The sequence below is a fragment of the Topomyia yanbarensis genome, chromosome 1, assembly GCF_030247195.1.
Source record: "Topomyia yanbarensis strain Yona2022 chromosome 1, ASM3024719v1, whole genome shotgun sequence".
Taxonomy (NCBI): Eukaryota; Metazoa; Arthropoda; class Insecta; order Diptera; family Culicidae; genus Topomyia; species Topomyia yanbarensis.
This window is the reverse complement of record NC_080670.1, coordinates 155,599,314-155,727,505: the sequence shown is the minus strand read 5'-3', so window position 1 is coordinate 155,727,505 and position 128,192 is coordinate 155,599,314. Positions and strand designations below refer to the sequence as shown.

Sequence of the window (128,192 nt, the reverse complement as noted above, 5' to 3'; positions counted from 1 at the left end):
CGTTTACGCTCAGATAAAAAAAAGCACGACATAGGCAAATATCTCGCAACCGGAAACCGAGATACCATCTATTTACCAGAAACGTGCCGCCTTTCGATATCTGTCCACGCAGATGTCTCGCTCTGAGACAACACCAACCGATTCGATGCAGATTGTTACCCAAACGGAGCAAAACTTTGTGGCGCAAAAATTAAGAATTAAAATTTTTCATTTTTGGAATGGTGCGTTTTCGACAAATAGAAGGTCTCTGCGCAAATCAGTTTGAGTAATGACCTGCTCCTACTACTACAATAGAGAGAAATGCAAGAATAATACAGCAATCGAGCGGGTATGATGGTGACGCAAATAGCCGGGTGCAAAAAGAGAATAAACGGAAAATCTCAGATCACTTAAGGACGAATAGTCAACACACATAATATTAAATTTAATATTAAATTATATATATAAACATGAAGAAAAAACAAAAGGAAAGTAAGAAAATGCAGAAAATATTTAAGAGTAAATTGTTTAATCTAGTCTTCAAAGGTAATTAAAATTAAAATAAAACATAAAATATGATGAAAAAAACAGAAAAATGAAAACAAAGAGTAAGAAAAAAAAACTATTAAATATGATTAAAATAATTTAAAGAGATAATAATAAAGAAAATGGAAAGAAAGCCTATAAAGTCTTATTTGTTTCGACCGCGGGAACAGATCTGAAATTCTGGCATTTTAAAATGAAAGAACCAACCACACTTGTTAACTGTGGCCGAGAATTGAAAGTGGGATAATTTACTTCATATTTTTTTAAGTTTAAGTTTTTCAACTGATATTTTTGAAATATGAGAATTTGGAAATGCTGATTTATCTTTAATTTTCTTAGCTTTGAAATACATTGTACCACTATTTTCAAGATTTCCCAAAAACTTTTTTTTTCAAATTCGTTACCTTGACGCAGGTTAATTGCGGTAGATAAAGTGAACCATGAGTTTTTTTTATTTATTTACTTTATGATAAAATAAAAATGCTTTAATATTATCGAGAGTCCGTCGGATCTCGTATAGGCAACTTGCTACTACGCGTGAAGACCTTCTTTTGCGACGGGAAAACATTGGTAGCTCATCAACTATATCACGGGGATCATTACCTTCTCTCTTGATATTCACGTTAATGCCACAGAGAACAGACTTTCAACTCCAGTTGTGTAAAACTCGAAGACATTTTTTAATGTAATTTGGACATCATCACCAGGTGCATTACTTTCGTCATTTCTTTTGGTGGGTGAGTTCGACTGAATTGAAAGCGGCTGACATAGACATTTTAAAATGGCCGACATAATCATACCTCTACCCAGTCAAACCATTCCGGAACCGGTGCGAAATTCTGAGTGTATTCAGTACAGATTACAGCTCAAATGCATCAACCGATTGAGTTGCATCCATTCAGAATTCCGACCTAGTTCCGGAATAGGTTTGACTGAGTAGTTGGGATAAGCTGGTGTGGCGGCGCTAGTGATTTAACATATATATTAGTTCAAATGTTTACTCAAGCTTTGTTAATATATTTATTAGTTCATGGATGCCTGTTCTTTGTGTCATGACGTCGTGTATACAACAAACTCGTTCATAGTAGCTTTCTCCGAAGAAGCTTGTCCGCTTCGTACTGTTAAATCGACTATGGGTACCCCCTGGTGGAGGGCTAAGCTTGTAAGAATGATGTCAGCGTGATAACTCCAGTGCATTCAGATCAGCCGGTGGTGCATATAAAAAATATCTTTGATCTGCAGAGCAAAATGGCTTTTTAAAAATATTTAAAGGCGTGGTGGTTTATAACGTTTTTCTCCAATTTTCAACGTAATTGTTTCAACGAGCAAACAAATACCGTGCAGAGCCCATCCACCGCTAGGCCTCCATTTACCGATCAATTTGACGGCGAAATTGTTTTGACTCGAATATTGCACGGAATTTAGAAATTATAAATAAAGTGAAATATGGAAATAGTACGTAGAACATCAATATAACATACACTTTCATTATTCATCTTTTCGTATTTTTCCAGATAATTATATTTGAATGCTGCATTAAATCCGTTGCCATTTTACCGTTTTTTTTCTCTTAACTCAAAGCCAACGGTTAATAAAACTGTGTAAGGACAATATTTCTAAGTGAATTATACACAAACCGAATGAACAAAGTCTGCAACACATGTTTGGAGCTAATTTGTCGGTAATAAAAAATTATAAACCTAGAATTTTCGGTAAATGGATATCTATCACTTGTAGTGGTCGGTGAATGGCACTCTAGAATTGTTGGGCTTTTCGGCTATTTTGCACTGTCTGCCAATTCATTTACAAATTTGTGTATTTTTTCTTGATAGTTGATTAAATATTCTAGTTGAAAACGAAGATCGAATTGAAAAGCCTTTTAGCATTGTTTTTTGAAGAGCGTTGGAAGTAGAAATCGCTATTAATTGATCGGTAGATGGGTCTTGTACGGTATATTTGTGTGATAATGTGGTGAACATATATATATATATATATATATATATATATATATATATATATATATATATATATATATATATATATATATATATATATATATATATATATATATATATATATATATATATATATATATATATATATATATATATATATATATATATATATATATATATATATATATATATATATATATATATATATATATATATATATATATATATATATATATATATATATATATATATATATATATATATATATATATATATATATATATATATATATATATATATATATATATATATATATATGTATATGTATATAAGTAGATTATACCTTGGGGCGGGACTCGCGGATAGTTGTTTTCTTTTCCATTTTTTATTTTTCATTCCCCATACCATTCACATACGCTCTCATTTTGGTTCACATATCGCTCACATGCCATCTCATTCTGGCCCACACTGGCTCAAGAGCTAGATCAATTTGACACTTGTTTTTGCCTTTCTCATATAAAGAAAGGCTATGCAATCACTGTAAAAATCGAATTTTCAACCGAGGCTTGGACGGCCGAGTGTCATATATTATTCGATTCAGTTCGACGAGATCTGAAAATGTCTCTGTGTGTATGTATGTGTGCATGTGTATGTGTGTATATGTGTGTATCATTTAAACTCACACAATTTTCTCAGAGATGGCTAAACCGATTTTCATAAAGTTATCTGATAGGTATAACGCTCCCATAAGCTGCTATTGAATTTTTAGTTGATCCGACTCCCGGTTGCGGAGTCACGGGTTCAAGAGTGCGGGCACACAGCAAATTTCCACATATAAACTGGTACAATCATGATGTCCAAATGATACAATACATATTAAAATGGGTGCAACATTACTTGGATTTGCGGGTACTAGATCACTAATGATCAATCGAAGTAGCTTTGACCACATTATGGCCACCTATGACGGTTCATGATGCCTACAGGGAACTCGCCAAGTTCATAAGCGAATATGATTGATTGATTTTTACAAACTAGATTTCAAATGAAAGATACAGTAATCCTAGTGACTACTATTGAATTTCATTCGGTTCTGACTTTTGGTTCCAAAGTTACAGCACAGAGAACAGACGTCCATCTTCATCATTCAACTTGTGTAAAATCCCTAACGGTTTCGAAGGTAGTTGGGATATCCAAACCAGGTGCGCTACTGTCGTCAAGTTTTTTTTTGTGGCTGAGTTCGACAGAAGTGGCAGCGGTTATTCTCCTACCCAGTCAAACAAGTCCGGAACCGGTTCGGAATTCTAGCATGAATTCCAGCTCAAATGCATCAACCGGTAGAGTCGGAATCGGTTGTTTTCTTTGAGCAAGATTCCATACTGAATCCATTCAGGATTTCGAACCGGTTCCGGAATGGATTTGACGGATAGTTGGGATAGGTTGGTGTGGCGGCGCTAGTGTTTATCGTATATTAATTCAAATGTTTACAGACGTTTTTTAAATATTTTTGTTCGATCATGGATGTCTGTTCTCTGTGGTTACAGCACAGAAGACCAGAAGTTTTAAAACGCCTTTATTGTATAAGAGCATGTTCAGGAGAGTTTCAGTTTTAGATTTATAATTTTGACAGTTCTATAATATAAAACTAGAAATTTTAAAACTGGAACTTTCTGTCCCCAGCAGCAGTTTTAGCGGGTGTTCTATTCAGTTTAAAATCCATGTCTCGCCATGCCTTCAGCGTTACTGCATTCAAATTTATTTTTCCCCAGTCTATCGGTTCTAAGTGTCGCTGCTGAAAACTATGCATGTATTTAAAACACAGTTCTAAACGTGTTTTAAAATCAGCAACAAATAGAACCGCGTCGTATAACAGTTTTAAATTTTGAAACAAAACTGTTTCGAAATAAGAAAAAACAAAACGCTCTGCTGGGGATGTGAATGTTTCAGTTCCAGTTCTAGTTTGAAACTCCTATATAAAATAAAACACTCCTGAACAGGCCCTAACAAGTATGATCCTGAAATGTGTTGTTTTTGAGTATAAAATTTCATACGCTAGGACATAATGGGTTACACCAACCGATGCTGCTCACTTTTATCCAGAATCCAGCCAGAAATGCACGGCCAAGATCTCTGCACGCTTCCTGCAACATCTTTGTCAGATGTTTTGCTTGATTCGTGCTAAATTGTGCTAGGTAGGAATTACCAGGATCTTTGCACCGTTTATGTCCTAGTTATGCCAGGGTTTTGCTCGGTTCCTGTCAAAATTTGCGAGAAAACGCGAGCGAAACCGAGTTCGCCCTAGCTCAACTAACCCGACAGGATACGCGCAAAAATCTGACAGGGCTGCCAAACCAAGACTTAAGAAGAAATCTAGCAGCAATAAGGTTGATACTAAGGTGTGACACGTGGACAGCAGATATATGGAAAATATATGGAGTTGAGCTTTATTACGTAATAAAGTTACAGAAATTGAGCGAGAGAGCAATAGAGCATCCACACCTTAGTATCCTGTACATTGATCTAGCAGAGCGGTCTCTGCCAGAAAATTTGCTCACTGGGCTAGCAAGACAGAGTCGTTTACAATTTTACTGTTTTTCTCTCCGCAAGTCTGCTATATAAAGTGTCTGTAATAATAACCTGCTTAAACCCAGTGAGCAAATTTTCTGGCAGAGACCGCCCTGCTAGATTTCTGTAAGTCTTGGTTTGGTAGGCCTGTCAGATTTCTGCGCGTATCCTGTCGGGTTAGTTGAGCTAGGGCGAACTCGATTTCGCTCGCGTTTTCTGGCAAATTTTGACAGGAACCGAGCTAAACTCTGGCATAACTCGGACATAAGCTGTGCAAAGATCCTGGCAATTCCTACCTGGTACAATTTATCACGAATCGAGAAAAACATCTGACAAAGATGTTGCAGGAAGCGTGCAGAGATCTTGGCCGTACACTTCTGGCTGGATTCTGGATAAAAGTGAGCAGCACTGGTTGGTTTAACCGCTTCCGTCAGAAACGGTTGTTGCATTTGAGCGAATTCGTTGCCAGAATTCTCGCGCAAAATGCTCGCAGAAACTCTACCAGCATCAATTTCGCTTTGCTCCACTTTTGCTAACTTTCTGCTTGTCACGCTGACCGGGAAACCGTGCAAAACAATTTTGGCCATGAATTGTGACTAGTTACACCACTGTGCGTTGCAGCGAAAGGAAAAGCATTTCGACGAATTGCGCGCCGAATTTTTCTGTGACGTAAAATAATCGTCTGCTTCCTTTGGTAAAGCAGAATATAAAATTGTAATGAATAATTTAAATCAAATGATCGCTGTTATATTCGTGAGTTTTGCTAAGCGCACTTGTGTTCCATTTTGGATGGTCAGACGAGTGAAAGTGAAGTAGCAGATATTTCAACAAGGTAATTTAATTTTAACGAAGTTGGATTTAGTCGATAAACAAATATGTGCGGAGAACAATATTTACAATACATAATACGTAAAAACTTCAACCAGTATTGGTGGTCAAATTTGGTATGAAAAAAATTGAGTTTGAAATTATTATAAAACTCAAACTAATTTAAAACTTCTCAAGTTGAAAATTATCGAGAGGGGTCCGGACCCCAACGACCTTCCCCCTGGAAACGCCACTGTCGGCATATTAGGTTTTTTCAAGTACCTGGAGAAACTGGAAGTACTCCGGAGCAAACACAGAAAACCGTTCCTGTATTCTCTTTTTTCTTCTTGAAGCAAACCGGTGTAAAAAGGAGCAAGTATTTTTGCTCCGAAGCAGCTTCCGTGTACTGGAACAAACCTATTGTCATTATCTCATATAAATACTTGGTTCGAAATCAAGAGATGCGAAATAGGGTAACGATAGGCTATATAGCAGCACAATAGGCACATTACCCTGTTTAGTTGCTCGCTTATTCGGGTGAACACGTTGTCTCGACTCAATACTTTTTGTAAATAAAATCTATTTGTCATATTTAACGGTTTTTATTTATTTTTACTTTCTTAAGTTAAGATTGTTTGCTAGATGCGCGTTTCTAATGGTAAAGAAAGATACGAAATTGTTTAAGTTGAGGAATGCTCACTTCCTGATGAAGCCGTCTGGGCTGATTTTGTATGAACAATGCATCAACCGATTCCGATTCAATTAATTTTGCAAACGTATGTTATATTTGGGCCGGTATTGCTTTAGGAACCAACCGACTTTCGGATGGTTTGACCGCTTTGGTGTGTCAATCGCCAGGTTTCGAGGAAAAAATAGCGTGACACTGATGCATGCAAGTAGACTTACCAAATACGAGTATCTGTTCTATGTGCATGTGATAGAGCAATGAAAAAATCCTTATTGGGATTTAATGAACTATATTTCTGCATGAGGGGATTTCTTTCACAATGACAATTTTGTGTTATGTTTGTCAGTTTTAGAGATTATATCTGTACTTGTTTGACCAACTGCATGATGAATTATACATAAAACGGTTTCACATCATATATAAAAAAAGTTAAATAGACCAGACACTCTTCTACATAGATTGTAATAATATGCATAAAACGATGTTTTCATTTTGAGCTTACGCTACTTTGAAAAATTGTCCTAGAAGTCAAAGTTGGCATCATCAAACGGGGCCTGATTAGGGTTCGGGTTGAGATTCGGTCGTTGTCCTCCCATCTGGCCCATAGGATTCGGATTACCCATAGCCATCTGTTGGCGAAACTGCGGATTAGGCTGCTGTTGCAGCAGATGCCTTAGGCCAGGATTGTTGGACAGAACCGGTCGCATCATTCGCTGGTTTTGAAGTCCAACGTTCATCTGTATCAATTGTAAAAAGTTAAAAAAATAAGTCGGAGATTTTTATACTCAACTTACCGCCATATTTCCCATAGGGCCTGCCATATTTCGCTGTTGCTGCTGCTGCTGCTGTTGTTGCTGTTGCAGTAGCATTTTATATTGCTCTTGTTGCGACATTTGCATACCTGGGTCTTGCATCTGCTGTTGACCCATTTGACCGTAATTGTTGAATTGGTCCTGCTGCATCTGATCAACCGGTTTCATTTGCTGCAATCATAGTAGTTACTGAACTCAGCTTATACAGAATCAGAGCGAGAATTACTTACATTGACCATTCCCCCCATGCGAGGGCCCTGTTGCATACCGCCAGGTATCATCTGTCCAGGTCCCGGGACCATTTGACCAGGACCTGGTCCCATAGGCCCACCCATCATTTGCTGATTTGCCTGTTGTTGTTGCTGCTGCTGTTGGACCTGCTGCTGCTGTTGTTGTTGCTGTTGCTGCTGTTGTTGTTGCTGCTGTTGCTGTTGAACATTCATGCCGCCTTGTGGTCCCTGCATACTCATGCCAGAGTTTTGACCAGCTTGCTGTTGGTTGGCTGCTTGCATGGATTTGTTTTGCATGATTACCTTCTTAAGACGATCGACAAATGCCACCTGGTTGTTGGGAATGAAACCCAGATAGGCTTTCTTTTCGGCGGTGTACAGCAAAATTAGAACCTTGATGTCACAGCTTGGTGATGTGGTAAAGTGTACACAACCGGCCTGTAATACAAATGTGATTCAATAGAGGTAATATTGTGAGAGTTTATAGTTTTGTCTTACAAATCCTGAACCCATGACCTTGGCCAGTGCATCCAGGGCTTCACAAGGCGACGGGATGAAGACAACTGTTTTCGATTCCTTGATGTACTGCCCGCCAGCGCTTCCGACCAAAGCCTTTGGCATTAGCTGCATAATCAACCGTGGTGGCCAGTTGTCTGCTTTGCTATTAATAGAAAAGAACATAAATCTAACCCATTCTATCTGCCAATAGAATGTGTCAATACTAACATTTCTGGTTCCCCATCACGAATATTGGCCGTTACTGAACACGGCAGCTGCCGAGTAATCTTGGCCGCGTCATTTTTATTGGGTTTCTCGAGCCACTCCAACGTACCACTCCAGATTCGCTCTCGTGGTGGCTGATTTGGGCCAGGTTGTCCCATTTGTTGCTGACCCTGGCCGAGTTGTTGTTGTTGAGGAACCCCCGGACCTCCTCCCATCTGTTGCTGATTAACCATTCCACCTTGTTGCTGCTGTTGAAGCTGTTGTTGATTAACTCCAACCATTTGACCAACCGGACCGCCCATTTGTCCCCCGGGCACTCCCATAGGATTTTGCATGTTTTGATTTTGCATACTAGCCTGCTGCTGAGCTAGCATTTGCTGCTGTTGTTGCTGTTGCATCATGTTTTGCTGCGGGTTGGTTTGATTTTGTTGTTGCTGCTGAAGGCAATTATTCACAAACTGCATGCGCAGCTGGGGATTATTCATTTGGTTCATTTGTTGCTGTGCAGTCATTGAGTGCGGCGGGGTTGTCAGCTGCGAGATTAGTACGGAGTTGGACTGAGTATTATTACCAACCATCTGATTTGGTGGTTGCTGTTGTTGAGCTGGATTTCCATTCATTCCTCCTTGTTGCATAAAGTTTCGGGTTTGTGCTTGTGGGGGGGCCATCCATCGCATCTGCTGCTGTTGTTGTTGTTGCTGCTGCTGTTGTTGTTGTTGTTGTTGCTGTTGTAATTGTTGTTGGTAGTTCATACTTCCGACGGTTTGCTGATTCGACAATTGGTTGACATACATCTGATTGTTCATATGACCCTGGGGGAAGTTCATGCGGCATTGTTGCTGCTGCTGTTGTTGTTGTTGCTGTTGTTGAAGTTGTTGTTGCATAGCTACTTGCTGATTTGTCATAGCACCTCGCATTGCTGGATTGTTGGCCATGTTGCTCATGTGATTGGCGTTAACGTTATCCATGACATTCTGGACAACCTGCTGCTGCTGTTGCTGTTGATTCGGATTGGGACTTGGCATGTTACCAGCTTGCTGTGGATGATGAATGTTGCTAGCCGGTGGACTAACAGGTCGTTCTTTAAGACTGAAGCCTTTGAGGAGCACTAAATGGCGCGGGTCTTTGCAATAGTTTTTTGTGCTAGACGAGCTTAGGTCGCCTCCAGATTTTTCAAATAACTGGAACAAAATTGGGATCTTTCTAGGCGAAATGATTGAAAGATTGATGTTCTTTTCCTGAAACAAGGATACCAACTGTTCCACGTTTTTATTATCGTAAGCGTAGCATTCTGTTACACACATTAAATACGGGGAACTGGCAGCTATCAAAATACAATACTTGTGCACCTTCATTCCATTCTCCCGCATTTCTTCAAAATCATCGAAGCACACCAGAGCTGTCGCAAGACCTTCTGCAAGGTTTGCATTCGATTCGCTTTTGCCTCCACTTAATTCTAATCTATCGATCGCGTTTAAGACTTTGATTGCACTATTGTAGGGTCCGAATGTAGTACAGCAAATTCCAGGCAAACTCTGGGCAGTTTTGTATACCACAATACCATACTGATTTCCGTTTTTATCTGTCGCGTAACTATCACCCCGTTCGTCGGACACGGGACTCTGGGAAAAGTATTCCAATGTTGGAATTATGTAGTTACTTTTCATGTCATTGAGATACGCTCCGTTAATGGCGGTGCCTTCAATCACGAACAGAATTTCCGATGCCATTTTTGTATCAAAGATGATCTCACTGATGGGACAGAAAAAAACGTACGCATACGCGAAACAAACTTTGGTTCGATACTAAACACTCATATCACGAGTTTATCCTGTACTGGCAGAGTTATTTTCTGCTAAAATGAACAAAATTTAACTTTTTTTTATCCTAATTATCATAAAGAATAACTGACGACAACTTCTTCACTATTGTTTATTCTGACAGACAACTGATAGTGACAACCAGCAACCAAAAAGCTCACCTTCAAATTCGCGATTCTACATTGAAACCGCTCACAGGTAGCGCTGGAAAAAAGAGATTATACACTCAAAAAAAAGTAAACGTTATGCCTATTGATTTTACACATAAATTTTTGCAATTAACGGAAGCATATAGACACTATTTGCTGACACATAAACCTAATGTGTGTATTTACAAGAAATATTAATCTTACATTCACATTTCATAACTATTAGGCACATAAAACCCCATTCTATAACAATATGCACATATAACTTATGTGTGTGCATACATAGTTTATACAGTTGACACATAGAATGTATGTGTGCGCGAGATAACAATAGCATTTCTTCTTCATATGAATTTTAAGCGGTTTGAAGCAAATAGAATTAACGTTTGGATTTTTTTCAGTGTAGCTACTAGAGGTCGCATGTCGCTGCTAACACTGAAAATTTATCATCTCGCTCTCACATATGCTTGGCCCATTAGTTTGACACACAGAAAACTTGCATTACCTAGCAGTAGGTAATTTTAAATCTGTGCATCCCACTTCCTCCAACGAAAAATGAAAGAGAGGGAGTCCAAATTTACCCAAAAATAATGAGATATTCCCCAAAGCCGACTAAACTTCATCCCATTAATTTTGAGTAAAAAAATCATTCCCTCTCCCTCGTTTTCCGGCAGTGAAATAAGGACAGCAAATTAAAATTACCTACTGTAATGGATTTTAACTGTGCACATATTGCCCCGGGTACACACATGTCAAAGTAATGGGATACAACATGCTAGAGCGAGACCCCATGTTTCAGTCCGTGAATACATGGAGACTGAAGTGCTATTATGGCTGTATTCGATGTATTCAATGTGGTACACGGTCCTAAGTCGTTCGCCGCGATTTTGGAAAGCTCCTGAGGATTTTCCTAATATCGCTGGTTATGATTTATTATTGTTTCAAACTCTCATTTTATAAGTTTATTTGAGGAATCCTCATTGTTGTTTTGAATCAAATTGAAATAACAGCGACTTCTCGACAGATTTCCAATGCCGTTTTGGCCTATTATGAATTATATATCGATTGTGATAAATGCGTATTTCGGAAAAAAAAATCAGAAATAGGAACCATATGCGGGAGTAAAAGCATGAAACCTTGCAACAGGAAGGGAGGAGTTATTCGGTTTTTTTCATTAAAGTGCAGTGAACGACGCGCGAAGTTACTATTTTTCATGAGTTGGCAGTGAAGTGCTCAAAAATCACGAAAGGGTTTTGATTCGTGAAATCATTCCAGGATTGCTTTTATGGTAGAGTAATCGTGTGCCAGTCAAGCTCAATAAATAACGAAGCGAAAATATCGTTTCCAATAGAAAGATCTCAGAAATCTGGGAAATAACAGAAAATTAGCACGGTTGCTCTGTTGCCCAGCAACTAGTTCCGTAGTTACGTGTAACAGAGAAGTGTTGCTGACTAACAGGAGACAAATTAAAAAGTAATTGTGCAAATTGAAATAATAGAAACGTTTCAATGCATATGTCCTGACATTAATAACAATATGTTACTGCTTCTTTCATAACTACTGCATTTTAGTTGAATGGTATTAATTCAAAGTAATTCAAAAACTGACTATTGGAATGAATATTCTAATTCTGTTTACACGGCTTTGGCACCAATAAATCTTTTTTCGTTTTCCTTACATTTGAGTTTAAATTTGATATCACGAAACAACGACGTATTTAGTTCCGGGTAAATAACTAAAGCAAACGCGAGTGAAAAACGTAGTAATTATAAAACTAGTGAATTGAGGAAGTGTGAAATGGTAGCGGAAAAATTAATAATCAAGCACGGTTCCAACGGAAAATATTGCCTTACGGTATCGAAAACTCCAGCCGATGGAAACTGTTTGCCTGCATCAATTGTTCGGGCTCTAAAAGGCACTAAACCAAAATCACATAGAATATGCGTTCGTTTTATTTAATTGCGAATTGATCATATAGGAACAGATAGAACAAAGAACGTTTATTGTCGTCGTTTGTGATTGAAAATATTGAATAGATTAAAAATATTAAAAAGTTTAAAATAAGGAAAGAGAAGCTGTACCGCTCGCGTCTGGTGGCTGTACTGGGGGCAGTATTTCTTTGTCATGTTACTGCTTTGCTTACAGACTGCCGTAGAGCTCTGGGCGACCTGCAATAGCGAACGACAGCAGCGTCGAGAGAGAAATGAGAATAAAGGCAGAAAAATTACAGCCGCAGAAAAGGTAGGCATTTTACATCCTCGACCCTGGCTCATTAGCCAGGACAGAGCTAAATACTTCTGTTCCATCCCAGGAGCCTAGGGCCAAAGGAGTGACATTAACCCTCTTAGCAAAGTCACTCCTAACGATTTATCAAACCCCTATCAAATTGAAATGATTGTGTACGGTTGTCTACGTGTCTTCCTTATTCAAGGTTCAAAATAATCCGTTAATTAAATTATGCATTGAATGAATAATTTGATTGCCGAATAATATTGAATCATCTTTATTTAGTAAGCTGCACAGTTGGCCTGGCCGCTTTAATGCTTGTGTCATATTCAATATGTGCCACAAACAATAATGACAAGAAAAATTGTGGACGAACGTCTGCAATTTTCCAGGATCCCTACATGTATTGGCTGTGTATGTGTAGACTAGACTAGACTAGAAAGACATAAAATAACATTCATTTCACATTACAATCTCATATAAAAATATAGGAATCTAGATAGACATCCCATTCTGAAACTATTTAACAAAACAAAACCGCCAACTGGATATATTTTTGATGGCTGGATCTTTTGGCTGCTCAAAAAATGTCGAACTAGCGCATATTTGCAACATCCTCAGTAGTCTAAACAGCCGTTGTTTTCGGAGAATTGCCGAAATGTTCCGTTTCCGTCACGGACTCCGATGCACGCCAATAATTTGCAAGTTCCTCTACGATCCTTAGTTTGCAGGTAAACTCGCTTGAAATAATTCTTAAGGATTTTTCATTCATTATTCAGATCAATATACCCAATGGCATTACCATTACCATTGGTTCATTACCCATTATTTAACCTGACGCTGGTAGGGCAAAGTGCCTATTTTCACCATACAAAGGAGGGCGCCTCATTGATTCATTAATTACTTAGCCTACAAACAATGGAATGCGTACAAATTGGCATCAACAGCTTGCTTCGTTGTTAAATGCTTTCGGTATAATCGAGCAAATCGAGTAACTGCTATCAAATAATCGAGAGCATAATTAATGAAGGGTGAGCGTTGAATATAAAAGTCGAATAAAAAATATGACAAGACTTCTTCAAATTTTTCAAAATGTATCGAAATTTTTCAAAATGTATCCAATGACCTTTTTTTTTGGTTGACAAACTAAGATTTACAAAGTAAGAATATTAATTTTATTCGATTATCTTGGTCGATTAATCGAATGAATTAATCAAGCTCTCAAAAAATATTCGATTAATGGATAATTGATTATTTGCAAAAGTCAGACATCACTAGTGACAACTTCGGTGAACTTACCAACCAAAACATCCAGCAACCAAAAAGCTCACCTTCCAATTCGTGATCTAACGCTGGATGCCGACCGTCAGATGGCATGAGAGTGCAATGATGGTGATTTGATTTTCGTCTGCAAACGCCTCTAAAGGTTAATTTTGAATTTCATAAACTCATTCAATATTCTAATTAAATGTTACTTCTTCCAATTAAAAGTACTTTTGATGAAGAAAATATGTTTTCCCCCTCTGAAAAAAATATATATAGAAGTTAAATTTCCTCTTACATCACTAATAAATTATTCTTCGGTTGCACCGAAACGAAATTCGGAAATTAAAATCTGGATTAAAAATACACGATAGTGTGCAAAAATCACTGGATTAAAGAGCGCAGGTGTTGAAAGTCGAGGTTGTCCATTGATAAATCCAAATTCTAGGTGAGCATTTTTCATATCTAAAACAACTAACCTAACCTCACAAATACGAAAATAATTCCGAGTATCGATACCTAATTCGCCGCAAAATATCGATTTCCACTGAATGTTTTGGCAAATACAAATTAGAAAAACTCTAGAAAGAGAACTGCGGAGACTCCATTTTGGATCGATTGGATTTGCGCTTAACTGTCAAAAAACGAATCCAATTGAACATTGCCTATCCTTACCCAGTCAAAAAGGGCAAGTTGCTGGCTAACGGGGGGCTATTTGCCAACTTGGATGCGCTAATTACCCTACAATTTGCCAGCAAATTGCTGGCAATATGGGGGTTATTTCAAATGCCACATTTGGACGATTTGCCGCCATCATTTTTTTGCCGCTCTACCCACCCTTAAATCGCCACCAAATCGCCCAGGGAACGCGCCATTTAATCGCCCTTAATTGCCTAATATGTAAATTACAAATAATACTTATTTTCGGATTCATTATCTACTCACATAAACTTGTCAGTAGACTAGGTAATCACCACCAAACAATAGGAAGAATCGATGGTTAAATTGGTATTGCACACCAAAACTTACCACAATCTGACTTTCATTAAGACTTTGGGTCTTTAAGTGCACTAGACAAACAAAATACAAGCGAGAATACGCCAATTGTTTAACCCTTTCATGCCCAACTTTTTTCTAGTGCATGCAGGGTTTCAAAACTATTTTTCCTAAAAAACGGTGGGGTCAAGAAACACGAAAAGCCTTTATTCATAAAGATAGGTACTTCCCTCGCAGTGCTAGAAGCTGCTCAATTTTTGTCTTCCAATGCTCAATGGAATTCTCCTAAAATATTTACAATAGTCCAATTGCGTGGAAAATGTAGCCAAAGACAGTCTAACTTGATAAGTTTTATCAATTTTCAATAATATTCCAACATAACGAAGATATATGAAAAATTCATTTTCCGTCGTCAACGTAAACTGTTCCTGGCAGCACTGCTCCATCGGAATCCAATCCAGCAGTGGATTGGTTATGAACATACTTTTATTAAATGATAAACACAATTTCTTTTGAATCAGAATATTATTTAGTCTAGTGATCAAAATTGCTCGCGAAAATTTTAAAAGTTATTTACTAAGATCACAATACTTCGTTCCCGTAGTTCCAAAACAAGAAGCTCTGCTCGCTTAGATACATCAAATTTTTGCTCGTTTGTATACGTCAAATTCGTCTTGTCCACACTCTACCTAGAGAGCTCTAATAAATTGGAGTATTTTTCGTACAGGCTATTAATTAATTAATCAATTGTTGAACAAATAGTTTTTATGGCATTGGATCAAATTATTTAGATTTTCGTTCAGAGCAACCCACAACGGAAAGTAAATGTAGATTATTCATTTCATATTTAAGGATTTGCTTGCTTCTTTATAAAAATGCTGCGCTTCCGCCAGTGGCGCAAATTCAGTTGTCACAGTATTACTAAAACCTTCAAAATAAGTTAATAAACATAACATTCACTAATAATTCAATTGATCATTCTATACTGCGACCAGGAATCGATTTCATTTTTGTTTTCTTTATCATAAAAAGTTGGTCGTCCTGAAAAGGACGTTTTATTTAGTTGTGAATTGGAATAGTTTCAGCTTCTTTTCGGTCTTCTTGGGCAGTAGCACTGCTTGGATGTTTGGCAGAACACCACCCTGAGCAATGGTCACTCCGGAGAGCAGTTTGTTCAACTCCTCATCGTTACGAATGGCCGGCTGCAGATGACGCGGGATGATTCTGGTTTTCTTATTATCACGGGCAGCATTTCCTGCCAATTCAAACACTTCGACAGCGAGGTATTCCATCACAGCCGCCAGATAGACGGGTGCTCCTGCTCCAGGCTCCAACTCGTTCGGCATAGTTTCCTTTCCTCAGCAAACGGTGAATACGGCCCACAAGGAACTGGAGACCGGCACGATTCGAGCGGGACTTTGCTTTTCCCTTAACTTTGCCTCCTTTACCGCGACCAGACATGATGTGTTGTGTTTTCGAATAGAGTAGCGACTTTCAACTGAAGTATACTAATGCCAGGTACTTTTTTTTAACTTAAATTTTATTTATTCATGTGTAGTTTTACATTTTTGTATAATATTACAGTTCAAGTTATTTAGCATGCATAGATTTAACTAACTAACTTAACCTAATTATTGCACAGAGTGTTTATTAATTCGAACTCGGAAGTAGCACATTTTTGTTGAAATCGATTGTTCACAGCATTTATTGTTTCATGTATTGTGGTAATTCCTGCTAACTGATGTACTTCAGATGTTCTAGTGTTCCATGGAAGATTTAGTATAATTTTTAGAAATTTATTTTGCACTATTTGTAATTTGTTTTTGTGGGTATTTGCACATCGTTGCCATATTGGTATAGCATATTTCATCACGGGCAAAACAATTTGGTTGTACACAGCAAGTTTGTTGCGCGGCTGTAACGACGATCTTCGCCTTATCAAGGGATACATTTTTTTCGCGAGAAGATTGCATTTGTTTGTTATTTTTTCGACGTGAGAACGAAACAGCAGCTTTTTTGTCGATGGTGAGCTTTAAGTAAACCACCTCATTGGATCATTCTATGGGGAACCCATTGAGAACAATATTACTTGAGTCTTGGCTGCATTTATACGGATCTTCCATGTTTGCATGTATTCCGAAATTGTCACGAGACAGTTCTGTAGCTTCGTTGTCAGGTGTCTGCCCTTGCATAGGATCAGTTCAGTAAAATTTCATTTCATTCAATCAAAACTGAATGAACGCAGTCAATCAGTCGTCTGCAGTAGCATTCACATTCATTTAACGCATCAGTTGTTGTTAATCTGAAGCTGGGTTCATGGCACTTCACTCACTGCTGCTTTCAAATGAGTCGCAATTCATATTAGGTTTTACACCAACCGACATAACCCCACAAAATGAGACGGATGAACTTTATTTGACAGTTCTCGGTGGTTTGTTTACATGGAAGCTACGTGAGTTCGAATGTAACAGATGAGCACCCGTTGCACTTGCACTCACGCAATTGACAAAGTAAACAAACCACCGAGAATTGTCAAACATGAACTCCATTCATCATGAGGTCATTCGTGTCGTCATCTTGTAGAACTCAATTCAACCTCCTTCGTTTGATCCTCTCAAATGAATAGATCAGCTTTCAATTTCCCGAGTGAGCACCAGTCAAATGAGATCCGGGTAAACCTAAGACAAAAAGAGACAACTGGCTTCGTATTTTTGGTTATCATGCCTTTCTTGTGCCAGATGACAGATGAGTGTATGCAGATAGCGAGGTTGGCAGTGCAGCCAATTTCTTTGTCATATTTAGATATGTTGCTATAATACACATAATAATGACCGTTTTATTGACACACATTTCGCATTTATCTGGTACTAATCAATCCAATATTTTTATCACATACTACATGTTTCTAGCAAATTTGGCCAGCATAACAGCCTATTCATCAGAATCAAATTTGCAACAAAAATATTATAGAGATGAACGTACTACCAAATAACATTTTTCATTGCAACCAGTTTCAATAAGCTGTTATTAGTAGATTCATTATTTTCGTCTGAACTCTGCGAATTTAAGAAAATTTGAAAAAGAAATATGATAGCCGCAGTAGGCTATCATAATTGTACGAAGCTGTCAAATTCATTGCTAAAATCAAATATGTAATTCAGCTATTTATTTGCACCTCTACCAATAGTTCCCTGTGTACAATTCCGATGACATGGTGAAGAGGTAAAACATTTTCACACTGGTTATATAGGAACACATTACGAGCACAGTCTATAGTCTACGAGAATCTTTTCTTTTTCAGAAAGAATTCGAAAAGGTTCTGCTCGATATGAATGCTATAAATAGGTCATATCGAAGGTGGGTTTATTGATTTGAGGTAACCAAAAGGCGCCATATTGGATTGATTGATTGCAAAATGTCCTCAATCATCAGTTTCCGTCATCTAGTGACCATCATTGCAAAAGCGATATAGATATATATTGATCATGGTTTTTACTGTGGTGGTTACCCGAAACCGCCATCTTTGTTTTCAAAATGGCCTAAATTAATAAATTACGGTATTTTATGATTATTTTAAATGATACCCATATTGATAGTTGTTTTCACAGTTTCTTGGTCACTATATCTTGGATTTCAAAATGGCCTAACCTCCTTTCAAATGGTATCCATGTTGCCCTCATCTCTGATTTAAAAATGACTTTAACCATCGAGCTTGAGCTTGACCTTGTACGACCACCCGTAGCTGCTACTCCGTTATCGATCTAGACTAGCTGAAGTTGCACAGGGAATCAGTAGTAGTGCTTGGGATTAGGGAAACATCTTTCAATGTGCAACTCCTGGTAATCCTAAAGTGTTTATTGAACAAAACCGGCGCCGGCCTGGCCCGAACGTAGATCGTAGAAGGAACGTTAGTCCGATACTTGCTTTTGCTAGGCAACGGCTTTACTTCCCTTCCGAAGGAAGATTTTACACCTCAGAAAAATCTCAGCGACCTCGGCTGGGAGTGCACCCAGACTAACTGGGATGGGTGGCTGTCACGCTTACAACTCAACCAACTACGCCTTCATTTAAAATGACTAACCATCGATTTCCGTTATCTATCATCTTGGACCTTTAACGAGTTCGCCCGTTTACACCTAAGACAAGATAAAGCAACTAGTAATACGATTTCTGTATATTTCTGTATTTTGGTAGTACGTCCATCTCTATTTCAAAGTTTGTGGCAAATTTGATTCTGATGAATAGGCTGTTATGCTGCTAGAAACATGTAGTATATGATAAAAATCTTGGATTGATTAGTTCCAGATATATTTTGGCGAAATGTGAGTTAATAAAACAGTCATTATTATGTGTATTATAGCAACATATCTAAATATGACAAAGAAATTGGCTGCACTGCCAACCTCGCTAGTTGCATACAGTCATCTGTCAACAATTATTCACCAGGGCACAAGAAAGGAAAGAAAACTCTCCAAGAAGAAGAGAAAGAAAGGTTCGGAACATTTGTCATTTTTGAGTGCATTTGTTTTATGTTTGTTAAGCAGAAAAGCCCACTACGTCATTTGTTTTATTCTTTTCTTTTTCATATCCTCCTGATTTATCAGCTTCATCGAAAAAAAATACAACCTTACTCATGCAGAGAAAAAATGCTCGTACCTGTATCCGTCTTGAGTTGCCTCGTCTTATCATGGCCTTTACCCTATATTATTTATTATCTTGGTCGAAGTTATTTTTATGTCAGTGAGTGTTCCTTCATATTCATTTGTGAGTGGTTCATTGGAATGGTTCACTTCCATTAGCTGAGACCGTCCTAATGTGAGGTTGGTGTTCAATAGAAACTAAACAGGTAAAAACGTCAAATGACTAGAACCTGTTATTCAATTGACAGTGAACTTTGAGTGACTCAAACGAAGACGGCAGCCGAACTCAACTGATATAGTGGTGGTATGTTTACAGTGAAAGGCTCGAAGTTTCACTCGAAACGGTTATTTTCGTTTGAAATTGATATTTTACCGCACTGCATAGGATAGCAGTATCATCGGCGAAGAAGCAGAGTTGGCTGCCATCAGGTAGACGAGGGAAATCAGAGGTGTACAGGCTATACATCACTGGGCCAAGCAGGCTGCCCTGTGGGACTCCGGCGGGGATATCGAACACAGCTGACTTGGTGTTCAATAGCGAAACGTGGAATTTTCTGCTGTTCAGGTAGTTCTGTACTATTTTGATGATACAGTTGGGGAAGTTATAGCGATACAATTTGTAAATCAGTCCGTCGTGCCACACTTTGTCGAAAGCCTTCTCAACGTCCAATAAGGCCATAGCTGTTGATTTGGAAACCGCTTTGTTCCGCACTATGCTATATTTCACCCTAAGGAGGAAAATTTGGTAAAAACCAAAATTTCTCACTAGGGTGAAAATTTGTTGGTAAAAACCAGTCTTTGTACAGGAGGGCACAAATCCTTATTTTATAGTTAGTTGCGTTTCGTCTTCGCCTCATCAGAGACCGACACTAACTTATTGTCGGGATAGATTAGCGCCGGCTTGACGCAAATCTCTTAAAACTAAAACACACTTTGTGTTTCAATCGAACGACTGATCAAACGTGATGTCTCATTCGAGCAGAAGTTCTGTTCATGCCGATGAGACACAGTGAAGCCGAAACTTGTCTTGGCTTAGCAGGCCTGTGCGAAAGCACTATGCTATGTTGCTTTGTTCCGGTCAATGGTATTCATCACCGTCTTTAGCTGATGCGTTGTCGAGTGACCCTTGCGAAAACCGAACTGTTCTGAAGGAAGAATGTTGTTTCGCTCGAGGACTCGGTCCAGGATTAGTCGCTCGAGTAGTTTGCTGAGTGACGATAGCAAACTGATAGGACGATAACTAGCAGGGCTGGTAGGGTCCTTACCAGGTTTTAGTAAGGGCATCACTTTCGCTATTTTCCATGCTGAAGGAAAGTAGTGTAAATCTAAGCAGCGGTTCATGATTTTCGCTAAGAGGATGTACGCATTATTGCTCAGTTTTTTCAGCACTAGATTAAAGATCGCATCAAATCCCGGGGCTTTCATGTTCCGGCAGTTTCTTAATGCTGTGGCCACTTGTTCAGCAGTAACTTTTTTGTTGTTAGGAACGTAGCACGGTGTGGTTCGTAAGGTTTCTATTGTTTCACGGACAGCTGCTTCCATGGGACTTACAATTGTATTGCCCAGATTACGCGAGCTTAGAATGTGCTCACCAATAGCGTTTGCTTTTTCCATGGGAGTGATCAAAGTGGCATCGTTTGTACGCAGCGGAGGTATTTGCTGTGGTTTTGCTTTCATTATTTTTGCGACCTTCCAAAAAGGTCGCGAAAAGGGATCGAGTTTGCTAATTTCATTCCGGAAATTTTCATTTTTGATTTGATCTACCCTGTCTGCGATTATTTTTGTTAGTCCTGCCACATATTTTTGGAGAGGTCGCCTGTCCGTTGAAACTGCCGTATGCCAGGTACCTGGATGGGCCCTCCTTATATACCCGTTTCAATGTGCATTATTTATCACAAGGGCACAGCTGACGAAGTAATATTTGACAAACATAAAAAATGGGACGAGCATCCGATGCTTTCGATGCGAGTATAAAAGGGCTAGCATACATGGCTTCAACATTAGTTTCTTGCAAGCACCAGATGCATAACACTACTGTCGAAATGCCACCGAAAGCGAGTGGAAAAGCAGTCAAAAAAGCTGGTAAGGTAACGAAGGCCATTGTGAAGGGAGACAAGAAAAAACGTAAGCAACGGCGGTAGGAGAGCTATGCTATCTACATCTACAAGGTGTTGAAGCAAGTTCACCCAGACACCGGAGTTTCCTCAAAGGCCATGAGCATCATGAACAGCTTCGTTAACATTGTAACAGTTGTACAATCGTAGTTGTAAATATAACATTACCAAACTCAAATATTTATAGACAATCAATTCATCCGTAACCCTATGATCGATGTAGACACACGACGGGGTAGTTAGCCATAAACCATATGAATAGAATCCATACCTACAAAATTTCACATATTTCTACCCAATCTAAAAAAAGAATCCGCCAAAATCTAGGCAATGTCGATAAGTCCAACATTCTCTAAAGCCAACGATCAAATCCGTTTCTCTCAAGCCCGAGTGAGATTGCGCGAATACTGATTCTAAGAAGAATCCTTTCAGTTAAGTTAAGGGAAAGGGAAAGCTAGATTACCTACTCGCGGCAGAATGAGCTAGACAGTTGAATACTCCGGGATCCCGAGTAATCCCGAAGAATCCTCGGGAAATGACGTACTTCCGGGTATATTGAGATTCCCTTCCCTAAAACTGAGGATTACAGGGCTTAATCACTTCGTTCCAAACCGTTCAACAGTGTGGAAGTAACGCGAGTTTGTTCCGTGGAAAAAACCTGAAAACCAGGTACTAGTGATGTGGTAGATATTTTAGGGAGCTATTAATGTCTGTTTTTCTAATAGCTAATAGGAGAAGTAGTGCGAGCTAGGAAAGCTAGGTAGTGCGTGACGATTCTGTGTGCGAATCGAAAAGATCAGGTAAAACATGTGCGCTACTAAATGACCCCACTCGCAGCTAACGATCCTTCGAATAGCCACGCTAGGCTATCATTTTTACTCCACTAGGCACAAAAACTGTGGAAAACGTACGATCGCCACACTCTACCACTTTCGCGTTGCTCGCCGCAATAGAAGGAACGAACCATCCCGGCACACGTTATTTCCGCCGGAAGGAAGTGGAGACGCAAGGAAATCGCTTCGTCGGAAGTTTCCAATCTTCCAGTGGCCATCTTGGAACCACGTGCCAACACGGAAAATCGCACTATCGGCAACTCTAATCACCAGGCAACCAGCAACGACGGGTAGCCGTCAAATTTCATTAGCCGTACACATCAGCAGCATCACCATTCATCCGCAGCAGATTCGGTGAGTCCGTACCTTTATACCAGTATTGGTGAAGTGGCGTCCAGAGAAGACGGCCCGTAAATAAATCTAAGACCGCATCCGGTCAGTTTTTCGGATCCCGCTTTTGTCCGGGGCGCGCCCAAAAAGCTATCCATTCGATCCACGTGCACGTGTTACTGCGTTTTCGGAAGCACCATCCAAACGCACATGGTTTGAAGCCACTCGGGAGTACAGGCCTATAGCTATTCATCGCTTGCCGCCCGGTCGAATGTAGCTGCGGGGTAGAGTAGAATAAAAGCACACAGAAGAAAGATAGGGAGAGAAGAAACGCACACAATAGACCAATAGAATACAGAAATGTAAAATTAAAATTAAAGCATGCTTACCGTACAATATAAAATTAGTTATTGAAATGAATTCCGTATGATTAAAAAAACTGATTCAGTCCTAAATAAATGTTTTCTGTTAGTGTAGTGAAATAGTGTTTTTAGCTTGTTGAAATATTGCCACATCACTCCGATTATGTTAGGTCCGCTTTCCCTTGCCGCGTGGCACATTTAAATCTGACGAAATTCTCTTCCACTCGGTTAGCGCAGTCTGGCGACGAACATTAACCCTGCCGATGATGAGAAGCTTTTAGGTATGGGGAGTTTCTACCGTGGTGTTTTGAAGGAGAGCTTTGATTCAGGGAAAATTTAGCTAACTAGGGTATTGTACCTCATTCTGGGGCTAAGTTTGTGTGGCTAGCTGGATCGATCCTATGCATTTGACTCGCATTCAAGCAGTCTCATCCGGGCAACATTAAAAACTTGGCGGTAGTCTCCGAAAGGAGTGGCGCTTAAAACTACGCGCTTCACAGATCGACCAGCGTCGGCTACATATTGGCGCCCAACTAAATGTACGAACCTACAATTTTTGGGAATTTCTTTTGGACGAACTCTTAAGTTATAATTTCTCGTATGCTTCGTGATGGCCAAACCATAGGTATGAGCTCACATTTCTGGAGATTGTGTTATGCAATTATTAAAATATTCTATGTCGGTTCTGTTTATGATTATGGTTCTATATAGGCCAGTAATGTTCGTTATTTTCTTGTAAGACCCAATTCAACAGTCTCGGGTAAAACTCTGCAAACGAACAATTGTAATGTGGATTTTTCTGGTTTAGGGTCTAATTTGGGTGAACGATTATAGTTGTTTTCGGATGTTTTGCAAAGTTTGCAGAAAGTTACAGCGTTTCAACTCGAAACGTTTTCCTATGCTTATTTAGAACAACGGTTTTTCTGGAGAATTTTTGTTTCGGTTTTTGGAGATATTGCGACTATTGATGAGGAAAATACTTCTGTTGATTATTTATTATTCTAATAATTTAGTTATTTATTATTGCCAAATTATTTACATTTATTATTTTTCTATATGTTCATGCTGTTATTATACAATTATTTATTCAGATCTATACAAAATATATGTACAGATTTATTCATATTTTTTTTTTTTATTCATTTCGTTTATTTGATAGGCACAAATGCGTTAGCTTGGCGGTGCCAAATGCTTTTGTTTTTACATTTTGGATATCTTAAAACTAGGAGGTTACAATGTTGAAATATTTTTTTTTTTACAAAGGAAAAGAAAGTTTACAGCTATCTTAAGACTAGAAATAAGATTCAATATACAAAAGAGGGCCAAAAGATTTTTTTATGAAAAAAATTTAAAACAAGGGATTCACTTTGATATACAAGAGGGGGAGTAATAGTATTTTACGAAATATTTTACGGTTATCTTAAAACTAACAATATAGTTTAGTACACAAAAGGGGTGATTTATTCATATATTTGTGGTCGGTTACAAATGTGTTCTGATTTTTGTTTATAAATATCGCTTTGGCTCGAAATCTTTTGAATGAACTGTTTAGTCGGTTGAGACAAAAAAACATAATAATGATGAGCTTCAAATACCCCTACGCTAAATATCTTCTAAATGATGAAGTTGATTTCGAACTTAGAGTAAGAAACTATACAGAAGAGCTGAAATTAGACTTAGAATCTAAACAAAATATTTTACAGCAAATATATCGCGATGACTGTCAGGAGAAACGCGAGTACCAATCAATTTACACTATCGAACAGGACTATGACTTCATACTATCGCGCGTGACTTCGATTGAGGCGACGTTAGAAAATAAGAAGGACCCGCGGTCAATTTCGCGTCTCAAATTTTATTACTTGCGCGCGAGAAATAGTAAAATCTCATCAGAATCGAAGGGACTAAGAGATTCACTGGTGCGAGAGATTTGTGACCTTCTCGCAAACCAAGGTGTTCAAATGCGACCGATGGCAGAGTCGGGGCAGAATAGTGGTGAGGAAGCAACGGCACTGACTCCAATGGAACAAAATACGCAAATGAACTACGAAGGGCAGGGCAAAAGCAATATTACAAACGTAAGCTTTGGAGATTTCGACAACGTGAATATCAGTCCAATTCTAAACAAACCTACGTACGCAGGAGCTATTCCAAAAAACCCAATGAATTCTGAACCGCAACCAAATCCAACTCCTAGTATGCTCGAACCAACATCAGAACAACTAAAAGCAAAAATACGCGAAATGGAGAAGGAAATGAACGGGATGCGGAGGATTGTGAGCAAACTAACAGACCGCTTGGAAACCATTAATTTAAATGCATTACGAAATCAGAGTCCAGTATGGGGAAACCAGCAGAACATCCAAGGTATATCAGCTTCCGGTAGCAATGAGCAGGCGAATCGGTTGGAAACGCCAGCATTCGAGGGAAACACAAGGAACAATGGATTGGGTGTACCAATTCCCAGAAGGATGGCAAGCCAAGAATCGGAAGAAGACAGCGATGCGAGCGCCGAAGTTTCTGAAGCTCCAGCGATAACAGTTCGAGAAAGTAGAAATCACTACGATAGGCGGATTGAGAAATGGAATCTCTTTTTCTCTGGTGATGCACGTTCAATCACGCTCGAAGACTTCATCTACAAGGCAAAAATGCTTGCGAAGATGAACTTCATTTCAAACGTTCGATTACTCAGCCACATACACCTTTTACTGAGAGGAGAGGCAGCTAACTGGTTTTTCACTTACTATGAATCGCATTGGGATTGGGTTACCTTCGAAGCACGAATTCGTTTTCGCTTTGGTAATCCTAACCAAGATCAAGGTAACCGGCAGCGAATCTACGACCGCAAGCAGCAGAAAGGAGAAACGTTCATTGCGTTTGTTTCAGACATCGAACGAATGAACAAACTTCTGACGAAGCCGTTTTCAAAGAGAAGAAAGTTTGAGATAGTGTGGGAGAATATGCAACAGCGCTATCGTTCTAAGCTGGAATGTTTCACGGTGAGCAATCTCGACGAACTAATCGGGCTTAGTCACCGTATCGATGCTAGTGACCCTTCATTACATCCGGTAGGACCAAGACACATGGTAAACAACGTTGAAGCTGAACAGGATCACCAAGAGATCGAGAGCGATGATGAACTGAACGTCATTGATAGACGACACCAGCGACAACACGATAACAGACCATCGAGACCACAGAATGGGCAACTGAGACCCCAAGACCGAGCGAGACAAAGAACAGGAGCTGAAAGTTCACCGGAGACTACCAGGCTTCCATTGTGTTGGAACTGTAGACAACACGGACATTTTTGGAGAGAATGTCGCGAAGTTAAAGTAACGTTCTGCTATGTATGTGGAAACCCAGGGAAGATTTCATCGACCTGCGATGTTCACCCTAGAAGACACGCACCTGCTCAGTCTGCACAGGCAACGCAGGGATCGGGAAACTAAACTTGGAGTGCCATGATGGGGACTCAAGCATTCCTAGCAAAGACAAAGTTCCCAGTTCAGAACCATTTTTCGACCCTTTTCAAAATTTACTAGAAATTAAGATTCAAACCAATTTGTGTCCACACGTGAAAATTCGTGTTTTCGAGACGGAGTTCGAAGCCCTGTTAGATTCAGGAGCCAGCGTAAGCGTGATGAACTCGAAAGATATTGCTGGCCGATACGGATTGAGAATTTTGCCTTCCCCAATTCGAATCTGCACAGCCGATCATACACAGTATTCGTGTGTAGGTTACGTGAATATGCCAATAACTTTTCGAGGCATCACGAAAGTAGTAGCAGTCGTAATCGTTCCAGAGATAACAAGAGAATTTATTCTGGGCATCAACTTTTGGAAAACTTTCGGAATCAAACCAATGATGCAAGGACAATCGGGCTTAGAAGAGATAGCCGAAATCAGCGCTCTAGGACGAAATCTTTCTGAAGAGTTGTTCCATTTTTTTATACATCCGGTTGAGGCACTTCCGGTCATCGAAAGATCACCACCTGACGAGTCTCTGGACATACCTGGCATAGACCTACCAGAACCATCGATAGTCACGCCGGACACAATCAAGACAGAGCACACTTTAACCGAAGTGGATAGGAATCGGTTAGCAGACGTAATCCGGACTTTCCCATGCACGAAAGAAGGTTATCTGGGTAGAACGACACTATTACAACACGAAATCATACTTCGAGAGGACGCTAAACCGCGACGACAGCCGTTGTACCGCTGTTCTCCTTCCATTCAGGTGGAAATGGACAAAGAAATAGAGCGATATAAGTTACTAGATGCAATCGAGGAATGCTCAAGTGAGTGGGCGAACCCTTTAGTTCCGGTCCGTAAAGCAAATGGTAAACTGAGGATTTGTTTAGACTCCAGGAGAATAAATGCCATCACGAAGAAAGATTCTTATCCAATGCGTGATATGAAAGGCATTTTTCACCGATTGGAGAGCGCAAAGTATTTTTCGGTCATAGACCTAAAGGACGCGTATTTTCAAATACCCCTTAAGGAGGAATGCCGCGATTATACCGCGTTTAGAACAGCAAAAGGGTTGTTCAGATTCAAGGTCTGTCCATTTGGTCTCACAAATGCACCTTTCACGATGTGTAGATTAATGGACAAAGTCATCGGGTTTGACCTGGAACCCCAAGTGTTCGTCTACCTGGATGACATTGTGGTAGCGACCAAGGACTTGACCGAACACTATCGTTTATTGGAGATAGTTGCGGATCGTTTAAAGAAAGCAGGACTCACTATTTCGCTTGACAAATCTCAGTTTTGTCGGAAACAGGTAAACTACCTGGGTTACCTGTTGACTGGACAGGGTGTTTCAATCGACAATAAACGAATCGAGCCAATTCTTAATTACTGTAGACCCAAAAGCGTGAAAGACATTCGTCGGCTTCTCGGTCTAGCAGGCTTTTATCAACGGTTTATATCGGACTACAGTAAAATTGTTGCACCGATATCGGACCTGTTACGGAAAGATAAAAACAAATTTCAGTGGACAGAGGCTGCTGAGGCGGGATTTCAGCAATTAAAAGCCGCTTTGGTATCCGCTCCCATCCTTGCTAACCCAGACTTCAGTCAACCGTTTGTGATCGAATCAGACGCGTCTGATAATGCAGTTGGGGCCGCACTGATTCAAAAACTGGACGGAGAACCGAGAATCATTGCATACTTCAGCAAAAAACTAAGCAGCACACAAAAGCGATATGCTAGCGTAGAAAAGGAGTGTTTGGGCGTTCTCCTTGCTATTGAACACTTCCGCCATTTTGTCGAGGGAAGCAGGTTCAAGGTAGTAACGGACGCACGAAGTCTACTTTGGCTTTTTACGATTGGTGTTGAGTCCGGTAATTCCAAGCTCCTCAGGTGGGCACTCAAGATACAATCCCACGATATTGAGCTGGAGTATCGGAAGGGAAAGCAAAACATCACCGCAGATTGTTTGAGCCGTTCATTAAATTCAATCTTAACGACCCCCGTAGATCCGGATTATCAAGATCTGATCAAGCAGATCGCAGTTGACCCTCAAGCCTATTCAGACTTCCGAGTCGTAGACGGCCAAGTTTACAAATTCGTCAGAAACCATGGGAAAGTGGAGGATAACCGTTTCTGTTGGAAAATGTACCCACCGAAGCAAGAAAGAGAGCAAATCTTGCAAAGAATTCACGGAGTAGCTCATTTAGGTTTTGAAAAAACTCTTGCAGCACTGCGGGAAAGATTTTTCTGGCCGATGATGAACTCAGAGACGAAACGTCTCTGCCAAAGCTGCATTATTTGCCAAACTAGCAAAGCAACTAATGTCAACACCACTGCGCCACTCAAAATACAACGGAAAATAGCGGAATACCCTTGGCAATTTGTGACCATGGATTATGTTGGTCCACTTCCAATGTCGGGAAGATCTAGAAGCACTTGCTTGCTAGTACTGACGGATGTATTCAGCAAGTTCATCTTGGTACAACCTTTCAGGCAGGCGACTGCTGAATCTCTCGTTCCGTTTGTGGAAAACATGCTGTTTCAATTGTTTGGGGTCCCCGAAGTAATTCTCACCGATAATGGGACTCAATTCACTTCCAAATTGTTCCAGGACCTGTTGAGTCGAAATCATGTCACACATTGGAAAACACCCAGTTACCATCCACAAATCAATGACTCAGAAAGAGTTAATCGGGTCATTACAACTGCCATTCGGGCCACTATTAAAAAGGACCACAAAGAATGGGCGAATAATATACAGGCTATCGCAAATGCCATTCGAAACTCGGTGCACGAGTCTACAAAATACACTCCATATTTCATCCTATTTGGGAGAAACATAGTTTCGGACGGAAGGGAGTATCGATGTATGCGCGACACGTCAATGGATAGTGGTGATTTGGGTAATGCTGAGAGGGAGAAGTTATACGCAGAGGTAAGGGAAAATCTGAAGAAGGCGTTTGAAAGACATTCAAGATACTACAATCTTAGGTCCAACTCAAAATGTCCCCAGTATTCAATTGGCGAAAAAGTTCTGAAAAAGAACACAGAGCTGTCCAACAAAGATAAGGGTTACTGCGCCAAGTTAGCTCCAAAATATGTCCCGGTTGTAGTCAAGCGAGTTGTGGGGGACCATTGCTACGAACTAGAAGACGAGAAAGGGAAAAGATTAGGGATTTTTAACTGCAAGTACCTTAAGAAATGTCACCAAATTGCGTCAAATTAGAACAACCAACATCGCGGTTAGTTTCGACCAGTTGAAATAGAAGTTGGCCGAATTTTTCTGAGCTATGTACCCTCTAAACGTTAGGGATGACAACACATCAAGAGATGCACAAAAATCAACACTTTGTTGCAATCACACCACTTTTTCTCGTTAATCGAAAAAAAAAAAAAATTCAAGCTATGTAAACTCTTTTAGAGTCAACAAGAACTAAACAAAATATCTATTCATTCAGTCTCCTCGTAAAACGAGTCGAGCGTCCCACAATAACAAATTAACTACTGGTGACAGACTGAATGAAATAGAGCAAGAATTCCACGAAACCTCGGACAAAATCATAACAACCGAGTGTATTACCTACATACCCCTGAAGAGATAATTTAGGATTAGGATAGGATAAAGGAAAGGGACAGGTACCCTACCTACTTGAACAAGTATGTTAAATGTTAGTCGCGACCCTATACTTATGTTTTATGTTAGTACTTATTTTTATGGTTAGATTTCTTTTTTTTGCTCTTTTCTTCGATGGTGTATAGTCCTTCCGCTTGGTAAAATAGTTATCGTAGATCCAATCAGCATCTTCAAATTGGTCGCAATCAGCAACATAGTAGTCATTCACATTTTGTTTTCACCTTCGGCAGTTTTCCGCATCAATTCATTACATTCCATCCATAGCTTTATATTCCATCCATAGTAATTTTGACATCCCATCCATAACAATTAGCTCATATATCAGCACTTTTCGTCCCACGTCGCAGCTCCTGTAGAAAAGACCATAAAGCACATTAACTCTTAATATAATTTTAGGGAAAGTAAATACTCCCCCCGTAAAAGGATCCAGCAGTAAATTTCGGCTCATTCGTGAGCAAATTCCGGCCAAACAATTTAAAATAGTCGCGATACAAAAAAAAATACGGACACATTTACTACCATCTTAACTAAGCTTTCATTTGACGTTTCGTAGCAGAGCTTTTTTGACCAGACCTCGTGACAGTCAAGTATGTATGAAGATTAGTGTGAAGCCTTTTGAATGTTAGAGTTGAAGAACCCATGTGGTGGAGTTCAGTTGTCTTTTTGAATTTCGGGTGACCAGAGTCGATTCTGGAGTTGAAATTCAATTAAGATATTTTAATTAGGTTACGTTTTGCTGGAGAAACGGACAATTTTGCCCGAAGTATAGCTTTGGGGTGGGCCAGACCTCCGCAAAATAGATTGTTGCGGCGAATTCAGAGGAGGTTTCGTTTGTTCAACGGAATGATTGAGGTTGATTCTGAATCTGAATAAGCCAGTTGATTTGAGGAAAATAAGTTTAAAACTTTGTGTTATACTTTCACTGAATATGGAACATTATTCAACTGAAAGTATGTTTTAGTTGGGGTTATTGATTTGAGAATTGAGTGACTGGTTGAATGAATGAGGAACGTCAATTGTGGTCTTGTCAGATTGCTTGTTATGATCTGTTCAGTCATCCTTCGCTAAAATGTCAGAAAACATCCGATTGTTTTTTTTTTATGCAGGACTGTCAGATAATTTAACGGAAGTATTGCAAACATTTGTTGAAGACCCGAGTCTCGCGACGTTGAAGGTCAGTGACAGAGATCATCTGTAATGGAAGATTATCTGGAAATAGAGGTGGAGTTAACTCACTGGGTTAACGATGAACACATATGACTCCAAATAGTTTGATACTCCATTGAATTACATTGAGTGTCCTTAATTTTCTAGAAGTATCTGTAGTATAAGAAATTTTTTTTCCTACGAAAATTTAGTTGAATCAATGCAACTAAATTTTCGTAATTTAAGCATGGAGTGATGTAACAGTTGTACAATCGTAGTTGTAAATATAACATTACCAAACTCAAATATTTATAGACAATCAATTCATCCGTAACCCTATGATCGATGTAGACACACGACGGGGTAGTTAGCCATAAACCATATGAATAGAATCCATACCTACAAAATTTCACATATTTCTACCCAATCTAAAAAAAGAATCCGCCAAAATCTAGGCAATGTCGATAAGTCCAACATTCTCTAAAGCCAACGATCAAATCCGTTTCTCTCAAGCCCGAGTGAGATTGCGCGAATACTGATTCTAAGAAGAATCCTTTCAGTTAAGTTAAGGGAAAGGGAAAGCTAGATTACCTACTCGCGGCAGAATGAGCTAGACAGTTGAATACTCCGGGATCCCGAGTAATCCCGAAGAATCCTCGGGAAATGACGTACTTCCGGGTATATTGAGATTCCCTTCCCTAAAACTGAGGATTACAGGGCTTAATCACTTCGTTCCAAACCGTTCAACAGTGTGGAAGTAACGCGAGTTTGTTCCGTGGAAAAAACCTGAAAACCAGGTACTAGTGATGTGGTAGATATTTTAGGGAGCTATTAATGTCTGTTTTTCTAATAGCTAATAGGAGAAGTAGTGCGAGCTAGGAAAGCTAGGTAGTGCGTGACGATTCTGTGTGCGAATCGAAAAGATCAGGTAAAACATGTGCGCTACTAAATGACCCCACTCGCAGCTAACGATCCTTCGAATAGCCACGCTAGGCTATCATTTTTACTCCACTAGGCACAAAAACTGTGGAAAACGTACGATCGCCACACTCTACCACTTTCGCGTTGCTCGCCGCAATAGAAGGAACGAACCATCCCGGCACACGTTATTTCCGCCGGAAGGAAGTGGAGACGCAAGGAAATCGCTTCGTCGGAAGTTTCCAATCTTCCAGTGGCCATCTTGGAACCACGTGCCAACACGGAAAATCGCACTATCGGCAACTCTAATCACCAGGCAACCAGCAACGACGGGTAGCCGTCAAATTTCATTAGCCGTACACATCAGCAGCATCACCATTCATCCGCAGCAGATTCGGTGAGTCCGTACTTTTATACCAGTATTGGTGAAGTGGCGTCCAGAGAAGACGGCCCGTAAATAAATCTAAGACCGCATCCGGTCAGTTTTTCGGATCCCGCTTTTGTCCGGGGCGCGCCCAAAAAGCTATCCATTCGATCCACGTGCACGTGTTACTGCGTTTTCGGAAGCACCATCCAAACGCACATGGTTTGAAGCCACTCGGGAGTACAGGCCTATAGCTATTCATCGCTTGCCGCCCGGTCGAATGTAGCTGCGGGGTAGAGTAGAATAAAAGCACACAGAAGAAAGATAGGGAGAGAAGAAACGCACACAATAGACCAATAGAATACAGAAATGTAAAATTAAAATTAAAGCATGCTTACCGTACAATATAAAATTAGTTATTGAAATGAATTCCGTATGATTAAAAAAACTGATTCAGTCCTAAATAAATGTTTTCTGTTAGTGTAGTGAAATAGTGTTTTTAGCTTGTTGAAATATTGCCACATCACTCCGATTATGTTAGGTCCGCTTTCCCTTGCCGCGTGGCACATTTAAATCTGACGAAATTCTCTTCCACTCGGTTAGCGCAGTCTGGCGACGAACATTAACCCTGCCGATGATGAGAAGCTTTTAGGTATGGGGAGTTTCTACCGTGGTGTTTTGAAGGAGAGCTTTGATTCAGGGAAAATTTAGCTAACTAGGGTATTGTACCTCATTCTGGGGCTAAGTTTGTGTGGCTAGCTGGATCGATCCTATGCATTTGACTCGCATTCAAGCAGTCTCATCCGGGCAACATTAAAAACTTGGCGGTAGTCTCCGAAAGGAGTGGCGCTTAAAACTACGCACTTCACAGATCGACCAGCGTCGGCTACAACATCTTTGAACGCATTGCATCCGAAGCTTCTCGTCTTGCTCATTACAACAAGCGCTCTACGATCATTTCCCGTGAGATACAGACTGCCGTTCGTCTTCTGCTGCCGGGAGAGTTGGCCAAACACGCTGTCTCGGAAGGCACCAAGGCTGTTACCAAGTATACTAGCTCCAAGTAATTTCGTCTGAGTACTGCACCGAAACCATCGGCCCTTTTCAGGGCCACCACGTTATTATAAAAGAAACTAGTTTTTTTCTCGTCTGAAAAATGATAAAATTTGTAATATTGTATAGAGAAATCAATATTTTTGTGTGCAAAAAATTGATACGCAATTTGTGCTCCTAAATTATTGCTTATTGCTTTGAAAGTTGGATTTTGATGCACTTCGCTATCACACTTTTTTCACGGTTGCCAAATGAAATGATATGAAATCGACAAAAAAATAACTTTTTCCATCAAATTTATTGTAAAAACCGAGATACTGGCAGCCATGCTAACCTTCCAGCTACTAAAAGTAAGAAGAAGTTTGTTTTTGACACTTTTCTATGTCAATAATTTGTCAGGTCGAAGGAGTTGCACTTTTGATCACACTTTTGATTCATCACACTTTTATACTGTGCAGTTCGATTTGGTGGGAACTGTGCAATAGTGTCGGATTCTAATGCGACGAAGTCGAAATGCAAATTCCATAACTAATTTAGTTATAGATTTTGTGCTTTTCAGGCGCTAAGGTGACTAAACAATTTTCTGCTTAGTTGAGACAAAATAGTTTTCACCAAAATTATTCTCCACTAAGGAGAAATATAGCATAGAGTAATATCATAATAATTTATTATAAAGGTTTTATTTCACAAATAGTCTAAAATCTTTCGATACGCTGAACACATGGAGCATCCATTTCTTCAGTAAAGTTGTTCGTAAAAGCACTCTCGAAAACTTTGCTAGACACATTAAGTCTCGAACTAAATTTGAAGAATAAATTCTCTAAAATTACTTCTCGGTGAATTTAACGCCAGAATTATTTGATCAGATGTTGTGTTGTTGGCGGCAAAATTGGGAGTTTCGAAATGATGTATTGACTTAAAATAACTGGTTTTGAACACTCATTTCACCTAATCATATAATTAATAATACAACAAAATCAAATGCTCATAAAAAGCTATCTGAACCTGCTAAAATTAAGTAAAAAACGCCATTTTTCAAAAATTCGGTTCTACTTTCGGAGAGTGTTGCTCTCGTTATTAATCATATTGAATTTATGTGTCATCTCTACGCATTCCCAAAACAAAGACATTTTCAGCAAATGATGAAAAGTTTGAAGTTTTTCGGTCAGCTGCTCTACGTGTTATGTACACTCAACCTATTCCATCGTCGCTTCTCATTCGTGAAATTGACTCTAATCCATATTTCGGTACATCCTTTCGAAGATGAGCTCAACATGATTGAAATTCTGAGGATTATGATTGGTTTCAGAACTCCGGAATGAGTTTCTATTGAAGTGTTTTCATGCAGGTGTTTGATATTGATGTGATTCGACAACTGTGGGATCAGATTGCAGTTTAGGATACCAATCCTACAATTTTCCAAGTTTTCATAATACCTAAAATAATAGATTCTCGATGTACTGATCAGACAATTTTTCGATCAAATTTCTTTTAGTTTGTTTGTTAGTTACTTATTTCGATTCTCATTTACCGTTTAACATATCTCCACATTGATCCGATGTTTATAAGTTAGAAAATTTGCTGTCAGAAGGTTCATGCAAATGCAAATTTTTCACCGATAGGTGATCAAGGTCCATCCAAATAAGTTGGAATTGTTCAGTTGTTATTTGTTTTATTGAAATAAAATTCGGTTTATTTAAACGGATCATTACAATATTGAACTATAAAAAGGCATCATCGCAATACAATCACTTAAAAGAAACACTTTATGAAAATATCTTGATGGTCGGGGGATTAATCAGCAAAACCACAATATTAAATGAAAGAGCATATTTCATCCATTAAGTTTTCCGAAGATGCTATTGGCCTAAAATTAGCCGTTTTTGGCGTTAATTATAATTATATATAGATAGCATGCTTTTGGCCTTATTTGTAGTTATGGGAAATAATAAAAATCTGTGGCCCGAATTCAATGTTAAATATCTCTTTTGATACTAGTACGATTTCAACACCAGCTCGTTGTGAAGGTATTCGTATAACCTTTCTGGTGATGGACAAAACATTTGCCTATAACGTCAATTTTGATAGATAATCTAAAAAACTGCAAAAAGTACCTTTTTCACGCACACAACTATCCATGTCTTGGAAACTAAACATAAGAATCAAAAATAAATTAATAGCGTTCTGGATTTCATTTAAAATTGGTTTGGATAAGATCGGTTCAGTCGTTGAGAAACACGAATGAGAGTCTGTCCGTAACATACACACACAGACATTGTCCCAAACCGTCGAGCTGAGTCGATTGGTGTAAAAGATGCGGCCCTCCGGGACTCGAAATGTCTTAAAAGTTTAAGAAAATTCTATACATTTCTTTAATACGAAAGGTAAAAATAACAAAAGTGTAAAATCATTGATGTGAACGAGACCTTTCTGTTACATTATAATGCTTCATGTATGCAGATGAAAAGAACTATCTAATCACCCAAGAATTACATTCCAATGACTACATATTGACACTAAAGTGTGGGTTATTATATCCGCTGTCTATCTAGCAAAATAACTTATTGTGGATTTGCCATGAACTAGTTTTAAAAACATTTATCTTTAAAATCCTGTGGAGACTCTGATGAAACCTTTGTTCAGAAGCAAGCATTTTGCCAAATAAACAGGTGAGAATTATGAGTGACCAATCTCGGTTTGTTATTCAAAACATATGCACATATTTGGTATCAATTTGAAGAAAAAATATTTGTCTTCTTAATAAATAGAATTCAAATGTTTATTAACTGTTTGAATATGACTATTTGACTATTTTCCGCAAATAAGTTTCATAATGTCGTGAATAGTGAATAATAAATTTTAATTCCTTCCACATCTACTTCGATGTGAATGCTTTTGTGTAATTATATAGATGGCACAAATATTGCATTAAATAGAAATTAGATTCGTAGATAATATGAACTATTATTGAATTATGTAATACTAATTAAAAAGGATAGTCCAGAAAAAATATCAACACCTGCCCACCTGTCATTCTCAACCGCCATGCATAAGCTTTCCCTAACACGGTCGACGAAACCGATCACTAACAAGGCGAAGGCTTCCACTTTATTCGTATATTTTTCGTATACTTTCCAAAAGAAATAAAGTGAGATAAAATGACTGAAACCGCTACCGAAGTTGCTGCTGCGGCTCCTGCTGCTGCTTCACCGGCCAAGGCCCCGAAGAAGGCCAAGGCTGCCAAAGGAGGTACAGCGAAACCGAAAAAGCCATCGACCCATCCACCAGTAAACGATATGGTTTTGGCAGCCATCAAGGCCTTGAAGGAACGCAACGGTTCATCGCTGCAGGCCATCAAGAAATACATCGCCGCCAACTACAAGTGCGATGTCGCCAAACTGGCTCCGTTCATCAAGAAGTCCCTGAAATCGGGTGTCGAGAAGGGAAAGCTTGCCCAGGCCAAGGGAACCGGCGCTTCCGGATCGTTTAAGGTTAAGGTCGACGCTAAGAAACCGGCTGGTGAGAAAAAGCCAAAGAAGGCTGCTGGCGCCAAAAAACCAAAGAAGGCTTCTGGTGAGAAAAAAGTGGCTGCCAAGAAGCCAGCTGGCGAGAAGAAGGCTAAGAAACCGAAAGTTGCTGCCGCTAAGAAGTCTGTAGCGAAGGCAGCCCCTGCAAAGGCCACCAAGAAGGCAGCTGCTCCCAAACAGAAAGCCACCAAACCGTCGAAAGCCGCAGCCAACAAACCGAAGACCCCAAAGCCAAAGGAAGCCGTACCAGCCAAGAAAGCTGCTCCAAAGAAAGCCGCCGCTAAGAAGTAAATTCAGTTGAAATTGGATTTTCTAGCTCAGCATAACAAAAACAGTCCTTTTCAGGACTATCAAGTAATTCTCAAAAGAATTTGATTGATATCTTTCCATTGAATATCGAACCTTTTTCGAAACAGTGCAGTGAACCCACTTTCATAAATGTTTGCAAAAGCGATAACACAAATTAATATTACGCTTCACTGGGTAGCGTTGAGAAGCTGTGAAGCGAAGAATTTTTAATTTTGTGCTGTGCTCGTAAAATATTGTGGTTAAAATGTTTCGATCTGCCCATTTAGCGAAAATGACAATATCTCAATGTCCAACATAACATAACATAATGGTTATGTAAATTTATTGCTCTACAAGTTAAGAAAATGTTTCACATACGTTTCTCATCGTTACATGGTAGTTAATATGTAAATACACAATTCGTCGCCACGACAAACATCTCGGTTAACGTATGTCCTATTGTTGCTTGAGTCAATCATTTGTTAGCATTCCCAAATAAAGCCAACGGTTTAAAATACTTCATTGCTAGTGGATAGGTGATGTTTGTGACGTAAGCCACTCCCATATTCGATTCGTTGGTAAAGGGCGTATGGATTTCGATTATAATACTCAAAACTTTCTCTTTCTAGAGTTTTTGTACTCAAAATCCACTATCATACAACAGTGCCAAAAATAGGGCACAGTTTCCACAATACACGAAATTGTTTTCAGCTTTTCAATAATTTGAAAAGAACAAGTATGCCAAAGAATAACTACAGAAGAATCTTCTTTTGATTTTACGTGTTGACTTCAACCGAGTTACAGAATTAATTCATATGGGGTGGATTGAAAACATACTGTTTCGTGGCTTTCAGCACTCTATTTATAATAGTCTTCCATGTAATTTATGGCACATTGTTATAAAAAGCATAATAAACTGAATAAAGTGTCTTGTTTAATAGATTAAAACAATTTTCAATAGTATTATTTTTCTCCGAAAGAAGAATACTTGTTTACTTTGCACGATAAATAGCCTTCTGACTATTCGATAGGTAGATTTGGCTTCACTCTGGGCGAACCTTTAAACATAAACAACGCCTTTGATTTAATAAGGCTCCCCAGAGGTAAAAGTTCATATTTATGGTGTCTTCAGTCAACGAAAGATTGACTTCTTCCCAGACACTGACAATGAGAGCATCAGCCACTTTCAAAAGCACCATTCCGATCGGCCAATTGTTTTTCCACCAACTATTTGGCGTATTTTAAATCGTGATTATCTAATAAATCGACTGATATTCTTTTAGAGTTTACAAAAGGTTTTATGTGGATAAACCGGTGGCAAAGCTGAACACAGTTTTTTCTACGGATACTACTAAGCGTTCAATTCTTACACATGCTTAAATTTCTTGAACCTCAATAAAATCCCCTCTTACTACGAAATCATTATACATGTGCATTTCCAACTATCTATAAGAATAGTACATACCTGACACAAAAAACCTTTTGTATAAGATTCCGGATTTAATTCAAATGGTCCCGGGTAAATCGTATTAATACGTCTAATGATAAATTCCCCAAACTCTCAGCACCCGGCTGTCCAGACAGTTGTTACATGATAATCCTATTGACATACTTACTAACAAATCTCCCCTTCCCGTGATCCATGTGGACATGCAGAAGATTCCTCGATCTCTTGCAGCGACACGTACCGGACTCACATTCCTTCTTTTCCCAGGAGATCTGCATTCAGGCGTGGCCGGCGTCGGTATTGGTCAGCATGCAGGGATCAATATAGGTTGCATAACGTGGTTCATCATGTTATTCCCAAGCAGGTTGTTTCAATGAACATTTCGCATTCTGAATTGGTTCTGGACAATATTGGAGTAGCCATCACGGGTGATCTCTTATGCTTACGCTATGATTGTCCAAACGTAAATAAGAATTTTATTTATACTTTCTTGTCGTTTCAATATTTCTCTCTGATGAATTCGAGCAGTCACTAAGTCTCCTGGTGACAGGGCGCCCAAAGGCTTCAAACATCTTCAATCGCTACATACTAACAAATATCCCGAGCAAATACGCATGGATTCAAACACTACATAGCCCCTTGAAAAGACCTTGAACATTGAACAAAATTCACAACCATCAAGACACCATAAAATGGTCTCAAAAACCCATAAATACACCAACATATGGTATTTTATATGGGATCTGCCGGACCATGGCGATGGTGTTTTCATGGTTTGAACCCATTTCAAACACCTATATCAAACCCCATGATCATAGGGGTATTATGGGCTTTTCGTTTACTCGAGATCCTTCTCCCGTGACACTTGTGGTGTGCGCAGTATTATAAACGGCCGCTAGCAATAGCAGGTATCGGACTAACATTCCTTCCTTATCGTGGCGCCGTCTACGTTCGGGCCTGGTCGGCAGCAGTATTGATCAATAAACTAGATTACGAGGAGTTGCATTTTGCAAGATGTTTCGCTACTCCCAAGCATAATTATCTACTGATTCGCTGTGCAACTTCAGCTAGTCCCGATCGATAACGGAGTAGCAGCCAGAGGTGGTCGCACAAGCTCAAGTAAGCTCCCTTTCCAGCGCCTTGTTCGTGAAATCGCTCAAGATTTCAAAACTGACCTACCTTTACAGAATTCTGCTGTTAAGGCCTTGCGGGAGGCTAGCGAAGCTGAGTTGGGTTCTTCGAAGACACTAATCTGTTCGCTATCCACGCCAAGCGAGTCACCATTATGTCAAAAGATATTCAGCTGGTTCGTCGTGTCCGTGGCGAACGTGCTTAAGGCTTTCAGCTTTCATGAAATCTCATTATCAACAATACAAAGGCCATTTCCAGGGCCACCAAATTCGTTGTTTGGGTTCAAATTTTTCTGTGATATTTTAGTTTCATTTGGCATTAAAATGCCATTTTATACAATTTGGAAACAGAAACACGTAAGTTCGATATTCGCAGATAGGCTATAGAATTCGAATGGATTGACGGTTGATCCCAGGGATTTCAGAATGGCCGATATAGTTATACTTCTAGTTGGGATGGTATGATGGCGCAAGTGCTGAAACGAGTATTTGTTTAAAGTTTTACACAAGATTTAATACTATTTATTCGAACATGGTGTTACCAATGCTATATTTCTTCTTAGTAGCATCGCATACCATATACGATTGCACACCGTGTCGTAAGTAAAAAAAATTTGGGATTGACGCTTTTTCGTCATAGTGGTACAAGCATCACAATGTACACCTGGTCACGTCCTTACTATCGCCGAGGAAGGGAAGGAATGTTAGTTCAACATCTACTAGTGAAAGTGCAGGGAATCCAAACTACTTTCATAGATGTTTCAGGAAGAGGAGTTTGTGTTAGTAGGGCAGGTTAATTATGGGGAGCTTATTCAACAACATTTCGTAGGAAATACAGTGCAAAATGAATGTAACCAACCTTTTCTTTCTATTAATAATCAATGCTATATTTCTTCTATTACTACATAATTTAGACATTCTAGAAGAATTTTCATTCCCAGAAAATAGCCATTTAAGTTATCTTCATATATATGAACCTCTTTCAGGTACGAGCGGCATAATTCACGAAATCGGTGGATATAGGAGTCTACTATCAGAATGAAAAATAATAATTAACAACCACGAAATTATAACATATACGTAATGCGTTAAACCAACAACTTCTCAGATGAAATAACGAAGCAGAATCACCAACTGACGCTTGAAAGTCAGAGCTCATCGGCATAACCGGTAATTAAAGTAATACCAAATATCGGCGAAGAGATTATCGTACCTTACAGAGAAAGCAGAAAGTGAAATCCAAATACGAAAATCTAAAAACGAAACTGTATGACTACAATAGCAAAATTCATGGAAAACAGTAAAAATAAGAATGATGACTAAAAGATCAAGGCAAAAAGAAATACACAAAAGAATACTGATAAATAGTTGTTAAATACCAGCGTCAAACTAAATTACGGAAACGGAGAGGTAAGAATGCATAAGAGCCACGAATAACAAGGCCTAGTTTACACTTTTGTTAAGGGGAGTCGCATTTTTGGGTACGTTAGAAATGCTAATCAGACCCGCTCTACGCCAAAATTGAACGATAAGAAAATGGGATTGGGTTAAAAACACATTTTCGTTTACGAAGACAATATAACGAAAAAACCTTTTGGCTCAGTGAGTCAATGATCAACCGAAGCCTATAAAATGGAATCATGTACGATATAAAAATATTTTTGGTATACTCTAGTTAAAAGCACTACACAGCATCCAAGTTAGCCAATATATATTTTTCAATCCGTTCATTTCATTATTTCTTCGTATCATTTTAGTATTTCGTTTATCCTTGGAGAAGCAAAAAGATTACGTGAAAGTAGAAAAATAGTAGTAGTTCAGATTATAGAAAATGATCATTTGAACTAAAATGGTACGTTTTATTAATGGTAAGGAAATTTTAAACAACGAACTCTTGGGACTTACGAATGCCTAAAACAAGCAAAATGACGCGCTAGGTAAAGTACAAAGGATGAGAAAAGATAATTCCTGAAATCGGCGGACCTAGAAGGTGCTCCCAACAGATAGAGATAGAATCGAAAAAGAAAATATATCATACGTTGCAACTCTTCAGAAAAAAGGACGCATGATAATCACCAAAGGGCCCATGACAGGAAGAACTCGTCGATAGAATCGGTGATTAAGGTAATATCAAATATCTTAATTACCTCGTATCTTACAGAGAAAGCAAGGAGTGAAATCTACAAAAGAAAGGTGTATGAGAAACAATAGCAGAACTCATGGAAAACAGCGATGAGAAGCTAGATAGCTAAAAGTCCAAGATCAACGAAAAAATAACTACACATATATGCTGAAAGGAATATTGATTAATTGGTGGTAAATACGAGCGACAAGTTAAATTGTGGAAACGGAAAGGTAAAAATTCATAACAATCAATAATAATTATAATGATACTAAATGAATGTATTCACATGCAATGAACGAATAGCGTTTTGCCTTTCTCATATAAAGAAAGGCTATGCAATCACTGTAAAAATCGACTTTTTAACGGAGGCCCGGAGGGCCGAGTGTCATACACCATTCGATTCAGTTCGTCGAGATCGGCAAATGTCTGTGTGTGTATGTATGTGTGTGTGTATGTGTGTGTATGTGTGTGTGTCATTTAAACTCACACAATTTTCTCAGAGATGGCTGAACCGATTTTCGCAAACTTAGTTTCATATGAAAGGTATAACGCTCCCATAAGCTGCTATTGAATTTTTAGTTGATCCGACTTCCGGTTCCGGAGTTACGGGTTGAAGAGTGCGGTCACCCAGCAAATTCCCATAGAAACTGGTACCACCATGATGTTCAAATGATGTAAAACATATTAAAATTGATGTAACATTACTCTAGTTTGCGGGTCTGGATCACTAATGATCAGTCAAAGCAGCTTTGACCACATTGGCCACCTATGACAGTTCATGACGCCCCCGGGGAACCCGCCAAGTTCCTAGGCTAATATCACACCCATTCCCCAACGAATTCTCTACCGATTTTTACAAACTTGATTTCAAATGAAAGTTACAGTAATACCATTGACTGCTGCTGAATTTCATTCTGTTCTGACTCTTGCTTCCGAAGTTACAGGGGTGTTAGTAAGGATACACTGGAATTTCCCATATAAATCGGTACAATCGTAATACCTCAGAGGCTAAAAACTATTGTAATGGTCACCAAATTACTTCTAATCGCAGATCTAGATCACTGATTGCCAATCAAACATTCTTTGAATATATTGTCCACTATCGACGATTCCGGAAGTCCGGAATTCCGGGCATATTCCACAAATAAAGTCACATTGGTTCTTCGGTGATGACTGAACCGATTTTCTCAAACCAAGTCTCAAATGGAAGGCAAAATATGCAGCTGAGTATTGCATCAGAGCCCCTCCGCCCCCCCCCGCCTTGCCTTTACATCTCCCTCCTTCATCACTACCGTCCCCTTGGACCACCCTCACGCCCGCATTTCCTTCATCCACCCGGTATACCAAAATAAGATGAAGGATTTCTGACGCATCCTCCACTCCCACTCTACTAACCCCCCCATTCCCTCCACTTTTAAACCCATTCCACCAAGATTTTAAAATATAATCACATGAAGATAACATTGAACTCATGCTGATAAAGCTAATTAAATATTATTCTTTTGCCTTTCTCATATAGAAAGGTTACGCAATTGCTCCAAAAACCGACTTTCTAACCGAGGCCCGGATGGCCGAGTCTCATATAACATGCGGCTCAGTTCGCCGAGATCGCAAAATATCTGTGTGTATGTATGTGTGTATGTATGTATGTATGTATGTATGTATGTATGTATGTATGTATGTATGTGTGTGTGTGTATGTGTGTGTGTATGTGACCAAAAATGTCACTCATTTTTCTCAGAGATGGATGAACCGATTTTGACAAACTTGGTCTCAAATGAAAGGTGCAACGTTCCCATAGGCTGCTATTGAATTTCTAATGGATCCGACTTCCGGTTCCGGAATTACAGGGTGATGAGTACGATCACGCAGAAAATGTCGATTTTAAGAAATTCTGCAATTAATGTATAATGGTGAAAATTTTTCCAAAATGTGACCACAACTGCTTCGATTTGTAGTACTAGGTCATTAACAGCCATTCAAAGTCTCTTTGGTCACATTGGCCACCATCATCGGTTCCGGAAACCCCGGCGGAAGTATCTAAATTCAGAATAACAGTCACATCGGTTTCTCGGAGATGGCTAGACCGATTCGGCTAAACTTGGTCTCAAATGAAAGGTATTGTGTCCCCGTAAATGGCTATTTAATTTCATCCCGATCCGACTTCCGGTTCCGGAGTTACAGGCCTGGGCGTGCGATCACATAGCAAATTGTGATTCAAACCGATACTCCGATGAAAGCAAAAAAGGTAAAAATTTCGCTAAAATGTCTCTCAAACAACTTAAATTTGCTGTTCTCGGTCACCGACGGCCAACCAAACTTTCGTTGACTACATTGACCACCATAGATGGTTCCGGAAGTGCCCGGGAAAAGCGGCCACCTTTCAAAATTTACGAACTCACATCAGTTTCCCGGAAATGGTTGGGCCGATTTTCATAAACTTAGTCCCAAATGATAGCTATAATATCCCCACAGATGTCTATAAAATTTCGTACGGATCGTTTATATGGGTCCGGAAATATAGACTAAATCGTCCGGTCACATATGAAATTCCCATATAAGCCGGAACTCAATTTTTTTTTCAAAGGGGGACCCCATGAAATTTCAGAAATCGAATTCGTATTTTTGATGCCAAACATCTTAAAAATGCATGAAACGTCGAGATTTTATGTTATCTCGAAAAAAAATTTTTTATAAAGATCGACTTTTTGGGACTTTGCCGATTTCGCACCTTTTTTTCAGTTCAATATTACCATGGCTGTTTTTTCTTTTTCAAAATTTTAGAACTCGAATAATGATTTATTTTCCTGTATATAGTTGTCATGTGATGTATAATAATAAAATGTAATATATGCATTTAAAAGTTTTTAATGAATATAAACAACGCACACATTCTCGTGATTCATGATTGAGAAAGGCACAATTGCACCGCTAGGTGGATTAAAATAGGTTTTTTTAACTATGAAACATTCAATCTTCTGTTTCTCAACCTTGGACAGTTTCACCAAACATAAATTTATGTTTGGTTGCACTATCACCAAACATACATAAACATAAATTTATGTTTGGTTGCACTATCATCAAATATACCATCGGAAATGATTTCAATTTTATCTTTATCATAAATAAGTGGTCGTCCTGAAAAGGACGATTTTTACAATAGCAGGTTCAGCGTACGATTTAGGCCTTCTTCTCGGTCTTCTTGGGCAGAAGCACGGCTTGGATATTTGGCAGAACACCACCCTGAGCAATGGTCACTCCAGAGAGCAGTTTGTTCAACTCCTCATCGTTGCGAATGGCCAGTTGCAGATGACGCGGGATGATTCTGGTTTTCTTGTTGTCACGGGCAGCGTTTCCTGCCAATTCCAACACTTCAGCTGCCAGGTATTCCATCACAGCAGCCAGATAGACGGGTGCTCCGGCTCCAACACGCTCGGCATAGTTTCCTTTCCTTAGCAGCCGGTGAATACGGCCAACAGGGAACTGAAGACCAGCTCGATTTGAGCGGGACTTTGCTTTTCCCTTAACTTTTCCACCTTTGCCGCGTCCAGACATTTTCTTTGTCAGATTTTCGCTTCACGTAACAACTGCGTACTGCAATAGAGTGATACTGATGCCTTTTGCCCGGAAAGACACTCTTTATATACACGTTACAAAGTTCATCAACTACCAAAGGGTGGAGCTACGAAGGAAATGTAACGAGAAAACATAAAAAAGGATGAACTTTCATTCCACTACGAACGAGTATAAAAGAGACACGGCATATCGCTTGTATTTATCATATCGTTTATAGCATCGTAAAGGCATCATACTTCAATTGAAATGGCACCGAAAACTAGTGGAAAAGCCGCTAAAAAATCCGGCAAGGCACAGAAGAACATTGTCAAAGGAGACAAGAAGAAGCGTAAGCAACGCCGGAAGGAAAGCTACGCCATCTACATCTATAAGGTGTTGAAACAAGTCCATCCGGACACCGGAGTCTCGTCAAAAGCCATGAGCATCATGAATAGCTTTGTTAACGACATTTTCGAGCGCATTGCTAACGAGGCTTCTCGTCTGGCACATTACAACAAGCGCTCAACGATCACTTCCCGCGAAGTACAAACCGCCGTGCGTTTGCTGCTGCCGGGAGAGTTGGCCAAACACGCCGTCTCGGAAGGCACGAAAGCAGTCACCAAATATACAAGCTCCAAGTAAATTCTTCTGACCATTGCATAAAAAATCGGCCCTTTTTAGGGCCATCAGAACATTAACGAAGAATCAAATTGAATTTTCTATGTTAAAAATCCAACAGAAAAGCGGAGTTCTTTGTTTAAGATTGTTCGGTATTTTTATTTATTGGAAAGATCCAGTACTATGAATCAATGAAATACGCGACGTGAAAATTGTGAAATAGTTTGTTTACTCGAAACAAAAATGCGAACCTTGAGCCCTTATTTTGGTCAGTACGTGTAGCAAAGATGACAGATGCTGCTAAAACTGATAGCTTCATATCGGTAGGATTTCAATAGGAATGGACTGAAAATGCGATCAATTCCCTACCTGATGTGATGTTTGGTGTGTGAATAGAATAAATAGAATAAGAATAAATTAAATTGAAATGAAATTGCCCTCATATACATTACGCAAGCGAATCTGGCAGTGTGTGGGAATCAATTTGGACAATCAACCTGAACGTCCTTCTGACGCTGCATCGATGTCTTCTTAGGTGGTTGAAGCCGAAATTTCCTGAAGATTGTCGTCCACTATTCGGCTGAACCGGTCCGAATTGACGCGATGACATTTCTTTCACTGGAAGATCGAAGTAGCAGTTGATCTTTCATTAACTTTGTAAACCACTGGAAAGTGGTCGGATGTGAATTCGTTGAGCGAAACCGGCTTGGAGATATCAGCGTTAGTAAGGAATATGTCCAACATCGACCAATTTCATGCTTGCGTTACATACATTGCAGCATCCGGGAACTATCATGTAGTGTCCTAGCTGAGGCGACCACTTTGATTGCGTTGGTAGCAGCCCCATAGTTCGTGCCTGGCGTTGTGACCCTCCCCACAATGGATTTTACGTTGCTTGCTGCGATGATGGTTTTGTATTTCTTGAATTGAGCCGCCTTCCCGTTACTGGCGAGGACAGTAGGTTGCCACCAGTTGGTAAAAATCACTATTCTGAATTGTCTCTTCCCGAAATAGTCAATATACATTGGGTATCGAGGAAAATACACTACATTTTGGATTTCTCGTCGCAAGTTTATTCATTTTATCATTTTTGATTTGAAGGTAGAGGAAAATCTAGTTTGATTCTTTGGCGAAAATTTGTTGGCCCTGAAAAGGGCCGATGGTTTCAATGCAACGATTAGAAGAATTTACTTGGAGCTAGTATACTTAGTGACAGCTTTGGTGCCCTCCGAGACAGCGTGTTTGGCCAACTCTCCCGGCAGCAAAAGACGAACGGCAGTCTGTATCTCGCGGGAAGTGATCGTAGAGCGCTTGTTGTAGTGAGCCAGACGAGAAGCTTCGGATGCAATGCGTTCGAAGATGTCATTAACGAAGCTGTTCATGATGCTCATGGCCTTCGAGGAAACTCCGGTGTCGGGGTGAACTTGCTTCAGCACCTTGTAGATGTAGATAGCATAGCTCTCCTTACGCCGTTGCTTACGTTTTTTCTTGTCTCCCTTTACAATGGCCTTCGTTGCCTTGCCAGCTTTTTTGACTGCTTTTCCACTTGCTTTCGGTGCCATTTCGACAATGGTGTTATGCTTTCCGGTGCTTGAAAGAAACTAATGTTGAAGCCATGTAGGCTAGTTCTTTTATACTCGCATCGGAAGCGTCAGATGCTCGTCCCCTTTTTTATACTTGTCGAATATTATTTCGTCAGCCGTGCCCTTGTGAAAAATAATTCACATTGAAACGGGTATATAAAGAGGGTCCATGCAGGTACCTGGCATCAGTATACCTCTACTTCAGTTAATAGTTGCTACTCTATTCGAAAACTCAAATCATCATGTCTGGACGTGGTAAAGGAGGCAAAGTTAAGGGAAAGGCAAAGTCCCGCTCGAATCGTGCTGGTCTTCAGTTCCCTGTGGGCCGTATTCACCGTCTGTTGAGGAAAGGAAACTATGCCGAACGTGTTGGAGCCGGAGCACCCGTCTATCTGGCGGCTGTGATGGAATACCTCGCTGCCGAAGTGTTGGAATTGGCAGGAAACGCTGCCCGTGATAATAAGAAGACCAGAATCATCCCGCGTCATCTGCAGCTGGCCATTCGTAACGATGAGGAGTTGAACAAACTGCTCTCCGGAGTGACCATTGCTCAGGGTGGTGTTCTACCAAACATCCAAGCCGTGCTACTGCCCAAGAAGACCGAAAAGAAGGCCTAAATCGAACGGCGAACAAACCCTTTTTCAAACCGTCCTTTTCAGGACGACCACATATTTGCGATAAAGATGAAATTGAAATTGTTTCCGATGGGACACATTGTTTCAGAAACAATGCAACTGACTATCATAACTGAGGATCTCATAGATTGGATTACAATGCAGCTCGTTGATATTTATTCATCTCGAAATCAATCAAATGATAAATTTAATTGGAATCAATGCTATTGTATAGTTACACAACCATTTATAAACCAACAGAAGCTCAATGCTGAGGTTTTACTTAAAAATATATATTTTTGTTTTAAATGGAATTATTTTTTTTTCTTTTTTGAGCGCTGTTCAATTGATTAATTTGTTGAGTAGCATAACTATTAAAAAAATTAAAATCATGACACTATTCACAATTTTTATGTTACATTTGAGGTAATTAAAGAGCATCAGAAAACTGCATTTAAATTAGTTATGGAACATGCTTTTCGATTTTGTCGCATCAGAATACGACGCTAGCTTAGTGACGGGATTAAGCTAGAGCCGGATTGATGCTAGCTCCCAAAAACGGAGACACTTATTGTGTTCCTCAGCATACCTCTAGTCAAGTAAATTATCCGATTTTTATCCACTAAAGAGAAATAGCATAGTTCATCTTGGATAGGCTTGCTAAGTCAAACCAAATGTTCCAATTTCACTAGTTCTCATCAGCATAAAAATGAACTTCTTTTTCTTTGCAATTAGTATCTCCGTATTTTGGAGCAAGCGTCAACCTGGCGCTAACTTAGTCCTGTCACTAGTATCACCAGTGTTGGATTCTGATGAGACGAGGTCGAAACCCAAATTCCATAACTAATTTAGTTAATGGCTTTGTGCCCTTGACGCGCAACTGTGGTGTTCTTCTCCTTAGTGGAGAAAAGTTAGTTTTTACCTAATTTTTTCTTCACTAAAAAGCGTGTTCGAATAAATAAGTATTAAATCTTGTGTAAACCTTTGAACGAATACCCGCTTCAACACTAGCGCCGTCATTCCAAAGTATGTCGGCTATTTTGAACTCTGTGTTCAACCGCCAATTCATTCTATAGCGTATCAACTTACCTTAGAAAAGGGCTTAATTTTTACATAACTTAAATGTTCGAAATGGACGTGTTTTATGTTTCCAAATGGTATAGAGCGGCATTCTTAATGCCAAATCAAACTAAAATATCACGGAAAATTCAAGTTTTAACTCTTAACCAATAAATTTGTTGGCCCTGAAAAGGGCCTTTGTATTGTTGATAATGAGATTCAATGTAAGCTGATAGCCTTAAGCACGTTCGCCACGGATACGACGAGCCAGCTGAATATCTTTTGGCATGATGGTGACTCGCTTGGCGTGGATAGCGCATAGATTAGTGTCTTCGAACAGGCCAACCAGATAAGCTTCACTGGCTTCCTGCAAGGCCATAACAGCTGAACTCTGGAAACGCAAGTCAGTCTTGAAATCTTGAGCGATTTCACGAACCAGGCGCTGGAAAGGGAGCTTGCGGATCAACAGCTCAGTCGACTTCTGGTAACGACGGATCTCACGAAGAGCGACTGTTCCCGGACGATAACGATGAGGTTTCTTCACTCCACCAGTAGCCGGGGCACTTTTACGGGCAGCCTTCGTCGCCAGCTGCTTACGAGGAGCCTTTCCTCCAGTTGATTTACGAGCAGTCTGCTTGGTACGAGCCATTATTGTCGGTTGGTTGAGGTCTTCTAGGTAACTGAACACGATGAAAGTAAAACACAGAATGAATCACTCAGGCAGCCATCACCCCTCTTTATACTTGATTGGTCCGCACGGAACAGCCAATCAGCGAAGAGGAATAGGAAGAATATATCCTCTCGTCGACTATATAAAGGACACATGTAACGGCAAAAAGGCATAAGTTTCACTTCAACTGTGCGGACTGAAAGTAGCATCAATAAGCAGAGAAAATGACTGGTCGCGGTAAAGGAGGAAAGGGACTCGGAAAAGGAGGCGCTAAGCGTCATCGCAAAGTTCTTCGTGATAACATCCAGGGAATCACCAAGCCCGCCATTCGCCGTTTGGCTCGTCGAGGTGGTGTAAAACGTATCTCCGGTCTGATCTACGAGGAGACACGAGGAGTGCTGAAGGTGTTCCTGGAAAATGTCATCCGAGATGCCGTGACCTACACTGAACACGCCAAGCGAAAGACCGTCACCGCAATGGATGTCGTCTATGCTCTGAAGCGACAGGGACGCACATTGTACGGATTTGGAGGTTAAATAGCTAGAACTCAATTGGAATTATATAAAAAAGGCCCTTTTCAGGGCCAACAATCGATTCAAAGAATTAGTTCGCATTTTCTATTTCATAAGCTCTTTCCCTAGGTAACCCAAATTAAACCCAAATCTGTGCATTCAACTAGTATTGATGAAGTTTGATTTTTGTGTTTCGAATCCTATATTTGATACATCGGATTCAGTAGAATTTTCTTGGGGTAAGTCGAAAACTAAATTTGGAGAATCACCAGTAAAAGTTTAGCAAGGATTTTTTGACGTTATGCAGAAAATTTGTACACAAAATAATTGTTCTACCTTGAACAGAATATTTTCGTTACAGTTGAAAATCCAACGAGCGACGTAATACGCCCTACTTCTGACGTAATCCCACTGTTTAGACTAGGAGAAAATACGAGTGTCGCTAGTTGGATTTTCCACTTCAACCAGAATATATCTAAATGCACAAAGGGATTTCAAAATGGCAGACATAGACATCTAGTTTGGGATTTCTTAGCGTGACGGCATTAGTATTTAAACGACCATTCGTTTAAAGGTTTATTTACACAAGTATAGAATATTTATTTATTCGAACATGGAGATTGGGGGTTGTGTGTCATTCAGAAGTTTGGAACGATTACATACAACACTCATTTCAATTGGACTGATCGTTTGTTTCATTTTTAATACGAGAAACGCTCAACGAATTGTATTTTTGCCATGAAGCTCCGCTTTCTTGGACAATAGCTCAAACAATATATCCCATAGGAAAAAAATCAATATCATCTCTGAAATTGACGTCTATATACATTATGCAAGGAATCAGGCAGTGTGTGGGAATCTATTTGAACAAGCTTAGCAGCTGTGCTTTGATTGACTTTGCATACCACTAGAAAGTGGTGGGATGTGACTTCGTCAAGCGAAACCGTCTGGACGATTTCGGTGTTAGCGAGGAATATGTCCAACATCGACGGAATTCATGCTTGAGTTTCATACATTGCATCGTCCGGGAACAACAGCGCAGTGTACTAGCTGAGTATATCCAAAGAGAAGGCGACCGGTTTGATTGCGTTGGTAGTTGCCCCATAGTGCGTACCTGGTATTGTGAACCCCTCCCCCATTGATGAATTTTGCGTTGCTTGCAGCAATGATGGTTGCGCCGTACTTAAATTGAGCCGCCTTCCTATTACTGGAGTGGCGTTGGTGAGGACAGTAGGCTGTCCCTTCCCGAAATAGTCAATACATTAGCTATCGAGGAAAATATTTTTCATTTTTTGATTACTCATCGCAAGTTTATTCATTTTATTATTTTTGAGGCGAAGGCAGTGGAAAATCTAGTTTGATTCTTTAGCAAAGAGTTGGTGGCCCTGAAAAGGGCCGATTGTTCCGATGCTGCGATTAGATGAGTTTACTTGGAGCTAGTATACTTAGTGACAGCTTTGGTGCCCTCCGAGACAGCGTGTTTGGCCAACTCTCCCGGCAGCAAAAGACGAACGGCAGTCTGTATCTCGCGGGAAGTGATCGTAGAGCGCTTGTTGTAATGAGCAAGACGAGAAGCTTCTGATGCAATGCGTTCGAAGATGTCGTTAACGAAGCTGTTCATGATGCTCATGGCCTTCGAGGAAACTCCGGTGTCTGGGTGAACTTGCTTCAACACCTTATAGATGTAGATAGCATAGCTCTCCTTACGCCGTTGCTTACGTTTTTTCTTGTCTCCCTTCACAATGGCCTTCGTTGCCTTGCCAGCTTTTTTGACTGCTTTTCCACTTGCTTTCGGTGCCATTTCGACAATGGTGTTATGCTTTCCGGTGCTTGAAAGAAACTAATGTTGAAGCCATGTATGCTAGCCTATTTATACTCGCATCGAGAGCATCGGATGCTCGTCCCCTTTTTTGTGTTTGTCAAATATTACTCCGTCAGCCCTGCCCTTGTGAAAAATAACGCACATTGAAACGGGTATATAATGAGGGTCCATGCAGGTACCTGCCATCAGTATACCTCTACTTCAGTTAAAAGTTGCTACTCTATTTGAAAACTCAATACATCATGTCTGGACGCGGTAAAGGAGGCAAAGTTAAGGGAAAGGCAAAGTCCCGCTCCAATCGTGCCGGTCTTCAGTTCCCTGTTGGCCGAATTCACCGTCTGCTCAGGAAAGGAAACTATGCCGAACGTGTTGGAGCCGGAGCACCCGTCTATCTGGCGGCTGTGATGGAATACCTCGCTGCCGAAGTGTTGGAATTGGCAGGAAACGCTGCCCGTGATAATAAGAAGACCAGAATCATCCCGCGTCATCTGCAGCTGGCCATTCGTAACGATGAGGAGTTGAACAAACTGCTCTCCGGAGTGACCATTGCTCAGGGTGGTGTTCTGCCAAACATCCAAGCCGTGCTGCTGCCCAAGAAGACCGAAAAGAAGGCTTAAATCGAACGCTGAAACAACTCTTGTACAATACCGTCCTTTTCAGGACGACCACATATTTGCGATAAAGAAAAAATTGAAAATGTTTCCAATGGGATATGTTGCTAAAATTTGCTAAATCAATTTATAATTATACAACTATGCGATATGACTGACATGATGCGCAGCAGCAAGATGTTAAAAAATCGATTTTTTTCATGTGCTGTTCAATTCATCATATTGTTGCAAAGCGTAACTATTAAACGACTACAAAAATTTGATGATAATTTTAAGACAGAATTTCGTGTATCAGAGTAGGAGGTCTGCATAATAAAAATTCATATGCAACCAGAAATCTTACATGTAAACGGTTGAAATTATGCCAAACTCACTGACTGGTTTCGAAATTTTAGATTGACTCTCAACCCTAAGTTCGAATGAGTAAGTATTCTATTCTTGTGTAAAAAAATGTCAACGGATGGGTGTTTAAACTATAACGCCATCGCACCAGCAAATCCCAAGCTAGATGTATACTTTTGTCATCCATTTTGAAACCTCTTTGTGCACTATACTATATTTCTATATAAGAAGAAAGATTTGGGTATAACCAATTATTCTCCACTACAGAGTTAATTGATTAAAACCATTTTTGCGCGTGAACAGTACAAAATCTAAAACTAAATTAGTTGTGGAATCTGCATTTCGACTGCGTATTACAAGAATGGGACACTAACTTAGAACGGGACTAAATCAGCGGCTTTGTTCAGAAACAATGTGCCTCCGTTTTTTAAGTCAATCCAATGCTGGCTTAGTTTGGCTTCACGTTCGTGTCGGAATCTGATGAAATAAAGTCGAAATGCAAACTCCATATCTAATCATTTTGTGATCAACTCTCAATCCATTCAAACTCAATAACGCAGCTACCGATATTAAATCTACCTTTAGATGAATTGATAATTTCCACATCATACAAACGTTCGAGACATCTGTTTCCAAATAGTATTAAGCAGAATTTCCCAAGCCAAATCAAACTAAATCATAGAAAGTTCAAATTCTAACTCTTAATCAATCAATTGGGTGGCCCTGAAAAGGGCCTTTGGTATTATTGATAATGAGATTCAATGAAAGCCGATAGCCTTAAGCACGTTCGCCACGGATACGACGAGCCAGTTGAATGTCTTTTGGCATGATGGTTACTCGCTTGGCGTGGATAGCGCATAGATTAGTGTCTTCGAACAGGCCAACCAGATAAGCTTCACTAGCTTCCTGCAAGGCCATAACAGCTGAACTCTGGAAACGCAAGTCGGTCTTGAAATCTTGAGCGATTTCACGAACCAGGCGTTGGAAAGGGAGCTTTCGGATCAAAAGCTCAGTCGACTTCTGGTAACGACGGATCTCACGAAGAGCGACTGTTCCTGGTCGATAACGATGAGGCTTCTTCACTCCACCAGTAGCCGGAGCACTTTTACGAGCAGCCTTCGTCGCTAGCTGCTTACGAGGAGCCTTACCTCCAGTTGATTTACGGGCAGTCTGCTTGGTACGAGCCATTACTTTTTGTTGGTTGAGTTATCTAGAACTGAACGCGATGGAAGTAAAACACAGAATGAATCACTCAGGCAGCCACTACCACTGTTTATACTGGTTTGGTCCGCACAGAACAGCCAATCAGGAAAGAGGAACGGAAAAACGTACCCTCTCGTCGACTATATAAAGCACACACGTAACGGCAAAAGGCATTAGTTTCACTTGAACTGCCTTAACTGAAAGTAGCATAAAAAGCAGAGAAAATGACTGGTCGCGGCAAAGGAGGAAAGGGACTCGGAAAAGGAGGCGCTAAGCGTCATCGCAAGGTTCTTCGTGATAACATCCAGGGAATCACCAAGCCCGCCATTCGTCGTCTGGCTCGTCGTGGTGGTGTAAAACGTATCTCCGGTCTGATCTACGAGGAAACACGAGGAGTGCTGAAGGTGTTTCTGGAAAATGTCATCCGAGATGCCGTGACCTACACTGAACACGCCAAGCGCAAGACCGTCACTGCCATGGATGTCGTCTATGCACTGAAGCGACAGGGACGCACTTTGTACGGTTTTGGAGGTTAAATCATTAAAACACGCTTTGATCAATATAAAAGGCCCTTTTTAGGGCCACCAGAATTATTTCGAAGAATTACTTTGAATTTCTATTTCATAAGCTGTTTCTCTCTAAGAAGCAAGCAAATTGGGTTAAGCCCAAGATTGTGCATTTACCAAGTTTGGCTAAAATTGGATTTTTATGTCTCGAATTCTCTTCATTAGTTCATTAGCCAAACAGATCGACTTACCCATTAGTTAGAACGTACGGAGTGGCTTTTTAAAACGACAAATAATTAACAGAAGGAAAAGTAAACAATGAGAGTCTCTTATTATTGGATGCCTTTCTGAGAAAAGTCTCGAGAATCATTCTGATCTGACAAATCTGTTCTTTTTTGCCTGTCGAAGGCGATGAAAACAACTTCCTATAATGTGGAAACTGTGCCTGTTGCTAACACCTATTGGGTTACGAGTATTGCAATTGAAATTAAGACGCGATTTAGCAACGAATATGGGGGTCGCTTATGTCACACACTACTTCTGTTGAATTGCAAGTGAGCTACTCCCAACCGTTGGTTCTGTTGTGGGAATGCAAAAAATTATCTGTCTAATGAAGATGGGACATATTATCCGCAAACTGGGGTGCTTGTCCCGCTGACGGAAGACTTTCGATTAAAAGTTTGGATTTTTGGTGTTTTGGATTCACCTCATCAGTAACTAACACCAACTTAATGCTAGTTAAAACCAAACCAGCTCCTAATTGGCACCAAAAAGTTACACTCCTGGCGTGAACTCTTAAGCAACTGCCTGGTGCCGAGGGAGATCTATTTAGATTTTGAATATCGTTGAAAATTATGTATTTGCATATTAACTAGAATGTAACGATGAAAATGTAAGTGAAACTTTTTTCCAATTTGTAAAGTAACAAATTTACATACATAATGTAGAGTTTGAAGTGTTAAACATTAAGATATTGTCATATTCGCTAAATTGGTAGACCGAAGCATTTTACCCAATACATTTAACGGACAACGCACGGAAAAGAAAATTTTCGCCTTATAGCTATAAAGTGTAATATTAATTTGCATTATCCGTTTTACAAAGAAATATTTAAAGTGAGGTGTACTGATTGGGAAGGAGCATATTGGTTCAAGCATTCGTTATTCGATGGAAAAATATCAATCAAATTCTTTTGAGAAGTACTTGGTAGTCCTGAAAAGGACTGTTTTGTATTATTATGCTGAGCCAGCAAATGCAATAGTTTGTATCAATTGAATTTACTTCTTGGCGGCGGCTTTCTTTGGTGCAGCTTTCTTGGCTGGTGCGGCCTTTTTTGGCTTCGGGGTCTTCGGTTTGTTGGCTGCGGCCTTCGATGGCTTGGTGGCTTTCTGTTTGGGAGCAGCTGCCTTCTTAGCGGCCTTTACAGGGGCTGCCTTGGCTTTCTTCGCAACAGATTTCTTAGCGGCAGCAGCTTTCGGTTTCTTAGCCTTCTTCTCGCCAGCTGGTTTCTTCGCAGCCGCCTTTTTCTCTCCAGCAGCCTTCTTTGGTTTCTTTGCGGCAGCAGCCTTCTTTGGCTTTTTCTCACCAGCCGGTTTCTTAGCATCGGCCTTAACCTTGAAGGATCCGGAAGCACCAGTACCCTTAGTCTGGGAAAGCTTTCCCTTCTCGACACCCGATTTTAGGGCCTTCTTGATGAACGGAGCCAACTTGGCGACGTCACACTTGTAGTTGGCGGCGATGTATTTCTTGATGGCCTGCAGCGATGAACCGTTGCGTTCCTTCAGGGTCTTGATGGCAGCTAGAACCATATCATTCACTGGTGGATGGGTCGATGGCTTTTTCGGTTTAGCAGGGCCACTTTTGGCAGCCTTCGCCTTCTTCGGAGCCTTGGCCGGAGAGGCAGCAGCAGGAGCCGCAGCAGCAACTTCGGTAGCGGTTTCAGCCATTTTAAATCACTTTATTTCTCTTGGAAACTATACAAACTGTGGGGAATATACGAATACGAATATACGAATGAAGTGGAAACTTTTGGCTTGTTAGCGCTTGGTTTTGTCGACCGTGTTAGGGAATGCTGATACATGCCGGTTGGGAATTGGTGTTCGGCTGGTGGAGATAATTTTTCTGGACTATTCTTTTAAATTAATATTATTCGAATCATTGATAGTTCACATTCTTCAAGAATTTAATTTACATTTGATGTAATATTTGGGCTTTCTAAATAATTACACAAGTGTATTCATATCGAAATGTATGTGAGGGAGATTACAATTTATTATGCACTATTCACAACATTATGAAATTTATTTGCGAAAAACAGTCAAATAGTGCTATTTAAACAATTAATATACATTTGAAATTCTGTTTATCAGCAAGAGAAATGTTTCTTCTTTCAAATAACATCGTGTATGTGCATAAACTTTGATCTACTAAACGTAATTATTCAATTCAAAAACATACCGTTTATGTGTCAAAATATCTGCTTTGGATTGTTAGATATTATTTAAAACTATTTCATGTCAAATTATTTAGTTTGTTAAATGCACAGAGGAAATAATAAATAAAACTGAAGTATCAATGGGGAGTCTTTGTAATGTAATAACTTTGTGTGCGAGGTTCGAAATATTTAGTAGACACGTCTTGGCCAACTTTAAACGGAGGATCAATAAATTTGACACCAAGATGTGGTAAAAGCACTACCCTCACTTTCAAAATATGTTAAAAAGAAACAATACATTTCATACTAAAAAAGTTTAAATTATCCAAGCCCAAGTAAATTGATTTAAAAGCCAGAGGCCCGGTGATCACCCCCTAGAAATTGGAATCTCCGGGTCAAAGGCGGTGGTAACCCTAGATGATACTAAAACAGATTTTTTTGCCATTTTTATTACGAGTTTTTAATTACATTTGGTATTTTCTACCATATCAAATATGTCTCTTCAGTCTTGTACTTTTTATGGAAATTTCAATTTGCCATTTCACACATCTTATTAAAAATTTTAGTGTATAAACACCCCTTTCAACGTTGGGGAACAACGTTTGCACGCCTCATGCAACTTAACAGTTAATAGTTCGACGTTTAAAAAATCCTATGATTAAAAAGCTGAATTGAATGCATTTAAAGCTCTAACACAACGTTAATGTTATGTGTTCGTGTTTTTCCAGGTTGTCGATTCACTCGGAGAAATAAAAGTAGCTAGGGGATAACAGAGCAAAATATTGATTTTCCTACCTACACTTGCATTTATTAAAAAATCCGCTCTATCTTAAGCTTTAGAGCTCTCATTTGTTCTAGGAATTTGTTCATCGATATGTCTAGAACAATTCTGCATGCATAAATTTTCGAAGCATCATGATTTTTTTGAAGATCAGCGGAAATAATATCAAAATAAAGCTTTCAAATGCCAAAAAAGTCGTAGCTTAACGAGGGTATTTTGAACTACTTCCATATTTTGGACCACCTGACGATGATTTGTACACATTTCCATTTAAAGTTCATAAAAATTGAAATTTAACACTGAAATTATCGTGCTAGGAAGCAACTCCCGATTTATTCTAAGTGCTATGGTATGGTGTTTTCACACTTCAGCACATGATGCACATTGAATTGTGACAATTTTGTTGTTGTTAGAGACGCATCACTGCGATAAGTATTTAGATCTATTGTGGTATGCCCCTTTCTTAATCTACGTGTACAGTCTACTATAACATATCACTATTGATGAGAGATTATCTTTATTGAGATACACACTCTTCCCAGTTAGGCGCTCCACTTCGTATGAAGTTTATTACCTGCATGGGAATTGCAGTCCAAATATCAAAAGGCTCCAATGTTCCTTTGCCGAGGACTCTTGGTCTGCGTTGTATCAATGCACTGCATTCGCAGAGCAAAGGCTCTGATATTTCACTTTCAGATCCGCAGACGCGGCATGTATCGCTTGTAAGTTTACCAATCTTCATAAGATGATATTTACTCGGACAGTGCCAGTTTGATCCTGTCAAATGCCTCATTTTAGACCCATCTGTGAAGAAAATTACTGAGTCTGGGCGGAGACTAGGGCCACTTTGTCCCCAGGCTGATATTTTGTGACAATTTAAAATATTAAAAACTGCCTTTTACTTTTAACAATTCAATTAGCTAGAGATTACTAAGTAGGAAAAAGTATGGAAATGTTAAGTCATGTTACTCTAGTGTGAGCAAGGATATGAAATATACAGATCGGAAAACAGTGTCATAAGAAAAAAGCTTAAAATCTTACGGACTAATCTTTTGTCTTTTGCTGTCAGGAGTCCAGCTTAGGTTGTGTTACTACGAATCGTTCAAGTCTACCAACATGTCTCACAGCAGACTTGTCCCCCTCTTGATCATGAGAACCTTCTTGGGCAGTTGGGCGGTGTTAAGTCAGACCGGACTAAGTGACAAAACGAGTTTAAAGTTTGAATCGCAGCATTATGATTGTAAATTAATTCTTGCTATAATTCTTGTTTATTGTTACATATTTCAAATCTGGCAAAAGTCGAATGTAGCTGACGATATTCTTTATCCAGAGCTATCATCTTATTTTTTGATGCTTTGCGTTTTAGTCCGGTTTGACTTAACACCAAGCAGTTATACTATTACTAGAACAATATTGGAAACAATTTCAATTTTTTTCTTTATCACAAATATGTGGTCGTCCTGAAAAGGACGGTTTGTACAAAGGTTGGTTCAGCGTTAAATTTAGGCCTTCTTTTCGGTCTTCTTGGGCAGTAGCACGGCTTGGATGTTTGGCAGAACACCGCCCTGAGCAATGGTCACTCCGGAGAGCAGTTTGTTCAACTCCTCATCGTTGCGAATGGCCAGCTGCAGATGACGCGGGATGATTCTGGTCTTCTTGTTATCACGGGCAGCGTTTCCTGCCAATTCCAACACTTCAGCAGCGAGGTATTCCATCACGGCCGCTAGATAGACGGGTGCTCCGGCTCCAACACGCTCGGCATAGTTTCCTTTCCTCAGCAGACGGTGAATACGACCTACAGGGAACTGAAGACCGGCACGATTGGAGCGGGACTTTGCCTTTCCCTTAACTTTGCCTCCTTTACCGCGTCCAGACATTTTCTTTGTTAGATTTTCGTTTCACGTAGCAACTGCGTACTGCAATAGAGTGATACTGATGCCACTTGCCCGGAAAGACACTCGTTATATACCCGCTGCAATGTTCATCAACTACCGCAGGGTGGAGCTACGAAGGAAATGTAACGAGAAAACATAAACAAGGACGGATTGTCATTCCACTACGAACGAGTATAAAAGAGACACGGCACACTGTGCGTCTACCTCATTTCGTTTGTAGCATCGTAAAAGCATCTTACATCAATTGAAATGGCACCAAAAACCAGTGGAAAGGCCGCAAAAAAATCCGGCAAGGCACAGAAGAGTATTGTCAAGGGAGACAAGAAGAAGCGTAAGCAACGCCGGAAGGAAAGCTACGCCATCTACATCTACAAGGTGTTAAAACAAGTCCACCCGGACACTGGAGTCTCTTCAAAAGCCATGAGTATCATGAATAGCTTTGTTAACGACATTTTCGAACGCATTGCTAACGAGGCTTCTCGTCTGGCACACTACAACAAACGTTCGACGATCACTTCCCGCGAAGTACAAACCGCTGTTCGTTTGCTGCTGCCGGGAGAGTTGGCCAAACACGCCGTCTCGGAAGGCACCAAAGCCGTCACCAAATACACCAGCTCCAAGTAAAGTCTTCTGATCATTGCATTAAAAACCGGCCCTTTTTAGGGCCATCAAAACATTAACGAAGAATCAAATTAAATTTTCTATGTCAAAAGTCCTACAAAAAGTGAAGTCTTTGTTTAAGATATTTTTACGCATTTTTATTTAATAGGAAGAATGGTGCGTCTATTTTCACTCCAAGGGAGGACCATGCATTATCCTTAGTTTTTTGGTCATATTATTTGTGTTAATACGTTGAGCAAAGATGGCACACGCTATTCTGACAATAGCTTTATATCGATGGGATACTACTAGGAATGGGATGATAATGAGCTCAAATTCCTGTGTGTTGTATTACTGGGAGCGTGACATAAAAGAATTAAATTGATCTTTACCGGAGTTCGTTACAAATATTGAAATTTTCTGTGTTTTTCTTTCATTCTGTGCGAGCTTATGCAGGTACTTTTTATCATACAAAGAGTCATGCAATACCAATGCTTGCACGGGTAGGTTAAAGAGAATAAGCAGCATCAACGCGTAGCTTCCCTACCTGAACATATGGAAATATAGAATCCGTTGTGTCAAAGTCGTTCCTTTCATTCCCACATTCGCTGCCATATTTCATATAAAAGAGAAACACGTCGTTGCAAATATCGTCAGTACAGTACCCCTTTTTTATAGCTAGCCAACCAAGCGATTCAACTAGTCAAACATCGAGCCGAAGTGAAAAATCGATTTTTTGAAATAAAAAGATCGATTGTGAAAACATTGCCTTTTTTCAATGGGAATTTTGAACGAATTTCTAGATTCAACAGAAATGACGCTTAGGAGCGCACACTTTCGTAATGCTGAATGCTTTCCAAATTTTAGAATGGCGCCATAGAGAGCAGACTGTATTTTCGAATAAATAAATATTTAATGTCTGTGAAAATATTTGAACGGATACCCCTTACAAGCAGCGAAATACTAGCACTTCCTAAATTATATCTATAACGATGTTAACCAATTTGAAAAAAAATTGTAATCAACCGTGAATCCATTCAAACTCAATAACGCATCCGCCGGTAGCAAACTTACCTTTGGATGGACTGTTTATTTTACATAACCTAAATGTTCGAGATGGGCGCCAGTTTTCTGTTTCAAAATAGTATAGAGCGGTATTTTCTAAGCCCCAAACTGAGGTATGAAAAATTCAAATTCTAACTCTTAAGCAATAACTTTAGTGGCCCTGAAAAGGGCCTTTTGTATTATTGATAATGAGATTCAATGAAAGCCTTAAGCACGTTCGCCACGGATACGACGAGCCAGTTGAATGTCTTTTGGCATGATGGTGACTCGCTTGGCGTGGATAGCGCATAGATTAGTGTCTTCGAACAGGCCAACCAGATAAGCTTCACTAGCTTCCTGCAAGGCCATAACAGCTGAACTCTGGAAACGCAAGTCGGTCTTGAAATCTTGAGCGATTTCACGAACCAGGCGCTGGAAAGGGAGCTTTCGGATCAAAAGCTCAGTCGATTTCTGATAACGACGGATTTCACGAAGAGCGACTGTTCCCGGTCGATAACGATGAGGCTTCTTCACTCCACCGGTAGCCGGAGCACTTTTACGAGCAGCTTTCGTCGCCAGCTGCTTGCGAGGAGCCTTTCCTCCAGTTGATTTACGAGCAGTCTGCTTGGTACGAGCCATTATTGTCGGTTGGTTGAGGTCTTCTAGGTAACTGAACACGATGAAAGTAAAACACAGAATGAATCACTCAGGCAGCCATCACCCCTCTTTATACTTGATTGGTCCACATGGAACAGCCAATCAGCGAAGACGAATAGTAAGAACATACCCTCTCGTCGACTATATAAAGGACACGTGTAACGGGAAAAGGCATAAGTTTCACTTCAACTATTCGGTCTGAAAGTAGCATCAATAAGCAGAGAAAATGACTGGTCGCGGTAAAGGAGGAAAGGGACTCGGAAAAGGAGGCGCTAAGCGTCATCGCAAGGTTCTTCGTGATAACATCCAGGGAATCACCAAGCCCGCCATTCGTCGTCTGGCTCGTCGTGGTGGTGTAAAACGTATCTCCGGTCTGATCTACGAGGAGACACGAGGAGTGCTGAAGGTGTTCCTAGAAAATGTCATCCGAGATGCAGTCACCTACACTGAACACGCCAAGCGGAAGACTGTCACCGCCATGGATGTCGTCTATGCACTGAAGCGACAGGGACGCACTTTGTACGGATTTGGAGGTTAAATAGCTAGAACTCAATTGGAATTATATAAAAAGGCCCTTTTCAGGGCCAACAATCGTTTCAAAGAATTAGTTCGCATTTTCTATTTCATAAGCTCTTTTTCCCTAGCTAACAAATTGGGTTAAACCCAAATCTGTGCATTTAACTAGTTTTGATGAAGTTTGATTTTTGTGTTTCGAATCCTATATTTGATACATCGGATTCAGTAGAATTTTCTTGGGGTAAGTCGAAAACTAAATTTGGAGAATCACCAGTAAAAGTAGTATGTTTTAGCAAGGATTTTTTGACGTTATGCAGAAAATTTGTACACAAAATAATTGTCCTACCTTGAACAGAATATTTTCGTTACAGTTGAAAATCCAACGAGCGACATAATACGCCCTACTTCTGACGTAATCCCACTGTTTAGACTAGGAGAAAATACGATTGTCGCTAGTTGGATTTTCCACTTCAACCAGAATATATCTGAATGCACAAAGGGATTTCAAAATGACAGACATAGACGTCTAGTTTGGGATTTCCTAGTGTGACGGCATTACTATTTAAACGACCATTCGTTTAAAGGTTTATTTTCACAAGTATAGAATATTTATTTATTCGAACATGGAGATTGGGGGTTGTGTGTCATTCAAAAATTTGGAACGATTACATACAACACTCATTTCAATTGAACTGATCGTTTGTTTCATTTTTAATACGAGAAACGCTCAACGAATTGTATTTTTGCCATGAAGCTCCGCTTTCTTGGACAGTAGCTCGAACAATATATCCCATAGGAAAAAAATCAATTTTTCATATCATCTCTGAAATTGACGTCTATATACATTACGCAGGGCATCAGGCACTGTGTGGAAATCCATTTGAACAAGCTTAGCCTGAACCGGAAACCTCCTGACGCAAGTCCTTCTGAAGCTGCATCGATGTCTTTTTTGTGGTTATAGCCGGAATTCCCTGACGGTTGTAGTCCACTATTAGGCTGAACTGGACCATAATTGTCGCAATGATGGTCCTTTCGCTGAAAGATCGTAGAAGCAGCTGTGCTTTGATTGACTTTGCATACAGAAAGTGGTGGGATGTGACTTCGTCAAGCGAAACCATCTGGAAGATTTCGGCGTTAGCGAGGAATATGTCCAACATCGACGGAATTCATGCTTGCGTTTCATACATTGCATCGTCCGGGAACTGTACAGCGCAGTGTACTAGCTGAGTATGTCCAAAGAGAAGGCGACCGGTTTGATTGCGTTGGTAGTTGCCCCATAGTGCGTACCTGGTATTGTGAACCCCTCCCCCATTGATGAATTTTGCGTTGCTTGCAGCAATGATGGTTGCGCCGTACCTAAATTGAGCCGCCTTCCCGTTACTAAAGTGGCGTTGTTGAGGACAGTAGGCTGTCCCTTCCCGAAATAGTCAATACATTAGCTATCGAGGAAAATATTTTACATTTTTTGATTACTCATCGCAAGTTTATTCATTCTATTATTTTTGAGGCGAAAGCAGTGGAAAATCTAGTTTGATTCTTTAGCAAAGAGTTGGTGGCCCTGAAAAGGGCCGATTGTTGCGATGCAGCGATTAGATGAATTTACTTGGAGCTAGTATACTTAGTGACAGCTTTGGTGCCCTCCGAGACAGCGTGTTTGGCCAACTCTCCCGGCAACAGAAGACGAACGGCAGTCTGTATCTCGCGGGAAGTGATCGTAGAGCGCTTGTTGTAGTGAGCCAGACGAGAAGCTTCGGATGCAATGCGTTCGAAGATGTCGTTAACAAAGCTATTCATGATGCTCATGGCCTTCGAGGAAACTCCGGTGTCTGGGTGAACTTGCTTCAGCACCTTGTAGATGTAGATAGCATAGCTCTCCTTACGCCGTTGCTTACGTTTTTTCTTGTCTCCCTTCACAATGGCCTTCGTTGCCTTGCCAGCTTTTTTGACTGCTTTTCCACTTGCTTTCGGTGCCATTTCGACAATGGTGTTATGCTATCCGGTGCTTGAAAGAAACTAATGTTGAAACCATGTAGGCTAGTTCTTTTATACTCGCATCGGAAGCGTCAGATGCTCGTCCCCTTTTTTATACTTGTCGAATATTATTTCGTCAGCCGCGCCCTTTTGAAAAAGAATGCACATTGAAACGGGTATATAAAGAGGGTCCATGCAGGTACCTGGCATCAGTATACCTCTACTTCAGTTAAAAGTTGCTACTCTATTTGAAAACTCAATACATCATGTCTGGACGCGGTAAAGGAGGCAAAGTTAAGGGAAAGGCAAAGTCCCGCTCGAATCGTGCCGGTCTTCAGTTCCCTGTTGGCCGAATTCACCGTCTGCTGAGGAAAGGAAACTATGCCGAACGTGTTGGAGCCGGAGCACCCGTCTATCTGGCGGCTGTGATGGAATACCTCGCTGCCGAAGTTTTGGAATTGGCAGGAAACGCTGCCCGTGACAACAAGAAGACCAGGATCATCCCGCGTCATCTGCAACTGGCCATTCGTAACGATGAGGAGTTGAACAAACTGCTCTCTGGAGTGACCATTGCTCAGGGCGGTGTTCTGCCAAACATCCAAGCCGTGCTTCTGCCCAAGAAGACCGAAAAGAAGGCTTAAATCAAACGCTGAAACAACTCTTGTACAAAACCGTCCTTTTCAGGACGACCACATATTTGCGATAAAGAAAAAATTGAAAATGTTTCCAATGGGATATGTTGCTAAAATTTGCTAAATCAATTCATAATTATACAACTATGCGATATGACTGACATGATGCGCAGCAGCACGATGTTAAAAAATCGATTTTTTCATGTGCTGTTCAATTCATCATATTGTTGCAAAGCGTAACTATTAAACGACTACAAAAATTTGATGATAATTTTAAGACAGAATTTCGTGTATCAGAGTAGGAGGTCTGCATAATAAAAATTCATATGCAACCAGAAATCTTACATGTAAACGGTTGAAATTATGCCAAACTCACTGACTGGTTTCGAAATTTTAGATTGACTCTCAACCCTGTTCGAATGAGTAAGTATTCTATTCTTGTGTAAAAAAATTGTCAACGGATGGGTGTTTAAACTATAACGCCATCGCACCAGCAAATCCCAAGCTAGATGTATACTTTTGTCATCCATTTTGAAACCTCTTTGTGCACTATACTATATTTCTGTCTAAGAAGAAAGATTTGGGTAAAACCAATTATTCTCCACTACAGAGTTAATTGATTAAAACCATTTTTGCGCGTGAACAGTACAAAATCTAAAACTAAATTAGTTGTGGAATTTGCATTTCGACTGCGTATTACAAGAATGCTACACTAACTTAGAACGGGACTAAATCAGCGGCTTTGTTCAGAAACAATGTGCCTTCGTTTTTTATGCTAGCATCAATCCGATACTAGCTTAGTTTGGCTTCAAGTTCGTGTAGAAATCTGATGAAACGAAATCGAAATGCAAATTCCATATCTAATCATTTTGTGATCAACTCTCAATCCATTCAAACTCAATAACGTAGCTACCGATATTAAATCTACCTTTAGATGATTTGATAATTTCCACATCACCCAAACGTTCGAGACATCTGTTTCCAAATAGTATTAAGCAGAATTTCCCAAGCCAAATCAAACTAAATCATAGAAAGTTCAAATTCTAACTCTTAATCAATCAATTGGGTGGCCCTGAAAAGGGCCTTTGGTATTATTGATAATGAGATTCAATGAAAGCCGATAGCCTTAAGCACGTTCGCCACGGATACGACGAGCCAGTTGAATGTCTTTTGGCATGATGGTTACTCGCTTGGCGTGGATAGCGCATAGATTAGTGTCTTCGAACAGGCCAACCAGATAAGCTTCACTAGCTTCCTGCAAGGCCATAACAGCTGAACTCTGGAAACGCAAGTCGGTCTTGAAATCTTGAGCGATTTCACGAACCAGGCGTTGGAAAGGGAGCTTTCGGATCAAAAGCTCAGTCGACTTCTGGTAACGACGGATCTCACGAAGAGCGACTGTTCCTGGTCGATAACGATGAGGCTTCTTCACTCCACCAGTAGCCGGAGCACTTTTACGAGCAGCCTTCGTCGCTAGCTGCTTACGAGGAGCCTTACCTCCAGTTGATTTACGGGCAGTCTGCTTGGTACGAGCCATTACTTTTTGTTGGTTGAGTTATCTAGAACTGAACGCGATGGAAGTAAAACACAGAATGAATCACTCAGGCAGCCACTACCACTGTTTATACTGGTTTGGTCCGCACAGAACAGCCAATCAGGAAAGAGGAACGGAAAAACGTACCCTCTCGTCGACTATATAAAGCACACACGTAACGGCAAAAGGCATTAGTTTCACTTGAACTGCCTTAACTGAAAGTAGCATAAAAAGCAGAGAAAATGACTGGTCGCGGCAAAGGAGGAAAGGGACTCGGAAAAGGAGGCGCTAAGCGTCATCGCAAGGTTCTTCGTGATAACATCCAGGGAATCACCAAGCCCGCCATTCGTCGTCTGGCTCGTCGTGGTGGTGTAAAACGTATCTCCGGTCTGATCTACGAGGAAACACGAGGAGTGCTGAAGGTGTTTCTGGAAAATGTCATCCGAGATGCCGTGACCTACACTGAACACGCCAAGCGCAAGACCGTCACTGCCATGGATGTCGTCTATGCACTGAAGCGACAGGGACGCACTTTGTACGGTTTTGGAGGTTAAATCATTAAAACACGCTTTGATCAATATAAAAGGACCTTTTTAGGGCCACCAGAATTATTTCGAAGAATTACTTTGAATTTCTATTTCATAAGCTGTTTCTCTCTAAGAAGCAAGCAAATTGGGTTAAGCCCAAGATTGTGCATTTACCAAGTTTGGCTAAAATTGGATTTTTATGTCTCGAATTCTCTTCATTAGTTCATTAGCCAAACAGATCGACTTACCCATTAGTTAGAACGTACGGAGTGGCTTTTTAAAACGACAAATAATTAACAGAAGGAAAAGTAAACAATGAGAGTCTCTTATTATTGGATGCCTTTCTGAGAAAAGTCTCGAGAATCATTCTGATCTGACAAATCTGTTCTTTTTTGCCTGTCGAAGGCGATGAAAACAACTTCCTATAATGTGGAAACTGTGCCTGTTGCTAACACCTATTGGGTTACGAGTATTGCAATTGAAATTAAGACGCGATTTAGCAACGAATATGGGGGTCGCTTATGTCACACACTACTTCTGTTGAATTGTAAGTGAGCTACTCCCAACCGTTGGTTCTGTTTTGGGAATGCAAACAATTATCTGACTAATGAACATATTATACGCAAACTGGGGTGCTTGTCCCGCTGACGGAAGACTTTCGATTAAAAGTTTGGATTTTTAGTGTTTTGGATTCACCTCATCAGTAACTAACACCAACTTAATGCTAGTTAAAACCAAACCAGCTCCTAATTGGCACCAAAAAGTTACACTCCTGGCGTGAACTCTTAAGCAACTGCCTGGTGCCGAGTGAAGTCTATTTAGATTTTGAGTATCGTTGGAAATTATGTATTTGCATATTAACTAGAATGTAACGATGAAAATGTAAGTGAAACTTTTTTTCCATCTTGTAAAGCAACAAATTTACATAAATAATGTAGAGTATGAAGTGTTAAACATTAAGATATTGTCATTTTCGCTAAATTGGTGGAACGAAACATTTTACCCAATACATTTAACGGACAAAGCACGGAAAAGAAAATCTTCGCCTTATAGCTATAAAGCGTAATATTAATTTGCATTATCCGTTTTGCAAAGAAATATTTAAAGTGAGGTGTATTGATTGGGAAGGAGTATATTGGTTCAAGCATTCGTTATTCGATGGAAAAATATCAAATTCTTTTGAGAAGTACTTGGTAGTCCTGAAAAGGACTGTTTTGTATTATTATGCTGAGCCAGCAAATGCAATAGTTTGTATCTATTGAATTTACTTCTTGGCGGCGGCTTTCTTTGGTGCAGCTTTCTTGGCTGGTGCGGCCTTCTTTGGCTTCGGGGTCTTCGGCTTGTTGGCTGCGGCCTTCGATGGCTTGGTGGCTTTCTGTTTGGGAGCAGCTGCCTTCTTAGCGGCCTTTACAGGGGCTGCCTTGGCTTTCTTCGCAACAGATTTCTTAGCGGCAGCAGCTTTCGGTTTCTTAGCCTTCTTCTCGCCAGCTGGTTTCTTCGCAGCCGCCTTTTTCTCTCCAGCAGCCTTCTTTGGCTTCTTTGCGGCAGCAGCCTTCTTTGGCTTTTTCTCACCAGCTGGTTTCTTAGCGTCGGCCTTAACCTTGAACGATCCGGAAGCACCAGTACCCTTAGTCTGGGAAAGCTTTCCCTTCTCGACACCCGATTTTAGGGCCTTCTTGATGAACGGAGCCAACTTGGCGACGTCACACTTGTAGTTTGCGGCGATGTATTTCTTGATGGCCTGCAGCGATGAACCGTTGCGTTCCTTCAGGGTCTTGATGGCAGCTAGAACCATATCATTCACTGGTGGATGGGTCGATGGCTTTTTCGGTTTAGCAGGGCCACTTTTGGCAGCCTTCGCCTTCTTCGGAGCCTTGGCCGGAGAGGCAGCAGCAGGAGCCGCAGCAGCAACTTCGGTAGCGGTTTCAGCCATTTTAAATCACTTTATTTCTCTTGGAAACTATACAAACTGTGGGGAATATACGAATACGAATATACGAATGAAGTGGAAACTTTTGGCTTGTTAGCGCTTGATTTCGTCGACCGTGTTAGGGAATGCTGATGCATGGCGGTTGAGAATTCCTGTTCGGCTGGTGATGATAATTTTTCTGGACTATTCTTTTAAATTAATATTATTCGAATCATTGATAGTTCACATTCTTCAAGAATTTAATTTACATTTGATGTAATATTTGGGCTTTCTAAATAATTACACAAATGTATTCATATCGAAATGTATGTGAGGGAGATTACAATTTATTATGCACTATTCACAACATTATGAAATTTATTTGCGAAAAACAGTCAAATAGTGCTATTTAAACAATTAATATTCATTTGAAATTCTGTTTATCAGTAAGAGAAATGTTTCTTCTTTCAAATAACATCGTGTATGTGCATAAACTTTGATCTATTAAACGTAATTATTCATTTCAAAAACGTACCGTTTATGTGGCAAAATATCTGCTTTGGCGTCCAGGTTTCGTATGAGTCCCTGCATGATTAGTTGTTAGATATTATTTAAAACTATTTCATGTCAAATTATTTAGTTTGTTAAATGCACAGAGGAAATAATAAATAAAACTGAAGTATCAATGGGGAGTCTTTGTAATGCAATAACTTTGTGTGCAAAGTTCGAAATATTTAGTAGACGCGTCTTGGCCAACTTTAAACGGAGGATCAATAAATCTGAAATCAAGAGGTTGCAGAAGCACTACTTACACCTTTAAAATATATCAAAAAGGAACCAATACATTTCATTCTAATAAGTTTTAATTATCCAGACCCAAGGAAATTGATGTAAAACCCAACAGCCCGGAAATCGCCCTCAAAAATTGGAGTCTCCGGGTCAAACGTGTAGTGGTAGCAACTCTAGGTGATACTAAAACATATTTTGTGCTATTTTAATTCCGATTTTTAGTGATATTTGAGTTTTTCCACCGCACAGTGGCACCTGTTCATACAAAGTTGTGACAAAATTATAAAAATTGGTCTATGTGGCTAAAACTTGGGGTTTTAACTAATTTTGGGTTTTTTATATATAAACCCATTTGAATGCGTTGGTCGTTAAAGGGTTAATATAATCATTCATCATTGTAGCCAATCTCATCGGATAGCAGAAATGGTTGACAAAACTAGTAAAAATCACTAATTTTTCAGTAATATGATGTTTAGGCAATTAATTTGTAAGGAGATTTATGAGCTACAGGGCGTCTCCATATGGGTATTTTCAAAAACATAGGCGCAAAAATGCGCAAGATGAGCCCTATATATCTTGAAACTACACTAAATTTTGAGTCAGTTTCATGATAAGTGACCCATGGGAGACCATCTCAATATGAAACTTAATTGGATTTTTTGATGCAGAACAAACGTAAATCAGTTTTGCACAAAAATCACATATTCATTCTCCATATTCTGCTAAACAAAAGTTTAGCATATTCATTCTTCTTTTCAATTAACTTAACATTGCTCCAATCGGCTGTGATATATCGCCATTGAAACTGTAAGGTACTAAAAATTATAATGAATTGAATTGAACAGAAATCCTCGACATCACTTGCTTCAACGACATGTTTAAAATTCATTTTTCACCCGATTGCAGTAAAATTTTGGGATGCCTTTATTCAAACTTAGAGAAAAATAAAATAAATACTTTCAAAAGAGTTACAAGACATTGATTTTTGGGGTTTTGTCACTCGTCGTGCCACTGTGCACCGTATCAAATTTGCAGTGGAAGTCAGACAGTCTTGTATTTTTTGTTGAATTTGCCATCAACCGGTTAACACCTCTTATTAAAATTTTAGGGTTTGAAGACATTCCAGCGTTAGGGAACGCTGTTTGCACGCATTATGCAACTATTAACAGCTTGTGGTTTAAAAATTCCATCAAAAAATCAAAAAACTTAATTGAATAGTTCAAAAGTTCTTACACAACGTTAATGTTATGTGTTCGTTTTAATCAGGTTGTCTATTCACTTTGAGGGGTAAAAGTTGGGAGACAATAGAACAATAAACTCGAGTTTTTTCGCGGGGGATGCAGGCCGCGTAAATGAAAGCCGCGTAAATTTCAAAAACCGCGTAAAAAATACAGTGCAAAAAAACCGCGTAAAAAACCTAAGTGTATATTGATTTTCCTGCCTACTCTTGCATTTATCAAAAACCTCGCTCTATCTCAGTCGAAGTTCAAACAAAGCGATAAATATTACTTCTAAACCAATAAATAACTCAAAACCCGTTAAATGTATGTTGTCGTGTGTTTAATATACTTTCATGTTTTTTTCGGTTTTAATGTTGCAAGATGTACTTTTAGTATTAGGATTAGTTGATAAGCCAGTCTGTGCGATTAATAGTCGAAGATTTTATAAATAAATAAATAAAATAGATCTTTCAAATGCCATCCCAAATAGAAATGTACAAAATCATAATTTTTAGTATGACAGTACAGTAATTTTCCAACAATTTACAGTATAGTCTTATGTTATGCTACAATACAGAAACAATAAACTTTAACGTTTCTACAGTAAATTTCAATCTAAAATCGACTTTTTCAGTAAAAAAGGGGATGGTTATGTAGCTTAACACTAAAAAATCGATCTTTTTCCATACATTTTTTTCTCAGAAACAATGAAATTTAATGGGAATTAACTGTATCTTTTATTCGATTGACTGTAAAATATATTGTTATCTAAGGTTTGAGGTTGTAAATCTACTGTGATAACTAACCATAATATCTGTTGTTTGATGATTGTTTGCAGGGTAAATGCTATTGTAAATTTCTATCCTGGCAAACCAAACATATTTCTAGTTTCACCATCATGTGTATTTGACATATGATATTTTCAAATCAACTTTTAATATGAATTGGGAAAGGGACACAATACATACCACAGTGGGTTCGGCATATAAAGAATTGTTGATTAGGGCGGTTCAACAATATTTTTTGAGTCTAATGTTTAAGCATTGAATCGTGATAGTTTGAAATATAAAACTCTATTTCTTACTTTCATTCATTTAGCTGAAGATTACTAAGTAGGAAAAGTTATGAAATTTTAGAGCCATAATACTCTAGTGTGCGCTAGAATGTGAAATATGCTCATCGGAAAATTAGAAGTGGCAGTGTCATTAGAAACAGGCTTAAAATCTTACGGACTAATCTTTTGTCTTCTGCGGTCAGGAGTCGAGCTTAGGCAGTGTTACTACGAATCGTTCAAGTCTATCGACATGTCTCACGCCAAAAACACTTCTATACCGTTTATTCAAAACGTAATATCTAACAAATGTAAACAAGCCGAGTTTATTCTGCCAAATAAAAGCTAAGCATTGACTCCTTATCGTCCACAAATAATAGAGAAAAATGCTAACTCTTTTTATGTTAATTTAATCTTAAGCCAAAATGTCACATATAGTATACCAAAGCTTTGCTAATATTTTGTAGATGTGATGTTTTGCGTTGTGATGTTTCTCCAAGTCGACTGTAGTTAGCATGTTTTTCCAATGCCAAACTTCATATCTACACTCTCGGTTGCAATACAGCACATGAAATATATCACAACTACAAACCCGTCTCTCTAAACGTCACAGTAAAATGTGGCATCTACAAACGGTGTTGCCAAGACCACATATGTAAAAGGGCATAATAGCAAAAGTGATCGACAAAATGTAATAAAAAAATTGTTATCAATTATCTCCCTATTATCTTCGCGAAAAACATGTAATATGCTTATACGATCCTGCAATGTCTAAATGCAGAGGTGATAGTAGAATTAATAGCCTTCTGTGTGCTTTAATTGTTAAATAAATTTAAAAGTTGCAAGGAAATTTTTGCACGCGATTTTCTCCGTTTGACGTTTCTGTTGAAAAAACGCTCTAGACTTGTTCCTCTTGACCATGGGTACCTTCTTGGGCAGTTGCGTTATTACTAGAACAATATAGGAAACGATTTCTATTGTTTTTTTCTTTATCACAAATATGTGGTCGTCCTGAAAAGGACGGTTTTGTACAAGGGTTGGTCCAGCGTTCGATTTAGGCCTTCTTTTCGGTCTTCTTGGGCAGTAGTACGGCTTGGATGTTTGGCAGAACACCACCCTGAGCAATGGTCACTCCGGAGAGCAGTTTGTTCAACTCCTCATCGTTGCGAATGGCCAGCTGCAGATGACGCGGGATGATTCTGGTCTTCTTGTTGTCACGGGCAGCGTTTCCCGCCAATTCCAATACTTCAGCAGCGAGGTATTCCATCACGGCCGCTAGATAGACGGGTGCTCCGGCTCCAACGCGTTCAGCATAGTTTCCTTTTCTCAGCAGACGATGAATACGACCCACGGGGAACTGAAGACCAGCACGATTCGAGCGAGACTTTGCCTTTCCCTTAACTTTGCCTCCTTTACCGCGTCCAGACATTTTCTTTGTTAGATTTTCGCGTAGCAACTGCGTACTGCAATAGAGCGATACTGATGCCACTTGCCCGGAAAGACACTCGTTATATACCCGCTGCAATGTTCATCAACTACGGAAGGGTGGAGCTACGAAGGAAATGTAACGAGAAAACATAAAAAAGAACGGATTTCCATTCCACTACGAACGAGTATAAAAGAGACACGGCACATTGTGCGTCTATCTCATTTCGTTTGTAGCATCGTAAAAGCATCTTACGTCAGTTGAAATGGCACCGAAAACCAGTGGAAAGGCCGCCAAAAAGTCCGGAAAGGCGCAGAAGAGTATCGTCAAGGGAGACAAGAAGAAGCGTAAGCAACGCCGGAAGGAAAGCTACGCCATCTACATCTATAAGGTGTTAAAACAAGTCCACCCGGACACTGGAGTCTCTTCAAAAGCCATGAGCATCATGAACAGCTTTGTTAACGACATTTTCGAACGCATTGCTAACGAGGCTTCTCGTCTGGCACACTACAACAAACGTTCGACGATCACTTCCCGCGAAGTACAAACCGCTGTTCGTTTGCTGCTGCCAGGAGAGTTGGCCAAACACGCCGTCTCGGAAGGCACCAAAGCCGTTACCAAATACACCAGCTCCAAGTAAATTCTTCTGATCATTGCATTAAAAACCCGGCCCTTTTCAGGGCCATCAGAACATTAACGAAGAGTTAAATTGAATTTTCTACGTCATCAGTCCTATACAAAAGAAGAGGTCTTTGTTTAAGATTATTAGGAATTTTTATTTATTAGATAGATTTTAAGTTTATTTTCACTATTATGGGGACGGGATAATTTCTTCATTTCTATGAATCAATATAATATGGGACGTGAAAATTGTAAAATATTGTTTGCAGTTTGCACGAAACAAAAATGGAAACCAGAAGCCAATGTTTTATCCATACCATTTGTTCTAACAATAGCTTCATATCGATGGGATACCTATTGGAATGGAAAGATAGTGAGCTCAACTACCTATCCGTTGCATTGTTGGGAGTATGTTAAAATTTTCTGTGTTCTTTTATTCTGTGTGAGCTTGTGGGTACTTTTTCTTAAGCAAAATATCATACAAATATCAATGCTTCCACGGGTAAGCTAAAGATGATAATCTACGCGTAGCCTCGCTACCTGAACATGGTGGAATATAGAATCCGTTAAGCCATCCCTTTCATTGCAAATGTTTGTATGTATATGATTCATGGACTCCCAAACGGCTTAATCGATTGCCGTAAAAATGTATACGTAGTAGACATTTGTTATGGAGCGTGTTTGTGTGCTATTGGTTGGAGATTATCCGCCCGCCAGATGGCGCTTCGGAACAAATTATGTTTTTCTCCTATTTTGTTGAAAGTCGCAGCAACGCGCGACGGGTATTAGCTAGTTTCTGATAAAACAGGCGTAGTAGAAATACATCCTTACAAATACCGCCAGTACAGTACTGCTGTTTTATAGCTAGCCAAACAAGCGTTGCGACGGACATAACGCTTTGGAGCACATACTTTTGTAATGCTGACTGGTTTCCAAATTTTAGAATGACGTCAAATCATAGAGAACAGACTTTCATTTTCGAATAAATACGTATTTTATGTCTGCAAAAATATTTGAATTAAAACCCTAACGCTGTCATTGACCCCCCCAGCACAAACTTTCATTGATAATAATTCGCAGTGTTGTGCCATAATATAATCCTCACGAACTTCATATGCCAAACACTTGAGATTCAACTTGACAGTCAGTCTCTACGCATCGCTCGATCGAGATAGAAGTGTTTTGTTTTCGGTCTGTTGGAAAAAGAACAGTGCAGTAATCCGCGTTCAAGGTTATTTTGCCATTCTCTGCCTCTTCGGTTTGGACTTGTATTTTCTTTTGTGCGTGTGTTAACTGTTAGGCCACATTCCTCAACCTTTTGTTCGTAAAGCGAGGATTGAACAATAACCAGCTATTTAAGCTGGACTGGTGCGTCGTGGGAAACGAGTATACAGATAAGTGAAATCTACCTTTTTGATACATTTACGGCTTTTTCCCGTCTGCGCGGGTGCTGACCCCGTGCGTCACGGTGTCGATGGCTTCCTCCCCGGATGGCCAAATGGAGATCGAGTCGACTCCTAAGGCTCTCCCCCGACCCAAACAATATCCAGAGCTCTCGACCGGTCCCTTTGTGGTCTTCTTTCGGCCCAAAACAAAATCGCTGAATCTATTACAGATTTCAAAAGACCTAACGGAACGGTTCTCGGCTGTGATCGAAATAAAAAAGGTCCGCTCAGACAGGCTGAGGGTCGTGCTGACTAACTCAAAGCAGGCAAACGATGTTGCTTGCTGCGAGCACTTTACGAAGGACTATCACGTGTATATTCCAGCTGTGAAAGTACAGTCTGAAGGCGTTGTCACCGATGACAGTTTGACATGCGAGGATCTGCTGCAGTACGGGGTTGGCCGTTTCAGAGACCGCTTACTTCAGCCAGTGAAAATACTCGAGTGCAAGCGTTTGCACTCAGTAGTAGTTGCGGGGGATGGTTCAAAAACGTACCCCCAATCAAACTCTTATCGGTTGACCTTCGCTGGTACCGCTTTGCCAAATTACGTCCTCTTGCACAAGGTTCGTCTGCCTGTGCGTCTGTTTGTACCGCGGGTCATGAATTGCACAAAGTGTAAACAATTGGGTCACACAGCCACCCATTGTAGCAATAAGGCCCGCTGTGGAAAATGCGGGGAGAATCATCTAGATGATTCGTGCAGTAAGAATGCTGAGAAGTGTCCTTACTGTGCAGAGAATCTGCATGATATCTCGGCATGTCCCGCGTACAAACTACGCGGGGATAAACTAAAACGTTCCCTTGCTGGACGATCCGAACGTTCTTTTGCAGAAATGCTAAAGAAAGCTACACCACCAACCTCAACAAACATCTATGCTCACTTGCCTCCTAACGAGGGCGAGGCTGATGACCCACAAGAGGGAACATCTACTAGGGCGCCTAGAAGTTATAGGAAGAGGAGGAACATTTCCTCTCCTAAAGTTCGTTGTAAAGGCCAGAAGGTATCCCTTGACGGGACTCAGAAAGTCACATCTATTGGAAGTGTTGCAACCAAACCGAAGCAATTAGCTCCTGGTCTCGGAGGATTAAACTCAGAGAAGGAGTTCCCAGCACTTCCCGGAACATCAAAAATCCCAACTGTTCCTCTGTTTCAGTTCGAGAATAATCGCGGCACTGGAATTATCAAACTCTCGGACATTGTGGACTGGATAATAAAAACTTTCAATATAACTGATCCAATTAAAAGTCTTATGTTAGCTTTTCTCCCTACAGTAAGAACATTTTTGAAGCAGTTGACTGCTAAATGGCCCCTCCTTTCAGCGATTGTATCCTTCGATGGCTAACTCATCGAACGAGGTCACGGATTTGATCACTGTTCTACAGTGGAATTGCAGAAGTATCATCCCGAAAATCGATTCCTTCAAAATTTTAATAAATAATTTGAGTTGCGATGCATTTGCATTATGTGAAACTTGGTTAACTTCCGACATAGATCTCAACTTCCACGACTTTAATATTATTCGCCTGGATCGAGACACCCCCTATGGAGGAGTGCTTTTGGGGATCAAAAAGCGCTATTCCTTCTACAGAATTAACCTTCCCTCGATAACAGGTATTGAAGTTGTCGCTTGTCAAGTAACAACCAAAGGCAAAGATCTTTGCATAGCTTCCATATATATTCCCCCCAACACCGCGATTGGGCATCGCCGGCTACATGACATCATAGAATCCCTGCCTGCACCGCGACTAGTTTTAGGCGACTTTAACTCTCACGGTGCGGAATGGGGTTGCCTTTATGATGATAACCGTTCCTCTTTAATTCACAATATTTGCGACAACTTCAACATGACAATTCTAAACACGGGTGAAATGACACGGATTCCTCCCCCACCAGCGCGCCCAAGCGCATTAGATTTATCCCTTTGCTCGACCTCGCTAAAGTTAGAATGCGCGTGGAAGGTAATCCCTGATCCCCACGGTAGCGACCATCTGCCGATCATAGTCTCAATCAATAACGGCTCAAGGCCATTGGAAACAATCAATATTTCGTATGACCTCACACGAAATATCGATTGGAAGAGCTATGCTGCCGCGATATCCGACAACATCGAATCTACTCAAGAACTTCCTCCGGAGGAAGAGTACAGCTTTTTGGCTGGCTTGATTCTCGACAGCGCGAATCAAGCTCAGACTAAGCCAGTACCCGGCGCGAACATACAAAAACGTTCTCCCAATCCCTGGTGGGATAAAGAGTGCTCAGACGTGTACGCAGAGAAGGCCGCCGCGTTTAAGACCTTCCGGAACGACGGGTTACCCGCTAGTTTTCGACAGTACGCGACGTTAGACAAGCGAATGAAGAGTTTGATGAAAGCCAAAAAACGCGGTTATTGGCGCCGGTTCGTCGACGGATTAACGAGAGAAACATCGATGAGCACTCTTTGGGGAACAGCCCGACGTATGCGAAATCGAAACAGTACTAATGAGAGCGTGGAATATTCAAACCGTTGGATATTCGATTTCGCCAAGAAAGTTTGTCCGGATTCCGCCCCGGCACAGAAGATCTACCGCGCCGCGTCCCGTCACGATAACGCGAACGAAACACCTTTTTCGATGGTGGAGTTCTCACTTGCTCTCTTGTCGTGTAACAATAAAGCTCCAGGGCCAGACAGAATCAAATTCAACTTGTTGAAGAATCTGCCAGACTCTGCCAAGAGACGCTTGTTGAACTTATTTAATAAGTTTCTTGAGGCTAACATTGTCCAACACGATTGGAGGCAAGTGAAGGTCATCGCCATCCAAAAACCAGGAAAACCAGCCTCCGACCACAATTCGTATCGACCGATCGCAATGCTATCTTGTCTCCGGAAGTTGTTCGAGAAAATGATCCTATCCCGCCTCGACAATTGGGTCGAAGCAAATGGCTTACTGTCAGATACACAATTTGGCTTTCGCAAAGGCAAAGGGACGAATGATTGTCTTGCGTTGCTCTCAACCGAAATTCAAATGGCCTATGCTAGTAAAGAGCAGATGGCATCAGTGTTCCTAGATATAAAGGGGGCTTTTGATTCAGTTTCTATCAACATTCTTTCAGAGAAGCTGCACCAGCATGGTCTTTCAGCGACTTTAAACAACTTTTTACTAAACTTGTTGTCGGAAAAGCACATGCATTTTTCGCATGGTGACTTATCGACATCACGATTTAGCTACATGGGCCTTCCCCAGGGCTCATGTCTAAGCCCCCTGTTATACAATTTCTACGTCAACGACATTGATGAATGTCTTGACAATTCCTGCACGTTAAGACAACTTGCAGACGATGGCGTGGTGTCTGTTACGGGACCCAAAGCTGTCGATCTACAAGGACCATTACAGAATACCTTGGACAATTTGTCTGCATGGGCTATTAAGCTGGGTATCGAATTCTCCACGGAGAAAACTGAGCTAGTTGTATTTTCTAGGAAGCGTGAACCAGCACAACTACAGCTTCTATTAATGGGTCAAACTATAGCTCAGGTTTTCACATTTAAATATCTCGGGGTCTGGTTCGACTCGAAAGGTACTTGGGGATGCCATATTCGGTATCTGAAACAGAAATGCCAGCAAAGGATCAACTTTCTTCGTACAATAACCGGAACGTGGTGGGGTGCCCACCCAGGAGACCTAATTAGGTTGTATCAAACAACGATACTGTCGGTACTGGAATACGGATGCTTCTGCTTTCGATCCGCCGCGAACATACATTTCATAAAACTCGAAAGAATTCAGTATCGTTGTTTGCGTATCGCCTTGGGGTGCATGCAGTCGACCCATACGATGAGTCTCGAAGTCCTGTCGGGCGTTCTCCCGCTGAAAATTCGATTTTGGGAACTCTCATATCGATTGCTCATTCGATGCGATATCTTGAACCCGTTGGTGATTGAAAATTTCGAAAGGCTTGTTGAGCTCAATTCTCAGACCCGTTTTATGTCCCTGTACTTTGACTACATGGCGCAAAATATTAATCCTTCTTCTTACAATCCCAACCGTGTGCATTTCATAAATACTTCTGAATCTACTGTTTTCTTCGACACATCCATGAAAGATGAGATTATTGGAATTCCGGACCATATACGCCCACAAGTGGTTCCAAATATTTTTTATAATAAATTCCGAGAAGTCGACTGTTCTAAGATGTTTTATACTGACGGATCAAACCTCGAAGGGTCCACTGGCTTCGGTATTTTCAATCAAAAGTTCACCGCCTCCTACAAACTCAGTGACCCTGCTTCAGTTTACGCCGCAGAACTAGCTGCTATTCAGTATACCCTTGGAGTCATTGACACATTACCCGCAGACCATTACTTCATCGTCTCGGATAGTCTGAGTTCTATTGACGCTATTCGCTCGATGAAACATGGAAAGCATTCCTCGTATTTTTTGGGGAAAATACGGGAGCTACTGAGTGCTTTATCTGACAAATCTTTCCAGATTACCTTGGTGTGGGTCCCTTCTCATTGCTCCATTCCGGGCAATGAGAAGGCGGACTCCTTGGCTAAGGTGGGTGCCATTGAAGGTGACGTTTTTGAAAGACCAATTTGCTTCCACGAATTTTTCAGTATTACTCATCAGAGAACCCTCGAAAGTTGGCAAACCTCGTGGAGCAATGGGGAGCTAGGAAGGTGGCTACATTCGATAGTCCCTAAGGTATCGACGAAACCTTGGTTCAAGGGGATGGATGTGGGTCGTGACTTCATTCGTGTGATGTCCCGACTCATGGCGAACCATTACACGCTGGATGCACATCTCCGACGTATTGGGCTCGTGGAGAGTGGTATCTGCGCTTGTGGCGACGGTTATCACGATATAGAGCACATAGTCTGGGCGTGCACCGAGTACAGTTCCGCCAGGTCTCGGCTTATGGACACCCTCCGGGCCCGAGGAAGACCACCCAACGTCCCGGTTCGAGATGTGTTGGCAAGCCGCGATGTCCTCTATATGTCCCTTATATACACCTTCATAAAAACCATCAATATCCAACTTTAACTGCCCCTTTTTCCTTATCATTCTCAGAAGCGCTCTCTTCCACCTGTACCATACACCCACGATGGTTTGATGCGACTCCAAGGCGACACAAAACATCCCTGTCGAATGAGCCAACAAACACGGGACCTAAAGCACGAACATCACACGCACAACTCGAAATGTAGCCGATCAACATCTGAGCCGCACTACGAAATCGTCTGGAGAAACCCCTGCCATCTCGAGAACGACCACCCGGCGTCCCAGTACATGATTCTTCCTGATGAAGACCACCCTGATTCTGTAATCCATCCGTTGATCTCCCGAAGTCTGAAACTGAAATAATGTTCTCCCCCTGCCATGTTTGTCCACCCTACTTCCCCTGACTCTTATACACAGAAGTAACACCCCTTCCCCCCCCCCCCCAAATATCTTCATGAAGCATTTAGCTCTTCTTGCCTTTTCTAGTTTTAACTATTATATTATATGATCTCGTTGAAAATGCCCAACTCTACTACCACATAAAATAACTCTAATTAATGTCTCCGAATCTTTACAAAATTTAATCACGCCCTCTAATTATTTCTACTTTTAAGATAGTCGTAAAAATTTTCCCCCTTAGTTAAACATTATTTGCTCCAATAATCTCATTGCTAAAAATGTCAAACCGTATTGCCATAAAAACTAAATGACCCCTCTAATCTTACGAAAATTATACTACCCCCTTGTGTATATGTATAGCTATAAATTAGCCTTAGTTTAATTTCAAAAATCAATATGTAAGCCCCTAGTTTTAAGTAATTTAAAATGTAAAACAAAACAAAATTGGCACCTTTAAGCTAACGCAAACCTGCCTTATCAAATAAACGAATTGAAAAAAAAAAAAACTTGACAGTCAATAACATTTCTAAAGTAATTCAATGTTGCGTTATTGCAATTTATAGGCCCCTTCATTAAGTACGAAGTTACAAACATTTAACTGAAAAAATATTTTATCTCAGATGGTATATTTGTCCATATTATTTATTTATTTTTTCCACAGTTGTACCAATTCTTATATGAGCGTTGGAAATGCTGTTGTCGGCATATTTAATTATGGTCCAACAGAATCGTTCATGCCATAAATTATAATAATGCGTTCAAAACAAATGTCTGGACATATTACATATATTTACCCATTTCTAGACTGGTTCGAGCAAGCTCATCGTTGCTCAGTCAGCAATTTGAAAATTCCCGAATTATATTCTGTCTGAAAGAAATGTGCATGAACATTATCAATCAAATTTTGATAAATCAAGAAATGTAGACTTACCAGTAATTACAAAACTGTTCAGAAAGACTATATCGCAGCGTCTTTTCATTCCTTCTATCCGCCATTTTGCCATGCATTTTCACACAAAACGGAAACATGGGCTTGAAGGTAAAATGTAAAGTTTATGAATCCAAAAGAAAAGCACAGTGGCATTTTCAATGCCAAATCAAACTACAAAGTCATAGAATATTCAAAATTCAATTCTTAAGTAATTAATTTGGTGGCCCTGAAAAGGGCCTTTGATTTGTTGTCGATGAGATTTAATGAAAGCTGATAGTCTTAAGCACGTTCTCCACGGATACGACGAGCCAGCTGAATGTCTTTTGGCATGATGGTTACTCGCTTGGCATGGATAGCGCACAGATTAGTGTCTTCGAACAAGCCAACCAGATATGCTTCACTGGCTTCCTGTAAGGCCATAACAGCTGAACTCTGGAAACGCAGGTCGGTCTTGAAATCTTGAGCGATTTCACGAACCAGGCGTTGGAATGGGAGCTTGCGGATCAACAGCTCAGTCGACTTCTGATAACGACGGATCTCACGAAGAGCGACTGTTCCCGGTCGATAACGATGAGGCTTCTTCACTCCACCAGTAGCCGGAGCACTTTTACGAGCAGCCTTCGTCGCCAGCTGCTTGCGAGGAGCCTTTCCTCCGGTTGATTTACGAGCAGTCTGCTTGGTACGAGCCATTGCTTTTTGTTGGTTGAGTTATCTAGAACTGAACGCGATGGAAGTAAAACACATAATGAATCACTCAGGCAGCCATTACCACTCTTTATACTGACTTGGTCCGCACAGAACAGCCAATCAGGGAAGAGGAACGGAAAAACATACCCTCTCGTCGACTATATAAAGGACACACATAACGGCAAAAAGGCATAAGTTTCACTTCAACTGTGCGGACTGAAAGTAGCATCAATAAGCAGAGAAAATGACTGGTCGCGGTAAAGGAGGAAAGGGACTCGGAAAAGGAGGCGCTAAGCGTCATCGCAAGGTTCTTCGTGATAACATCCAGGGAATCACCAAGCCCGCCATTCGCCGTTTGGCTCGTCGTGGTGGTGTAAAACGTATCTCCGGTCTGATCTACGAGGAGACACGAGGAGTGCTGAAGGTGTTCCTGGAAAATGTCATCCGAGATGCCGTGACCTACACTGAACATGCCAAGCGAAAGACCGTCACCGCAATGGATGTCGTCTATGCTCTGAAGAGACAGGGACGCACTTTGTACGGTTTTGGAGGTTAAATAGCTAAAATTCATTTGGATCATTATAAAAAGGCCCTTTTCAGGGCCGCAAAAATCGTTTCAAAGAATTATTTTGCATTTTCTATTCCATAAGTTGTTCAAAATGGCGCCGTTTCCAGCAGAACACATAACATTCATATTTTAACATGTAGAATCTAAAAAATGCCTCAAGAGCTTTTTTTCAATATGTCATCTAACAATGAGAGACTCTTTCTTTACTTTTTGGCATGCATATTAAACAAAGGGTTGAGGAATGAATGTTAAAATGGCCGAGAAATTTACAGAAAAGAACGAAATCGATGGGAGTATCTTTTTAGATTTGCATTTTTATAAAAAAAACCTCCAGAATAATTCTTTGACATATCTATTCTCTTTAGACTTTTCGAAAGCGATGGAAACAGTTTTCTTTAGTTTGGAAACTGTGTCCTATTTTTGGCGCTGTTGTACAATATCAATTGTGTTTCGAGTAATACAATTCAAAATTTAGACGCCCTTTAGCAACGAATCGAATATGAGCGTGACTTACGTAACAAACTACTTCTGTCGTTTGGCAAGTGAGCTACTCTCAACCGTTCACTCTGTTTGGGAGTACTAACATTTCACTGATTCAAATGCAGATGGGACATATAGGAAAACTGAGATTCTTGTGCTAGCAAAACTCTAGTAAGAAAACTGCGGAGAGAAAAACATAACAACATAAAACACACGTCCAATGTTATAAGGATAGGCAATGTTCGATTGGATTCGTTTTTTGACAGCTAAACGCGAATCCAATCGATCCAAAATGGAGTCTCCGTAGTTCTCTTTCTAGAGTTTTTCTAGTTTGTACCGGTGACGGAAGACTATTTAGAATTTGAGTATCGTTGAAAATTGTGTATTTATGTTCATCAACTACCGCAGGGTGGAGCTACGAAGGAAATGTAACGAGAAAACATAAACAAGGACGGATTGTCATTCCACTACGAACGAGTATAAAAGAGACACGGCACACTGTGCGTCTACCTCATTTCGTTTGTAGCATCGTAAAAGCATCTTACATCAATTGAAATGGCACCAAAAACCAGTGGAAAGGCCGCAAAAAAATCCGGCAAGGCACAGAAGAGTATTGTCAAGGGAGACAAGAAGAAGCGTAAGCAACGCCGGAAGGAAAGCTACGCCATCTACATCTACAAGGTGTTAAAACAAGTCCACCCGGACACTGGAGTCTCTTCAAAAGCCATGAGTATCATGAATAGCTTTGTTAACGACATTTTCGAACGCATTGCTAACGAGGCTTCTCGTCTGGCACACTACAACAAACGTTCGACGATCACTTCCCGCGAAGTACAAACCGCTGTTCGTTTGCTGCTGCCGGGAGAGTTGGCCAAACACGCCGTCTCGGAAGGCACCAAAGCCGTCACCAAATACACCAGCTCCAAGTAAAGTCTTCTGATCATTGCATTAAAAACCGGCCCTTTTTAGGGCCATCAAAACATTAACGAAGAATCAAATTAAATTTTCTATGTCAAAAGTCCTACAAAAAGTGAAGTCTTTGTTTAAGATATTTTTACGCATTTTTATTTAATAGGAAGAATGGTGCGTCTATTTTCACTCCAAGGGAGGACCATGCATTATCCTTAGTTTTTTGGTCATATTATTTGTGTTAATACGTTGAGCAAAGATGGCACACGCTATTCTGACAATAGCTTTATATCGATGGGATACTACTAGGAATGGGATGATAATGAGCTCAAATTCCTGTGTGTTGTATTACTGGGAGCGTGACATAAAAGAATTAAATTGATCTTTACCGGAGTTCGTTACAAATATTGAAATTTTCTGTGTTTTTCTTTCATTCTGTGCGAGCTTATGCAGGTACTTTTTATCATACAAAGAGTCATGCAATACCAATGCTTGCACGGGTAGGTTAAAGAGAATAAGCAGCATCAACGCGTAGCTTCCCTACCTGAACATATGGAAATATAGAATCCGTTGTGTCAAAGTCGTTCCTTTCATTCCCACATTCGCTGCCATATTTCATATAAAAGAGAAACACGTCGTTGCAAATATCGTCAGTACAGTACCCCTTTTTTATAGCTAGCCAACCAAGCGATTCAACTAGTCAAACATCGAGCCGAAGTGAAAAATCGATTTTTTGAAATAAAAAGATCGATTGTGAAAACATTGCCTTTTTTCAATGGGAATTTTGAACGAATTTCTAGATTCAACAGAAATGACGCTTAGGAGCGCACACTTTCGTAATGCTGAATGCTTTCCAAATTTTAGAATGGCGCCATAGAGAGCAGACTGTATTTTCGAATAAATAAATATTTAATGTCTGTGAAAATATTTGAACGGATACCCCTTACAAGCAGCGAAATACTAGCACTTCCTAAATTATATCTATAACGATGTTAACCAATTTGAAAAAAATTTGTAATCAACCGTGAATCCATTCAAACTCAATAACGCATCCGCCGGTAGCAAACTTACCTTTGGATGGACTGTTTATTTTACATAACCTAAATGTTCGAGATGGGCGCCAGTTTTCTGTTTCAAAATAGTATAGAGCGGTATTTTCTAAGCCCCAAACTGAGGTATGAAAAATTCAAATCCTAACTCTTAAGCAATAACTTTAGTGGCCCTGAAAAGGGCCTTTTGTATTATTGATAATGAGATTCAATGAAAGCCTTAAGCACGTTCGCCACGGATACGACGAGCCAGTTGAATGTCTTTTGGCATGATGGTGACTCGCTTGGCGTGGATAGCGCATAGATTAGTGTCTTCGAACAGGCCAACCAGATAAGCTTCACTAGCTTCCTGCAAGGCCATAACAGCTGAACTCTGGAAACGCAAGTCGGTCTTGAAATCTTGAGCGATTTCACGAACCAGGCGCTGGAAAGGGAGCTTTCGGATCAAAAGCTCAGTCGATTTCTGATAACGACGGATTTCACGAAGAGCGACTGTTCCCGGTCGATAACGATGAGGCTTCTTCACTCCACCGGTAGCCGGAGCACTTTTACGAGCAGCTTTCGTCGCCAGCTGCTTGCGAGGAGCCTTTCCTCCAGTTGATTTACGGGCAGTCTGCTTGGTACGAGCCATTATTGTCGGTTGGTTGAGGTCTTCTAGGTAACTGAACACGATGAAAGTAAAACACAGAATGAATCACTCAGGCAGCCATCACCCCTCTTTATACTTGATTGGTCCACATGGAACAGCCAATCAGCGAAGACGAATAGTAAGAACATACCCTCTCGTCGACTATATAAAGGACACGTGTAACGGGAAAAGGCATAAGTTTCACTTCAACTATTCGGTCTGAAAGTAGCATCAATAAGCAGAGAAAATGACTGGTCGCGGTAAAGGAGGAAAGGGACTCGGAAAAGGAGGCGCTAAGCGTCATCGCAAGGTTCTTCGTGATAACATCCAGGGAATCACCAAGCCCGCCATTCGTCGTCTGGCTCGTCGTGGTGGTGTAAAACGTATCTCCGGTCTGATCTACGAGGAGACACGAGGAGTGCTGAAGGTGTTCCTAGAAAATGTCATCCGAGATGCAGTCACCTACACTGAACACGCCAAGCGGAAGACTGTCACCGCCATGGATGTCGTCTATGCACTGAAGCGACAGGGACGCACTTTGTACGGATTTGGAGGTTAAATAGCTAGAACTCAATTGGAATTATATAAAAAGGCCCTTTTCAGGGCCAACAATCGTTTCAAAGAATTAGTTCGCATTTTCTATTTCATAAGCTCTTTTTCCCTAGCTAACAAATTGGGTTAAACCCAAATCTGTGCATTTAACTAGTTTTGATGAAGTTTGATTTTTGTGTTTCGAATCCTATATTTGATACATCGGATTCAGTAGAATTTTTTTGGGGTAAGTCGAAAACTAAATTTGGAGAATCACCAGTAAAAGTAGTATGTTTTAGCAAGGATTTTTTGACGTTATGCAGAAAATTTGTACACAAAATAATTGTCCTACCTTGAACAGAATATTTTCGTTACAGTTGAAAATCCAACGAGCGACATAATACGCCCTACTTCTGACGTAATCCCACTGTTTAGACTAGGAGAAAATACGATTGTCGCTAGTTGGATTTTCCACTTCAACCAGAATATATCTGAATGCACAAAGGGATTTCAAAATGACAGACATAGACGTCTAGTTTGGGATTTCCTAGTGTGACGGCATTACTATTTAAACGACCATTCGTTTAAAGGTTTATTTTCACAAGTATAGAATATTTATTTATTCGAACATGGAGATTGGGGGTTGTGTGTCATTCAAAAATTTGGAACGATTACATACAACACTCATTTCAATTGAACTGATCGTTTGTTTCATTTTTAATACGAGAAACGCTCAACGAATTGTATTTTTGCCATGAAGCTCCGCTTTCTTGGACAGTAGCTCGAACAATATATCCCATAGGAAAAAAATCAATTTTTCATATCATCTCTGAAATTGACGTCTATATACATTACGCAGGGCATCAGGCACTGTGTGGAAATCCATTTGAACAAGCTTAGCCTGAACCGGAAACCTCCTGACGCAAGTCCTTCTGAAGCTGCATCGATGTCTTTTTTGTGGTTATAGCCGGAATTCCCTGACGGTTGTAGTCCACTATTAGGCTGAACTGGACCATAATTGTCGCAATGATGGTCCTTTCGCTGAAAGATCGTAGAAGCAGCTGTGCTTTGATTGACTTTGCATACAGAAAGTGGTGGGATGTGACTTCGTCAAGCGAAACCATCTGGAAGATTTCGGCGTTAGCGAGGAATATGTCCAACATCGACGGAATTCATGCTTGCGTTTCATACATTGCATCGTCCGGGAACTGTACAGCGCAGTGTACTAGCTGAGTATGTCCAAAGAGAAGGCGACCGGTTTGATTGCGTTGGTAGTTGCCCCATAGTGCGTACCTGGTATTGTGAACCCCTCCCCCATTGATGAATTTTGCGTTGCTTGCAGCAATGATGGTTGCGCCGTACCTAAATTGAGCCGCCTTCCCGTTACTAAAGTGGCGTTGTTGAGGACAGTAGGCTGTCCCTTCCCGAAATAGTCAATACATTAGCTATCGAGGAAAATATTTTACATTTTTTGATTACTCATCGCAAGTTTATTCATTCTATTATTTTTGAGGCGAAAGCAGTGGAAAATCTAGTTTGATTCTTTAGCAAAGAGTTGGTGGCCCTGAAAAGGGCCGATTGTTGCGATGCAGCGATTAGATGAATTTACTTGGAGCTAGTATACTTAGTGACAGCTTTGGTGCCCTCCGAGACAGCGTGTTTGGCCAACTCTCCCGGCAACAGAAGACGAACGGCAGTCTGTATCTCGCGGGAAGTGATCGTAGAGCGCTTGGTGTAGTGAGCCAGACGAGAAGCTTCGGATGCAATGCGTTCGAAGATGTCGTTAACAAAGCTATTCATGATGCTCATGGCCTTCGAGGAAACTCCGGTGTCTGGGTGAACTTGCTTCAGCACCTTGTAGATGTAGATAGCATAGCTCTCCTTACGCCGTTGCTTACGTTTTTTCTTGTCTCCCTTCACAATGGCCTTCGTTGCCTTGCCAGCTTTTTTGACTGCTTTTCCACTTGCTTTCGGTGCCATTTCGACAATGGTGTTATGCTATCCGGTGCTTGAAAGAAACTAATGTTGAAACCATGTAGGCTAGTTCTTTTATACTCGCATCGGAAGCGTCAGATGCTCGTCCCCTTTTTTATACTTGTCGAATATTATTTCGTCAGCCGCGCCCTTTTGAAAAAGAATGCACATTGAAACGGGTATATAAAGAGGGTCCATGCAGGTACCTGGCATCAGTATACCTCTACTTCAGTTAAAAGTTGCTACTCTATTTGAAAACTCAATACATCATGTCTGGACGCGGTAAAGGAGGCAAAGTTAAGGGAAAGGCAAAGTCCCGCTCGAATCGTGCCGGTCTTCAGTTCCCTGTTGGCCGAATTCACCGTCTGCTGAGGAAAGGAAACTATGCCGAACGTGTTGGAGCCGGAGCACCCGTCTATCTGGCGGCTGTGATGGAATACCTCGCTGCCGAAGTTTTGGAATTGGCAGGAAACGCTGCCCGTGACAACAAGAAGACCAGGATCATCCCGCGTCATCTGCAACTGGCCATTCGTAACGATGAGGAGTTGAACAAACTGCTCTCTGGAGTGACCATTGCTCAGGGCGGTGTTCTGCCAAACATCCAAGCCGTGCTTCTGCCCAAGAAGACCGAAAAGAAGGCTTAAATCAAACGCTGAAACAACTCTTGTACAAAACCGTCCTTTTCAGGACGACCACATATTTGCGATAAAGAAAAAATTGAAAATGTTTCCAATGGGATATGTTGCTAAAATTTGCTAAATCAATTCATAATTATACAACTATGCGATATGACTGACATGATGCGCAGCAGCACGATGTTAAAAAATCGATTTTTTCATGTGCTGTTCAATTCATCATATTGTTGCAAAGCGTAACTATTAAACGACTACAAAAATTTGATGATAATTTTAAGACAGAATTTCGTGTATCAGAGTAGGAGGTCTGCATAATAAAAATTCATATGCAACCAGAAATCTTACATGTAAACGGTTGAAATTATGCCAAACTCACTGACTGGTTTCGAAATTTTAGATTGACTCTCAACCCTAAGTTCGAATGAGTAAGTATTCTATTCTTGTGTAAAAAAATTGTCAACGGATGGGTGTTTAAACTATAACGCCATCGCACCAGCAAATCCCAAGCTAGATGTATACTTTTGTCATCCATTTTGAAACCTCTTTGTGCACTATACTATATTTCTGTCTAAGAAGAAAGATTTGGGTAAAACCAATTATTCTCCACTACAGAGTTAATTGATTAAAACCATTTTTGCGCGTGAACAGTACAAAATCTAAAACTAAATTAGTTGTGGAATTTGCATTTCGACTGCGTATTACAAGAATGCTACACTAACTTAGAACGGGACTAAATCAGCGGCTTTGTTCAGAAACAATGTGCCTTCGTTTTTTATGCTAGCATCAATCCGATACTAGCTTAGTTTGGCTTCAAGTTCGTGTAGAAATCTGATGAAACGAAATCGAAATGCAAATTCCATATCTAATCATTTTGTGATCAACTCTCAATCCATTCAAACTCAATAACGTAGCTACCGATATTAAATCTACCTTTAGATGATTTGATAATTTCCACATCACCCAAACGTTCGAGACATCTGTTTCCAAATAGTATTAAGCAGAATTTCCCAAGCCAAATCAAACTAAATCATAGAAAGTTCAAATTCTAACTCTTAATCAATCAATTGGGTGGCCCTGAAAAGGGCCTTTGGTATTATTGATAATGAGATTCAATGAAAGCCGATAGCCTTAAGCACGTTCGCCACGGATACGACGAGCCAGTTGAATGTCTTTTGGCATGATGGTTACTCGCTTGGCGTGGATAGCGCATAGATTAGTGTCTTCGAACAGGCCAACCAGATAAGCTTCACTAGCTTCCTGCAAGGCCATAACAGCTGAACTCTGGAAACGCAAGTCGGTCTTGAAATCTTGAGCGATTTCACGAACCAGGCGTTGGAAAGGGAGCTTTCGGATCAAAAGCTCAGTCGACTTCTGGTAACGACGGATCTCACGAAGAGCGACTGTTCCTGGTCGATAACGATGAGGCTTCTTCACTCCACCAGTAGCCGGAGCACTTTTACGAGCAGCCTTCGTCGCTAGCTGCTTACGAGGAGCCTTACCTCCAGTTGATTTACGGGCAGTCTGCTTGGTACGAGCCATTACTTTTTGTTGGTTGAGTTATCTAGAACTGAACGCGATGGAAGTAAAACACAGAATGAATCACTCAGGCAGCCACTACCACTGTTTATACTGGTTTGGTCCGCACAGAACAGCCAATCAGGAAAGAGGAACGGAAAAACGTACCCTCTCGTCGACTATATAAAGCACACACGTAACGGCAAAAGGCATTAGTTTCACTTGAACTGCCTTAACTGAAAGTAGCATAAAAAGCAGAGAAAATGACTGGTCGCGGCAAAGGAGGAAAGGGACTCGGAAAAGGAGGCGCTAAGCGTCATCGCAAGGTTCTTCGTGATAACATCCAGGGAATCACCAAGCCCGCCATTCGTCGTCTGGCTCGTCGTGGTGGTGTAAAACGTATCTCCGGTCTGATCTACGAGGAAACACGAGGAGTGCTGAAGGTGTTTCTGGAAAATGTCATCCGAGATGCCGTGACCTACACTGAACACGCCAAGCGCAAGACCGTCACTGCCATGGATGTCGTCTATGCACTGAAGCGACAGGGACGCACTTTGTACGGTTTTGGAGGTTAAATCATTAAAACACGCTTTGATCAATATAAAAGGACCTTTTTAGGGCCACCAGAATTATTTCGAAGAATTACTTTGAATTTCTATTTCATAAGCTGTTTCTCTCTAAGAAGCAAGCAAATTGGGTTAAGCCCAAGATTGTGCATTTACCAAGTTTGGCTAAAATTGGATTTTTATGTCTCGAATTCTCTTCATTAGTTCATTAGCCAAACAGATCGACTTACCCATTAGTTAGAACGTACGGAGTGGCTTTTTAAAACGACAAATAATTAACAGAAGGAAAAGTAAACAATGAGAGTCTCTTATTATTGGATGCCTTTCTGAGAAAAGTCTCGAGAATCATTCTGATCTGACAAATCTGTTCTTTTTTGCCTGTCGAAGGCGATGAAAACAACTTCCTATAATGTGGAAACTGTGCCTGTTGCTAACACCTATTGGGTTACGAGTATTGCAATTGAAATTAAGACGCGATTTAGCAACGAATATGGGGGTCGCTTATGTCACACACTACTTCTGTTGAATTGTAAGTGAGCTACTCCCAACCGTTGGTTCTGTTTTGGGAATGCAAACAATTATCTGACTAATGAACATATTATACGCAAACTGGGGTGCTTGTCCCGCTGACGGAAGACTTTCGATTAAAAGTTTGGATTTTTAGTGTTTTGGATTCACCTCATCAGTAACTAACACCAACTTAATGCTAGTTAAAACCAAACCAGCTCCTAATTGGCACCAAAAAGTTACACTCCTGGCGTGAACTCTTAAGCAACTGCCTGGTGCCGAGTGAAGTCTATTTAGATTTTGAGTATCGTTGGAAATTATGTATTTGCATATTAACTAGAATGTAACGATGAAAATGTAAGTGAAACTTTTTTTCCATCTTGTAAAGCAACAAATTTACATAAATAATGTAGAGTATGAAGTGTTAAACATTAAGATATTGTCATTTTCGCTAAATTGGTGGAACGAAACATTTTACCCAATACATTTAACGGACAAAGCACGGAAAAGAAAATCTTCGCCTTATAGCTATAAAGCGTAATATTAATTTGCATTATCCGTTTTGCAAAGAAATATTTAAAGTGAGGTGTATTGATTGGGAAGGAGTATATTGGTTCAAGCATTCGTTATTCGATGGAAAAATATCAAATTCTTTTGAGAAGTACTTGGTAGTCCTGAAAAGGACTGTTTTGTATTATTATGCTGAGCCAGCAAATGCAATAGTTTGTATCTATTGAATTTACTTCTTGGCGGCGGCTTTCTTTGGTGCAGCTTTCTTGGCTGGTGCGGCCTTCTTTGGCTTCGGGGTCTTCGGCTTGTTGGCTGCGGCCTTCGATGGCTTGGTGGCTTTCTGTTTGGGAGCAGCTGCCTTCTTAGCGGCCTTTACAGGGGCTGCCTTGGCTTTCTTCGCAACAGATTTCTTAGCGGCAGCAGCTTTCGGTTTCTTAGCCTTCTTCTCGCCAGCTGGTTTCTTCGCAGCCGCCTTTTTCTCTCCAGCAGCCTTCTTTGGCTTCTTTGCGGCAGCAGCCTTCTTTGGCTTTTTCTCACCAGCTGGTTTCTTAGCGTCGGCCTTAACCTTGAACGATCCGGAAGCACCAGTACCCTTAGTCTGGGAAAGCTTTCCCTTCTCGACACCCGATTTTAGGGCCTTCTTGATGAACGGAGCCAACTTGGCGACGTCACACTTGTAGTTTGCGGCGATGTATTTCTTGATGGCCTGCAGCGATGAACCGTTGCGTTCCTTCAGGGTCTTGATGGCAGCTAGAACCATATCATTCACTGGTGGATGGGTCGATGGCTTTTTCGGTTTAGCAGGGCCACTTTTGGCAGCCTTCGCCTTCTTCGGAGCCTTGGCCGGAGAGGCAGCAGCAGGAGCCGCAGCAGCAACTTCGGTAGCGGTTTCAGCCATTTTAAATCACTTTATTTCTCTTGGAAACTATACAAACTGTGGGGAATATACGAATACGAATATACGAATGAAGTGGAAACTTTTGGCTTGTTAGCGCTTGATTTCGTCGACCGTGTTAGGGAATGCTGATGCATGGCGGTTGAGAATTCCTGTTCGGCTGGTGATGATAATTTTTCTGGACTATTCTTTTAAATTAATATTATTCGAATCATTGATAGTTCACATTCTTCAAGAATTTAATTTACATTTGATGTAATATTTGGGCTTTCTAAATAATTACACAAATGTATTCATATCGAAATGTATGTGAGGGAGATTACAATTTATTATGCACTATTCACAACATTATGAAATTTATTTGCGAAAAACAGTCAAATAGTGCTATTTAAACAATTAATATTCATTTGAAATTCTGTTTATCAGTAAGAGAAATGTTTCTTCTTTCAAATAACATCGTGTATGTGCATAAACTTTGATCTATTAAACGTAATTATTCATTTCAAAAACGTACCGTTTATGTGGCAAAATATCTGCTTTGGCGTCCAGGTTTCGTATGAGTCCCTGCATGATTAGTTGTTAGATATTATTTAAAACTATTTCATGTCAAATTATTTAGTTTGTTAAATGCACAGAGGAAATAATAAATAAAACTGAAGTATCAATGGGGAGTCTTTGTAATGCAATAACTTTGTGTGCAAAGTTCGAAATATTTAGTAGACGCGTCTTGGCCAACTTTAAACGGAGGATCAATAAATCTGAAATCAAGAGGTTGCAGAAGCACTACTTACACCTTTAAAATATATCAAAAAGGAACCAATACATTTCATTCTAATAAGTTTTAATTATCCAGACCCAAGGAAATTGATGTAAAACCCAACAGCCCGGAAATCGCCCTCAAAAATTGGAGTCTCCGGGTCAAACGTGTAGTGGTAGCAACTCTAGGTGATACTAAAACATATTTTGTGCTATTTTAATTCCGATTTTTAGTGATATTTGAGTTTTTCCACCGCACAGTGGCACCTGTTCATACAAAGTTGTGACAAAATTATAAAAATTGGTCTATGTGGCTAAAACTTGGGGTTTTAACTAATTTTGGGTTTTTTATATATAAACCCATTTGAATGCGTTGGTCGTTAAAGGGTTAATATAATCATTCATCATTGTAGCCAATCTCATCGGATAGCAGAAATGGTTGACAAAACTAGTAAAAATCACTAATTTTTCAGTAATATGATGTTTAGGCAATTAATTTGTAAGGAGATTTATGAGCTACAGGGCGTCTCCATATGGGTATTTTCAAAAACATAGGCGCAAAAATGCGCAAGATGAGCCCTATATATCTTGAAACTACACTAAATTTTGAGTCAGTTTCATGATAAGTGACCCATGGGAGACCATCTCAATATGAAACTTAATTGGATTTTTTGATGCAGAACAAACGTAAATCAGTTTTGCACAAAAATCACATATTCATTCTTCATATTCTGCTAAACAAAAGTTTAGCATATTCATTCTTCTTTTCAATTAACTTAACATTGCTCCAATCGGCTGTGATATATCGCCATTGAAACTGTAAGGTACTAAAAATTATAATGAATTGAATTGAACAGAAATCCTCGACATCACTTGCTTCAACGACATGTTTAAAATTCATTTTTCACCCGATTGCAGTAAAATTTTGGGATGCCTTTATTCAAACTTAGAGAAAAATAAAATAAATACTTTCAAAAGAGTTACAAGACATTGATTTTTGGGGTTTTGTCACTCGTCGTGCCACTGTGCACCGTATCAAATTTGCAGTGGAAGTCAGACAGTCTTGTATTTTTTGTTGAATTTGCCATCAACCGGTTAACACCTCTTATTAAAATTTTAGGGTTTGAAGACATTCCAGCGTTAGGGAACGCTGTTTGCACGCATTATGCAACTATTAACAGCTTGTGGTTTAAAAATTCCATCAAAAAATCAAAAAACTTAATTGAATAGTTCAAAAGTTCTTACACAACGTTAATGTTATGTGTTCGTTTTAATCAGGTTGTCTATTCACTTTGAGGGGTAAAAGTTGGGAGACAATAGAACAATAAACTCGAGTTTTTTCGCGGGGGATGCAGGCCGCGTAAATGAAAGCCGCGTAAATTTCAAAAACCGCGTAAAAAATACAGTGCAAAAAAACCGCGTAAAAAACCTAAGTGTATATTGATTTTCCTGCCTACTCTTGCATTTATCAAAAACCTCGCTCTATCTCAGTCGAAGTTCAAACAAAGCGATAAATATTACTTCTAAACCAATAAATAACTCAAAACCCGTTAAATGTATGTTGTCGTGTGTTTAATATACTTTCATGTTTTTTTCGGTTTTAATGTTGCAAGATGTACTTTTAGTATTAGGATTAGTTGATAAGCCAGTCTGTGCGATTAATAGTCGAAGATTTTATAAATAAATAAATAAAATAGATCTTTCAAATGCCATCCCAAATAGAAATGTACAAAATCATAATTTTTAGTATGACAGTACAGTAATTTTCCAACAATTTACAGTATAGTCTTATGTTATGCTACAATACAGAAACAATAAACTTTAACGTTTCTACAGTAAATTTCAATCTAAAATCGACTTTTTCAGTAAAAAAGGGGATGGTTATGTAGCTTAACACTAAAAAATCGATCTTTTTCCATACATTTTTTTCTCAGAAACAATGAAATTTAATGGGAATTAACTGTATCTTTTATTCGATTGACTGTAAAATATATTGTTATCTAAGGTTTGAGGTTGTAAATCTACTGTGATAACTAACCATAATATCTGTTGTTTGATGATTGTTTGCAGGGTAAATGCTATTGTAAATTTCTATCCTGGCAAACCAAACATATTTCTAGTTTCACCATCATGTGTATTTGACATATGATATTTTCAAATCAACTTTTAATATGAATTGGGAAAGGGACACAATACATACCACAGTGGGTTCGGCATATAAAGAATTGTTGATTAGGGCGGTTCAACAATATTTTTTGAGTCTAATGTTTAAGCATTGAATCGTGATAGTTTGAAATATAAAACTCTATTTCTTACTTTCATTCATTTAGCTGAAGATTACTAAGTAGGAAAAGTTATGAAATTTTAGAGCCATAATACTCTAGTGTGCGCTAGAATGTGAAATATGCTCATCGGAAAATTAGAAGTGGCAGTGTCATTAGAAACAGGCTTAAAATCTTACGGACTAATCTTTTGTCTTCTGCGGTCAGGAGTCGAGCTTAGGCAGTGTTACTACGAATCGTTCAAGTCTATCGACATGTCTCACGCCAAAAACACTTCTATACCGTTTATTCAAAACGTAATATCTAACAAATGTAAACAAGCCGAGTTTATTCTGCCAAATAAAAGCTAAGCATTGACTCCTTATCGTCCACAAATAATAGAGAAAAATGCTAACTCTTTTTATGTTAATTTAATCTTAAGCCAAAATGTCACATATAGTATACCAAAGCTTTGCTAATATTTTGTAGATGTGATGTTTTGCGTTGTGATGTTTCTCCAAGTCGACTGTAGTTAGCATGTTTTTCCAATGCCAAACTTCATATCTACACTCTCGGTTGCAATACAGCACATGAAATATATCACAACTACAAACCCGTCTCTCTAAACGTCACAGTAAAATGTGGCATCTACAAACGGTGTTGCCAAGACCACATATGTAAAAGGGCATAATAGCAAAAGTGATCGACAAAATGTAATAAAAAAATTGTTATCAATTATCTCCCTATTATCTTCGCGAAAAACATGTAATATGCTTATACGATCCTGCAATGTCTAAATGCAGAGGTGATAGTAGAATTAATAGCCTTCTGTGTGCTTTAATTGTTAAATAAATTTAAAAGTTGCAAGGAAATTTTTGCACGCGATTTTCTCCGTTTGACGTTTTTGTTGAAAAAACGCTCTAGACTTGTTCCTCTTGACCATGGGTACCTTCTTGGGCAGTTGCGTTATTACTAGAACAATATAGGAAACGATTTCTATTGTTTTTTTCTTTATCACAAATATGTGGTCGTCCTGAAAAGGACGGTTTTGTACAAGGGTTGGTCCAGCGTTCGATTTAGGCCTTCTTTTCGGTCTTCTTGGGCAGTAGTACGGCTTGGATGTTTGGCAGAACACCACCCTGAGCAATGGTCACTCCGGAGAGCAGTTTGTTCAACTCCTCATCGTTGCGAATGGCCAGCTGCAGATGACGCGGGATGATTCTGGTCTTCTTGTTGTCACGGGCAGCGTTTCCCGCCAATTCCAATACTTCAGCAGCGAGGTATTCCATCACGGCCGCTAGATAGACGGGTGCTCCGGCTCCAACGCGTTCAGCATAGTTTCCTTTTCTCAGCAGACGATGAATACGACCCACGGGGAACTGAAGACCAGCACGATTCGAGCGAGACTTTGCCTTTCCCTTAACTTTGCCTCCTTTACCGCGTCCAGACATTTTCTTTGTTAGATTTTCGCGTAGCAACTGCGTACTGCAATAGAGCGATACTGATGCCACTTGCCCGGAAAGACACTCGTTATATACCCGCTGCAATGTTCATCAACTACGGAAGGGTGGAGCTACGAAGGAAATGTAACGAGAAAACATAAAAAAGAACGGATTTCCATTCCACTACGAACGAGTATAAAAGAGACACGGCACACTGTGCGTCTATCTCATTTCGTTTGTAGCATCGTAAAAGCATCTTACGTCAGTTGAAATGGCACCGAAAACCAGTGGAAAGGCCGCCAAAAAGTCCGGAAAGGCGCAGAAGAGTATCGTCAAGGGAGACAAGAAGAAGCGTAAGCAACGCCGGAAGGAAAGCTACGCCATCTACATCTATAAGGTGTTAAAACAAGTCCACCCGGACACTGGAGTCTCTTCAAAAGCCATGAGCATCATGAACAGCTTTGTTAACGACATTTTCGAACGCATTGCTAACGAGGCTTCTCGTCTGGCACACTACAACAAACGTTCGACGATCACTTCCCGCGAAGTACAAACCGCTGTTCGTTTGCTGCTGCCAGGAGAGTTGGCCAAACACGCCGTCTCGGAAGGCACCAAAGCCGTTACCAAATACACCAGCTCCAAGTAAATTCTTCTGATCATTGCATTAAAAACCCGGCCCTTTTCAGGGCCATCAGAACATTAACGAAGAGTTAAATTGAATTTTCTACGTCATCAGTCCTATACAAAAGAAGAGGTCTTTGTTTAAGATTATTAGGAATTTTTATTTATTAGATAGATTTTAAGTTTATTTTCACTATTATGGGGACGGGATAATTTCTTCATTTCTATGAATCAATATAATATGGGACGTGAAAATTGTAAAATATTGTTTGCAGTTTGCACGAAACAAAAATGGAAACCAGAAGCCAATGTTTTATCCATACCATTTGTTCTAACAATAGCTTCATATCGATGGGATACCTATTGGAATGGAAAGATAGTGAGCTCAACTACCTATCCGTTGCATTGTTGGGAGTATGTTAAAATTTTCTGTGTTCTTTTATTCTGTGTGAGCTTGTGGGTACTTTTTCTTAAGCAAAATATCATACAAATATCAATGCTTCCACGGGTAAGCTAAAGATGATAATCTACGCGTAGCCTCGCTACCTGAACATGGTGGAATATAGAATCCGTTAAGCCATCCCTTTCATTGCAAATGTTTGTATGTATATGATTCATGGACTCCCAAACGGCTTAATCGATTGCCGTAAAAATGTATACGTAGTAGACATTTGTTATGGAGCGTGTTTGTGTGCTATTGGTTGGAGATTATCCGCCCGCCAGATGGCGCTTCGGAACAAATTATGTTTTTCTCCTATTTTGTTGAAAGTCGCAGCAACGCGCGACGGGTATTAGCTAGTTTCTGATAAAACAGGCGTAGTAGAAATACATCCTTACAAATACCGCCAGTACAGTACTGCTGTTTTATAGCTAGCCAAACAAGCGTTGCGACGGACATAACGCTTTGGAGCACATACTTTTGTAATGCTGACTGGTTTCCAAATTTTAGAATGACGTCAAATCATAGAGAACAGACTTTCATTTTCGAATAAATACGTATTTTATGTCTGCAAAAATATTTGAATTAAAACCCTAACGCTGTCATTGACCCCCCCAGCACAAACTTTCATTGATAATAATTCGCAGTGTTGTGCCATAATATAATCCTCACGAACTTCATATGCCAAACACTTGAGATTCAACTTGACAGTCAATAACATTTCTAAAGTAATTCAATGTTGCGTTATTGCAATTTATAGGCCCCTTCATTAAGTACGAAGTTACAAACATTTAACTGAAAAAATATTTTATCTCAGATGGTATATTTGTCCATATTATTTATTTATTTTTTCCACAGTTGTACCAATTCTTATATGAGCGTTGGAAATGCTGTTGTCGGCATATTTAATTATGGTCCAACAGAATCGTTCATGCCATAAATTATAATAATGCGTTCAAAACAAATGTCTGGACATATTACATATATTTACCCATTTCTAGACTGGTTCGAGCAAGCTCATCGTTGCTCAGTCAGCAATTTGAAAATTCCCGAATTATATTCTGTCTGAAAGAAATGTGCATGAACATTATCAATCAAATTTTGATAAATCAAGAAATGTAGACTTACCAGTAATTACAAAACTGTTCAGAAAGACTATATCGCAGCGTCTTTTCATTCCTTCTATCCGCCATTTTGCCATGCATTTTCACACAAAACGGAAACATGGGCTTGAAGGTAAAATGTAAAGTTTATGAATCCAAAAGAAAAGCACAGTGGCATTTTCAATGCCAAATCAAACTACAAAGTCATAGAATATTCAAAATTCAATTCTTAAGTAATTAATTTGGTGGCCCTGAAAAGGGCCTTTGATTTGTTGTCGATGAGATTTAATGAAAGCTGATAGTCTTAAGCACGTTCTCCACGGATACGACGAGCCAGCTGAATGTCTTTTGGCATGATGGTTACTCGCTTGGCATGGATAGCGCACAGATTAGTGTCTTCGAACAAGCCAACCAGATATGCTTCACTGGCTTCCTGTAAGGCCATAACAGCTGAACTCTGGAAACGCAGGTCGGTCTTGAAATCTTGAGCGATTTCACGAACCAGGCGTTGGAATGGGAGCTTGCGGATCAACAGCTCAGTCGACTTCTGATAACGACGGATCTCACGAAGAGCGACTGTTCCCGGTCGATAACGATGAGGCTTCTTCACTCCACCAGTAGCCGGAGCACTTTTACGAGCAGCCTTCGTCGCCAGCTGCTTGCGAGGAGCCTTTCCTCCGGTTGATTTACGAGCAGTCTGCTTGGTACGAGCCATTGCTTTTTGTTGGTTGAGTTATCTAGAACTGAACGCGATGGAAGTAAAACACATAATGAATCACTCAGGCAGCCATTACCACTCTTTATACTGACTTGGTCCGCACAGAACAGCCAATCAGGGAAGAGGAACGGAAAAACATACCCTCTCGTCGACTATATAAAGGACACACATAACGGCAAAAAGGCATAAGTTTCACTTCAACTGTGCGGACTGAAAGTAGCATCAATAAGCAGAGAAAATGACTGGTCGCGGTAAAGGAGGAAAGGGACTCGGAAAAGGAGGCGCTAAGCGTCATCGCAAGGTTCTTCGTGATAACATCCAGGGAATCACCAAGCCCGCCATTCGCCGTTTGGCTCGTCGTGGTGGTGTAAAACGTATCTCCGGTCTGATCTACGAGGAGACACGAGGAGTGCTGAAGGTGTTCCTGGAAAATGTCATCCGAGATGCCGTGACCTACACTGAACATGCCAAGCGAAAGACCGTCACCGCAATGGATGTCGTCTATGCTCTGAAGAGACAGGGACGCACTTTGTACGGTTTTGGAGGTTAAATAGCTAAAATTCATTTGGATCATTATAAAAAGGCCCTTTTCAGGGCCGCAAAAATCGTTTCAAAGAATTATTTTGCATTTTCTATTCCATAAGTTGTTCAAAATGGCGCCGTTTCCAGCAGAACACATAACATTCATATTTTAACATGTAGAATCTAAAAAATGCCTCAAGAGCTTTTTTTCAATATGTCATCTAACAATGAGAGACTCTTTCTTTACTTTTTGGCATGCATATTAAACAAAGGGTTGAGGAATGAATGTTAAAATGGCCGAGAAATTTACAGAAAAGAACGAAATCGATGGGAGTATCTTTTTAGATTTGCATTTTTATAAAAAAAACCTCCAGAATAATTCTTTGACATATCTATTCTCTTTAGACTTTTCGAAAGCGATGGAAACAGTTTTCTTTAGTTTGGAAACTGTGCCCTATTTTTGGCGCTGTTGTACAATATCAATTGTGTTTCGAGTAATACAATTCAAAATTTAGACGCCCTTTAGCAACGAATCGAATATGAGCGTGACTTACGTAACAAACTACTTCTGTCGTTTGGCAAGTGAGCTACTCTCAACCGTTCACTCTGTTTGGGAGTACTAACATTTCACTGATTCAAATGCAGATGGGACATATAGGAAAACTGAGATTCTTGTGCTAGCAAAACTCTAGTAAGAAAACTGCGGAGAGAAAAACATAACAACATAAAACACACGTCCAATGTTATAAGGATAGGCAATGTTCGATTGGATTCGTTTTTTGACAGCTAAACGCGAATCCAATCGATCCAAAATGGAGTCTCCGTAGTTCTCTTTCTAGAGTTTTTCTAGTTTGTACCGGTGACGGAAGACTATTTAGAATTTGAGTATCGTTGAAAATTGTGTATTTACATATTGAATAGAATGTAACGATGAAAATGTAAGTGAAATATTTTTTCTTACCTGTGAAGCAACAAATTTAAATAAACAATGGAAGGTATAAAGTGTCGTTTTCGCTTAATATGTGAAACAAAACATTTCATCCAATATATTTAACGAGCATAGCACGGAAAAGAAGAATCTTCGCCTTATTGCTTTAAAATGTTACATTAATTTGTATTATCCCTTTTGCAAAGGAATATTAAAAATGGGGTTTACTGCGATATTATGAAAATGGATATTAGGAAGAAGAATGTTTGTGTAAGCATTCGTTTTTTGATGGAAAAATATCATTGAAATTCTTTTGAGAATTAATTGATAGTCCTGAAAAGGACTGTTTTGTATTATTATGCTGAGCCAGCAAATGCAATAGTTTGCATCAATTGAATTTACTTCTTGGCAGCTGCTTTCTTTGGAGCATCTTTCTTGGCTGGTGCGGCCTTCTTTGGCTTTGGGGTCTTCGGCTTGTTGGCTGCGGCTTTCGATGGCTTGGTGGCTTTCTGTTTGGGAGCAGCTGCCTTCTTAGCGGTCTTTGCAGGGGCTGCCTTGGCTTTCTTCGCAACAGATTTCTTAGCGACGGCGGCTTTTGGTTTCTTAGCCTTTTTCTCGCCAGCTGGTTTCTTCGCAGCCGCCTTTTTCTCTCCAGCAGCCTTCTTTGGCTTATTGGCGGCAGCAGCCTTCTTCGGCTTTTTCTCACCAGCTGGTTTCTTAGCATCGGTTTTAACCTTGAACGATCCGGCAGCACCAGTACCCTTAGTCTGGGCAAGCTTTCCCTTCTCGACACCCGATTTCAGTGCTTTCTTGATGAACGGTGCCAGCTTGGCGACGTCACACTTATAGTTGGCTGCGATGTATTTCTTGATGGCCTGCAGCGATGAACCGTTGCGTTCCTTCAGGGTTTTGATGGCAGCTAGAACCATATCATTCACTGGTGGATGGGTCGATGGCTTCTTCGGTTTAGCAGGGCCGCTTTTGGCAGCCTTGGCTTTCTTCGGAGCCTTGGCCGGAGAGGCAGCAGCAGGGGCCGCAGCAGCAACTTCGGTAGCGGTTTCAGCCATATTATCTCACTATTTCTCTTGGAAATGTACACGAACTTTGACGGAAAATATACGAATGAAGTGGGAACTTTAGATTTGTTTATACCCGGTTTCATCGACCGTGTTAGGGAATGCTTATGCATGGCGGTTGAGATTGCTGTTCGGGTGGTGGAGATATTTTTTCTGGACTATTTTTTAAATTTAGTATTATTCGAATCATTGATAGTTTACATTTTTCAAGAATTTAATTTATATATGATGCAATATTTGGGCTTTCTAAGTAATTACACAAGTGCATTCAAATCGAAGTATATATGAGGGAAATGACAATTTATTGTTGACTATTCACGACATTTTGAAACTTATTTGCATAAAATACTAAAATAGTTAGATTCAAACAATAAATATACATTTGAAATACTATTTACTAGAAAGACAAATGTTTTCTCTTTAAATTAATACCGAATATGTGCACATGTTTTGAATCACAAACCGAGGTTATTCGATCCAAATTCCTACCTTTTATGTGGCCAAATACTTGCTGCTGAATAAAGCTGCTTGATCTAAATGTTATTTAAAATAATACTTGATGGAAAATCCACAAATTCATTATTTTGCTAAATTAACTGCGAATATACTAAATCAGACTTTTTTATCAATATGGATTATTTGAAATGTAATTACGATTATAGATACGATTCAACCTTATTCTGGAAATGAACAGCATATGCTTGACGGATCGGGTAGGTTCGCCACGGTTCACAAGCAACTTTTATACTGCACGGTAATAGTCTCTAACAGCTTCAGTAGAAGGTTTTGGCGAGGAAGGGCAACTCACTGATATTCGGCCAGCAGACTGGACAGCATAACATATTCTATTCCACGGTAACTCGTACTCCGAATGGAGTACTGCTGTACTCCGAATGGAAGTACAGAAGAGTTCAGACAACAGCCTAAATGGTCTTTGTACCCCTTCTGACACACATGATCATTTCTCAACAGATCCAGATCGAGATATAATCGTTTGGCATATAGAATGGAACCAGGTGCGATGACAGGCAAAGGAACGGTATTCGAGCGCTTTAATGCACATCTGACAATTTTGTGATAACTAAGCATCGACGGATGAGAAACTCCGGTGACTCGGAGAAACGTGAATGCAGGTATACTACTCATTAAAATATGGTCGATCTGTGTAACATTCACTGACTTAGAATGGCTAAGGGTGGTATAGTCTCGCTATTGTACCGAACGTGATAAAAATTCTTTCAAATATACTCGACGTCATCAGCAGACAGATCAGTACCAACCAAATGGGCATTCAAATCTCCAAGGACCATAACGTGACGCTGTAATGTCCGGGGCCAAGAAACTTAATATCGCTAATAAGCGAGCTCCGGAGATGGTCGACCATTAGAACTTCGAATGTAGGTTGACATAACTATCAAAGGAACTCCAAAGAATCCACATAGGTATGAACAAGAGCTGGCACTAACACATCTGAAGAACTATCTAAACACTTTTGTAGAATTATCTAAACACTTTTGCACCATAATAGCGGTACCTCCGCCAAAACGATCTGGTCTGGACTCATGCCAAGAAATATGATTTTCAGCAAATCCTTTCTGTGGCGTATTCTCAGTTACATAGAGATTGTAAAATTAACAAAGAAAAATCGAAATTTCGATCAAAATCGATTTTTTGAAACCATGAGAGTAGACCATGACCCTCTTAAGTCTTTAGAACTAATTAGAGAGACCACAGCAGTATGCTAAACAAATTTATTTTTTATTTGATTGATTTTAGTTTTATGTAGTTTCGAGTCCAATATCAGACAAAAAATAGAGATGAATTTGTACACAAGGCGCATAGACACTAAGCTGATGGCGAGAGGACCGGCTCGAAAAGCAAAAAAAAGGTTGGCAATAACGGTTACAGGAAACGACAACGAACAGCCTCTCGGTACTCCCGCAATTCCAAGTGGGTCTGGAAAACCCTCAAGGAGGTTGGAGTTACTGCAAAGATAAAAGCGATTGGTTACGACACAACTGCAGCAAATTCAGAAGTTCATAATGGAGGTGTTAATCTAGTGGAACAGGAGATCGGAAGAAAATTGCTTCACTTTCCCTGTCGACATCATGTTTTTGAGCTTGTTTTGAAGGCCGTCTTTAGAGAAGCTTTTGATGAAAAACCAAACGGTCCAGAAATTACAATTTTCCGGAGATTTTAAAAGCACTGGCACAACATCATACCCAGCACATTTAGGCCATTAATGAATATCAAGAATGTCGCAAAGTTGAAAGGTGGACTTATTCGGACTGCGGAGCAATATCTCCGAACGTTGGTAGCGCGCGCAGATTATAAAGAACTCCTTGAACTAGCCTTGATGGCCATTAAGCGTTAAGGAATTCGGCGGTCGCGTGTTGAAGATAAAAGCTCCCGGTAAATAGAATTTCAATTTCAATACGCTGAAGTGAAATTAAATACTTTTTGTCTATTTCTAAAGCTCTGCATAGAGCAAGATGGATGGCAAGAGCTATTTATTCTTTGAAAATATTCCTGTTGCGTGTACAATTCGTGGTAACATGAGAAGAGTTAAGTTCATTGCACAGGATCTCGCAAAGATCTTGAGTTACTACAACGGTTAAGTGAGCATAAAAAGGTGATTGTCAACCGTGTTGCCGTAGAGAAATTTCGAAGACATTTGGACTATTTAGGGGAGCAAAATGTAGCTCTTGCCTTTTTCGACGACGAAGTTTCACCTGAAACAAAAGAAGAAATGATTAAAAACTTGAACATTGAAAGAACAAAAATAAGCGAATTCGACAAGCTACATGAACTTGTTTCAGCCAATTCATTGTCATTCTTCGAAACAATGGAAATACCGATGGAACTTTTGTTCAATGTAGACCCGAAACGATGTACATTTGAAGATTTTCGGAATGCACAGATAACCTGCCTTTTAAATTATAATTTTGGTACCCAAAAGGAGCAGCAAAAACAGGAATTGTTATTAAATGTGTTCGATAGTAAGAGAAAATGTAGTAAGCTTACTAAACGTGGTATTCTTGAGCAAATAGTTTATCTTTTTATCTTCGATCATTGTTTCTGTTAGTGTTTTGTTTCTTATTGTTACATTTAATCGTTATAATTAATATTTTTAATAGTATTAATGATCATTATTAAGAAATTTATTTACCCACTGCTCTATGAAACCATGTGACAAATTAAATCGTCTATAAATCTATAATCATCTATAATCTATAATTATAATATGAATATTTAATAGAATATTATTTTACTTTACCGGATTAGAATTTGCTCAAATATTAAATGACACATTAAACGAATGTATGAAAAACATTTCTTTAGTGACAATTTAATTGAAAAGGAAACTTGAAAATAGATTCGAGCTCATGACCTTATGATTGGTAGTTCTGAACGCTACTGGAACCGAATAGTTATTGAGATAATTATGATACAACCACCAATCATAGTGGTCGAGTCCTAATCCATTTGATGTATGTTTAGATGAATAGTGCAAATCGTGGTCGATTTACCCCAACGCGAGATACTGCTACTAAAATGCAAAAAACTATAAAAATCGTTTACAATAAAAACATGATGTATGGAAGAAATGCATATAATACATAAGAATCTTTTCAGTAATTCAGTTTTTTGACATGGAAATTACATGCCTATTAGCCGTATGTTTTCATAGTTTTAGAATTCATTTAGAATTCATAGTTAGAACAAATTTCAATTGCAAAGCTTCTAAATAGTGTTATTGTTGCGAAAACGACTATGTTCATCTGATAAAACCTGTGGAGGAGTGTTCAAGGAAGAATTTCTATTGATTTGTTTTGATATGCGATTTTTATAAAATTTAATTATAAGTAAACTTTCTATGAATACACAGTCAAAAATACGATTTTTGCTTGAAAACACCTCCTAACCATGGCATTTGAGCCATTTTTGGTAGAAACATCTAAATTCAAAACTAGAACAAGATTTTGAGCTGATCAATGCAAATTTTGGAACTTTTTCAAAATGTGGAGAGGTCTAATAACACGTTAAACCTACAACTCCTCTGAAGAATGAACGAAGAAGAATCACAAATTGACCCATGACAGGCAGAGCTCGTCGACATAATCAGTGATTAAAGTAATACCAAACATCTCCTTGTACTTTACAGAGAAACAGAAAGTGAAATCCAAATAAGGAAATCTAAAAAGGAAGCTGTAGGATGTACAGTTTAGGAACTCGTGGAAACAGCGAAGAGAAGAATGATGACTAAAAGCCCAAGATCAAGGAAATAAGTAATTACGGCAGCGGAAAGGTGCATAACAACTACTAATAACAACAATGATACCAAATGAATTTATTCACATGCGCCAATTCATCCTAGTTTAAACTTGGGTTGAGGGGAGGCACGCATTTTTGGAAGGATTAGAAATGCTCATCAGTCCCACTCTACGCCAAAAATGTACTATAAGGAAGAATGTGATGGGATAATAAATTCCATTTTAGTTTCAGATAGCAGAATACTGCAAAATACCGTGCCTTTTGGCTCAATGAGTCAATGATCAACCAAAGACTATGAAATGGAAACATGCACGATATGAAAAAAACATTACTAGTCTACTCGATCACCGTTTGAAGTTATTAAATGTAACATAGTTAAAAACACTACCACAACATCCAATTTAGCCAATATGTATCTTACAATCTATTTATTTCACTCATGTATATTTCTCTATATCATTTTAGTATTTCGTCTATTATTGGAGAAGTAAAAACATTAAGTGGAAGCAGAGAAATAGTAGTGCTTCACATATTGGAAAATAATCATTTGAACTAAAATAGTACAATGTTTTATTAATGGTAAGACGAACTCTAAAAGCACTAAAACAAACAAAAAGAAATACAAGGTAAAGTGCAAAGGGTGAGAAAAAATAATTGATGAAATCGGCGGACCTAGAAAGAGCTTGCTATTAGATACAAATAGAACCAAAAAAGAAAATATAACATATACGTTGCAACTCTTCGGAAGAAAGGCTCATTCGTCTTTTCACCAAATGGCCCATGACAGGCAGAGAGCTTCGATAAAACCGGTTAATTCCCTCGTATCTTACAGAGAAAGCAAGAAGTGAAATCCACAAAGCAGAATTCATGGAAAACAGCGAAAAGAAACTAGATAACTAAAAGTCCAAGATCGAGGAAAAAAGGGAAATACACATTAATATTCTGATATGAATATTGATAAATTGGTGGTAAATACCATCGTCAAGTTAAATAATGGAGACGTAAAGGTAAGAATGCATAACAATAAATAATAATAACAATGATATCAAATGAATTTTGCGTTGCTTGCTGCTATGATGGTTGCGTCATTCTTCAACTGAGCCGCCTTCTCGTTACTCGAGTAGCATTGACAAGAGAAATAGGCTGCCACCAGTTGGTAAAAATCACTATTCTGAATTGTCTCTTCCCGAAATAGTCAATATACATTGGGTATCGAGGGAAATACACTACATTTTGGATTTCTCGTCGCAAGTTTATTCATTTTATCATTTTTGATTTGAAGGTAGAGGAAAATCCAGTTTGATTCTTTGGCGAAAATTTGTTGGCCCTGAAAAGGGCCGATTATTCCGATGCAGCGATAAGATGAATTTACTTGGAGCTAGTATACTTAGTGACAGCTTTGGTGCCCTCCGAGACAGCGTGTTTGGCCAACTCTCCCGGCAGCAAAAGACGAACGGCAGTCTGTATCTCGCGGGAAGTGATCGTAGAGCGCTTGTTGTAATGAGCCAGACGAGAAGCTTCTGATGCAATGCGTTCGAAGATGTCATTAACGAAGCTGTTCATGATGCTCATGGCCTTCGAGGAAACTCCGGTGTCTGGGTGAACTTGCTTCAACACCTTGTAGATGTAGATAGCATAGCTCTCCTTCCGCCGTTGCTTACGTTTTTTCTTGTCTCCCTTCACAATGGCCTTCGTTGCCTTGCCAGCTTTTTTGACTGCTTTTCCACTTGCTTTCGGTGCCATTTCGACAATGGTGTTATGCTTTCCGGTGCTTGAAAGAAACTAATGTTGAAGCCATGTATGCTAGTCCTTTTATACTCACATCGAAAGCATCGGATGCTCGTCCCCTTTTTTATGTTTGTCAAATATAGCTCCGTCAGCCCTACCCTAGTGATATATGATGCACATTGAAACGGGTATATAACGAGGGTCTATCCAGGTACTTGGCATCAGTATACCTCTACTTCAGTTAAAAGTTGCTACTCTATTCGAAAACAACACATCATGTCTGGACGCGGTAAAGGAGGCAAAGTTAAGGGAAAGGCAAAGTCCCGTTCCAATCGTGCCGGTCTTCAGTTCCCTGTGGGTCGAATTCACCGTCTGTTGAGGAAAGGAAACTATGCCGAGCGTGTTGGAGCCGGAGCACCCGTCTATCTGGCAGCTGTGATGGAATACCTCGCTGCCGAAGTATTGGAATTGGCAGGAAACGCTGCCCGTGACAACAAGAAGACAAGAATCATCCCGCGTCATCTGCAGCTGGCCATTCGTAACGATGAGGAGCTGAACAAACTGCTCTCTGGAGTGACCATTGCTCAGGGCGGTGTTTTGCCAAACATCCAGGCTGTGCTACTGCCCAAGAAGACCGAGAAGAAGGCCTAAATCGAACGCTGAACCAACCTATTTACAAACCGTCCTTTTCAGGACGACCACATATTTGCGATAAGGATGAAATTGAAATTGTTTCCGATGGAACAAAAAGACATGCTACACAGGAGCACAATGCTGAGAATTTACTCAAAAATATTTATTGTCGTTTTAAATGAAATAGTTGAATTTTTTCGACCTTTAGCTTCTCTAATGTAAAATTAAATGGAAAACGGTAAGAGTCCGTTATTTCGAGAAACACATTTTGTTAAATTGCGGCATATTACCGATTACTTCATATTATTTTGTTGAGTAAGTGATCGGTTAAAATTGTGCCACACCTTGTCACTGCGTGGTTTCCAAACTTTAGAATAACACCTTGAATCAAATAACTCCATTTAAATTAGTGATGGAATTTGCCTTTCGACTTTGTCTCATCACAAACCGACATTAACTTAATGACAGGATTATGCTAACGCCAGATTGGCGCTAGTTCCCAAAACTGAGACACTAATTGTGTTCATCAGCATACCCCTATTCAAGAAAATTACCGAAGTTTTTATCCACTAAAGAGAAATATACCTAGCATAGTGCATCTTGAAGTGGCTTACTAAGCCAAACTAAATGTTTCGTTTTCTTCACAATTTGGATCTCCGTTTTTGGAGTGTCAAAGGTGATTTCGCAAATGTGGTTTTTAACAATTTCCTCCTTAGTGGAGAAAAATGTATTTTTACCCAAATTTTTGTTCACTGCAAAGAAATATAGCATTGATAACTCCATGTTCAAATAAATAAGTATTAAATCTTGTGTAAACCGGTGAACGAATACCCATTTGAATACTAGCGCAATCATACCAGTATATTCCAAACTAAAAGTATAACCATGTCTGCCATTTTGAATCTGTGATCAACCGTCAATCCATTCAAATTCTATAGCCCATCTGCCGGCGAATATCGATCTTACCTTTGAACAGAGCTTAATTTGTACAGAACGCAAACGTTCGAAATTGTAGTGTTTTCTGTTTCCAAATAGTATAGAGCGGGATTCTTAATGCCAAATGCCAAATCAAACTAAAATATCACGGAAAATTCAAGTTTTAACTCTTAACCATTGAATTTGTTGGCCCTGAAAAGGACCTTTGTATTTTTGATAATGAGATTTAATGAAAGCTGATAGTCTTAAGCACGTTCACCACGGATACGACGAGCCAGCTGAATATCTTTTGGCATGATGGTGACTCGCTTAGCGTGGATAGCGCATAGATTAGTATCTTCGAATAGGCCAACCAGATAAGCTTCACTGGCTTCCTGTAAGGCCATAACAGCTGAACTCTGGAAACGCAAGTCGGTCTTGAAATCTTGAGCGATTTCACGAACTAGGCGTTGGAAAGGTAGCTTGCGGATCAACAGCTCAGTCGACTTCTGGTAACGACGGATCTCACGAAGAGCGACTGTTCCCGGACGATAACGATGAGGTTTCTTCACTCCACCAGTAGCAGGAGCACTTTTGCGAGCAGCCTTCGTCGCCAGCTGCTTGCGAGGAGCCTTTCCTCCAGTTGATTTACGAGCAGTCTGCTTGGTACGAGCCATTGCTTTTTGTTGGTTGATGTCTTCTAGGTAACTGAACACGATGAATATAAAACAAAGAATGAAACACTCAGGCAGCCATCACCCCTCTTTATACTGGCTTGGTCCGCACGGAACAGCCAATCAGCGAAGAGGAACGAAAAAAACATATCCTCTCGTCGACTATATAAAGGACACACGTAACGGCAAAAAGCATCAGTTTCACTTCAACTGTTCGGACTGAAAGTAGCATCAATAAGCAGAGAATATGACTGGTCGCGGTAAAGGAGGAAAGGGACTCGGAAAAGGAGGTGCCAAGCGTCATCGCAAAGTTCTTCGTGATAACATCCAGGGAATCACCAAGCCCGCCATTCGCCGTCTGGCTCGTCGTGGTGGTGTAAAACGCATCTCCGGTCTGATCTACGAGGAGACACGAGGAGTGCTGAAGGTGTTCCTAGAAAATGTCATCCGAGATGCAGTCACCTACACTGAACACGCCAAGCGCAAGACCGTCACCGCAATGGATGTCGTCTACGCTCTGAAGCGACAAGGACGCACTTTGTACGGATTTGGAGGTTAAATAACTAGAACTCACTTGGAACTGCTTAAAAAAGGCCCTTTTCAGGGCCACCGAAATCATTTTGAAGAATTAGTTGGCATTTTCTATTTCACAAACTGTTTCTTCCTAGGAAGAAAGTCAATTGGGTTAAACCCAAGTTTGGGCATTTAACTAGTTTTGATGAGTTGGATTTTTGTGTTTCGAATTATCATCTCAGTTCGACTTACCCGTTAGCTAGAACCTACGGGTGGCTTTTTAAAACTGTAATGAATTAACAGAAGAGAAAGTAAACAATGAGATATGTGTTTCTAAAAAGCCTCGAGAATCATTATGATCTTACATATCTGTTGTTTTTTTAGACTTTTGAGAAGCGATGGTAACAGCTTCCTCTAGTGTGGAAACTGCCCCATTTTTGGCACTGTTGCAAAATATCTATTAGGTTCGAGTATTTCAATTGAAATTTAGACGCGCTTTAGCAGCGAATCGAATATGGGTGTGACGTACGTCACAAACTACTTCTGTCGATTAGCAAGTGACCTATTCCCTACCGTTCACTCTGTTTAGGAATACTAATAAATCACTGACTCAAATGAAAATGGGACATATTACACGCAAACTATTTGTCCCGGTGACAGAATACTTTATTCAGATTCTGAGTATCATTGAAAATTGTGTATTTGCATATTATCTAGGATATAATAATGAAAATGTAAGTGTAACATTTGTTCTAACTTGTAAAGCAACAAATTTACAAAACCATAGAGAGTATAAAGCGTTAAGCATTGAGATATGGTTTTTTCGCTAAATGAGTGGAACGAAATATTTTATCCAACACATTTAACGAACAAAGCACGAAATAGAATTTTTTTGCTTTATAGCTTTAAAGTGTAATATTATTTTCCTTATCTCTTTTGCAAAGAAATATTAAAGATGAGGTGTACTGGTTAATAAGGAGCATATTGATTCAAGAATTCGTTATTCGATGGAAAAAATCAATCCAATTCTTTTGGGAATTATTTGGTAGTCCTGAAAAGGACTGTTTTGTGTTATTATGCTGAGCCAGCAAATGCAATAGTTTGCATCAATTGAATTTACTTCTTGGCGGCGGCTTTCTTTGGAGCAGCTTTCTTGGCTGGTGCGGCCTTCTTTGGCTTCGGGGTCTTCGGCTTGTTGGCTGCGGCTTTCGATGGCTTGGTGGCTTTCTGTTTGGGCGCAGCTGCCTTCTTGGCGGCCTTTGCAGGGACTGCCTTGGCTTTCTTCGCAACAGATTTCTTAGCGGCAGCAGCTTTCGGTTTCTTAGCCTTCTTCTCGCCAGCTGGTTTCTTGGTAGCAGCTTTTTTCTCTCCAGCAGCCTTCTTTGGCTTTTTGGCGACTACAGTCTTCTTTGGCTTTTTCTCACCAGTCGGTTTCTTAGCGTCGGCCTTAACCTTGAACGATCCGGAAGCTCCAGTTCCCTTAGTCTGGGCAAGCTTTCCCTTCTCGACACCCGATTTCAGGGCCTTCTTGATGAACGGAGCCAACTTGGCGACGTCACACTTATAGTTGGCGGCGATGTATTTCTTGATGGCCTGCAGCGATGAACCGTTGCGTTCCTTCAGGGTTTTGATGGCAGCTAGAACCATATCATTCACTGGTGGATGGGTCGATGGCTTTTTCGGTTTAGCAGGGCCGCTTTTGGCAGCCTTGGCCTTCTTCGGAGCCTTGGCCGGAGAGGCAGCAGCAGGAGCCACAGCAGCAACTTCGGTAGCGGTTTCAGCCATTTTATCTCACTTTATTTCTCCTGGAAATGTACACGAACTTTGAGGAAAATATACGAATGAAGTGGGAACTTTTGATTTGTTGGTGCTCGATTTCGTCGACCGTGTTAGGGAATGCTTATGCATAGAAATTAAAAACTACTGCTCGGCAAGTGTAGATAATTTTTATGCACAAATCCTTTAAATTAGTATTTTTCGAATCATTATCAGTTCAAATCCTGCAGTAAATTAATTTCTATTTGATGCAATGTTTGGGCAGTCCTAACATTTACAAAAGTGCGTTCACATCGAAATATATGTGCAGGAAATTACAATTTATTATGCGCTATTCACAGCATTATGAAACTGATTTGCGAAAAATAGGTAAATTTTCACATTTGAACAATAAATATTCATTTGAAATGCTGTTTGTTTAAAAGATAAATGTTTTCTCCTCAAAATAGCATCGTACATGCGTTTGTTTATCAATTCACTAACTGAAATTATTTACTTCTAAATCATACCATTAATGTGCCAAAATATTTGCTTCGGCATCTAGATTTCGTGTGGGTCCCTGCATGATTGAATTGTTAGATATTATTTATTTCTTGCCAAATCTACAAATTAATTAGTTCTAAATACACAGGAGACATTTTAAATCTATCTTTAGTATCAGTACTATGGCTCTAAATTTGGAATTGAAATGTAAATCTAATGCCATTCGCTAGTTGAATTTACTTGCATGTATGATTAGATGTATGATCCATTGTTAATTTACTTTCGAGGTTCTTAAATATAGGATTAATATTCAGAAAATCTTTTTGTTTAGAAGCCCTTTTATTGTATTACCAATGCATTCCCGCGGACACGATGAAAATGCCACAGTTTAATCGAATTCACCAATTGTATTTTTGGAATTAGGCTTAACCACAGTTTATAGACAACAGTTACACAAAGAGTGAAGTCAAAAAAGTCTACCTATAGAGCACAATTGGAATCAATCTCTGACACCTCTGTAGCAAAGCTGGATTCTAGTTTTGCTCGATAGGTAGACATTTTGACTTCAATCTCTAATCACTCTGCGTACCTTTATACTAAAACCTTTGGACTTGTTACATGTTACAAGCTTCCTGAGAAAGGCATACCCACAATGAGGTCAATCGGAATTAAACTTGACCAAATACTCTAATACTTTCGAAACTATATTCCAAAATTTGCTCTCTGATTTCAGCAAAATTTTCATCAGCTGAAAGACGCAGCAATACAAGATACGAAAAGCTCAGTAATTTGAATTTGATGCATTTGACCGATTAACTTTGCTGAAAATTCAGCAATTGTAATTGTAAAACTGCTGAATTGCAGCAAAATGACGCTGTCAAATGAATAAATTCAAACGGCTGCATTTTCGGCATATAGAACTGCTAAATCTTTCAGTTGATGCAAATAGCGAAAAAAATGGTATGTAGGTATCAAAAGATCACATAAACGGCCTTGGGCAAGTGAACAAATCTATTTCCTCAAGCCCTACAAGTCCCGCAGACCTGATAATATTCTTCCAATATTTTTAACGACATTCAATTAGCTAGAGATTATTTAGTGGGGAATGTTATGAAATTTTAGAGCCATAGTACTCCAGTGAGAACAAAGAAGCGTAATTTTGAAAAACTAGAAGTGGAAAGTTCATTAGGAACAGGCTTGAAATCTTACAGACTTCTGTCTTCTGCTGGCAGGAGTCGACCTTAGGTAAAGTTACTACGAATCGCTCAAGACTACCAACTTGTCTCACGGCAAATTCAAACAAACCTGTCACAAATCAGCAGCTTTGGTCACGACAAACGTATGATTAGGGAATATAAGACAACTGTCAAATTACAGTTCGAGGGAAAATTTCGTATACACTGTTATTGACCTAGCATAGTTCACAGCAGCCAACGAAAAGCAAGCTTTTCTCTTCTGTTTAGTATCAACAGCTGAGATTGGCGAGTTATGGTTTGTCCGGATTCTTCCCTCAAAGCTAACTTCAGCAGTTGTCCTATACGCCTTAACCCTTAAATGCGCAATGTTGTTGTAATACAACATTGCGAAAACCATCTTAAAGCTATCGTAGTAACGTATTAAAGCATAAACCGGAAGATGAATTCCAGTTTTCGGTATACTGGCAGAAACATTTGTGTAACGGCTTATGCGATTGAGTCCTGTACCAAAAGTTGTAAACCGAAGCAAGTCTCGACAAACATATGATTAGGGCATATAAGTCAACTGTTAAATTTACTTTGAAGGAAAATTCCGGACAAACCGTTACTCGTCAATCACAGATGTTAGTAGTAAACAAAAGAGAACAGTTTCCTCTTTCATTAGCTGCCCTAAACTGTGTTCGGTCAGTAACGGTTTGTCTGGAATTTCCCTTCAAAGAAAATATTCACAATTGGCTCTTACGTCCTAATCATATGTTTGTCGAGAAGCGTTTCACGTTTTGTGCCTAGACTGAGACACTTGTATCCAGGTTGCGACTGTCAGCATCAAAATAACAGCCCAAATCAGTTTCAGCAAAAACTGTTCACCCAAATATCAACTAGTCGAAATAAAAAAAAATCTACTTTTTTGGTTGAAATTCTAATCAATCGTTATTCTGTGCACATTCCTGCCGAATTCCAATTAAAAAGGGCAAGTTGCCGGCAAACGGAGGGCTTTTTGACATCTCGAATGCGCTAATTGCCCTTCAATTTGCCGACAAATTGGGAGCAACTAGGGAGATATTTCCAATACAATATCTGGGTGATTTGCCACCGTCATTTTCTAATCTCTCTATACAACCTTAAATCGCCTCCCGAATGCGCCATTTAATCGCCCCAAAACGCCTATATCAAAATTGCAAACATTTTCGGATTTGATATGAAATAATAATATTGCCACATGGTTTATATCACATTCCAATGCATTTTATTTTCCAGTTAAACACGAAAGTTTTTCACAATCTTAAAAACTAGATCTTAACAACAAGCTAGAATAAATTACTCGACGTTGTAACTAAAATATTCCCGTCAATCCATTAGATTATAGACCATTTTGTATCGAAATAAACTAAACTTGCTATAGTCTCATGCTCAAATGTCGTATGGATTACCGCTTCGCATAACATTAGTGATTCTAAAAATTAGTTTTTTTCGTGTGATGAGTTTTTATTATAGACCTTTATGATTAAGGAAACTAATCTTTTAGTAATCTGGTGAAACAAAATGTACTGGAAAAAAAGCATCCTAAAAGAATGGATTCTTTGAACGTCCTCAACATGATGCTTCTGAGTATCATGTCAATGGGTTTTTGAATAAGTGTATAACTAAGAATGCGTTGTAAACAGTATTTTTGACAACGTATTTCGATGATTCCAATTGAATTGATTGACTCATTTCAGAATGAGTAAGTATCAACGAGCTGCATTTTAGTGCATATGATCCCTACTCTGAGATTCTATTTCCGTAACAATATGTCCCATCGGAAACAATTTCATTTTCTTCTTTATCGCAAAGATGTGGTCGCCCTGAAAAGGACGGTTTGTACAAAAGTGGGTTCAGCGTTCGATTTAGGCCTTCTTCTCGGTCTTCTTGGGCAGAAGCACTGCTTGGATGTTTGGCAGAACGCCGCCTTGAGCAATAGTCACTCCAGAGAGCAGTTTGTTCAACTCCTCATCGTTGCGAATGGCCAGCTGCAGATGACGCGGGATGATTCTGGTCTTCTTATTGTCACGGGCAGCGTTTCCTGCCAATTCCAACACTTCGGCAGCGAGGTATTCCATCACAGCCGCCAGATAGACGGGTGCTCCGGCTCCAACACGCTCGGCATAGTTTCCTTTCCTCAGCAGCCGGTGAATACGGCCCACAGGGAACTGAAGACCAGCACGATTCGAGCGGGACTTTGCCTTTCCCTTAACTTTGCCTCCTTTACCGCGTCCAGACATTTTCTTTGTTAGAGTTTGGTTTCACGTAGCAACGTACTGCAATAGAGCGATACTGATGCCACTTGCCCGGAAAGACACTCGTTATATACCCGCTGCAATGTTCATCAACTACGGAAGGGTGAAGCTACGAAGGAAATGTAACGGGAAAACATAAAAAAGGACGGGCTTTCTTTTCACTTTGAACGAGTATAAAAGAGACACGGCATACCATGTGTACTTATCAATTCGTTTGCAGCATTGTAAAAACATTATACGTCAGTTGAAATGGCACCGAAAACCAGTGGAAAGGCCGCCAAAAAATCCGGCAAGGCAACGAAAGCCATTGTGAAGGGAGACAAGAAAAAGCGTAAGCAACGCAGGAAGGAAAGCTACGCTATCTACATCTACAAGGTGTTGAAACAAGTCCACCCGGACACTGGAGTCTCGTCCAAGGCCATGAGCATCATGAACAGCTTTGTTAACGACATTTTCGAACGCATTGCTAACGAAGCTTCTCGTCTGGCACATTACAATAAACGCTCGACGATCACTTCCCGCGAAGTACAGACCGCCGTCCGTTTGCTGCTGCCAGGAGAGTTGGCCAAACACGCCGTCTCGGAAGGCACCAAAGCCGTCACCAAATACACCAGCTCCAAGTAAATTCTTCTGACTATTGCACTAAAAACTCGGCCCTTTCACGAAGAATCAAATTAAATTTTCATTTTCAAAAGTTCTACAAAAATGAGATCTTTGTTTAAAATTGGAATGGTGTGTCTATTTTCACTCTAATGGAGGACCATGCATTATTTTTCCATTTCTGTGAAGCAATAAGTGACGTTAAAATTGTGGAATACTTGTGTCTGCACGAAACAAAAATGCAAAGAAGAAACTCCTGTTTTGGACATACCATTTGAGTCAGTGCGTTGAGCTGTTCTGACAATAGCTTCATATCGATGAGATACCAATAGGAATGGGACGACAATGAGCTCAACTTCCTATCCGGTGTATTGTTGGGAATGTGAAAAAAAAAATGATTTAAATTGATCTTCACCGAAGTACGTTACAAATGTTTAAATTTTCCATGTTTTTGTTTCAGTCTGTGCGAACTTGCGCAGGTACTTTTTCTCAAACAAAAGGTAATGTTATATGTACCAAATTTTCCACGGGTAGGTTAAAGAAAATAATCGGCGTCAATGCGTAGCTTTATTACCTGAGCATATGGCACTATAGAACCCGTTGTGTACAAATCGTTCCTTTCATTGCCATATTTCTAATAAATCAGGAGTGGTAGAAGCACGTCGTTGCAAAAACCGTCAGTACAGTACTGCTATTTTATAGCTACCCGAGCATCATCAAAACATCAAAATTACAGCAAGTAGACAACGTACTTTGATATCAGGCATCAAATCGAAATCTTATTTTGATATCGGTTTAAACTTTTTCATATATATGACATCATATTTTGATCTCACTTTGATGTGCTTACATGCTTTGCGTTATTTAGAAAAAAATGTTTGTTTCTATTTTTTTGACAAGCATCAGGGGATAAATGATTTGTTTCGTTCCACGTTTATCCCTTGAAGATGGTGCTAACCCGCATCAAAACCTCGGGCAAAGAATAACGTTTTCGGTTCTGTGGTGACTTGACAATCAATAACACTTCTAAAGCAATTTAATGTTGCGTTATTATAATTTAATGGTCCCTTTATTAAGTCCAAAGTTATAAGCATTTGTTATAAGCATTTGAAATTCAACAGAAAAAAATATTTTATTTCAAATGATATATTTGTTTTTATTATTCATTTATTTTCTACACAGTTGATCAATTCTGATATGAACATTGGAAATGCTGCATAAATATTAATCAAATTTGAGAAACTCAAGAAATGTATGCTTACCCGAAATTATAGATAAGTTCAGAAAAAAAGCGCGGCGTAGCTTTCATTCCTCCCATCCGCCATTTTTGCCATGCCATTTCACACATAGCACAAGCATAGGCAAAACACTTGAAAGTGAAATGTAATGTTTATGAAATCCAAAAGAAAAGCACTATGCTATGAAGCGCAGTGAGTACTTGATTAGAACGTGTGGATTATTTTCAGTGTAGATGTATAGCTGTCGGCTATTCTGAAATCTCTTGATGACCACCCTTGAATTAAGTTCTATTTTTATTTTTTTGTGTTTCGAATTCATCTCGTCAGTAACTAGCACCATCTGGGTGTCTAGTTAGACGATGTATCTAAACTAGTACCCAAAGATCACCCTTGAATCCACTCAAACCCAATAGCACATCTGTCAGTAATAATCAAACGTACTCTTTAATAGACCGTTATTTTTCACAAAATTCAAGCGTTTGAAATGGGCGTCTGTTTTTTGTTTCCAAATAGTATAGAGCGGGAAATACAAAATCAAGCCTAAAAATCAAAAATCAAAGAATATTCAAATTCTAACTCTTTAACAATGAATTTGGTGGCCCTGAAAAGGGCCGTTGGTTTGTGGTCGATGACATTTAATGAAAGCTTTAAGCACGTTCGCCACGGATACGACGAGCCAGTTGAATGTCTTTTGGCATGATGGTGACTCGCTTGGCGTGTATAGCGCATAGATTGGTGTCTTCGAACAGGCCAACCAGATAGGCTTCACTGGCTTCCTGCAAGGCCATAACAGCTGAACTCTGGAAACGCAGGTCAGTCTTGAAATCTTGAGCGATTTCACGAACCAGGCGTTGGAAAGGGAGCTTTCGAATCAAAAGCTCAGTCGACTTCTGGTAACGACGGATCTCACGAAGAGCGACTGTTCCCGGTCGATAACGATGAGGCTTCTTCACTCCACCAGTAGCTGGAGCACTTTTACGAGCAGCCTTTGTCGCCAGCTGCTTACGAGGAGCCTTTCCTCCGGTCGATTTACGAGCAGTCTGCTTGGTACGAGCCATTGCTTTTTGTTGGTTGAGTTATCTAGAACTGAACGCGATGAAGATAAAACAAAGAATGAAACGCTCAGGCAGCTATCACCCCTCTTTATACGGGCTTGGTCCGCAAAGCAAAGCAAAGAGAAACGGAAAAACATACCCTCTCGTCGACTATATAAAGGACATACGTAACGGCAAAAAGGCATAAGTTTCACTTCAACTGTTCGGACTGAAAGTAGCATCAATAAGCAGAGAAAATGACTGGTCGCGGTAAAGGAGGAAAGGGACTCGGAAAAGGAGGTGCCAAGCGTCATCGCAAGGTTCTTCGTGATAACATCCAGGGAATCACCAAACCCGCTATTCGCCGTCTGGCTCGTCGTGGTGGTGTGAAACGCATCTCCGGTCTGATCTACGAGGAAACACGAGGAGTGTTGAAGGTGTTCCTGGAAAATGTCATCCGAGATGCCGTTACATACACTGAACACGCCAAGCGCAAGACAGTCACCGCAATGGATGTCGTCTATGCTCTGAAACGGCAGGGACGCACTTTGTACGGTTTTGGAGGTTAAATAGCTAGAATTCACTTGGATCAATATAAAAAGGCCCTTTTCAGGGCCACCAAAATCATTTAAAAGAATTAGTTTGCATTTTCTATTTCATAAACTGCTTCCTTCTTGGAGCAAATTGGATTGAACCCAAATTTGTGCATAAAGAAGCACATACCTAACTTTGATAATATTGGATATTTATGTTTCGAATTCTCATCAGGATCCGACGGTAGTAACTGATTGCCAAGGCTAAGACTGGTAGAAATATAGCATATTGAATATTGCATTGGCTTGCTAAGCCGAACCAAATTTTAATTTCATTAGCTCTCGTTGGCTTAAATTTTTTCTTTAGGGCAACATGACGCTTGACTAAGGGTTTGCTCAGAAACACAAATTGGATCTCCGTTTTTAGAGCTAACGTCAATCTGGCGCTAATTTAGTTTTGGCACTAAGTTAGTGTCAGATTCTGATGAGACGAATTCGAAACGCAAATCCCATAAATAATTTATTTAAATTTTTAGTCAAATTTAAGCAAATAGTGTTGATAATAAATTGTTATTCGTTGAAACGTTAAATTGGTTATGGAATTTGCGTTTCGACTTCGTCTCGTGTCTTATTCTTCTCATTCTTCACTAATTGCGAAGAAAAATAAATTCATTTTAAAGCTGATGAGAACTAGTGATATCGAAACAAGCCAATGCAAGATGCACTACACACCTAAAAATAAAGAAATTTAAACGACATGTAAATAAATACGAATGTAAACATACAAAGCTTGAATCAAAAATTTAATTGAAAATTATGCTGAATTCGATGCACTCACTGGGAGCATCAAAAAGCATATGATTTTTTTCATTTTCGTTCGTGTAACATTACATGTAATTTATTTTACAGCAATATAGGATTAAAAATACATTTAAGTGCATTGGTATCCCGTTTAATGAAACTGCAATAACAAAATTCGTTGAAGAAAGCACGACAAATTGTGTGTATTTGTTGTGGAACTTAATTTTACATTTATACTCATGCTCCAAATATGTGCATGAAAATAAATTTAAAATCACAAAATATTTTTTTTCTGTATATGCTGTATTTTTTCTTAATGGAGAAAAATTTGGGTAGAAACTATTTTTTCTCCACTGAGAAGAACATTGTTTAAAACCACATTTGTACGTTAAGGGTACAAAACCATTTTTGGAGCTTGCGTTAATCCGACGCTAGCCTAATCCTGTCCCTAAGTAAGTGTTGGATTCTGATGAGACGAAGTCGAAAGACAAATTTCATACCTAATTTAGTTATAGGATAGGCTTTGTGCCCTTAATGCGCAAATGTGATTTGAAATAATTTATCCTTAGTGGAGCAAAATTAGCTTTTAACCAAATTTTTCTCAACTAAGGAGAAATATAGCACAGGTGAAACATTGTCAATTTTACTAGAAGGGGGCGTTATATAACATTTGACATTATAAATTGAATGATGAGAGCAAGAACAGTTTTTCAACTCTTCCCGCTTTGTAACTATAGTATTAATTTGTGTTACCCACTTTGCGAAAAATTATTGTTATTCCATGGAAAATATCAAATTCTTTTGAGAATTACTTGGTAGTCCTGACAAGGACTGTTTTGTATTATACTGAGTCAACAAATGCAATAGTTAGCATCAGCTGAATTTACTTCTTAGCGGCGGCTTTCTTCGGAGCAGCTTTCTTGGCTGGTGCAGTCTTTTTAGGCTTCGGGGTCTTGGGCTTGTTGGTGGTGACTTTCGATGGCTTGGTGGCTTTTTGTTTGGGAGCAGCAGGGGCTGCCTTGGCTTTTTTCGCCACAGATTTCTTAGCGGCAGCTGCTTTCGGTTTCTTAGTCTTCTTCTGACCAGCTGGCTTCTTGGCAGCTGCTTTTTTCTCTCCAGCAGCCTTCTTGGCGGCGGCAGCTTTCTTCGGTTTTTTCTCACCAGCTGGTTTTTAGCGTCGGTCTTAACCTTAAACGATCCGGAAGCGCCAGTTCCCTTAGTCTGGACAAGCTTTCCCTTCTCGACGCCCGATTTCAGGGACTTCTTGATGAACGGAGCCAACTTGGCGACGTCACACTTGTAGTTGGAGGCGATGTATTTACTTGATAGCCTGCAGCGATGATCCGTTGCGTTCCATCAGGGTTTTGATGGCAGCTAGAACCATATCATTCACCGGTGGATGGGTAGATGGCTGTTTCGGTTTCACAGCACCTCCTTTGGCAGCCTTGGCCGGTGAAGCAGCAGCAGGAGCCGCAGCAGCAGGAGCCGCAGCAGCAACTTCGGTAGCGGTTTCAGCCATATTATCTCACTTTGTTTCTCTTTGAAAGTATACAAAGTATCGACAAAAAATATACGAATGAAGTTTCAACTTTTGGCTTGTTGATGCTCGGGTCCGTCGACCGTGTTAGGGAATGCTTATGCATGGCGATTGAAAATTTTTGTTGGGTCGATGTAGATAATTTTTTGGTTATCTTTTAAAATTAGTATAAAATGTATCATTTATTGCTAAAACTGCAAGAAATTAATTCGAATTTGATACAACATTTCTGCTTGCCAAATATTTACGCAAGAGAATTCAGATAGTAATGTATGTGGTGGAAATCACAAATTATTATTCACTATTCACGATATCATGAAACTGATTTGCGAAAAATAGTTGATAATCACATTCAAGCTATTAGTAAGCCGTTGACAGACTATTTGTTAGAAAGACAAATTATTTCTCTTCAATTTAATACCGAATATGTGCACATGTTTAGAATAATAAACCTAGATTATTCACTCAAAATTCCTATAACCTTTTATGTGGCAGGACTTACTTTGGAACAACTTAAAATTATCTGAGGCTCTGCCTGATTTTAATTTTAAATATTTTTTTGGCTCATGGCTACTCAAAAAATTAATTAGTTTGCGAAATGCACAGGGGACATACATAAAAATCGGACGAGGAGTCTCCTTTGTAAGATTCGGATAAAAGACCTTCAGTATAAAAATCGGAAAAAATTATCCGATTCTTACAAAGTAGTTTTTGTTAGCCGACATTTAATCTTGTACATCACGATATACGGATGCTCCTGCGTACGATTTATTTCATTTTAACCGGTTTTTATACAGGAGCTTGCCGAGTTTAATGGGTGTGAACTTTTTAAGCGAATCTTACGCTGAAGTATATTTGTCCGATTTTTACGCCAAAAGTTTATTTCCGATTTTGATATTCTAATCTATTTGAAACGGGTTTTATGAAGCAAGTTCTGTCTTTGCAATTTTTATTTTCGGTTGCTCAATCATTAGATTTTTATATTTCATGGATCACAAACTCTTCTTTAAAGACTTTCATTTTTATTTTATGGAAAATGGGAGATTTCTTTTACATAACTGATTATTTTTGTAGTTTTACCGTTGAAATTTTAAGCCTGCCAAGAAACGGCGATCATTTTGACTGGTTAAATTTATCTTGCTAACAATGTTTCACTTTCGGCAAAATTCCAGTTTTTTCTAAAGTAAACGTTATCATGTCTTGCACACATTCCTTTCGTGTAACCGTGCCCCCCTTTATATCCGTTCATCTCTGCTACACATCGGTCGATATGCATATATATGGTACTGATTTTGTATGCCGTTATCGGGTTCACACACCCAAAATCCGACGGAAAAGTTTCTATTACTTTTGAGTCAGATTCTATTATCATTTTGGTAATAGACCACGTCATTGAGCATTGCAATACTAACCACATATTACCTTAAAGATACTATACGGTGATATGGCGAACTTCAGCAGTTGTCCGTATATGTGTCAACCTCGGCTCTGTTCGTATATGGATTAATTTGGTCGATTCCTGTGATTGTATTAGTACCGAGCTAATCCAGCCGGAATTTTGGTTGGTTTCTGTTGGAATTATGGCTAGCGTCTGCCGAAATACAGGCAGAAACTACCTGGTCTTCCGGATTTTCGTCTGGGGATGTTGCATTGACTCCGTTTTATGTCCAGACCCCAAATCCGGGATGAGTCACGGTTCCGGACCAGTCCATGGATCCGAACTATTTGAGTCTGAATCCGGACTAGTTACTGGACCTAACCCTTATCAGGTCCGAACCTGAGCAAGGCCCAGACCTGGGTTTAGATCCACACAAAAAGCTTAAAAATTAGATTGACGGATTAGTGAAATCAACGTAAGTGATAACATCAACGATCTATGGGAGTCAGTCCATGGAGCGATGAGCACAACAGCACGAGAAGTGACAGGCACTGCGCAACGACGATCGAGGGCTGGTTGATTCGATGTGGAGGGTCAGAGGAGAAGATCGTTGCTAGAAGCAGAATGTTGGTGTCAGCTACCCGATGTAACAGAGAACAGTACAAGAAAGCAAGAGCAGCCGAGAAACGAACTCACCGCAGAAAGAAAAAACAGTACGAAAAACAAGTTATTACTGACGCGCAAGAAAGCATGGAATAGAACGATGTGCGGAGGTTTTACGAAACTGTGAATGGTGTACGGAGAAAAACAGCACCATCACCCGTCATGTGCAACAACCAAGAACGTAATTTGCTCACAGAGAAAACAAAAGTGGCTACTAGGTAGAAAATTAGCTTTGAGAAGCAAAGAAGTATCAAAGAACAGCGCAAACATTAACCATGACGGACAAGCTGTGGAGCCGTCTACACCATATAAGGTCAGAAAAGCTATCAAGGAACTGAAAACAACAAAGCTGCGGGGAACGACCAACTCCCGGTTGAATTTCTTAAACACGTCAGTGAACATCTATATGAAGTCCTACTCCTCATTTGCTCCCTCTTTAAGAAAGGGCATAGACTGAAGTGCTCTAATTACCGAGGAATAACCCTTCTTAATTAGGTATACAAAATCATGTCCCGTATTTTGTTCAACAGATTGAGACCGCTTGAGTCCTTCCTCGATGAATACTAAGCCGGTTTTCGTGTGGATTGATCAATGACAAATGTTTAACCTCAGATAAATTCTCGATGAATTCTGGGGGTAACAACTTGCAGACACATCATCTGTTCATAGATTTCAAGGCGGCGTACGATCCAGTGAAACGAAATGAATTATGGCGAATAATGCTAGAACATGGTAAAACGACTGATTCGTGTAACACTGGATAGATCTAAATCAAGTGTAAGAGTTGCGGATGAAATTTCGACACCCTTCGTAACCTTGGATGGATTGAACCAGGGTGATGCACTGTCGAATCTACTGTTCAACATAGCGCTTCAGGGAGCGATTAGGATAGCTGGTGAGCAAGGAGAGGTACCATCATCACAAGATCACACATGCTCCTGGGCCTTGCGGACGATATCGACACTATCGGGATTGATTGACGTGCCGTGGAGAAGCATTTGCGCTTTTTAGGAGGGAGACAGCTAGAATTGGACTCATGATTAATACTGGCAAAAAAGTACATGGTCGCTGATAAACAACGTTGGTCCAGTAGTGTTTTAACGTTGCAAAAGGCTTAGTGTGGAAGTTTTCTGTGACTTAACTTTTTGTTGGTTCCAACAGCATGAATTACAAAGTTACTTTGCGCTCGTCCGGACATGCCGCAGACTCAGGTGATTCGCATTTCTAATGCCAAAAGATCCTGACTCCTGCGGTAGCAGACAAAGGGTTAAGTCGCTGGGAAACTCTAAGCTTGCTCATATGACCCTATTCCACGCTCTCCTAAACTTCCTTCCTTCAACTTCTTGCTCTCCCTTGAGTACTATGGCTCCTAATATTGAAAAATATACTTCGCCTTCCACTCCCTTGGTAATTAAATGTCGTTACAACAGTAGTGGTAGTGGTAGTATAGTAGTGCTAGGTGTTGAAATATTTGAAATTGTAGATGACTGTGTGTACCTTGGAACTCTAGTGACGTGCGATAACTATGTTACCCGCGAGGTGAAAAGGCGTGTTGCAGTTGCAAATAGCGCTTATTGCGGATTTCGTAACCAGCTTAAGTCCCGCAGTTTGCGAACGAAGATGAAATTCGCTCTATATACGATGCTGATTCTCTCGGTGGTCGACCGTAGAGTTCAGAGTAGAGTAGAGAAGAAGAATGGAATCTGGCAGCGTCGCATGAACCATGAGTTATACCAAGTATATGAAGGGACAGATATTGTGAAGCTGAAACAACACGGCAGACTACGGTGGGCTGGACACGTGGTCCGAATGCCGGATGAGCGTCAAGCGAAAACAATATTCAACAGGGAACCCGGAAGAGGACGTCGGCTTCGTGGCAGGCCGCGTACACGATGGCTTCATGCAGTTGGGGAGGACCTGAGGGCGCTGAACGTTCAGGGCGACTGGAATTGACTGACCCAGGATCGAGTCCAATGGAGGAGGATACTCCATTCGGCGTAGGCGCATCGAGG

At 39.9% G+C, this 128,192-nt stretch overlaps 43 protein-coding genes and 1 pseudogene across 44 annotated transcripts; 17 read left to right on the top strand and 27 right to left on the bottom strand.

The window, feature by feature from the left end:
- Positions 1 to 6,844: 6,844 nt before the first annotated feature.
- On the bottom strand, positions 6,845 to 10,250 carry LOC131678594 (mediator of RNA polymerase II transcription subunit 25-like). 2 transcript variants are annotated; one of them, XM_058958823.1, is made up of 5 exons: positions 8,309 to 10,250; positions 8,081 to 8,243; positions 7,583 to 8,020; positions 7,335 to 7,523; positions 6,845 to 7,277 (listed from the first exon to the last, which is right to left on the bottom strand). In XM_058958823.1, the coding sequence occupies exons 1-5, from the start codon at positions 10,033 to 10,035 to the stop codon at positions 7,062 to 7,064; spliced, it is 2,733 nt and encodes a 910-aa protein (XP_058814806.1). In that variant the 5' UTR covers positions 10,036 to 10,250; the 3' UTR covers positions 6,845 to 7,061. The 2 variants fall into 2 exon arrangements, with proteins under 2 accessions (XP_058814806.1, XP_058814807.1); XM_058958824.1 differs by having other exon boundaries at positions 6,846 to 7,277; positions 7,335 to 7,502.
- A 26,537-nt stretch (positions 10,251 to 36,787) lies between these two features.
- Positions 36,788 to 38,262, top strand: LOC131678482 (histone H1-like). Its single transcript, XM_058958660.1, has one exon. It carries the CDS (start codon positions 36,792 to 36,794, stop codon positions 37,449 to 37,451), a length of 660 nt encoding a protein of 219 aa, XP_058814643.1. The 5' UTR covers positions 36,788 to 36,791; the 3' UTR covers positions 37,452 to 38,262.
- A 6,821-nt stretch (positions 38,263 to 45,083) lies between these two features.
- Positions 45,084 to 45,749, bottom strand: LOC131678557 (histone H2A). The gene has a single exon (XM_058958773.1). The coding sequence runs from the start codon at positions 45,703 to 45,705 to the stop codon at positions 45,331 to 45,333; it is 375 nt and encodes a 124-aa protein (XP_058814756.1). The 5' UTR covers positions 45,706 to 45,749; the 3' UTR covers positions 45,084 to 45,330.
- Positions 45,750 to 45,950: 201 nt separating this feature from the next.
- LOC131678585 (histone H2B) lies at positions 45,951 to 46,349 on the top strand. The gene has a single exon (XM_058958815.1). It carries the CDS (start codon positions 45,973 to 45,975, stop codon positions 46,345 to 46,347), a length of 375 nt encoding a protein of 124 aa, XP_058814798.1. The 5' UTR covers positions 45,951 to 45,972; the 3' UTR covers positions 46,348 to 46,349.
- A 1,155-nt stretch (positions 46,350 to 47,504) lies between these two features.
- On the bottom strand, positions 47,505 to 47,905 carry LOC131678582 (histone H2B-like). The gene has a single exon (XM_058958810.1). The coding sequence runs from the start codon at positions 47,883 to 47,885 to the stop codon at positions 47,511 to 47,513; it is 375 nt and encodes a 124-aa protein (XP_058814793.1). The 5' UTR covers positions 47,886 to 47,905; the 3' UTR covers positions 47,505 to 47,510.
- A 201-nt stretch (positions 47,906 to 48,106) lies between these two features.
- Positions 48,107 to 48,812, top strand: LOC131678538 (histone H2A). The gene has a single exon (XM_058958752.1). It carries the CDS (start codon positions 48,149 to 48,151, stop codon positions 48,521 to 48,523), a length of 375 nt encoding a protein of 124 aa, XP_058814735.1. The 5' UTR covers positions 48,107 to 48,148; the 3' UTR covers positions 48,524 to 48,812.
- A 968-nt stretch (positions 48,813 to 49,780) lies between these two features.
- LOC131678510 (histone H3) lies at positions 49,781 to 50,269 on the bottom strand. The gene has a single exon (XM_058958710.1). It carries the CDS (start codon positions 50,226 to 50,228, stop codon positions 49,818 to 49,820), a length of 411 nt encoding a protein of 136 aa, XP_058814693.1. The 5' UTR covers positions 50,229 to 50,269; the 3' UTR covers positions 49,781 to 49,817.
- A 188-nt stretch (positions 50,270 to 50,457) lies between these two features.
- On the top strand, positions 50,458 to 55,545 carry LOC131676031 (uncharacterized). Its single transcript, XM_058955157.1, has 3 exons — positions 50,458 to 50,780; positions 52,845 to 53,138; positions 54,959 to 55,545. Exons 1-3 carry the CDS (start codon positions 50,474 to 50,476, stop codon positions 55,273 to 55,275), a joined length of 918 nt encoding a protein of 305 aa, XP_058811140.1. The 5' UTR covers positions 50,458 to 50,473; the 3' UTR covers positions 55,276 to 55,545.
- LOC131678574 (histone H2B-like) lies at positions 52,108 to 52,582 on the bottom strand. The gene has a single exon (XM_058958799.1). It carries the CDS (start codon positions 52,560 to 52,562, stop codon positions 52,188 to 52,190), a length of 375 nt encoding a protein of 124 aa, XP_058814782.1. The 5' UTR covers positions 52,563 to 52,582; the 3' UTR covers positions 52,108 to 52,187.
- On the top strand, positions 52,784 to 53,242 carry LOC131678514 (histone H2A). The gene has a single exon (XM_058958724.1). The coding sequence runs from the start codon at positions 52,826 to 52,828 to the stop codon at positions 53,198 to 53,200; it is 375 nt and encodes a 124-aa protein (XP_058814707.1). The 5' UTR covers positions 52,784 to 52,825; the 3' UTR covers positions 53,201 to 53,242.
- Positions 54,276 to 54,762, bottom strand: LOC131678494 (histone H3). Its single transcript, XM_058958687.1, has one exon. The coding sequence runs from the start codon at positions 54,722 to 54,724 to the stop codon at positions 54,314 to 54,316; it is 411 nt and encodes a 136-aa protein (XP_058814670.1). The 5' UTR covers positions 54,725 to 54,762; the 3' UTR covers positions 54,276 to 54,313.
- Positions 55,546 to 56,470: 925 nt separating the features above from the next.
- LOC131678472 (histone H1B-like) lies at positions 56,471 to 57,237 on the bottom strand. Its single transcript, XM_058958650.1, has one exon. It carries the CDS (start codon positions 57,189 to 57,191, stop codon positions 56,523 to 56,525), a length of 669 nt encoding a protein of 222 aa, XP_058814633.1. The 5' UTR covers positions 57,192 to 57,237; the 3' UTR covers positions 56,471 to 56,522.
- A 2,697-nt stretch (positions 57,238 to 59,934) lies between these two features.
- LOC131678546 (histone H2A) lies at positions 59,935 to 60,381 on the bottom strand. Its single transcript, XM_058958763.1, has one exon. The coding sequence runs from the start codon at positions 60,335 to 60,337 to the stop codon at positions 59,963 to 59,965; it is 375 nt and encodes a 124-aa protein (XP_058814746.1). The 5' UTR covers positions 60,338 to 60,381; the 3' UTR covers positions 59,935 to 59,962.
- A 200-nt stretch (positions 60,382 to 60,581) lies between these two features.
- On the top strand, positions 60,582 to 61,018 carry LOC131678579 (histone H2B). The gene has a single exon (XM_058958807.1). The coding sequence runs from the start codon at positions 60,605 to 60,607 to the stop codon at positions 60,977 to 60,979; it is 375 nt and encodes a 124-aa protein (XP_058814790.1). The 5' UTR covers positions 60,582 to 60,604; the 3' UTR covers positions 60,980 to 61,018.
- Positions 61,019 to 62,197: 1,179 nt separating this feature from the next.
- On the bottom strand, positions 62,198 to 62,679 carry LOC131678502 (histone H3). Its single transcript, XM_058958698.1, has one exon. The coding sequence runs from the start codon at positions 62,636 to 62,638 to the stop codon at positions 62,228 to 62,230; it is 411 nt and encodes a 136-aa protein (XP_058814681.1). The 5' UTR covers positions 62,639 to 62,679; the 3' UTR covers positions 62,198 to 62,227.
- A 180-nt stretch (positions 62,680 to 62,859) lies between these two features.
- On the top strand, positions 62,860 to 67,917 carry LOC131676030 (uncharacterized). The gene is made up of 3 exons (XM_058955156.1): positions 62,860 to 63,191; positions 65,380 to 65,778; positions 67,540 to 67,917. Exons 1-3 carry the CDS (start codon positions 62,883 to 62,885, stop codon positions 67,861 to 67,863), a joined length of 1,032 nt encoding a protein of 343 aa, XP_058811139.1. The 5' UTR covers positions 62,860 to 62,882; the 3' UTR covers positions 67,864 to 67,917.
- On the bottom strand, positions 64,640 to 65,164 carry LOC131678569 (histone H2B-like). Its single transcript, XM_058958784.1, has one exon. The coding sequence runs from the start codon at positions 65,144 to 65,146 to the stop codon at positions 64,772 to 64,774; it is 375 nt and encodes a 124-aa protein (XP_058814767.1). The 5' UTR covers positions 65,147 to 65,164; the 3' UTR covers positions 64,640 to 64,771.
- On the top strand, positions 65,368 to 65,829 carry LOC131678518 (histone H2A). Its single transcript, XM_058958729.1, has one exon. It carries the CDS (start codon positions 65,410 to 65,412, stop codon positions 65,782 to 65,784), a length of 375 nt encoding a protein of 124 aa, XP_058814712.1. The 5' UTR covers positions 65,368 to 65,409; the 3' UTR covers positions 65,785 to 65,829.
- Positions 66,864 to 67,350, bottom strand: LOC131678489 (histone H3). The gene has a single exon (XM_058958672.1). It carries the CDS (start codon positions 67,310 to 67,312, stop codon positions 66,902 to 66,904), a length of 411 nt encoding a protein of 136 aa, XP_058814655.1. The 5' UTR covers positions 67,313 to 67,350; the 3' UTR covers positions 66,864 to 66,901.
- A 1,132-nt stretch (positions 67,918 to 69,049) lies between the features above and the next one.
- Positions 69,050 to 69,815, bottom strand: LOC131678462 (histone H1B-like). Its single transcript, XM_058958640.1, has one exon. The coding sequence runs from the start codon at positions 69,767 to 69,769 to the stop codon at positions 69,101 to 69,103; it is 669 nt and encodes a 222-aa protein (XP_058814623.1). The 5' UTR covers positions 69,770 to 69,815; the 3' UTR covers positions 69,050 to 69,100.
- A 4,014-nt stretch (positions 69,816 to 73,829) lies between these two features.
- Positions 73,830 to 74,274, bottom strand: LOC131678528 (histone H2A). The gene has a single exon (XM_058958740.1). The coding sequence runs from the start codon at positions 74,232 to 74,234 to the stop codon at positions 73,860 to 73,862; it is 375 nt and encodes a 124-aa protein (XP_058814723.1). The 5' UTR covers positions 74,235 to 74,274; the 3' UTR covers positions 73,830 to 73,859.
- A 198-nt stretch (positions 74,275 to 74,472) lies between these two features.
- Positions 74,473 to 74,910, top strand: LOC131676387 (histone H2B). The gene has a single exon (XM_058955455.1). The coding sequence runs from the start codon at positions 74,497 to 74,499 to the stop codon at positions 74,869 to 74,871; it is 375 nt and encodes a 124-aa protein (XP_058811438.1). The 5' UTR covers positions 74,473 to 74,496; the 3' UTR covers positions 74,872 to 74,910.
- A 7,936-nt stretch (positions 74,911 to 82,846) lies between these two features.
- Positions 82,847 to 83,325, bottom strand: LOC131678449 (histone H3). The gene has a single exon (XM_058958616.1). The coding sequence runs from the start codon at positions 83,295 to 83,297 to the stop codon at positions 82,887 to 82,889; it is 411 nt and encodes a 136-aa protein (XP_058814599.1). The 5' UTR covers positions 83,298 to 83,325; the 3' UTR covers positions 82,847 to 82,886.
- A 190-nt stretch (positions 83,326 to 83,515) lies between these two features.
- Positions 83,516 to 87,502, top strand: LOC131676029 (uncharacterized). Its single transcript, XM_058955155.1, has 4 exons — positions 83,516 to 83,849; positions 84,915 to 85,268; positions 85,418 to 85,425; positions 87,168 to 87,502. Exons 1-4 carry the CDS (start codon positions 83,539 to 83,541, stop codon positions 87,485 to 87,487), a joined length of 993 nt encoding a protein of 330 aa, XP_058811138.1. The 5' UTR covers positions 83,516 to 83,538; the 3' UTR covers positions 87,488 to 87,502.
- LOC131678455 (histone H2B) lies at positions 84,873 to 85,311 on the top strand. Its single transcript, XM_058958630.1, has one exon. It carries the CDS (start codon positions 84,898 to 84,900, stop codon positions 85,270 to 85,272), a length of 375 nt encoding a protein of 124 aa, XP_058814613.1. The 5' UTR covers positions 84,873 to 84,897; the 3' UTR covers positions 85,273 to 85,311.
- LOC131678441 (histone H3) lies at positions 86,491 to 86,967 on the bottom strand. Its single transcript, XM_058958604.1, has one exon. It carries the CDS (start codon positions 86,929 to 86,931, stop codon positions 86,521 to 86,523), a length of 411 nt encoding a protein of 136 aa, XP_058814587.1. The 5' UTR covers positions 86,932 to 86,967; the 3' UTR covers positions 86,491 to 86,520.
- A 1,430-nt stretch (positions 87,503 to 88,932) lies between the features above and the next one.
- Positions 88,933 to 89,457, bottom strand: LOC131676386 (histone H2B-like). Its single transcript, XM_058955454.1, has one exon. The coding sequence runs from the start codon at positions 89,437 to 89,439 to the stop codon at positions 89,065 to 89,067; it is 375 nt and encodes a 124-aa protein (XP_058811437.1). The 5' UTR covers positions 89,440 to 89,457; the 3' UTR covers positions 88,933 to 89,064.
- A 203-nt stretch (positions 89,458 to 89,660) lies between these two features.
- Positions 89,661 to 90,122, top strand: LOC131678431 (histone H2A). The gene has a single exon (XM_058958589.1). The coding sequence runs from the start codon at positions 89,703 to 89,705 to the stop codon at positions 90,075 to 90,077; it is 375 nt and encodes a 124-aa protein (XP_058814572.1). The 5' UTR covers positions 89,661 to 89,702; the 3' UTR covers positions 90,078 to 90,122.
- Positions 90,123 to 91,158: 1,036 nt separating this feature from the next.
- Positions 91,159 to 91,645, bottom strand: LOC131678405 (histone H3). Its single transcript, XM_058958556.1, has one exon. The coding sequence runs from the start codon at positions 91,605 to 91,607 to the stop codon at positions 91,197 to 91,199; it is 411 nt and encodes a 136-aa protein (XP_058814539.1). The 5' UTR covers positions 91,608 to 91,645; the 3' UTR covers positions 91,159 to 91,196.
- A 165-nt stretch (positions 91,646 to 91,810) lies between these two features.
- LOC131676028 (uncharacterized) lies at positions 91,811 to 102,105 on the top strand (annotated as a pseudogene).
- Positions 93,344 to 94,110, bottom strand: LOC131678396 (histone H1B-like). Its single transcript, XM_058958545.1, has one exon. The coding sequence runs from the start codon at positions 94,062 to 94,064 to the stop codon at positions 93,396 to 93,398; it is 669 nt and encodes a 222-aa protein (XP_058814528.1). The 5' UTR covers positions 94,065 to 94,110; the 3' UTR covers positions 93,344 to 93,395.
- Positions 98,125 to 98,569, bottom strand: LOC131678424 (histone H2A). The gene has a single exon (XM_058958578.1). It carries the CDS (start codon positions 98,527 to 98,529, stop codon positions 98,155 to 98,157), a length of 375 nt encoding a protein of 124 aa, XP_058814561.1. The 5' UTR covers positions 98,530 to 98,569; the 3' UTR covers positions 98,125 to 98,154.
- On the top strand, positions 98,768 to 99,205 carry LOC131678439 (histone H2B). Its single transcript, XM_058958599.1, has one exon. The coding sequence runs from the start codon at positions 98,792 to 98,794 to the stop codon at positions 99,164 to 99,166; it is 375 nt and encodes a 124-aa protein (XP_058814582.1). The 5' UTR covers positions 98,768 to 98,791; the 3' UTR covers positions 99,167 to 99,205.
- LOC131678415 (histone H3) lies at positions 100,948 to 101,426 on the bottom strand. Its single transcript, XM_058958569.1, has one exon. It carries the CDS (start codon positions 101,396 to 101,398, stop codon positions 100,988 to 100,990), a length of 411 nt encoding a protein of 136 aa, XP_058814552.1. The 5' UTR covers positions 101,399 to 101,426; the 3' UTR covers positions 100,948 to 100,987.
- Positions 102,106 to 103,200: 1,095 nt separating the features above from the next.
- On the bottom strand, positions 103,201 to 103,949 carry LOC131676385 (histone H1B-like). The gene has a single exon (XM_058955453.1). The coding sequence runs from the start codon at positions 103,916 to 103,918 to the stop codon at positions 103,250 to 103,252; it is 669 nt and encodes a 222-aa protein (XP_058811436.1). The 5' UTR covers positions 103,919 to 103,949; the 3' UTR covers positions 103,201 to 103,249.
- A 5,593-nt stretch (positions 103,950 to 109,542) lies between these two features.
- On the bottom strand, positions 109,543 to 109,965 carry LOC131676384 (histone H2B-like). Its single transcript, XM_058955452.1, has one exon. The coding sequence runs from the start codon at positions 109,943 to 109,945 to the stop codon at positions 109,571 to 109,573; it is 375 nt and encodes a 124-aa protein (XP_058811435.1). The 5' UTR covers positions 109,946 to 109,965; the 3' UTR covers positions 109,543 to 109,570.
- A 201-nt stretch (positions 109,966 to 110,166) lies between these two features.
- Positions 110,167 to 110,624, top strand: LOC131678391 (histone H2A). Its single transcript, XM_058958531.1, has one exon. It carries the CDS (start codon positions 110,207 to 110,209, stop codon positions 110,579 to 110,581), a length of 375 nt encoding a protein of 124 aa, XP_058814514.1. The 5' UTR covers positions 110,167 to 110,206; the 3' UTR covers positions 110,582 to 110,624.
- A 1,089-nt stretch (positions 110,625 to 111,713) lies between these two features.
- LOC131678381 (histone H3) lies at positions 111,714 to 112,195 on the bottom strand. Its single transcript, XM_058958469.1, has one exon. It carries the CDS (start codon positions 112,153 to 112,155, stop codon positions 111,745 to 111,747), a length of 411 nt encoding a protein of 136 aa, XP_058814452.1. The 5' UTR covers positions 112,156 to 112,195; the 3' UTR covers positions 111,714 to 111,744.
- A 182-nt stretch (positions 112,196 to 112,377) lies between these two features.
- Positions 112,378 to 121,837, top strand: LOC131676027 (uncharacterized). The gene is made up of 4 exons (XM_058955153.1): positions 112,378 to 112,706; positions 118,641 to 119,016; positions 119,457 to 119,475; positions 121,523 to 121,837. Exons 1-4 carry the CDS (start codon positions 112,400 to 112,402, stop codon positions 121,835 to 121,837), a joined length of 1,017 nt encoding a protein of 338 aa, XP_058811136.1. The 5' UTR covers positions 112,378 to 112,399.
- Positions 113,730 to 114,486, bottom strand: LOC131678373 (histone H1-like). Its single transcript, XM_058958457.1, has one exon. The coding sequence runs from the start codon at positions 114,448 to 114,450 to the stop codon at positions 113,782 to 113,784; it is 669 nt and encodes a 222-aa protein (XP_058814440.1). The 5' UTR covers positions 114,451 to 114,486; the 3' UTR covers positions 113,730 to 113,781.
- Positions 117,422 to 118,422, bottom strand: LOC131678385 (histone H2A). Its single transcript, XM_058958486.1, has one exon. It carries the CDS (start codon positions 118,379 to 118,381, stop codon positions 118,007 to 118,009), a length of 375 nt encoding a protein of 124 aa, XP_058814469.1. The 5' UTR covers positions 118,382 to 118,422; the 3' UTR covers positions 117,422 to 118,006.
- On the top strand, positions 118,622 to 119,049 carry LOC131678386 (histone H2B-like). Its single transcript, XM_058958502.1, has one exon. The coding sequence runs from the start codon at positions 118,646 to 118,648 to the stop codon at positions 119,018 to 119,020; it is 375 nt and encodes a 124-aa protein (XP_058814485.1). The 5' UTR covers positions 118,622 to 118,645; the 3' UTR covers positions 119,021 to 119,049.
- On the bottom strand, positions 120,882 to 121,298 carry LOC131678387 (histone H3). Its single transcript, XM_058958518.1, has one exon. It carries the CDS (start codon positions 121,290 to 121,292, stop codon positions 120,882 to 120,884), a length of 411 nt encoding a protein of 136 aa, XP_058814501.1. The 5' UTR covers positions 121,293 to 121,298.
- Positions 121,838 to 123,485: 1,648 nt separating the features above from the next.
- LOC131676026 (histone H1B-like) lies at positions 123,486 to 124,121 on the bottom strand. The gene is made up of 2 exons (XM_058955152.1): positions 123,953 to 124,121; positions 123,486 to 123,766 (listed from the first exon to the last, which is right to left on the bottom strand). Exons 1-2 carry the CDS (start codon positions 124,119 to 124,121, stop codon positions 123,486 to 123,488), a joined length of 450 nt encoding a protein of 149 aa, XP_058811135.1.
- Between the last annotated feature and the right edge of the window lie 4,071 nt (positions 124,122 to 128,192).

Bases quoted from the DNA above. Each gene is read 5' to 3' on its own strand.
- LOC131678510 (XM_058958710.1), bottom strand. From the start codon at position 50,228: ATGGCTCGTACCAAGCAGACTGCTCGTAAATCAACTGGAGGAAAGGCT.
- LOC131678424 (XM_058958578.1), bottom strand. From the start codon at position 98,529: ATGTCTGGACGCGGTAAAGGAGGCAAAGTTAAGGGAAAGGCAAAGTCT.
- LOC131678431 (XM_058958589.1), top strand. From the start codon at position 89,703: ATGTCTGGACGCGGTAAAGGAGGCAAAGTTAAGGGAAAGGCAAAGTCC.
- LOC131678582 (XM_058958810.1), bottom strand. From the start codon at position 47,885: ATGGCACCGAAAGCAAGTGGAAAAGCAGTCAAAAAAGCTGGCAAGGCA.
- LOC131676029 (XM_058955155.1), top strand. From the start codon at position 83,539: ATGACTGGTCGCGGTAAAGGAGGAAAGGGACTCGGAAAAGGAGGCGCT. The intron at 83,850-84,914 runs AATAGCTAAAAT...ACCAAAAACCAG, and splicing joins TTGTACGGTTTTGGAGGTTA to TGGAAAGGCCGCAAAAAAAT.
- LOC131678518 (XM_058958729.1), top strand. From the start codon at position 65,410: ATGTCTGGACGCGGTAAAGGAGGCAAAGTTAAGGGAAAGGCAAAGTCC.
- LOC131678585 (XM_058958815.1), top strand. From the start codon at position 45,973: ATGGCACCGAAAACTAGTGGAAAAGCCGCTAAAAAATCCGGCAAGGCA.
- LOC131678455 (XM_058958630.1), top strand. From the start codon at position 84,898: ATGGCACCAAAAACCAGTGGAAAGGCCGCAAAAAAATCCGGCAAGGCA.
- LOC131678462 (XM_058958640.1), bottom strand. From the start codon at position 69,769: ATGGCTGAAACCGCTACCGAAGTTGCTGCTGCGGCTCCTGCTGCTGCC.
- LOC131678441 (XM_058958604.1), bottom strand. From the start codon at position 86,931: ATGGCTCGTACCAAGCAGACTGCCCGTAAATCAACTGGAGGAAAGGCT.
- LOC131678449 (XM_058958616.1), bottom strand. From the start codon at position 83,297: ATGGCTCGTACCAAGCAGACTGCTCGTAAATCAACCGGAGGAAAGGCT.
- LOC131676031 (XM_058955157.1), top strand. From the start codon at position 50,474: ATGACTGGTCGCGGTAAAGGAGGAAAGGGACTCGGAAAAGGAGGCGCT. The intron at 50,781-52,844 runs GTTAAATAGCTA...GACGCGGTAAAG, and splicing joins CACATTGTACGGATTTGGAG to GAGGCAAAGTTAAGGGAAAG. The intron at 53,139-54,958 runs GTGGTGTTCTGC...CATAAAAAGCAG, and splicing joins CGGAGTGACCATTGCTCAGG to AGAAAATGACTGGTCGCGGC.
- LOC131678373 (XM_058958457.1), bottom strand. From the start codon at position 114,450: ATGGCTGAAACCGCTACCGAAGTTGCTGCTGTGGCTCCTGCTGCTGCC.
- LOC131678381 (XM_058958469.1), bottom strand. From the start codon at position 112,155: ATGGCTCGTACCAAGCAGACTGCTCGTAAATCAACTGGAGGAAAGGCT.
- LOC131678538 (XM_058958752.1), top strand. From the start codon at position 48,149: ATGTCTGGACGTGGTAAAGGAGGCAAAGTTAAGGGAAAGGCAAAGTCC.
- LOC131678439 (XM_058958599.1), top strand. From the start codon at position 98,792: ATGGCACCGAAAACCAGTGGAAAGGCCGCCAAAAAGTCCGGAAAGGCG.
- LOC131678494 (XM_058958687.1), bottom strand. From the start codon at position 54,724: ATGGCTCGTACCAAGCAGACTGCCCGTAAATCAACTGGAGGTAAGGCT.
- LOC131678391 (XM_058958531.1), top strand. From the start codon at position 110,207: ATGTCTGGACGCGGTAAAGGAGGCAAAGTTAAGGGAAAGGCAAAGTCC.
- LOC131678415 (XM_058958569.1), bottom strand. From the start codon at position 101,398: ATGGCTCGTACCAAGCAGACTGCTCGTAAATCAACCGGAGGAAAGGCT.
- LOC131678557 (XM_058958773.1), bottom strand. From the start codon at position 45,705: ATGTCTGGACGCGGCAAAGGTGGAAAAGTTAAGGGAAAAGCAAAGTCC.
- LOC131678387 (XM_058958518.1), bottom strand. From the start codon at position 121,292: ATGGCTCGTACCAAGCAGACTGCTCGTAAATCGACCGGAGGAAAGGCT.
- LOC131676030 (XM_058955156.1), top strand. From the start codon at position 62,883: ATGACTGGTCGCGGTAAAGGAGGAAAGGGACTCGGAAAAGGAGGCGCT. The intron at 63,192-65,379 runs TAAATAGCTAGA...TTCAGTTAAAAG, and splicing joins CTTTGTACGGATTTGGAGGT to TTGCTACTCTATTTGAAAAC. The intron at 65,779-67,539 runs GCTTAAATCAAA...AAAGTAGCATAA, and splicing joins CCAAGAAGACCGAAAAGAAG to AAAGCAGAGAAAATGACTGG.
- LOC131678546 (XM_058958763.1), bottom strand. From the start codon at position 60,337: ATGTCTGGACGCGGTAAAGGAGGCAAAGTTAAGGGAAAGGCAAAGTCC.
- LOC131678579 (XM_058958807.1), top strand. From the start codon at position 60,605: ATGGCACCAAAAACCAGTGGAAAGGCCGCAAAAAAATCCGGCAAGGCA.
- LOC131678502 (XM_058958698.1), bottom strand. From the start codon at position 62,638: ATGGCTCGTACCAAGCAGACTGCTCGTAAATCAACTGGAGGAAAGGCT.
- LOC131678396 (XM_058958545.1), bottom strand. From the start codon at position 94,064: ATGGCTGAAACCGCTACCGAAGTTGCTGCTGCGGCTCCTGCTGCTGCC.
- LOC131678594 (XM_058958823.1), bottom strand. From the start codon at position 10,035: ATGGCATCGGAAATTCTGTTCGTGATTGAAGGCACCGCCATTAACGGA. The intron at 8,021-8,080 runs GTAAGACAAAAC...TTTGTATTACAG, and splicing joins AGGTCATGGGTTCAGGATTT to GCCGGTTGTGTACACTTTAC. The intron at 7,524-7,582 runs GTAAGTAATTCT...CTATGATTGCAG, and splicing joins GCATGGGGGGAATGGTCAAT to CAAATGAAACCGGTTGATCA.
- LOC131678514 (XM_058958724.1), top strand. From the start codon at position 52,826: ATGTCTGGACGCGGTAAAGGAGGCAAAGTTAAGGGAAAGGCAAAGTCC.
- LOC131678385 (XM_058958486.1), bottom strand. From the start codon at position 118,381: ATGTCTGGACGCGGTAAAGGAGGCAAAGTTAAGGGAAAGGCAAAGTCC.
- LOC131678528 (XM_058958740.1), bottom strand. From the start codon at position 74,234: ATGTCTGGACGCGGTAAAGGAGGCAAAGTTAAGGGAAAGGCAAAGTCT.
- LOC131678386 (XM_058958502.1), top strand. From the start codon at position 118,646: ATGGCACCGAAAACCAGTGGAAAGGCCGCCAAAAAATCCGGCAAGGCA.
- LOC131676385 (XM_058955453.1), bottom strand. From the start codon at position 103,918: ATGGCTGAAACCGCTACCGAAGTTGCTGCTGCGGCCCCTGCTGCTGCC.
- LOC131676387 (XM_058955455.1), top strand. From the start codon at position 74,497: ATGGCACCGAAAACCAGTGGAAAGGCCGCCAAAAAGTCCGGAAAGGCG.
- LOC131678482 (XM_058958660.1), top strand. From the start codon at position 36,792: ATGACTGAAACCGCTACCGAAGTTGCTGCTGCGGCTCCTGCTGCTGCT.
- LOC131678574 (XM_058958799.1), bottom strand. From the start codon at position 52,562: ATGGCACCGAAAGCAAGTGGAAAAGCAGTCAAAAAAGCTGGCAAGGCA.
- LOC131678489 (XM_058958672.1), bottom strand. From the start codon at position 67,312: ATGGCTCGTACCAAGCAGACTGCCCGTAAATCAACTGGAGGTAAGGCT.
- LOC131676026 (XM_058955152.1), bottom strand. From the start codon at position 124,121: ATGGCTGAAACCGCTACCGAAGTTGCTGCTGCGGCTCCTGCTGCTGCG. The intron at 123,767-123,952 runs GCAACGGATCAT...GCTAAAAACCAG, and splicing joins CATCAAAACCCTGATGGAAC to CTGGTGAGAAAAAACCGAAG.
- LOC131678405 (XM_058958556.1), bottom strand. From the start codon at position 91,607: ATGGCTCGTACCAAGCAGACTGCCCGTAAATCAACTGGAGGTAAGGCT.
- LOC131676384 (XM_058955452.1), bottom strand. From the start codon at position 109,945: ATGGCACCGAAAGCAAGTGGAAAAGCAGTCAAAAAAGCTGGCAAGGCA.
- LOC131676386 (XM_058955454.1), bottom strand. From the start codon at position 89,439: ATGGCACCGAAAGCAAGTGGAAAAGCAGTCAAAAAAGCTGGCAAGGCA.
- LOC131678472 (XM_058958650.1), bottom strand. From the start codon at position 57,191: ATGGCTGAAACCGCTACCGAAGTTGCTGCTGCGGCTCCTGCTGCTGCC.
- LOC131676027 (XM_058955153.1), top strand. From the start codon at position 112,400: ATGACTGGTCGCGGTAAAGGAGGAAAGGGACTCGGAAAAGGAGGTGCC. The intron at 112,707-118,640 runs GTTAAATAACTA...ATTATACGTCAG, and splicing joins CACTTTGTACGGATTTGGAG to TTGAAATGGCACCGAAAACC.
- LOC131678569 (XM_058958784.1), bottom strand. From the start codon at position 65,146: ATGGCACCGAAAGCAAGTGGAAAAGCAGTCAAAAAAGCTGGCAAGGCA.